Source organism: Hemiscyllium ocellatum, chromosome 11 (assembly GCF_020745735.1).
Source record: "Hemiscyllium ocellatum isolate sHemOce1 chromosome 11, sHemOce1.pat.X.cur, whole genome shotgun sequence".
NCBI lineage: Eukaryota > Metazoa > Chordata > Chondrichthyes > Orectolobiformes > Hemiscylliidae > Hemiscyllium > Hemiscyllium ocellatum.
Genome location: NC_083411.1, coordinates 62,553,268 through 62,689,316, shown reverse-complemented (window position 1 = coordinate 62,689,316; position 136,049 = coordinate 62,553,268). Strand labels below are relative to the sequence as shown.

The 136,049-nt window shown below is 41.4% G+C and overlaps 1 pseudogene; it reads left to right on the top strand.

The window, feature by feature from the left end:
• The first annotated feature begins 35,594 nt into the window (after positions 1–35,594).
• On the top strand, positions 35,595–101,275 carry LOC132820034 (sodium- and chloride-dependent neutral and basic amino acid transporter B(0+)-like; annotated as a pseudogene).
• Positions 101,276–136,049: the final 34,774 nt, after the last annotated feature.

Here is a 136,049-nt window from a genome sequence, read left to right as displayed (position 1 = left end):
CCTGGTCTGTAATTGCCAGGGATTTCCCTATTCAATCTGCCATGTTTTATCGCCCACTCTTTTACTCTGCCTGTATCCCTCCAGTCTCTGTGTGTCATCCTCACCACTTGCCTTCCCATCTATTTTCATATCATCCACAAACTTGGCGATAGTCCATTCACTTTCCTCATCAAAGTCATTAATATATTGTAAATAATTGTGGCCCCAGCCCTACAGCACTACATTAGTTATAGGCCATCCTGAAAATGCCCCCATTATCGCAAATCTGTCTTCTATTAGTTAGTCATTCCTCTGCCTGTGCTATTATCCTTCCTCCAACACCACAGGTTCTTATTAACGAGCCAAGTGCATAGTATTGAATGTGTTTTCAAACTCCTCCTCCACAAATGGTGGGATTGTCCTGTGAGAAAGTGAGGACTGCAGATGTTGGAGATCAGAGCTGAAAAATGTGATGCTGGAAAAGCGCAGCAGGTTAGTCAGCATGAAAGGAGCAGGAAAATCGATGTTTCGGGCATAAGCCCTTCTTCAGGAATCAGATTCCTGAAGAAGGGCTTATGCCCGAAACGTCGATTCTCCTGCTCCTTGGATGCTGCCTGACCTGCTGCGCTTTTCCAGCAACACATTTTTCGGGAGTGTCCAGTGAGGGATTTTGTGTGTCTGAATGAGATAATCTTTCATTCTTCTAAACTCTAGATCCTAAAACTACTTCTCTGTTTTAGGAGCAACCGTTTAACACAGCTAGCATTTGCCAAGATTTCCGCAAATCTGCCTCAACTTGAAAATAAACAGCATTTTTCCCCAAACCCAGAAGACTTCAGAATCTTCGATCTGAGAGACCAATGTACGGCTCTGTTTATTTTGTTCCCTTGTAATTATTTGAACACTCAGGATTATCCAGTAAACATAGTTCAGTTTTAGAATCTCAATTAATATTAAAACACTGTATCGTGAATTTGTATTTGCAGGCTGGCTTGGTATAGTTAGAATGCTTTTGCTGGGAACAGTTGAGTGAATTATTGATACGATCCATCAGTCTTTGGAATATATAACATTGAAACATGGCATCACACCAGCACTAAAATTAATATACCACATTATTTATTTGTTCTAAGCAAAACATCTTGTTGGTTTAATATCAGCATCATGTTCATAACAAAAATAGTAACAATGTGAAACAGTTGACTTCAACTCTTGATCAAACATTGGAGATACCTTGCCCTTTCAGACCTGAAGAGGACTGGGCGCTTCCAGGCCTGCCTTAAGGCCTGTGATGTCTGGTTGGAACATACATTGAGGGATTATCTGATCAGTGGCCATTACCTGCAGGGTGCTTGAGAAGTGCCCTACTTCAACATTACATTTACATGGCCAATAAATTTACAAGGTTGCTGATCATGCCCATTTTGCAGTATATGAAAACATAGGAATCTCAACATGTGTACTAACTTCTGAAGGTAGATCTTTGGTATATAGGAGTAGAGAACCCCTGGCTGATTTCCCAACTAGAACTCTAGCTAAGGAGATTAATTTGACTGTTCCATTTCAAGTGTAAATTTGAGCATAAGATGGAGCCCATTAAGACATGCCATGAATTTTTTCATGCAGTTGCAGATTCAAATATAGCAAACGCACCCACATTCTGTTTGAATAAGATGTAGAAAGAGAAAAACATAAAGGACATCAAACTTCAGTAATCATTCTCTTATTTAAAAGTAGGACTTATTCTGTAACAACTTTAACTCTCCCTCCCACTCCACCGAGGACATGCAGGTCCTTGGACTCCTCCACCGGCAGAACACAACAACACGACGGCTGGAGGAGGAGCGCCTCATCTTCCGCCTGGGAACCCTCCAACCACAAGGTATGAATTCAGATTTCTCCAGTTTCCTCATTTCCCCTCCCCCCACCTTGTCTCAGTCGGTTCCCTCAACTCAGCACCGCCCTCCTAACCTGCAATCCTCTTCCTGACCTCTCCGCCCCCACCCCACTCCGGCCTATCACCCTCACCTTGACCTCCTTCCACCTATCCCACCTCCATCGCCCCTCCCCCTGGTCCCTCCTCCCTACCCTTTATCTTAACCTGCTTGGCTCTCTCTCTCTCTTATTCCTGATGAAGGGCTCATGCTCGAAACGTCGAATTCTCTGTTCCTGAGATGCTGCCTGGCCTGCTGTGCTTTGACCAGCAACACATTTGCAGCTGTGATCTCCAGCATCTGCAGACCTCACTTTTTACTCGAAGATTTTAACCTACTGCGAATCCTCTTACAAGAATATTTTTAAAAGCCCTGTATATTGCACTAAATACTCAGATGCATTGAGCACATAGTATCTATGTGTAATAAACAGTACCCTTATGGAAAATATTTTCTCTTTTTCTAACTCAGTCAAGCAGTTTTACACCGTACAAGTTCATTGGATGAGACTGGGGAGATAGTCTGGCATTTAGCCCTCTGTCTGCTTCTAGCCTGGCTGATGGTTGGGACAGCATTTTTGAAAGGAATCAAATCTTCAGGAAAGGTAAATGACTGGTGATGAAGACAGTTACAACTACTGACAAAATACAGATTCCCTGTAAGAATAAAACTAGAATTTATTGACTGTTGTGAAGTGCGTAGTTTATATCCTTGGTGATGTTGACAGTTCCTGTAAGGTATGGAGAACAGAAAATGAACTAGTGTGCAGTAATCCTTTGTAGCTTCCACAGAGCATGGTTACCCTTTGAGGGGATACAGCCTTGAAGAGGAGCAGATATGCTGCTCATGCTGCTCAATCACCTGCCAAGTGTTCAGCCACAAACTGCGAGGGTCCTGCTCTGAACAACACAACAATCAGAGAAATGACGAGGCTGAAATAAGTGTGAAAAAAAAGTGTGAAGAACAGTCACAAATTGTAATATCCACAACTGAAATTGAACATAACTAATTTCTAGCCCCAGCAATGCCCCCAAATTCCTGAATGTGTCCCTCATTCTAAGGGTTTCAGTCACTGACACAGGGACTCTGGGGGAAATTCCAATTGCTGCGGAAGGCTGGGCAGGACTGGGGGAAGGGACTGAGCAGATTAGGGTCAGGGTTTTATTTACCATTTGTCTGGACTATTAGAATAGTAAAGAATCATGAAATATGAAGTGTTGAATATATTCGTGAAGTTCTCATCAATTCTCCTGAATACATCTGTCATTTCCCTGAATGTGATTAATTATAAAACTATAAATAATATTGTAGAATTTAAACTTATTTCCAACATGTAGCTCAGTGTTAAATATCCCCATCATGTAGCCAACTGTCTTCTGATTCACTCTTTGTTTATATTCCTATCAGTTTACAATCAGCTGGATCCAATAAAGTAAATGTTGTACCACTAATACAGGAAAATCTTCCAATTTATTCTCCATTCTCAGGTTGTTTATTTCACTGCAATTATCCCGTATGTGGTTCTGACGATACTCCTGATCCGAGGGGTTACCCTGGAGGGAGCCTCGAAAGGAATTGAATTCTACATCGGAAGCCAGTCAGACTTCTCCAAACTGGCTGATGCTCAGGTAAGCTCAACAACAGAATCAATTGAATTTCAAAAATCACTTTTTAAAATTTAACTGTTCCTTCTTTTATTTTGTCTGATTGAGGTATTAAAATTTAGAATTGAAATGTACCTTTCAGTCTTTTGTTTGTATTTGGAAAGATCATTTTGCACATGTTGCGAAAAGCAAGCTGAGACTTTGTGATGAATTCTAATGAGTTAGTTTATTGTTGTAATCATCTTGGTATGAGCAGGAGGGAATCAATGCTAAGGGCTAGGATGATGAGATTAGATACAACTGGATGAGATCGGCAGTGGGATGCAAAGGATTGTTTATTCTCAGTGCCTCTTTCTTTCTGAAATCATGGATTGATTCAGTAATCAGATTTTCAGTTACAATCACTTATGAGACTATGTCATCAATATTTGTTCAATATACATTGGTGGGATATGGGCATTGCTGGCTGGCCAGCATTCACTGCCCATCTCTACTTGCCCTTGAGAACGGCAAAGCTGTGGTAGTCCATTTGACATCTCCTGACCTGTTTAATGTCAATGATATTTGGAGTTTATCGAGACGTGGGAGATGGCATTGTCACAATATCATCTGTACCTGAGATGTGACTACAGAGAGAAAGCAACTGAGCATCTGCTTAACCAAGTAAATTGTTTGATTGCAAAATTAACAGCACATGAACTGTGATAGTGAAGGAAATGTAACTCTCAATGAGTGAACTTAGAGTAGTTCAGAAATAAAATGCAGAATTTTATGCCCTTCCAAATGACAATTTGGGAGCAATGGGACATGAAATTGTGTGGGAAAGCATTAGTTTGTAGCTTCTTGTCACTCATCTATCATGGTGGCAGAAGATTCATGGATGGATTTTGATGCTCTGCCATTAATTATGGTGTTTAAGTGGCCAATGAATGGCCATTGAAACATCTCCTCCCTGGTTCTGCACCTACTTGTGGAGACCAGGGGACAATCATGAGGAAAAGTGAAATCAAAATCCTGTGAATTCCTATCGGGCATCCAAGAAGGGGGAATTCATCTAAAGGCATCAACACTTTTTTGAAGGACACTACTTCATGTAGATGGGAGGACTAGGGGGAGCTGCTGAGAGCTAAGATCCTGCCTTTCAGTTGATCTTCTCCCCCTTCCCCCCAAACCCTTCTTCCACATCAACAATAATAATGTGACTCTACACATGTAATAGGTAATTTCACACTGAGCCAAGTTTGTAAATGTCAGGAGATACCATTTTTGTAACAGCAGAGTGGTGCATATTAGAGATATTTCTCTGAACCTCTGAGTGCAGTCAGAAATTGCTGTGGAATTTACACATAAATAACAAGGAGCATCTGGAGCCTCACCATTTAAGTATAAGATGGTTTGTTACAAATGTGCACTCAGTTTGACATTCATACCTATTTTAAATCTAATTTAAATCATTTTTGTGATCCAAATTAACCCCAAAAGGCCGGGACCTCCGAAACTACAGCACAATCGGCCGTGAATCAGGTCCGGATTCTCGAACAGCGAGTCTGGACCTTAGAGAATCACATTGACGACCTCGAGAATTGAGGCTGTCAAAAAAATATTCATTTGCTGGGCCTTCCCGAACGGGAAGAGGAAGGCCAGCTTACAGTGTTCCTTGAACAGTGGCTTCCACAGCTTTTAAATCTGGAGGCTGGATCAGGCCAGGTAAGGGTGGAATGGGACTACTGGGTTGCAATACGCGGATCCGGCTCAAACCAGCGTCCTCGCCCGGTCCTGTTCCGGCTGCAGAGTTATAAGGAGAGGCAGATACTTTTAGAATCCTCCAGAAATCTTGGAAAAGATCTCCAAGCCATAATCTATAAAGGATCCAAGATCATGTTATTCCAGGACTTTTCCCCAGCTCTGGTCTGAAAGATGAAGGCGTTTGACGAGGCGAAGAAGTGTTTAAGGGACTTAAGTATTCAGTACTCCTTGCGCTACCCAGCGACGCTACGCTTTAACCATGAATGGTCCATGTATAACTTCGGATCGCTGGAAAAGACCAAGGAATTTTGGGACTCTCTTAGATAAATTGTAAGACACAATTGATGTTGGTTTGCTTTCCCCCCACTCCGGTTTACATCCCACCCTCACTTTTTTTTAATATATTAATCATTTTTTTACCTTACTGTTTAATATTATCTTAGGGGGTGGGGAGAGGGATTTATTTATTTGTTCTCTACTGAACGATTTTCTCCACCTCCTTGTTTTTTTTAAATTTTATATATATAAATAATATATATATAGGCTGGGGGGTCTAGTTAATGTTGTTGGAGGGAGGTGGTTACCTTATACTATTTTACCTCTGTTTCTAGGAACGGGGTTGTTTTCCCTTGTTATTTTGTATTATTATATTTAATTATTACTTGTTGAGGTTGTAATTTCATAGTTATATATGTTTATACATGGTATTAACATTACCAAATATATCCAGGTGTTGGTGTGGGTGGGGTGGGTGGGTCCGTAGGGTGCTCACTGTTAATTCTAGTTCTGTAGTATATTTGAATTTTCTTCATCCTATTGAGGGGCGCCTGGGTCAAGGGTGGGGCACTGGTTTTGAGGGGATACAATAGACTTTTGGAAAGGAAGTGATACCCCCGGGAACAAGAGGAAAAATCTCCATTTAAATACGTTTTATATTTTTTTTATTTCGAAATAGTTTTTTTATTTTACTGTTGTGAGTGTATTAGAGAGCCTTTATTTTTGTGAATTTTATATGCTCTATGCTCGGGATGTTCTGGATAGGGTTTCCCCTCCCGAGGGGTCTCGGATTTGCCTGGACGATTATGGTTGATCAGTCGGTTAAGTGGTGCACCTGGAATGTCAAGGGGAGTAATTCACCAGTCAAAAGGAAGAAAATATTATCAAACCTCAAGAAAGAAAGGGTTGATATAGCTCTCCTACAGGAGACACACTTATTGGATAAAGAACACTTGAAATTACGACAGGGTGGATTTGATCAGGCCTTTTTTCCTTCTTTTAGCTCAAAACGCAGGGGAGTTGTTATTCTTATTCGAAAGAATTTCCCTTTCAAAATCCTAAATCAGATAAAAGACGAATCTGGAAGATATATTCTGATTAAAGCCCTTATAAATGGAGAGGAATATGGGATTTTAAATTTGTATTGCCCCTGGCACTTCCTTTTAAATTTATAATGGAAGCCTTCTCAAAGTTGATGGCTCTTGGTGCCCGTCATCCAATTATAGCGGGAGACTTTAATTGTATTATGGATCTGGAAATAGATGGGATTCCTAAGAGTACTGCAGGAGTATCTCCCAGATCTAGACAATTGGTGGATTTGAACAAAAAGTTAGGACTAGTAAATATATGGAGATGCCTTCATCCACAGGGCAGAGATTTTTCTTTTTACTCCAATCCACACAAATGCCATACCAGAATTGATCTGTTTTTTGCCCCTCAATTTTTTAAAATTCCATATCATCCTGTAAAATAGGCAGTATTACAATTTCTGATCACGCTGCTGTATATATGGAAATCAAGGCGAGGAACAATGAGACATCACCCTGGCATTGGCGTATGGACCCCTTCCTGATGAAAGACAGTAAATTTGTAAAGTACATCTCTCAAGAAATTAAAACTTGTTTAGAAATTAATTTAGGTACGGCTAGCAACCAATCAATGATGTGGGAGACCATCAAAGCTTATGCATGAGGTTTGATCATCTCATACTCAGCGATCCAGAAAAAATTAAAGGGAGAACAACAGCGTCTGCTCGAAGCTCGCTTAAAAGCGACTGAAACAGCATACGCTGACAGACCTTCTATTATCAAATTGCAAAGGATTACAGCCCTTAGGACAGCTCAAAACACCACCCTTACCCAAACGGCTAAGAGGGAAATATTATTTGCAAAACAAAGGTCATATGAATTTGGTAAATACTTAGCATTTCTTGCAAGGAAAAAGAAGGCCCCTCAAATATCACGTCTATCAAGGAAAGAACTGGTATTTTTACTCATGATTGTAAAAGGATTAACGCAATCTTAAGAAAATTTTATTCTGATTTATATAAATCGCAGGATTGTGAAGACAGGACTTGGAGGATGCAATCATTTTTTAAAAACTTGACCTTTCTGGACCTAACTCAGGAACAGATATCGGTCTTGAATGTTCCCCTAACAATCCAAGAAATACTTGACACAATCAGGCAACTTCAGAGCGGTAAGGCACCTGGCCCAGATGGCTTTCAAGCTGAATTCTATAAAGAATTTACAGGAATATTGGCTGGTCTACTTATGGACATGTATAACTACTCATACAGTCAGGGCTGTCTCCCACCTTCACTGAAAGAGGCAAATATCTCTCTTATCCTTAAAAAAGGAAAGGACCCAGAAGATTGTGCGTCATACAGATCAATATCCTTTGTAAATGTAGATTTTAAAATCCTCTCTAAAACGTTAGCATTGAGGCTAGAAAGGGTATTGCCACATATCATAAAGGAGGATCAGACAGGGTTCATTAAGGGCCGTAGATCATCCAATAATGTTAGAAGGGTTTTGGATGTGATTCAAGCCTGCCATCAGGGAAAGATACCAGGAATAGTAGTCTCATTAGATGCGGAAAAGGCATTCGACAGGGTTGAATGGTCATATTTGTTTTACACATTGGAAAGCTTTGGCGTTGGAAAGGTGTTTACCAAATGGGTCTCAACACTGTATAGTGATCCCAAAGCAGTTGTGATTACCAATGGATTAGGCTCGGATAACTTCAGTATGGATAGGGGCTGCCGTCAGGGATGTTCTTTCTCGCCATTGCCATTTACGCTAGTAATTGAGCCACTAGCAGAAACTACACAGGCTGACCCTAATATAAGGACCCCAAGGATTGGTACAGGTAAACATAAAATTACCCTTTATGCAGATGATGTTCTTCTATTCCTCAGTAATCCTTTGATGTCCGTGCCTCGCTTAATCCAAGTTATTAATACATTTAGTGTATTTTCAGGCTATAAAATTAATTTCTCAAAATCGGAGGCTCTGCCAATGGGTGGCCTTGCTAGTATATCCCACTTATTGGATGGATCCCACTTTCCCTTTCGGTGGTCCCTGGAGGTTTTTTTATAATTAGGCATTTTTATTCCCCCAGCATTTGGTCAGTTATACAAGGCTAACTTTGTGCATTTACTGGAAAGGGTAAGGCAGGACCTCCAGCGATGGAGACCTTCCAATTTCCTGGCTAGGTAGAATAGCACTAATTAAAATGAATGTCCTGCCCCGTCTCCTATACCCTATGAGAATGCTTCTGGTGACGCTGCTGAGGCTGGCACTACGTAAATTATATGGTTGGTTGGTTTTCTTTATTTGGAATCATAGACAGCCCCTCATTAAGCTGAAGAAGCTACAGCTTCCACAGGCAAGGGGAGGATTGGATTTCCTAGATTTTAGGAAATATCAGTTAAGTTCCCTATTAAGTTACATAGCTGATTGGGTCTTGTCTGGCCCACAATCAATCTGGCTGGACATTGAGGCTTCTCAAGTAAAATGCCCACTTATTAACCTTTTATTTTCAGACAAGAGGAAAATCATTACGGATCACTGTAAAAACCCTATAATACTGAACACAATTAAAGCTTGGAATATAATGTGGCAAAATGAGGGCAACTCACATAAAACATCCCCCTATGCTCCGATAGTGGGAGCATGGGGATTTCAATTGGGGTTTACAGATGCCACTTTCAAACTCTGGAGATCCAGGAGTATCTGTTGTTTAGGGGGTCTACTTAAAGAAGGGATCCTGATGTCTTTTGAACAGCTGCATCAGAAATTCGGATTACCTAATGGAAACCTCTTTCAATACTTCCAAATTCGAGATTACATACAGAAGAAGACTACGTTATTAGATAGTCTTTATAAATCAGATAGAGAATGTAGAATGCTATGGCCAATGGGGGTATCTTCCATCAGTACTATTTATCATTTACTACATGGTGAAGTATCGGGAGATATAGACAATCTGCTTAAAATATAGGATCAGGATTTGGGACTAGAAATATCTATAGAAACGTGGAATGACATTTGGGAAAATTCCAGAAGAATCACCATCTGCAACAGAACTCAGGCCATTCAGCTGAAGATACTTCATAGGGCCCATATAGCACCGGATCGATTGGCAAAATTTAAGGCAGGAACTTCTCCGATGTGTCTCAAATGTAAAATACAGGTGGGCACTTTTGTACATTGCCTATGGACCTGTCATAAGATGCGTAGATATTGGACTAAAGTAGCAACTGCTCTGACAGAAATCTTAGGAACGGAAATTAGAGTGGACCCTGTATCTCTCCTTTTGGGCTTTTCGATCTTACCCTCCCTGGATATGCACGGGAAGAGATTATTTTCTATTCTCTCTTTCTACGCAAGGAAAAATATTTTGGTAAACTGGGTGGCTGAGGGCCCCCCTGGACTTTCAATTTGGCACAGATTAGTTATGGAATGTATTCCCCTTGATTTCCTTACAAATATGGTGCACCAAAAGACCAAATTATTCCATAAAATATGGCAGCCCTTCTTGAATTATATAAATACATATATTTCAGCCGTCCTAACAAGGGCTTTTATGTAATTGAAATGGCGAACCTGGCTGGTCCGTGGCCCCTTGGGAGAGGAATCCCGCACGAATACGGGTTTTGTTACATATGATGTTAATACATTCCCAGTATGTATCTCAGTACCCAATTTCTGTGTTATCCGTTGGGTTTTTGTTTCTCTTATTTGAATAATGTAAGAGACTTAACTCTGCACTCTGGTTAGTTGTAGGTTAGATTAGTAGTTAGTTGAGTTTTTTTTGTTGGTTTTTTTTGTTAAATTTTGGTTATTATTTATTTAAGATTTAATTGTATATCAATGTTTATGCTTGGGTTTTTTTATTTTGTAAACTTGTAAAAATGTTAAATTTTCAATAAAAATACCTATAAAAAAACAAGTTTCTTTAAAATTATTGATTCCCATTGAAAGTAGGCATTATTCAACAAATGTATAGAACTGATTTAACATAGTTTGAGATATGAAATTACTGGCCTTCGACATATCCAGTTCACAATTAAGATGTCACAATCTCACCATTCTGAATTACTGATCTCATGCCCATACATTCATCCTTATATTCAGGGTGTGCCACATGGTAGGTTCCAGAAGTAATTGGAATGTCTCAGCTGAGACGTTTTGAATTTGCCTCAACATCAGTGACTATACGGAATTAAATGTAGCAGTGTGTTGATTGTACGCAGGACTAATATTATCATTTGTTTTGTATCCATTGTTCAGGGTTTGGTTTGGCCTTTATTGCCTACCCAGAGGCCCTTGCACAGTTGCCATGGGCAACTTTATGGTCCATTTTATTTTTCTTCATGCTGCTCACTTTGGGACTTGACACACTGTTTGCAAGTTTTGGTAAGAATGACATCTTTTAAGTTCAACAATAATGTTACTTAATTTAACCAATCTCTTTCTACTTTTATAAAAGGAACTTATCTAAGCTATTATGTTTGGAACTACTGCTGATGATTGTAATGCATGAGAAAACAATATTACTCTATAGTCAAATTCTCCACAATGTCTGAATGAAACCTCAGCTTGGTTGAATGAAGTGTGTTCCAAGTTGTAGGAAAGAAATATTCAGGTCATTGTTACCTAACATCTGGAAGATTTACAGTGGAATTCATGTTTTTTAAAAATCTGCATTCATGTTCAGTCGCTGTTCACAATTTTGTTTTCCTTCATTCATTCATGGGATGAGATCATTGCTGGCTAGGCAGCATTTATTGCCCATCTCTAATTGCCCAGATGGCAGTTAAGAGTCAACCACATTGCAACGGGTCTGGAGCCACATCTAGGCCAGACCAAGTAAGGATGGCAGCTTCCTTCTCTAAAAGACATTAGGAAATCAGGTCAGCTTTTCCAACAATCAATTCATGGTCATCATTAGATTCTTAATTCCACCAACTGCTGTGGTAGGATTTGAGCCTGGGTCCCTTGGATATAATCTCTGGATTAACAGTCCAACGGTAATACCATTAGGCCATTGCTTCCCCTTTCCTTGTTCTTTCTGTTGTATCATACAACTCATATTTCTGTTTCTGCTGCCAAGTTCTAGGTGTCTCAATATAATAACTATCATTTTTGATGTACATCTAGACCCTTTTCATCAGGAACAGGATTTGTTAAAATGTATTGAGCAGCAATTATGTTGTGATTCAGTTAACAGACTAATCTGGAGGCCTGGATAAATGACCTGGAGACATGAGATCAACTCTCACCTCTATGTCAAAAAAGAACTGCAGATGCTGGAAATCAGAAATTGCAGGAAGAACTCAGCAGGTTTGGCAGCATCTGTAGAGAGGAAGCAGAGTTAATGTTTTGAGTCCAGTGACCCTTCTTCAAAAAACAGCATTCTGAAGTAGGGTCACTGGATCTGAAATGTTAATTCTGCTTTCTCTCCACAGATGCTGCCAAACCTGCAGAGTGTTTCCAATAGTTTCTGGTTGTGTTTCACGTCAGTGTCTGAGGAATTTGAATTCAATCAAATAAACCTGGATGCAATAACATTGCTGTCAGTAATTTTGACTGTAGAGCTATCATTGTGTCAGAAAAACCCATCTGACACCTAATGCCTTTTATAGAAGGAGATTGTGTGTGAGAGACCTTCTTGAAAACCTCAGAACCATAATCATATGTTAGACCCTGGAATCCTTGATGTGCATTTTGCTTCAATGCTTTATGTTATTAAAGAATCCAACAGAATATTTATTGCAGCTCACTGTTATATGCAAACATTATATCCATGTACGCTTCTCGGTGAGTATGAAAGTACTCAATTACAACATGCAGCACAGTTTGTCAGTATGTCATGCTTGAACTGGCCCAAGTCAAGATAGTTTCTGAGACCTTTCTGCTCTTAAGTCACATAATTATGCAGGGTTTATATAATGTCTTACAGGTTATTATATTAGATAAGATTCCCTACTGTGTGGAAACAGACCCTTTGGCCCAACAGGTACACACCGACCCTCCGAAGAGTAACCCACCCAGACCCATTCTCTTACGTTTACTCCTGACTAATGCACCTAATACTACAGGCATTTTAGCATGGCCAACTCACCTAATTTGCACATCCTTGGATTGTGGGAGGAAACCAAGCATCCGGAGGAAACCCATGCAGACATCACAACCCACACTCATTCCACACAGACAGGCACCCAAGGCTGGAATTGAACCTGGGTCCCTGGCACTGTGAGGCAGCAATGCTAACCACTGAGCAACCTTGCTGCCCCACAGTGACGTGGTAACATATTAATTGTGAGGCATGAAACAACAAGCCTCTCTGAAATAAAGTGGCAAGCCACTCAGTTGTGGCTCATTGCTCCGATAGGAAAAATAAACCAGATGAACTGCCTGGCATCAGAAACAGCAAAGGTACAATCTTCCCAATCAGTGTTGCAAACTCTTCTGCAATACAATCTGAGAGAGTTCTCCCACACATTGTTGAACCAAATGTCTAATATTGTCGTTCCCACTGAATCACAGCCTATAGCCCACATCTCAGAATCTTCTATCACCCACCCTGAGATGGTGAGTTACTTTCAGGAGACATTAGCAAGCCTCCATTTTCCAAACATTGCTCTTATACAATTCTGCCCATAGACAGAGAAATCTCTCCCCATTGGCTCCTTCAGTTCTCTTGGCTGCCATTTCTCTGGTGGTGGATTTATCTAAGACTTGGTATAAATCATTAATTAATCACTGATAACTCTTGTTTTCAATAGAAACAGTAATAACAAGCCTGCTGGACCAGTTTCCTGAGTTCCTTAGGCCAAAGCATCTTTATCTGACAGCTGGTCTTTGTTTGTTATTTTATTTCCTTGGCCTTCTGTTTGTAACACAGGTAAGTTGTAGCTTAGTCATTTGCTATGTTTCCACATGAGCAATCAACCCTCTCTAGACAAGGATACTCAGTAAAATGAGACACTGTTTCATAAATCACAAAGAATGAAGTTCAGTCTAAATAAGCTCCCAGCATTTAGAACCCCACTGCTGGTTTGGTTTTGGACCAGGGGTGGTGATAAAAATGGATAATTGGCAGTCCAGAATAAGAAGAATTAACTGGAGGAGAGCTGACTTCAATGGGCAAAGAATGGAGCTGAGCCAGAGAGACAGGAACAAAATTATGGTGGGAAAAACAGTCACTGAACAAAGGGCTATGTTTAAAATAGACATGATTCAGGTACAATCAAGGTATGTTCCCTCAAAAAGCAAAAGGAGAACAAACAAATCCAGAGCTCTGAGGATGAACAAAGGAGATAGAATACAAAATGAAGAAGAAAAAGTGAGGTTATGATGAGTGTCAAGACAAAAACTTCAAGCAGAACACTAAGGTTCAAAGGGGAAATGAAAAGCATATTGGAGAAGTGAAGGGGGTTTAATAAGAAGATTAAGGTCAGAGGTAAAGCCACCATGGGCCTACTGGGCCACAGAGAGGCGACGAGTGGTGGTTTAATGTGAGAATCACCACACCTCAGGGAAGGGGAGAGGTTGATACTTCGTGGTATCTTCAGCTGGTGCAGGAATTGAAACGCACCTCTGACATCTCTCAGCATTTCAAGACAGCTGTCCAGCCAACTGTACTAACTGATGAGAAAGCACTGTCGGCCAAACATATCAAGGAATTCCAAAGTCTTCTATAGGCACATTAATAGCAAAATGAGGAGTTGAGTCAATTAGGGTAAAAAAGGTGGTTTACACAGTGAATCATAGAATCCTATAGTACAGAAGAGGACCTTTGGCCCTCAAGTCTGTACAACCAAAATTATATTAATTCTACATTAATCTCACTTTCCAGCACTTGGCCCACAAGTTGAAATATAGGACATATGGAGACAAGAGACATGACTAAGGCGTTAACTGAATACCTTGCATCTGTCTTTACCAAGGAGATGGAAGCGACACCAGTTACAGTAATGGAGGAGGAAGGTCTATCACAATAAAGATCAATATTCACCAGGAAGAAGTTTTGAGTAGGCAATCAATACTTAAATTGACAAGGTCCAGAAGCAGGTGTCATGCATCCAAGAACATTTAGGGAAGCAAGTGTAGAAATTAAAGCACCACTGACCATAATTTTCCAGCCTTCCCTAAACTCAGGGGAGGTGCTGACTGGTTAGACAATTGCAGACGTTTCGCCTTTATTTGTAAAAAAAACCTGTGAAGGTAAGCCCAGCAATGACAGACAATTCAGTTTAACTTCAGTGGTGGATAAAAATCTGGAAACAAATATTAATGACAGAATCAGTTGAGGCATAGATAAATATGTGGGTTAATTAGGAACAGTCAGCGTGGATTTCTAAAAGGCAAATCATGGCTGACAATTCTTGAAGAGGTAATAGAAAGGATCGATGAGGGTAATGTCATTGATGTGGTGTACATGAACTTTCAAAACTCACTTTAAGCAATGTTACACAGCAGACTTATGAAGAAAGTTATAGCTCATGGTATAAAGGAGATAATAGCAGTCTGGATACAAAATTGGCTGGGTGAAAGAAAATAGAGAATAGTGATCACCAAATATTTTTTGGGTTGTAGGAAGGCTTGTAATGGAGTTCTCCAGAGATCGGGATTGGAACAAAAACAGAAATTGCTGGTGAAACCCAGAAAGTCTGGCAGCATCTGTAGGGAGAAAGCAGAGTTAATGTTTCAAGTCCAGGGTCTCATCATCGAGAAATGGTAACTCCACTTTCTCACCAGAGAAGTACCGTAGCTGCTAGGTTTCACCAGCAATTTCTGTTTGTGTTTTTGATCAGATGTCCAACATCCATAGTTCCTTGTTTTACATCAGTCGTGGGAGCCCTGCTTTTCCTGCATTATTTGCAGGGTATAGACCTTGTCTTGTAAGGGACAGTTTCAAAGTTTGGAGATGACATGAACCTTGGAAGGATTGTAAACTCTAAGCAAGAGAGTTGAAAAGTCCACAAGTTCACAGATATGTTGGTGGAGTGAGCAGGTAGCTTCCAGGTAAAGCTCAATGCAAGAAGTTTGAGACGATCCATTTTGGGGAGAGAAAACATTTGTAATGTCAGGGGTGCAGTACTTAAGAAGTGCAGGAGGGGTCTGGGCAGCTTTTCACAGATCATTGAAGATAGTAGGACATGTAGAGAGAGCATATGGTATCCTGGGCTTTAATAATAGAGTTATTAGGGTATAATAGCAAGAAGGTTATGTTGAACTTGTATAAGAAATTTGTTAATCCTCACCAGGTGTGCTGAGCACTGTTGTGAATGCTACAATATTGGAAGGATGTGAACACTTTGGAAGAATGCAGAAGAGATCGACAAAAATGATTCCAAAATGAGAAACTTAATGTATGAGAATACATTGGACAGATTGGGTCATTCTCCTTAGAGAGGAGAGGAGGGGTCAAGAGAAGATGTGACAGACATTGCCAAACTCATATGAGGTCTGAATAGAGTAGATAGGGAGAAACTGTTCCCCTTTGTGAAAGGATCGAGAATGAGATGGCTCAGATTTAAAGTGATTTGCAAATGTAATGAAGAAGATCTTTTTCACGTTCAGGTCTGGAGTGCACTGCTTTGAAATGTGATGGTGAGTCAATTGAGGTATTGGTGATTATTTGATTGGAAAAAGGGTGTGAGGAATGGGTGTGTGGCAGGAGTCATAATGCTTGCTGGGAAGCAGTGTGGACATAATGGGCTGAATGGCCACCTTCTGTACTGTAACAATCTATGATTCTGTGACTCTTTCTCTTGTTTGTTTGTGGAATGTGAGTATTGCTGGCTAAGAAGACAGTCAACAGGATGTGATTTATCCATTCCCTGCAGCCTTACAGTGCAGTGGGCAGGATAAATTTCCTAATAATGGGGCTCATGCCAATCACCAGCAGGAAGAGGTGCCATCCTTAGCAAGAGTATCCGATTGACCAGCCATTCCACCAGTGTCAGCAGTGCCACAAGCTCAGTGGTGGGCACTGCTGGTACTGCAGGCAAGGCCCCATGTGGGACCAAGGAATCTATAAATCCTGGATATTGGGTCGAGGAAGGTTTGGAAGTCTTTGGTTGGGATGGATTTTGCAGAGCAGTTGAGCATGATGCTGTGTGTAATTGGAGTGCCCCCAAGTTGCCCCCTGAAAACAACACCCTCCCTTCTTTCCTTCCCACCATTTTATGCATGTCTTTATAAACAAAATGTGGATTCCCACCGACTTGCTTTGCAAAATCCATTTCCAACTCTCCACCCTCAGTACCCTTGTCCCTTGATGAAGATTTCCAATTCCTTCCTGAAGGATCATCGTTGAGCTGAAATGTTAATCTTATTCATCTCCCTGTTGAATATGTCTGCCCTGTTGAATAATTCTAGAATTTCCTGATTTCCATCTCAACCTTCCAGCACCTGAAATTCTTTGCTTTGTAAATCAACTTTCTTTTCTGCCTGGTGCCTGCTTTAGCTTGGTTGTGGGGAATGCAGTTTTGGAAAGTGCTCTTGCAGGACACTTGCCGAAGTGGTGAATGTTGAAGGTGTTCCTTGGTGAGTCAGTTAAACAGGCTGCGTTCTCTTGGATTGTGTCATGCTTTCTGTGTTTCACCAAGTTCATAAGCCTCATCAATTGGATCACAAAACTGTAGAATAGATATCAGAAGGAATGGTCATCAAACTTTACAGCACTGTGGTCAGACCTTACCTTAACTACTGCGTCCAGTTCTTCCCAACAAGACAGACAGACACATGGATACTGGAGACTGTAATGCTAGGAGCCACAAGACTGACCCCTAGAATTGGGGTTTTGAGTTATGAGGAAAGATTCAAGAAATTGTACTTTTCAGGCTGCAGACCAGTTCATTTTGAGAGGTGATCTTATGCGGTTATAGAATGTGATTTTACTCAGAATATTAAATTTATGAGATTGGACAGCTTGGTTTAAAATGAGGAAAAGCAATTTGAGAATTTATGTCTGGAATTCTGCAACACATGAAGAATGATTGACACACAGCACTAATTTCTGCATTGAGCAGTGGAGGCTAAAATCTAGAAATCATTGATGAAGCAATCAGATGTTGCAATGTCAGGGTGTTCACCAATTATTCACGTCTGTATGAAGATGGAGTGATGACCTTCCTCATCCAGGATAAAGCTGTGGTCTCTATATTTATTGCTGCCTTTAATTCCCACGATCGCAGTAATAAAAAGAAAATATTTTGACTAATGTTGCAGATTTAATTTAATAAAGACGATTGCAATTTGAGCAGAGGGAAAGTTGATGAGGAATATGTGTCATCTGAGAATGTAGTAGAGGTCATGGGAAGGGGAGATATCTAGAGGACTTTTGTGAACATTTCATAAATATCATTAGTACAATGTTCCCAGGAAGTTAAAACAGTGAATAAAATATTGAAAGGCATGGAAAGATCATAATATATAAATCCAGAGAGGTGTTGCACCTGACCGAGATCACATCTGGACAGAATCATAGACTCTCTGCCGTGTGGAAATACCATTTAGCCCATCAAGTCTGCATTGATCCTCTGAAGAGCTGCGCACCCAGAACCATCCTCTACCCTACAACCCTGCGTTCCCCATGGTTAATCCGCCTAGCCTTTGCATCCCTGGACACTATGAACAATTTAGCATGGCCAATCCACCTAATCCACATATCTTTGGACTGTGGAAGGAAACCAGAGCACCTGGAATAAACCCACACAGACATGAGGAGAACTTATAAACTCCACACAGTCACCCAAGGGTGGAATCAGACTTGCATTCCTGGCATTGTGAGGCAGCACTGCTAACCACTGAGCCACCGTGCTGCTACATGCAAAATTGATTGTTTATTTCAAAAAAGAAAAATGGAACACAACTAATTCCAGCCCTTCAAGGAATGAGAATAAATCGAGCAAACAGGGTATTTTGCGGTTGAGAAAAGATAAATTCTTAAATCCTTTTAATGTCTATTTTAAAGATTTGAATGTTATGTTTTTTTCCATTTAATGCTTTCTAATTTTCCATTTCATTTTAGGCTGGGATTTATTGGTTACATTTAATGGATTATTTCTGTACTGGATGGATTCTCATTGTAGTTGCTCTGTTGGAACTCATTGGTCTCAGCTGGATCTATGGTGGGTATGACTGGAAAAAAAAATAATTCCAATTGAAATGTATTTATGAGAATACTTTCACCTCTTCAGAGAACACTACAAAGTCTACACTGGATATTGTGCAGACAACTATAGGGTTTGAACAGTTAGTGAGGATTTAGACTTGAGTCAAATGAATAATGACAGAGGCAAAAGTTTAGGATTATAAAATTCATGAACTAATTTTATTGAACTGTGTTTCAAAATCACAAGGCTATGATACAGATATAACAGGTGAACAACATCATGCATGTCGCACAGTGAAAAGCAAAATTTAGAAACTAATTGACTTGCTATTCAATCATGCCCTCACTTGATAACTACCCCACAGCAACTGAATCCTTCCAATCCAATTAACCTGTGGCATACTTGCCTTCATTGGAAGTGGCATTGATTGTAAGGGTAGGCAAATTATGCTGCAGCTTTATGGAACTTTAGTTAGGTCGCACTTGGTGTATTACATACAGTTCTGGTCACCACAGTAGCAGATGGATGTGGATGCTTAGGAGACGTTTACCAGGATGTTGCAGGGTATGGGGATTTTAGCTGTGAAGAACATTTAGACAGACTGGGTTTGTTTTCATTGGAATATGAAAGGTTGAGGGGTGACTTGATAGAAGTTTAGAAGATTGTGATGGCATGGATTGAGTGGAAGGTAAGAGGTTTTTTTTCCCAGGGTGGAGCGATCTATTACTAGGGGACACACTTTCAAGGTGTGGGGGGATGTTTCGAAGTGATCTACAAGGCATGTTTTTCACACAAAGGGTGGTGAGTGCCTGGAACACGCCTTCTAGAGGAGATGGTGGAAGTAGACACAATAGCAGCATTCAAGAAGCACCTGGACAAATACATGAATAGGAAGGGAATAGAGGGATACAGATCCTGTTCGTGAGGACAGTTTTATTATGGAAGAGCAAAATGTGTAAGCGCAGGCTTAGAGGGCCGATAGGCCTATTTATATACAGTTGTGTTCTTTGTCCATTCTGACTGTTTCAAAACCCCGAAATATTCCCTTCTACCTTCATAACAGAAGCATCACATGGGTAGATTCTTAACATTGTTTCAAAACTTCTCACTTCCCTGACCACAATGATGATCCTACAGAATCAGGAGATTCCCTTAATGAGATTGTTCCTGTGAGTGCCTTGATCATCATAGAGATTAGGAACATTAATATGCTTCCTGATCCTTTATCTTGGGACACAGGAATAAGAGTAGGCCATTCAGTCCATCAAACCTGTTCCCCTATTTAATGCCATCCTGGTCAGTCAACACTCCAATGTCTTTTATCTGTGCTATCCATATCCATTCATTCCATTGGACAAGTTTCTTGATCATTTTCTTGCCCTTATGATGCCCTAAGAATACAGCCAAGGGAATACTATTTACTGATTACCTGTGTACAGGAATTAACATTAGCCATTGTTTCCACTCCCTTAACCATTGTTCACACAAAGATCAGGCTCATCAATTCTAAAGTGATGAATGCAATTTCTTAGCCGACATTTTACATTTCCAGATTTTGGGAGACCAGGCATTGGCTGGAAGCTGTACACCAGGATCAGGCAGACGTCCCAACACACTGGCTATATGGGAATTGCCTGGGAATGTATGATACTCATGGAAATACCCAGTGTCAAAAATCCTCTGAATAAGTTCCAACTCTGAGTTAGAGACAGAGACTTCAGAAAGTTCTGACTGACTTATAATTATCCAGGAAATGTTAGAAGGATTAAAATCTGCTCTCATTATAAAAATGACTCCCTCAATCATTCACGTTGACCTGACAATGAATAACATTAACAGTCTCCCACCAAGTCATTCACCTGTGACATCACTTCCCATGGGCATGTGACCACCCACCACTCTCTATTCCAGACAACACACACCTCTCATCTCCACTATCAAACACTCCCAACTCCATACCTGACCAGATCCAAATCTTCCACAACCCTGCTCCACAACCAACATGACTTCACCACATCATCAATCCCCACTCATTGGCACCTTTGGCCTCAACCTGCCACCTCACTTCATCTCCCATTCACCTTGAACACTTGTCTTCTCGAAACAGTGTGAGAGTTCCTTCAAGACCGTTAAACCTTGGAGTACAGATAATCGATTTGGTTAATCTGTTCATCCAATTTGAAATCTTCAGCAATCCTTTCTCTGTTTAACCTGTTCATCAATGCCACCTGTACAAGATGAACTTCAACAGAAAACAAGCTGCCCTGAAGACAGGACAGCGCGAGTGATGGTGTCTCTCTGCTTCCTTGCTATTCACAGGGATAAACAGATTCATCAAGGACATTGAGATGATGATTGGGAAAAGGAATTGGCTTTTCTGGCTCTGGTGGAGAGCTTGTTGGATTCTGATCTCTCCGTGCATTTTCACCGTAAGGAGATGTTACATCTTTGAGTGATTTAAGCTGAATGTAAAAATGTACAGTAAGTCCCTTTCATCATGTTACTGATTTTACTTTCTGTGTTTATTTCATTCAGGCAATCTTAGTCTGGTCCTTAACACCATTTACCCTTCCAACATATGGACCAATTGAATACTCTGTCTGGTCAATAGCGCTGGGCTGGTGTATGATCATCTTCTGTATTATGTGGGTACCCATAATAGCCGTGGTGAGAGTTGTCCAAGCTGAGGGCCCCACCTTGTGGCAGATGAGGAAATGTTTGAAAGATCAGGAAACAGTTTCTGTGACAGCCTCTCAGACTCCTACTTTACAGCAACTTTTAGTAATACAGTGCCTCTACTGCTATATTATATCCCACTGCACTCCCAAGAAGTGTCATAAAGTAAAATCTTACACCAAACCTCACGACAAATTACACAGTAGAAGAACAGAAGCTTGGCTGAACCAGTCGGTGTGAAGATATGTTGAGAAGGAGAAAAGAGAAATAGAGAAGTGGAGATATATGGAGCATTTCCAAAGTTTAGAGCTTTGACTGCTAGAGACAGACTTAGAGGCATGTAGATATCTCAAAACTTGTTGGATTTGAGGTGATTACAGAGGGAAAGTCCTGGGTATTCATGGAAAAGTGGGTCAGGTCTATGCCGAGTCCAAACCAATCCAGAGTCATTTAAAGATGGCAATGGGTTCTGATTCCAGTCGTCAGCCCCCTTCCAGGCGTGGCCAGTTATTGCTGGTCTAGTGTAAGTGCACAGTTAACAATTCCTCACCACTACATTCCCAAGCTGACAGGTTCCAAGAAGCAAGAATCTTCAAGCAACCCTCAACTTTTAATGAAGATGGGGCAGCTTCACCATGGCCCTGGTTCACAGCCTCTCAAAGGTTTAGACATTAATCTGGATTTGAGAATTTTTGTGAAAGGTGAGAACAAAACCTCTTATCTATGTCTATTCTGTGTGTCCATGCCCACTGAATGTTAACCCATGCTCGTTCACCCAGTTGGTATTCAAAACAAGATTTGTGAATGGGTATTTGCTTTAGTCAGCAGCTGCATAGTTGCCTCTGTGTTTCTAAAGGTCATTGATTATATGGTTTAGTCAGTAAGTTTGGTTGTCTATTTCAGAACAGTCTTTTGGGGCTTCTCTTTAACTCACAGTAGCCTTGTTGGAAATGTATTACCATAATGTCATCAATGCACAGTGTGTCTCGAGGATGTGTGATCAGGGTTTTGTTAAAAAAAACACTGACTAATTAGTGTCGTGTTCTCAATAAAATGATAATCTTTTAGATGTAGTAGCTACTTCATAAAATTAGAATAAATTGATTACTTGGTAATCAATTATAAATTGATTACCAAGTACCAAATAAATTGATCATCTGTAGACTCAGCCTCATGCGGTATAGGTGGGCTGTTTGAGGCTGTGTGCACTCCTTCTGATGCTTTAATTTCATTTCAGCACATTCTGCATTGATTGTCTTGATCTGTTTAGTGTCCTCTCAGATAAGGCTTCACCATTTTGGATGTTCACAAACTAGATACTCCTATGAGACAACAGAGGTCTTTTATCTCCTCAGGGAATGCTTTGAGGACATGCTTCAGTGTTTCTGCTGTCCTCGTGGGAGTCTCCTGCAGTGACTGAGACTGAGTAGAACAGTTATGGGGAAGTTTGGTATCAGGCATGTGAAAGCTATGGCCTACTCAGTGCAACTGATATGAAGTAATTCTTGGCAGGTTTGCTTTGGCAAAGGCACTGCTGTTGGACCTTTCTTGACATTGCATGTGGAGGAATTTGCAACATTACCGCTGCCAGTACTTTTGAGCTGGTTTCTGCCAGTTTTCCAACTCTCTAAAGCATATAGGAGCACAGAGTTGCTACTATCCAGCAGGACCTCAGGTTGCTAGTGTTTTAGATTAATTAACATTTGATTTTTTGTGTCATGAAACTTCAATCATGCTCCTGCTTCAGCCCTTGGGTGCTAATTAATACCCAAGGATTCCAACCATTATATATTGTGGACAGGAGTTCCAACTCCCACCCACAGTCTGCAATGGCTGGGTTTCCTTCTATTAACCACAGGATGTGTTAAGAATTTCACTGGGGATCCTGCTCCACATGGATTTTTATCACTAGCACTGACTGAAAACATTGTCTGATCATGTGTGATGCTGATGGTAGTGTCCCTTCTGGCACAGTTCAGTCGTGACTTGTTGATTGGTCCCATCTCTCCTCAAGGACACATGTTTAAATCCTTCAATCTCATCTGATCAATCCAGAAACTGGGGAAGTCCTTTCTTTGCTGTTAGTGAATACTTGCTTCACTGTTGGCAAACCACCAAAAACTATTAACAATGTTTCACGGTGATAAAACCAGTTAACTCAATGCCCTCAGTTGGTTAAGTTTTTGGAAAATTAGTGAAGGTTGTCAAGAAGGTACAGGGCTCGACCCGACCCCACTCTCTAGACAAGCCAGAGGCAAGTTAGGACATGGCAAAGATCAGAGCAACTCACCCTCTGACCAGACAAAGAGAGAGACAGAGGGAATCAACCCATGAAGAGAGAGGAAAATGCGGGAAAAGAATTAGATGAACCAGTGAAAGTTATGAGTATCCGGTAGGTATTTAAGTTTCTCAAAGAATTGGGTAGTTAGAAATAAAGTTGTTAAAACTTAGAATTGTAAAATTTAGTTCTTAATCTGTGTTGTCCTCAAATAAAGTTGTGACAGTTATATTGACTGCTGGCTTGTGCTGTGTCATCTTTTCCCTGTTTCAAGAAGAGTTATCTGGGTAAACTCATTTCACGTGTACTGGTTGACTGAGTCTGCAGGATCCTAGACACCGTGAATCAGACAACATTCACCATATTGGAGCTTGTTGTTCTCAAATTGACTGCTACACTTCCTCACATTACAACATTTAATACATTTCAAAGTAACCGTATTCACATTAATACATTTGACAAGTTTCGGGTTGAACCTCTGACTCAAGAAGAAAATTAAATGAAATTACTTGTTTAAACTGTTACTAAGCATGAGTTATTCACCAAACACCAACTTCTAACATGGGCACAGCTTTTCACACTCCAACAGCTCCGAGGCTGGCAAACTGGCCAAAGGAACATTCCAGTAAAAACAATGGTGTCCCAACAAGAGCCAGCATGAGTGTGCAGGGAATAAGGAATGCACCTGGAAAATATAGGAAGGGATTTTAATGGAAGATCCAATCATCTGTTCAAGCTGAATCTCCTCCTTTCCACTAGGTAGGTTCCATTGAAATTATGCCTCATTGAAAGTCTGACCTGGGTTCAGATTTCGTGTGTGGACCAAGATCTAAGATTGTCACTATATATCTCAGGACTTCACTGGCTCAGCTTCCAATACATCAGTCTGGAAAATCTCACATTTGGCATTGGAGTGGATTGTCACAGAAAATCTTGGCCCTATTTTAGAGAAATACCTGTTGTACTTCAGTCCTGAGGGAAGGTAAATAAATAAAGTAATTAGTGAGGAGATATTGGTAAGCGAGTTGGTAAGGGACTAGGGCGTTAGTTAGATGAGGAAGTTGTGATGCAACTGAGTAGTGAGCGGGTGGTTCTCAGCAGACTAAGGGGGTAACACAGCAGGTTGTTGGTTGAGGGGAATGTGACAGATGGGAAAGGGGTTTAGTGAGTCAGTGGATTGTGGGCATAGGTATTAGATGTTCACAGATAGAGAATGGGTCAGCTATCCAGTGAGCACAGATCAATTGTTGTATGTTATTGACTAACCAGGGACTGGCAGCTCATGGTTATGCCAAATATCCATTGATGTATCTGCCAGTCTATCAATCCATTGATCCATGTGTCCTTTCATCTCTATCATTCCATCCCTCCCGATACAGCAATTCAAGGTGCCCATTCCCAATTCATTACCTATGATTGCTGTCTGATTTTGGGGTACAAATGTATGTTAATATACAGGAGATGATGAGTCTTTGATGCAGTGGCTAAAGTTAGAGTTAATTACAAAAATATTCTCATGTTTTCTTTCTCCTGGAATTAGAATATTTTTGCTTCCTTACAAAATTGTGTTACAACACTTTTATGCATTCGTTCTTCATATGAACATCATTTTTCATGACATCCTGATCTCAAGGCCTCATGCTGTTAGAACACAGCCTTCATTGACCTAGGGTTCTGGGGGTTTGAAGAGCACTTGAAATAAGCAAGTTATAATGTAACTCTGAGTTCCAGAGGCTGACTGAGAAGACCAGTAACTGAGGATTTCAGATACGGTGCTGTAAATATACCTGACGTAGATATTGCAAGCATTTCAAACAATAACACATTAAAGGATATTCAAAATTCATAGATTAACAGTTCTACACAACTGCCAGGGCTCAGATGTTTCATTTTGAAAGCCATCTATTAGATGAATCTTGTTGTTTCCCCTGATTCGAACCCAAACTCCAAAACACTATACAGCTAAAAACCCACGGGATTGAATTCATGGAGATATTAGCATTTCTTTGGGGATGTACCCAGACCTTTAGTGATAGTCGCATGACTCTCTGTCATGGGTGTGTGATGTGCAGTGGGATAAACCAGAGTGACCCTTAGTGAATGATAGGGTTAGTCCTGTTACGTTCGGTGGGCGGCACGGTGGCAGGTGGGTGGCACGGTGGCACAGTGGTTAGCACTGCTGCCTCACAGCGCCAGAGACCCGGGTTCAATTCCCACCTCAAGCGACTGACTGTGTGGAGTTTGCACATTCTCCCCGTGTCTGAATGGGTTTCCTCCAGGTGCTCCGGTTTCCTCCCACAGTCTAAAGATGTGCGGGTCAGGTGAATTGGCCATGCTAAATTGCCCGTAGTGTTAGGTAAGGGGTAAATGTAGGGGTATGGGTGGGTTGCGCTTTGGCGGGTCGGTGTGGACTTGTTGGGCTGAAGGGCCTGTTTCCATACTGTAAGTAATCTAATCTAATCATAACCAAATTCTGAATGAATTGAAACATTTCCCTTTTCTTGTTGACTTGAATGTTCTTTCTAAAGAAATGAAATAATTCACTAAATTTTACTTTTCTCCAGATGCATTTAGGATCCATTACAGTTCCTCCTCCGTTTCTGTAAACCAGGTATGGGAATCTCCAGACATTGCTCAGACCCACAGCGTAACCAATCACTAAGAGCAGGCAATCAGTCTCTGAGGACCAGTTGCCTCACTCCACATTCTCATCACCTTCAGCCACACTTTCATCAGTAATAATCTGAGGGAAAGAAAGGAAATGGTCAGTTCAGAAATGAACATTTCACAGGCTAAAACTCATGATAAAAGTGCAATTCTCTATAAGAATATTCGATAACTGAGCAGAAATAGGCCATTCAACCCATCAGCTCTGCTCTGCCATTCCATCATGGCTGTTATGTTTCTCAATCCTATTCTTCTACTTTCACCTGGTAACCGATGATCCCTTTACTAATCAAGAACCCTATCTTTCCCCGACTGTACACTGGTGTTTTCTGCTTAGCAGCAGTTTGATGGAAACACACTCAGACTCTGAAGAGAGACTTTGCAGTTCACAACAATGAAAATCTCAAAACTCATAGTTATCTCTCAGGGTTTTACGTGGCTTGAATGTCAAGTTTTGAGAAAATACTCACCCTGTCCTTTGGAGGATGTGTTTGGTGGTCATTCTGTTGGATCCTAAATATAATCTATTGACTTTGTTTCATTTTTGGAGAAGGAAGAATGATTCTTCCACTTGCTCAGGTATTGGATGGAAGCCTCAAGGAGGGCACCTTTGTCTGAAGCTCCCTAATGTTTGTTACTGGAATTAAGGCTGATGCAGCTTCTCCATTGATGGTGACTCTTCCACAATCAGAAGCCAGTCCCTTAGACTGTCTGAAAGGGGTGTGGCTCGAAAGCTCTCAGCTAGTTCTTGATGAAGATCCCCGAATATTTCTCCTGTTTATTGGTCAATTTCCATATTAAACATTTCTAATGCAGCATATCTTTCAGAACACTCCAGGTCAAGTGCGGCTATTTTGCATGGACAGGTTTGAGTGCTGCAATCGTTCTGAAGGGAACGGGACAAAATGAACTTACTCCAAGTGGGAGCTCAGGCAAAGCAGAAAGCTGTTTGAACTTACTTGTTTAAAAATGGGACAGTCCATGCCAATACCAGAAAACTAAAGATGCTAATGTTCATTTCACATGTAACATGTATTTGCAATATTTGGATGTGCCCAGTGACATTGAGAGAGAGAGAGTGGGACTGATGTAGTGATATTGTCACTGGATTAGTAATCCAGAACATTAGGTTAACCATGTGGGTCAAGAGTCTAAATCTAAGCAGGGCATTTGGAAACATTTAAATTCAATAAAATGAGAAATTAAAAAGCTGGTCTAATAGTGAACATGTAACCACTGGTGATTGTCATTAAAATGAATTTGGTTTACTAATGTCCTTCACGAAAGGACATAATTGATTCTTACCTATTTTGAGAGCAAACAAAACATCCGACATCAACCTAAGCACCAGACAGGACAAACACAGCCTTGCCGACACTGTGATGTCCTCCTTATTTACATCTGGGGACTTGTTGCTTAATCGGAATAGCCTCTCCTACCTCTGCATCATGCACCATTAGGCTAATACTTCCCAGGTTATTTCCTCATATCTCCCCATGTGATAGTAATGCTCTTTCAGATAATTTCAATTTTTCTCAGGAAGATAACCCAATCATTTATCCCAATTTTTGACAACTTCCTCATTGTCCCATTTAATTTGAGGAATGTCCAATTCAGAAGCCTCTGAACTTGGCTCTTCCTTCTGTGCTGTAATCATTAACACCTTCTCTTGCTTTCCTTCCCTGTCAAAATATCTTTTGAGTATCCCACAAGACACACTCTGTGAGATTTCTTCCTGTCTGGGGTCCATATCAAGTAGTTTACCTCACTCAATGTCCTTTCGATTTTATAAGATCCACTAAATCCGGCTTTTAAAGGTTCACCTATTACTGGAAGTACCACAATACCTTATCCCTGATAGCAAAATAGCGATATTTTGATTTCTTATTCCACTTGCTGAGTCATTGTGAGCTGTGGTACTTTTAAATGCTGTCGAGTCAACTCCCTAGCTCAATTTAATCATTCTCTAAAATTTGACACATAGTCCAAATGGGTGGTCTCTGAATTCTGACATATTAATTTCTCCTTAATCAATTTTAGTGGTCCTCTCACTTAATGTCCAAAAACTAATTCAAATAGACTGAATTAGATGGATTCATTTGGTATATCTCTGATCATAAAAAGAACAACCAAATTCCCTTATTCCAATCATCTGGATAATCCTGACTATAAGCCCTCAACATGGTCTTGAGTGTTCAATGCCATCTTTCTAACGCTTCCTGCGATTCTGGATGGTACGCAGTAGATTTGAATTGTTATATGTCTAAGCTGTCCATAACTTCCTTAAATAGTTTGGATGTGAAGTTTGACCCTTGATTTGACTGTATCTTTGTTGGTAGTCTGTATCGAGTGAAAACTTTGAGTAATTCCTCTACAATCCTTTTAGCTGTGATATTGTGTAACGGAACAGCCTCTTGAAATCTTGTCGATGTATATATTATTGTTAACAAATACTGATTCCCACTTTTTGTTTGTGGTAGGGGACCTACGCAATCAATTAAGACTCTGGTAAAAAGTTCCTCAAAATCTGGAATAGGTATTAAAGTTACAGGTTTTATTACCATCGGTGGTTTTCCAATCACTTGACATGCATGACACAGCTGGCAAAATTCAACTACATTCTTGTGCAATCCAGTAAAAATGTCTTTGTATTTTAGCTTGTGTTTTCCTCACTTCTAAATGGCTTCCAAGTGGTGATTCACGTGCCACCTGAAACATTTCCTTTCTACACCCCACTGGCAATACAATTTGATGAATCTCTGCCCGTTTCTCATCTGCTTGAATATGTGATGGTCTCTATTTCCTAATTAAGACATCATTTTTCAGGTAATAGCACACAGGGATAAATTCAGACTCCTTCTCTGTATATGCCTTTTGATACAATTGCTTTAAGTTTTCATCTTTCTGCTGAAACTCAATGAGTTTTACACAGGTAAAGATATTTGCATGATTATTTATTTATTCCTGTTTTATCTTAACTAACTGATTGAATACAGTCTCTGCTAATGCCACTTCAGATTCCATATCTGTACCCTTTAATCTCTCCTCCTTCAACTGGTGAATCTGTTACCTCATTACTACACAAACAGGGAAGATTCCCAAGTAAGACTCTTTCATGCTTTAGTTGCTTGAGTATCCACAGGTCTTTCAACTACAGTAGGCAGCACACCTACCAGTGAATCAGCTGTATCATTCACAAGGACAAATTGTTTTCCTGGAACCGAGACTTTGTCCAGTACTCCTATACACATTCTCCACTCTTTTCTAGTCACTCTAGCATCATTTTGCATAATTGAGCACTTTTGTCTCACCATGCACCCTTGTTACCAGTAACTTTTCTGGCAATAGTCCTTCAGGAGTATATTCCTCCACATCCTTCAGCATCACAGACTGAGAGAATCCTGTGTCCCTTAATATTATAACCTCTTTACTTGCTACTCTAACATGAATAAACTTTACCTTTTCAGGTATATTTTTAAAGCAGATCTGGCATTTCTTCCTTAACCAACCTCTGATCAGCTTGTGCACTCTGATGCGGCTTTCTAGCTCCCACTGTTACCACTCCAACAACACTTCCAGGGTTATCCTGCTTTCCCACGCCTGGCTTTCCTGTGCTTTTCCTAGCCCACCAACACTGTGATTTCATGTGATCTACTTTATTGCAATAAAAACACTGGAGCTTTTACCTTCTTCATCCCCTTCTGGGGTTTCCTTTTTACGCTGTGATAAGGTCTCCTTATGATATTCACTGAGATCTATCTTACCCTTTCCACAGGAGGATTTCTCTTTTCCCCAGCTTCTATCCCTCATGGATTGAAATTGATGCAGGAAGTCAGACCATGATTTATGGACCAACTCATAATCATCTGCCACTTCAATTGCTAAGCTTGCCATTTTTAACTCTCTGCTCTGCCAAATGAATTTGCACTATGTCAGGCAGTGAATTTTTAAACTCCTCCAACATAATTGTCTCTCTAAGGGTATTGTAAGTTTGTTCTATTTTTAAAGCTCTTATCCACCTACCAAAGTTACTTTGTTTAATTCTTTCAAACTCAATATAAGTTTGACCATGGTTCCTCCTTAGATTCTTTAAACGTCTATAAGCTTTCTGGTACCAATTCATATGCACTTAAGATTGATTCTTTTCCCTACTCATACTCCCCAGATACCTGCTCTGATAGCGATGTGAATTCCTCACTAGCTCAACCCACAAGTTTGGTTTGGATCAACAAAACCCACACACTGACTGGGCATTGCATTTGTTTAGATTCTTTTTCAAATGAAATGACAAGGGCCTCCACATTCTTCTCATTAAATTTAGGCCTTTTTTGAACATACTTAAACAGTTTCTCACTAGGCTTCTGACTGCCAGGGGCTTGCTCATCCTCACTCTCTTCCTCACTAAACCTACCTTCAGCCTGCATCTCCATCCTTTTGTGCTGACTTCCCTTTTTAAGTGTCAATTTCTAAAGTTCAATCTCTTGCTTTGTCTTTCTTTTCTGCTAGAGTTCTTCATTATCTTTCTTTCTCTGTGGCTAAAGCCCTTAATGTGTTTGCTTTTTCTCTCTTTTCTGATTTTAATTGTAATTCAAACTGTTTCATTTCTGCTGCCCTTTCCTTATCTCTCCCCTCTAACTCAAGCTGCTTCATTTACAATCGAATTCTTACCATCTCTACAGATCCTGATAGTGTTTCCAGCAAATTTGAATACTGAGCTACTGCTGAATTCATCTCATCTTTCCTCACATTAGGAGGTAAATTCAACCCTAGCTTGTCTATTAATTCCTGCAGTTTGGTCTTATCTGCCTTTTGCAAAACCCCCGAGGTCACTTCTTCCACCTCCAGGAACTCCTTGGTGATTGAAAGAGCCATTGCCATCTGAACACGGTTTAAACCAACCAAATCAACACCTGAAATAAAAGACACTAGCAACTACCACTCGCTGTTTAAACCCCGCAAAAAGCCCCCAGTCTGTCATGGACTAGGTCTGACTGTAACTTTGCTATTTGTTTAATGAGGTGTACAGTGGATATTCCTGGAGTACATCAGCTTGGTCGACTGCCAGGTTTTAAACAAACAAAACTTATTTGGAAAATTATAAATTGAACTACAAAGAACAGAAAACAGAATACCCGATAACTTATCCTATCCAAACCCTACCTAATGATGCTGTTCTGAAAATTCTTGCAACAATCCCAGTACACAGATCCCTAAGCACAAACAGCAAACAATGGCACAGGCAGCATACAGTTCAAAATCAGAAGGGCAGAAGGACAGAGAGAAGGCTTCCAGTTTCCCCCATGACTCTACTCCCTCCCGTACTGAACTGAAGAGCTAGAGAGCTGGCCATGTCCCCTTGACAAGACCAAGTTTTCAAAAGGTCTTTCAAGCTTTTGATCTGAAGCAGTATTTGTTTGGGGAAACAACAAGGCCCCAGTGAACCATTCAAAGTTCAGGCACGATGGAGCCTGGCCAATTATCCCCTTTCTAAAAAAAAACTCAAGGGCAAACTAACTTGTACCAGACCATTACTGTGACAATTGTTGGGGGCTTATAATCCAATCCAATCAAAGTGATCACCCCTTTCTTATTTTTAGTTCATCCATATAGCTAGACAATCACCCAGGAATATTCTGTCTAAGTACAAGTTGAATTCCCTAATCAAAAACATCATTCCCTCACCTCTCTTGTGCACCTTTTTATCCTTCCGATAGCTTCAACATGCCAAGCATTAAGCTGTCACTTATCATCCTCCCTCAGCCAAATTTCTGCAAAGGGTATGATATCCCAGTCCCATGTTCCTATCCATACCCTACGTACATCTGCCTTACCTGTCAGTCCTCTTGCGTTGAAATAAATGTGTTTAATTCATTGTTTTTCCTCATAGCCCACCATGCTCTTGCCTGCCTTGTTTATTGAACTTTCTCCCTTTATCTTCTGTATCAGTTCTCAACCTTTTCTCTTTTCTCATTGTTGCTCCCATCCCTGACCCCCATCACGGTTTAAGAAAATGCAGTCAGAGAGGAGAAGGGTATTATTAAGCAGGAGAGGGGTCAGAAGGGATTTACCAGGATGTGGCCAGGTATGGAAGGTTTGAGTTATAAAGAAAGACTGAAACGTTTTTTCACTGGAGCGTAGGAGGTTGAGAGGTGACCTGATAGAGGTTTATAAAATAATGAGAGGTATAGATAGAGTTGATGTTAGTTGTCTTTTCCCTTAGATGGGGAATTTCAAGACTAGGGGGACATTTTTAAGGAGAAAGGGAGGACTGCAGATGCTGGAGATCAGAGCTGAAAATGTGTTGCTGGAAAAGCGCAGCAGGTCAGGCAGCATTCAAGGAGCAGGAGAGTCGATGTTTCGGGCAATTTTTAAGGTGAGCAGTGAGAAGAGAGAGATTTGAACAAGGCATGAGGCAATTTTTTTACACCAAGAGTAGTTTGTGTGTGGACTTCCTGAGAAATGATGGATGTGGGTACAATTACAGCATTTAAAAGATATTTTGATGGATACGTGAATAGGAAAGGTTTGGAGGGATATGAGCCAAGACCAGGCAGGTGAGACTAACTTAGTTTGGGATTATGTTCAGCATGGACAGGTTAAACCAAAATGTTTCCATGCTGTATGAATCTATGACTCTGACCAATCAGAAAGAGGCTGGCAAGAAGTCAGGAAAGCTCCAGAGTGCATTGCGATCCGGAACAGATTAGTGTTGGATCACCACATTTATTTCTGGAGAAGGTGGGACGCACACAAGTGTTCTGGTTTTCTGAAGGTATTGCTGAATGTGATGGTGGGATTTAAAACTAATTTTTGCAGGGGTCTGGGATACTAAATGGAGGTTCAGTAAAGGTTGATGTACTGAAAAGTATTGAAGAACCCACCATTGCAATGCAGAAATTCATGAAAATATATTCAAGTTAGTGCAGAATGGAGTGTGGCAAAGATGGATGGTATTTTTTAATGCAAGGAGTCTTGTGAGTAAGGCAGAGGAGTTGTGCGTGTTTATTAATGTATGAGGATCTAATATCATTGCTATCACAGAGATGGTTGTGGTTGAGGAAAGAACATGATTGTCAGCACAATATTCTGGGTTATAGAATCTTCAGGTGAGATAGGGGAGATGGGTGAGGGTGTAAAAGAGCTGGTGTCACCACATTGATCAGGGAGTCAGTTACTCCAGTAAGCAGGATTAATATCTTAATAACAAACACAAACAATGCTGCAGAACACAGAAGGTCTGGCAGAATCAATAGAGAGATAAACAGAGTTAATTAGTTGAGTCCAGTACAAGGCTTCTTCAGAGTTGAAAGTTGTAGGAAAATGGGCCTTTATACTTTTGTCAGAGACAGAGGAGGGTGTAGGGGCCAGAGGACCAGTGCAAAAGACAGGGAGCAGCAGCAGCAAGAGAGAACAGCTCCTTCGGGTGATTGATGGCGGTTGCAGCTGCCATGGTGATCGGTCTTCCTGTGTTTTTTTTGTTTCTGCACGGGAGTCGGTTGGGGCAGGGCCCCATGCAGTCCCAGATCCTTGGCTGGCTCTGGCTCTAGCACTGAGGTCACAGATGAGGCCTGAGCCAGGATCCCGATGACTGGTGGCAGCTTCGCAGGGAGAGCAGTAGGTAGGAGATCAGGCCCATGGCTCCAGCTCAGACATAGAGGCTTGTGGGAGACGTGGCAATGGCAGGGGTGGGTCCATAATTAAGAACTCAGAGCCCAATGACAAGACCCTGGAGCCCATTACAAAGACCCTGGCTGATGTTAAGCAGTGAATGGAGGAGGAGCGGAGGGTATCAAGAAGAAGAGGGAAAGATGAACTCAAAAGCAGTAAATTTTGCATTAAACTCAGTCTTTCAAGATGACGCTGAATGTGGTGACACATTGCATTTTGCACAAGAGAATACACTTTTTGTTGTATTTTTATATGCAATCATCACTCTTCCAAACCCACTGGTGTTTGTGATTCAGCCAAAAGATCATGCACCTAGCAAAGCTTCTAATGATCCAGCCAGATGGCTAAGCTGATCAGTAAATAACATTTGAAAGCAATGGAAGTTTTTCAGTAATTAGCTCTGGATCTCACACTGAGAGAGCCCTATCTAATCATACAATTCAGAATATTGCTTTACCCTATCAATAACCTACTCCAATACAGATGAAGACTTTTGAATATTAATGTGCTGCACTTACAATTGGTGACTTGCTGATAGTCAGAGGCAACAGTGTAGGAACCATACTATTTAATAGTTACTTAACTTTTCCAACTATAGAACTATTACACCTCACTTTAGTAAGCATAGTTATAATTTAGGCGATAACATTTCATGATGGAATGCTAAGAAAGCAATACAGATTTACTTCTCTCTTATAATCTTCTAACTTTAAACATTTGGTTAGAGGTGAGACTGCCAGATCAATGGACAAGCAATCATGTTTTTCGCAAATCCATGTACATTTCATCTTATATAGGGATTACAAAACTGCAGCCACACATTCAAAACTAATTAAAATTTCATTACGTAAAATGAACTCGGATAGCAGGGGATGACAATTATATTTCTAATATGGGAGAAGACCGTTCATTTTTAGAAGAAATCTTAGATAGCTTTTCTTTGGCTAAAGTTCAACTTGGTTTGGATTCACTTGGAAGCTATTCCTTTTAAAACCAGCGCTTTGCCCAAACCCTGAGAACAGGGAATGAATGCCCTTTGATCGTAACTGTTCTGAAAACAAATCATTTAACTCAATAGAAATGTTTAGTGTGGAAATTGAATGATTAGCTAAGTAGAGTTACACCTGTTATGAAACACAGTAAGAGGCTGACTTCTGACTCAACAAGAATAATCCATTCATGAGAAGTTGAAGGACTTTTGGCCAAAAGGAGTGTCCTCATTTTACTTCCAATTCTTGTGCAAGTGGAAGAATAGTTCATTGATGTCTGAAAATGGACCGAAGGCATTTATTTTGGTTCTTACTGAATGACAATCGGCCAAACCCTTCACAGGATACGGTGAGTATTTCAACAAAACAAAACAGTAAAAATCCATGTAAGACAATTTGAGATACTGTTGATTTGTAGATTTTGGTCATTGTGAATTGTAGACTCTCTGTGGACATCTGGCTGTTTCTAACCTGACAGACATTGCTGCTAAATAGAGAACTGCACCATTTTCTGATAGTTGTGGGAGTGGTGACTATACATTTCACTTGAGATCTAGTCTGAGAAAGATTAATGTCTGAGCTTGCCATTTCAATTCTTTCTCCCAGGATACCGCCAATGAACATGGTGCTGTGGGTGATGAGAATGTGGAACAGGGTAACTGGTCTTCGAAGACTGATTACCTGCTCTCAATGATTGGTAATGCAGTGGGTTTTGGGAATGTTTGGAGATTTCCTTACCTGGCTTACAAAAATGGAGGAGGTATGGTAGAGAAATTAAAAATATCGGAGAGTAAGAAAGGCAGAACTAAATGGATCGATTTGTTGACTTATCCTGAAAATTGTAGTTCAGTAAATAACAAATGTTTATTGCACTAAAAATGATATAGTAAATAATGTAGAGTTAAACAATTTCCATGTGAACTGGTAAATTCAATCCCACAGCTAACAAGTTTGACTACTATTTTCTTATGAAGAGAGAGATATGTCAAGGTAATAGTTTAAAATTAGCAATGTGATGCATCAAATATATGCTATTTATAAACCAAAGTAAATGGTTCATTTATTAATTTGCAATGTATTTTCAATTGATATTGTTTAGAATGCATGAGCCATCCACCTCAGATATATTTACTGCACAATGTGTGAAATCCTCAGAATAGCAGGCTCCTCAGTCAGGCCCTGCGTTCAGGTTTGTACATTATCATCAAAACTGCTCAAATCAGGGCTCTTCACAACCCACAACATTGGATTGATGGAAACCAAGCGCAAATGTATAAGAAATGTCACAACATGACTGTGTAAAGTGACCTGAAAAGATATCTGATCGTGTTAGAGAGTGAAATTCACAAAACGGGAATTTGGACATTCGTAGAGATTTCAGAGTAAATTTTAATCCACCCCACACAGTGTAAGCATGGAATTTCACTTGAAAATTGAAATTCTTTCCGCTATTTTCCAGGTGCATTCCTTATTCCCTATTCTGTCATGCTGGCCCTTGTTGGGATACCATTGTTTTTCTTGGAGTGTTCCTTTGGTCAAGTTTGCCACCCTTGTGCCTGTTGCAGTGTGGAAGGCTGTGCCTATGTTACAAGGTGAATGTTTATTTTATCGATACAGTCGCAGCAAATTCGGAAAAGTAATAGTGTTGATTTAATAAATAATAATAAACCTCCCTTATCTGACAAAGGTTAAAGCCAACCTTGTGAAGTAATGTTGCACTCTGATCTGCCATACACGTTATTAGATGTGGTACATGCTGTCTATTGGTTTTTGGCTCATAGTTTGTCAGGTTTTTTTTATAAAAATGATGAATTGAAACCCAGGATTCGGGACCTAACACAGCAGAGTGACATCACTGGTAAGGCATAAGTTCATTGGTTGATAATAGCTACTAACATGACTGTTATTGGCTACCTTCAGGTTGAAGGTAAATAAGGGAAATATTTAAGGTTACAAATTAAAAGATCAGTTGGAATTTTTTGAAAAAAACCAAATTAAGAACTTTTTAAATAAAATCGAGATGTAGGGCTAGACAATATCTTGTAACTGCATGAAATTGGAGTTGATGGACCCTACTGAGGAGCTGAAAATGTGTTGCTGGAAAAGCGCAGCAAGTCAGGCTGCATCCAAGGAGCAGGAGAATCGAGGTTTCGGGCATGAGCCCTTCTTCAGGAATGAGAAGAGTGTGCCAAGCAGGCTAAGATAAAAGGTAGGGAGGAGGGACTTGGGGGAGGGGTGTTGGAAGTGTGATAGATGGAAGGAGGTTAAGGTGAGGGTGATAGGTTGGAGTGGGGTTTGTGGCGGAGATGTCAGGAAGAAGATTGCAGGTTAGGAAGGTGGTGCTGAGTTCGAGGGTTGGGACTGAGACAAGGTGGGGGAGGGGAAATGAGGAAACTGGAGAAATCTGAGTTCATCCCTTATGGTTGGAGGGTCCCTAGGCAGAAGATGAGGCACTCTTCCTCCAGCCATCGTGTTGCTATGGTCTGGTGATGGAGGAGTCCAAGGACCTGCATGTCCTTGGCGGAGTGGGAGGGGGAGTTGAAGTGTTGAGCCACGGGATGGTTGGATTGGTTGGTCCGGGTGTCCCAGAGGTGTTCTCTGAAATGTTCCGCAAGTAGGCAGCCTGTCTCCCCAATATAGAGGAGGCCACATCAGGTGCAGCGGATGCAGCAAATGATGTGTGTGGAGGTGCAGGTGAATTTGTGGCAGATATGGAAGGATCCCTTGGGGCCTTCAAGGGAAGTAAGGTGGGAGGTGTAGGTGCAAGTTTTGCATTTCTTGCAGTTGCAGGGGAAAGTACTGGGAGTGGAGGTTGGGTTGGTGGGGGGTGTGGACCTGACAAGGGAGTCGCGGAGGGAGTGGTCTTTTCGGAACGCTGATAGTGGAGGGGAGGGAAATATATCCCTGGTGGTGGGGTCCGTTTGGAGGTGGCGGAAATGATGACGGATGATATGAGGTTCAATGTGACCACATCTGTGACAAGTGTTGGTTTCTCTTGTGTATGACCTGTTCTTCTTTGTGTGTGGCTGCATCAAGTTGTGTGTAGCTCCTCAGTACACAAACACTAAATCTGACTATGTACTGAGGTTCTACTTGTCCCTGGTGTTGTGAAGGATGGGACTGGTCTTGTTGCTGCAGACTGCTCCAAGGAATTTGACTGTTCCATATCACTTTTCCTTTGTGAAGAATTTCAAAACACTTTTCATCACAGGTCTATTAGGAAGAGATCAGTATGTAGCATCCTCAAGACATGTTGGAAAAGGACAGGTTAGTCAGCAGACTGTCAAAGTCATTTCGCAGAATGCCTCATCGCCAGAATTTTCCAACAAGCACCATGACATCACTTGGCTCATGGTGAGAAGGGCAGTACCTGTGAGATTCTTCACGTACGCCTGGATTGTCTGCGCCACTGCATGTTGCCTACAAATCGGTTTAAGGAGGGGGAGTTTGTGACTGTCTCACATCTCCTGCTGGAATATGCCTTTGCAAAGAGAGACTGGAGAGAGATGCCACAATTGTGTCACTCGCCCATCTCCACTGACTTGCAGCTGTCTGCACTGGACCCACTGTTATAGGAGTCACCATTCTTCAGGTGCCATCTCATCACTGCTGGGCCCATCTCAATGCTGCCTCCAATACTGGGTAGACTATTGGGCCCCACAACCAAGAGTTCCCACTCCGGGCCTCCCGTGATTCCAGCCACGAGTCTCCTGCTCCGCTGATGCCTTGGTGACACCAGGTGTCCCCGCTCTGGGCCTACTGCGAGCCGGAGTGCCTCATTCCTCTGACAGGCCAGTCTGCTGGTGTGCCAAGATTCCTACTCCAGCCACCGTCCTCCAATATGCCAGCACTGGCACCTTAAAGAGTCCATCACCTCCGTCTCCGATTGCTGGAGGAGCAGGGGAATGTCCTTGCTACCATCACTGCCACCTCCAATTACCGGAAGGCTGTCACCACTCCGTGTAAAGCCTGCTCTTGTTGCCTCTGACCAACCCACCAAAGAAACGAGAAATGAAAAGAAAAAAAATCAAGAGAGAGCAGAAATTAAAAGATTTTTAAAACGTAGACGGAAGTGGATGAGCTCTAGATAAGAGTCTGCATGCAGCCCTGCTACACTGTCGCCATCTTGGAAAATTGAGGGTTTGCAGAGCAAAAATGACGCTGATGAGAGTTATGTCCAGGCCTCCCAGCAGCAGTCAGGATATGGGTCAGAAAATAAATCAGGAGGTAGAAAAGGCATGTAAAAAATGATGCACAATTGCAGTAATCATGGGAGTCTTCAATATACAACTGGATGAGGAAAATCAGGTTGGTAGGGGATCCAATAAAAAAGGGATTTGCAGAATGTCTACGAGGTGTTCGAGCAACTTGTGATAGAGCCCTCCAGGGGACAGGCAATTCTGGATTTGGTGCTGTGTAATGAGGTAAACTTGATTAAGGAGCTTAAGGTGAATGATCCATCGGGGGCAGTGGCCATAATATGATAAAATTCACCCTTCAGTTTGAAATGGAAGAGCAGGAATCTGGTGTAAGATCTTTACAATTGAGTCAATGCAACCAGAAAGCCATGAGGGAGGGGCTGACCTGAGTTGATTGGAAGGGGACCATAACAGGGAGGACGGTAGAGCAGCAATAGCAGGAGTTTCTGGAGGTAGTTTGAGGGGCAAAACAGAAATTCATCCCAAGGAAGAAGAAACATAGTAAAGGGAGGATGAGGCAACCACGGCAGGCAAGGGAAGTCAGGAATAGCATCAAATCAAAAGGAAAAGCATCCAATGTGGTGAAAATTAGTGGGAAGTCTGGAAATTTGGAGGCAGTTAAAAACTAGCAGAGGATACTTACAAAAGCAATAAGGGGGAAGAAGATGAAATCTGACGATAAGCAGATTGTAATATAAAAGAAGATTGCAAGAGTTGCTTTAGATGCATAAAAGGTCAGAAAGAGGTGAGAGTGGACATTGGACCATTAGAAAATGAGGCTGGGGAAGTAGTAATGGGGAACAAAGAAATGGTGAAGAAAGTGAATAGGGACTTTGCATCAGTCTTCACTGGTGGAAGGCAGCATTAGTGTGCCAGGATGTCAAGAGTCAGGAGGCAGAGGTGAGTGTAGGGGCCATTCCTGTGGGGAAGGTGCTGGGGAAGCTGCAAGGTCTGTAGGTGAGTAATTCAGCTGGGTCAGATGGACTACACCCCAGAATCCTGAAGGTGATAGCTGAGGAGATTGTACAGGCATTGTTGGTGAACATTCAGGAATCACTGGAGTCAAGGAAGTTGCCAGACAACTGGAAAATGGTTAATGTAACATCCCTGTTTGGGAAGGTATGGAGGCAGAAGGGAGGAAACTATAAGCCGGTTAGTCTGACCTTGATCATTTATAAGATTTTACAGTCCATTATTAAGGATGAGATTGTGGAGGGTTTGGAAGTGCATGGTAAAGTAGGGCTGAGTTAGCACAGCTTCATCGAGGGTAGGTCATGTCTGACAAGTTTGTTAGAATTCTTTAAGGTGGTAATGAGCAGGTTAGACGAAGGAGAACCAATGGATGTGATCTATTTGAATTTCCAGAAGGCCAAAAATCAGGAGCCATGTGTGAAGCTGCTAAATGGGATAAGAGCCGGTGGTGTTAGGGGCAAGGTCCTGACATGGTTAGATTAGTGTGGAAATAGGCCCTTTGGCCCAACAAGTCTACACTGACTCTCCAAACAGTAACCCATCCAGACATGGATAGAGGATTGGCTGACAGGCAGAGAGCAGAGATTAGGGATAAATCCACCAGTTCCACAAGGACTGTTGGGACCACAACATTATACATTAACAATCTGGACAAAGGGACTGGGGGCATCGTTGCTACATTTGCAGTTGTCGCAAAGATTGGTAGAGGGACAGGAAGGGCTGAGGAAGTGGGAAGGATGCAGAAGTACTTACAGTAGTGAGGAGAGTGGGCAAAGAAATGGCAGATGGAATACAGGATGGGAAATTGTGAGAGTTATGCAATTTGGTCAGAAGAATAGAAACAAAGACTATTTTCAAATTGGGGAAAGGCTTTGGAAAACCGAAACATAAAGGGTAGGAGTTTAGGATTCCCTTAAAGTTAACATGCAGGTTCAGTTGGCAGGTAGGAAGGCAAATACAGCGTTAACATTCATTTCAAGAGGGTTAGGATATAAGAGCAGAGATGTGCTACTGAGGTTCTATAAGGCTCTGGTCAGACGACATTTGAAATATATGAAAAAGTTTGGACCCCATGTCTCAGAGAGGATGTTCTGGCCTTGGAGGGGTCCAGAGGAGGTTTACAAGAATGATCCCAGGGATGAAGGGATTGTCAAATGAGGAACAGTTAAGGACTCAAAGGAGCCGAGGAGGATTTACAGAATAATGACATTTACAGAATAATGAAATTTACAGAATAATGAATGGTCTGAATAGAGTAAACCTGGAGAAGATGTTTCCACTCGTAGGAGAGACTGGGACATGAGGGAACAACCTCAAGCTGATGGGACAACTCATCAGAACTGAGATAAAGAGGAATGTCCACAGCCAGAGGGTGGTGACTCTGTGGAACTCATTGATGCAGCAGGTTGTGAAGGCCAAGTCATTGAGTATACTCAAGACAGAGATAGATAGGTTCTTGGTGGTAAGGGGTTCAAGAGTTATGGGGAGAACTCAAGAGAATGAGGTTCAAAAATATATCGGCCATGACTGAATGGCAGAGCAGACTCAGTGGGATGAATGGCCTAATTCTGCTCCTATATCTTATGACCTTATGGTCTAAGACTGGGCATGTGTGATTATCACCACTCACAATGATAATGGTGTCCTAAAGAATTAGTGAGAGGGCATATAAAGGTGAAGACAAGGAGCATCATTCTTGTAATCTAGACAAAGAACTATAACATAATTAACATTTCCTGTTTAATACAAAGAGCCTTTGAAATCTTTACTGTTGGACACTGAATGTTGAAGCAGCCAACGTAATCGATTAAACAAAACCGATATTTCCCCAAAGGTGTGGTCAGCCAGAGCAGTCTCCCTGTTCTGTCCTGTGCTCACTGAAAGAAAATCCAATTTGGTTGACTGACCAGCCAAATGCATGTCAAATACATTATTTTAAATCAATAATTCACAAACCAGACTCCCCTGTTCTTTCTTCTGTTTTCAGGTGTGGGGATTGCTATGATGCTTCTGATTACAATGTCCAACATTTCGTACAACTGCATCGTTGGCTACAGTCTATACTACCTGTTTGCTTCCTTCCAATCACCCCTACCATGGGCAGACTGCTTCAGTTGATGGGGAGCAGATGAAATATGCAGCAGGACCCCCAAAGGTACAGTGTTAGCTTCTACTGGGGAAAGTGTACACACTGACTGTTCATTGTTCATTCTGTCAGTCTGAGTGAGGGAGAGAGATGAACAATAGTTTCAGTGACCATCCTCATTGTGGCCATACAGCAGAAAGACTCGGATAGAAAGCAGCAGCAGGAATCATGGCACTGAGTCACTGGAATAGCAGGACAGTCAGTCAGAAATAAATAGTGAAACATCAGAATTTAACAGTCTTTCACATGTCTCACGTTTACTTTCACCTTGTCAATAAGTCTATGTTGTGTTCTTTCTGACTGCGTTCATTGTTTGTATCTCTCTCCATCCCTGTATTGTGTCTCACACTGACTCCCTTCTCTGTCTATTACTATGTTTTTTGCAGCTATCATTTTCTTAACTTATTCTCTTTCTCTGAGTTTTTCCAAATATCGATCATCTCACATATATTTCTTACACAGTCTGACTCTAAGACACACAGAGTTTTTGTTGCAATTATTTAAATGTCTCATCTCTTTAATTTCATCTCATCTTCCACAATAACACTATTTAACTCAGGATGTCTCATGTCACTATCAAAGGTTCATGTTGTGTGAATTGACAAGACTTAATGTGAAATCTTGATGTGAGTCAAGTTGAAATTTCTGAAACAGAGGACAAAATACTTCAGCTTTGAAAGAAAATCTACTTTTAAATAAACTGTGTGTTCCCCTGACCATACTGTACAGACTGGGGCTGTGGGTGATCCTGGACATCAACTACAGTCTGCACAATATGGTGATAAATCACCCACAGTCCCAGTCTGTACAATACAGATAGGGGTCACCCACAGTCCCAGTCTGTACAATACTGTCAGGGATCATCCACAATGCCAGTCTGTACAATACAGTCAGAGATCACCCACAGACCCAGTCTGTACAATACAGTCAGGGATCACCCACAGTCCCAGTCTGTACAATACAGCCAGGGATCACCCACAGTCCTAGTCTGTACAATACAGCCAGGGATCACCCACAGTCCAAGTCTGTACAATACAGTCAGGGATACACCTACAGTCCCAGTCTATACAATACAGTCAGGGATCATCCACAGTCCCAGTCTGTACAATACAGTCAGGGATCACCCACAGTCCCAGTCTGTACAATACTGTCAGGGATCATCCACAATGCCAGTCTGTGCAATACAGTCAGGGATCACCCACAGTCCAAGTCTGTACAATACAGTCAGGGATACACCTACAGTCCCAGCCTGTATAATGCAGTCAGGGATCATCCACAGTCCCAGTCTGTACAATACTGTCAGGGATACACCTACAGTCCCAGCTTGTACAATACAGTCAGAGATCATCCACAATCCCAGTCTGTACAATACAGTCAGGGATACACCCACAGTCCTAGTCTGTACAATACGGTCAGGGATCACCTACAGTCCCAGTCTGTACAATACAGTCAGGGATCACCCACAGTCCTAGTCTGTACAATACAGTCAGGGATCACCCACAGTCCCAGCCTGTATAATACAGTCAGGGATCACCCACAGTCCCAGCCTGTATAATACAGTCAGGGATACACCCACAGTCGCAGCCTGTACAATACAGTCAGGGATCACCCACAGTCCCAGTCTGTACAATGTACTCAGGGATCACCCATAGTCCCAGTCTGTACAATACGGTCAAGAATCACCCACAGTCCCAGTCTGTACAATACAGTCAGGGATCACCCACAGTCCTAGTCTGTACAATACAGTCAGGGATCACCCACAGTCCCAGAGTGTACAATACAGTCAGGGATACACCCACAGTCCCAGTCTGTACAATACAGTCAGGGATACACCCACAGTCCCAGTCTGTACAATACTGTCAGGGATCACCAACAGTCCCAGAGTGTACAATGCAGTCAGGGATCATCCACAGTCCTGTATTTTTGCATTGAAGAGCTTCATATCTTTATTCCAAAAAAAAACTCTCGAAATTTTAGGATATTTCCATTATCCAATATTCCAGAAGAATAGAACTGTTTTTCTCTGCCTCAGACGAAGTGATGGAAGCTGGTACAATTAAAACATTTAAAAGTTAGCTGGATGTGTATATGAATGTGAAGGGTTGAGATGAATACGGGCCAAATTTTGGCAAATTGGACTAGATTAATTTCGGATATGTTTTTTAGCATGGACAAGTTGGACTGAAAGGTCTGTTCCTGTGCTGTACATCTCTCTGACTTGATGACTCTTGATGTTATTTGTCCCATTTAGTATTTCAAAATCCGTGACAAAGTCATCTTTTTAGTTTTTAATTTATAAAGAATAGAATCATTGTCTGTCTAATACCATACAGTTAGGGACATCTATCAACACCCAGAAGACATGGATTTTCCATTATACACCCACAGAATTCAGTGATGGAAGTCCTTATCTCCATAGGCTAGGACTCATTCAAGTAGCGATCGATTTCTACATCTTCTACTTCAGAATTTGGAATGTTACATCTTGCCAAAAATAATTCAGATATGAAGAAGTTATTTTTGAGCTAAAATTACAATGTAATTTTTGAAAACAGTTGTTTCATCTTATCCTTGAGATTTATGTTATTTGAAATTTCATTTTTACATTGCTAGTTTCGGAAAGTGAATTGATAAGAGTACATTCAACAATGTGGTTCATCTGGGCTCAGAGTAATTATGGATGTCCGTAAGATCATAAGACCATAAGATATAGGAGCAGAATTAAGCCAATTGTCCCATCAGGTATGCTCCACTATTCAATCATCACTGATCTGTTTCTCAAACTCATTCTTCTGCCTTCTCCCTGTAATGCTTGATCACCTTACCAATTAAGAACTATTTTATCTCTGCCTTAAATTCACCCAATGACTTGGCCTCCACAGCCCTCTGTAGCAATGAGTTCCATAGATTCATCACTCTCTGGCTGAAGAAATTTCTCCTCACCTCAGTTCAAAAGGGTTATCCCTCCACTCTGAGACTGTGCCCTAGGATCCTGGCCTCTCCTATACATGGAAACAACTTCTCCACATCTACTCTATCCAGGCCTGTCAGTATTCTTAAAATTTCACTGAGATACACCCTCAAGGAAAGACACAGAGTCCTCAACTGCTCATCATGTGATAAGCCCTTCATCCCCAGGATCATTCTTGTCAACCTCCTCTGAATCTCTTCCAATGCCAGCACATCCTTCCTTAGATTCAGGGCACAAAACTGCTCACAATATTCCAAATGAGGCCTGACCAAAGCTTTACACAGACTCTACAGTACATCCCTGTTCTTGAGTTCTAGCTCTCTTGAAGTGAGAAAATTCTCCTATCATCCTCAAGTTACCCTCAACACTGGACTGTTTAGCAAACTCCATTGGTATCCTGCACCATGGCATCTTACCCACTTGGCACCCTACACCTCCTCAGCTGGTACCTTATCCACCTGGCAACCTGTCACCCTGCTCCTATCCACATGGAATTTTACATAGCCCTCGATTTGCATATCTGCACCCTACCTACATGCACCCTATTTAGCTGGCACCCTTTTCCTATCAGTTGAGCAACTTCCCTTCCCTGCACCCTAACACACATTTATGTTATGAACTTCCTGTTTGACAGCAGCTGTTAGGAACATTAAAATGTGAGAAGACAGCAGTTGTGAAAAGGGGTTTTGCTTTCCCCTGGCAGGCTCTGTGCTGTGAAAGCACTGTCAGATTGAAAATGTGGCTCCCCATTTCTGAGAGAGCCCTGAGTTGAATCTACCGCTCAGAACTGTGGAGCTCCATTCATTCATTTTGTAAAACAAGGAGTGTTGTAGCAAGGTATGTGAGACTCTCCTTCCCTGGATAATCCAGCCCATTATAATCCTTAAAGTCTTCTCCAATAACTACTAGTGAATACTTTTGAAGTAACTTTTTATATACAGGACCATTTTAATTTGGTTTTCTAATTACTTTTATGCAGACTTTTATCCAACAAGAGATTAAGCAGATTGAGCACCAGAGCAGGACTGTGCTGAGAGTGAGTGCACGGACTGTACCTCTGTGTTCTGATCTATGCATAACCTTACTCATGTAATCAAAAGGATTAACTAATTCAGTCAGAGTGAAACAGTGACCCTGGTTATATTGAAATGGAATGCAAAATTGATGTATAATACTGAAACATATTTTCCAGAGACTCTCTGCAATCTCACTCTGACTGATGGATATTTTGAAATCGTTAATATAACACAGCTGCAGGAAAACAATGGATCTTGTCCAAATGGATCAGAAATCTCCAATCCTCACCAGGGCCTGAGTGAGCAATACTGGGAGTAAGTACCTTGCTGCAGATAGCTGCACCAATAACCTACACAGCTGGGCCAGTAACTCCTCTTGGGTTGGTTAGTTTGTTTATATGTGTTTAATGAGAGAGAAGCTGTTTCATTTTGATTGAGGTATTATTTACATTGCACACTTGTTACAAAATGGCATCATGGGAAGGAAACTTTTACTATTTAATATTCCTCTGGTTTCTAAGCATTGTAACTTTGACAATATTTATGAAGCAAAACACTTTTCTTTGTTTTCTTGCTCTTCAAGGATAATATTCATGACCAGAATTCTTAAACATGAAATGGTTGGAATCATGTGTGACTGATGTTCATTTCTCTGCTTTTAATTGTAATAAGTTATTATTTTAACACACAGTCCTGGGACTGGATTTAGATTAACTGTCTGGAGGTAGATACCATGTGTAGGAAGATGAAGGAGCTGAAATCATTGGAAGACATAGTGACTAAACCAGATAGGTTTCACAGTGCATTGTGAAGCAGTCAGTGAAACATTGTCAGAAACTCTTTCATATCAAATCAGCTCTGCAGGGAATCTCATCAACTTGTTTGAACAAAGCTTTACATTGAAAAATATCAATACACACGAGGAAAAAAATGTCATACAGAATATCAAACTTCACATTTATTTCTGAGTGCAAGAATCAAAGCTTCTATAAATCAAAAATTAATTTAGATATTACACAACTCTGTTTGTTAAATACATTGATGCACTATGTCTAAAGACATCTGTGTGTAATGAAGAGTGTCCTAACTTACTATATGTTTTTGTTCTTATTTTCTGTAGTAAAGCAGTTTTACGCCGTTCCAGTTCAATGGATGAGACTGGGGAGGTAATCTGGTATTTAGCCCTCTGTCTGCTTCTTGCCTGGCTAATAGTTGGGGCAGCATTATCAAAGGGAATCAAATCTTCAGGAAAGGTAAATGATTGGTGATAAATAGAGTTAAAACTCGTGACAAAGTAACAGTAAAGCGAGAAACGATAAATAATTTGTGAAGTGTCTGGTTTATCTCCCAGGTGATGTTAACAGTGTCTCTATGGGAAATGGGAGATTCATAATTCATCAACACTTCAGGCCTGAGGGAGATCTGAAGAAAGTTCTCCTGAGGGAAAGAACAGCAACTTCCCCAAACCCCTGCAATGTGTCCCTCATTCTAAGGGTTCACTCACTGACACTGGAATTCTGGGTGAATTTCCAATTGTTGTGGAAGGCTGAGGAAGGATCGGGGGTTGGGGGGGAGTGGGGGAGGGGGGTGTGGTGGCGGTGATGGGGAAGGATCGGGGGTTGGGGGGGATTGGGGGGGTGGGGGTGGGGAGTGGTGGCGGTGATGGGGAAGGATTGAACACGATAGGATCAGGATTTTATTTGAGTGAAATGAGATTTGTCTGGACATGAGGATGGGACTGAGACCTGAGGAACAATCATTAGATAAAAACAATAAAATGCTGGTAATGCTCAACAGCTTGTGAAGCACCTGTCAAGACAAACTGAATCATCCGCCGTCATTTCTGCCACCTCCAAACGGACCCCACCACCAGGGATATATTTCCCTCCCCTCCCCTATCAGCGTTCCGCAAAGACCACTCCCTTTGTGACTCCCTCGTCAAGTCCACACCCCCCACCAACCCAACCTCCATTCCCGGCACCTTCCCCTGCAACCGCAGGAAATGCAAAACTTGCGCCCACACCTCCTCCCTTACTTCTCTCCAAGGCCCCAAGGGATCCTTCCATATCCGCCACAAATTCACCTGCACCTCCACACACATCATCTATTGCATCCATTGCACCCGATGTGGCCTCCTCTATATTGGGGAGATGGGCCGCCTACTTGCGGAACATTTCAGAGAACACCTCTGGGACGCCCGGACCAACCAACCCAACCACCCCATGGCTCAACATTTTAACTCTCCCTCCCACTCCACCGAGGACATGCAGGTCCTTGGACTTCTCCATCGCCAGAACATAACAGCACGACGGTTGGAGGAAGAGCGCCTCATCTTCCGCCTGGGAACCCTCCAACCACAAGGGATGAGCTCAGCTTTCTCCAGTTTCCTCATTTCCCCTCCCCCCACCTTGTCTCAGTCGATTCCCTCGAACTCAGCACTGCCCTCCTAAGCTGCAATCTTCTTCCTGACCTCTCCGCCCCCACCCCACTCCGGCCTATCACCTTCACCTTGACCTCCTTCCACCTATCACATCTCCATCGCCCCTCCCCCAAGTCCCTCCTCCCTTCCTTTTATCTTAGCCTGCCTGGCACACTCTCCTCATTCCTGATGAAGGGCTCTGGCCCGAAACGTCGAATTTCCTGTTCCTTGGATGCTGCCTGACCTGCTGTGCTTTAACCAGCAACACATTTTCACCTAAGAATTACCTTTAACTGATCCTTTTCATTGTGTAATTTCTGTTATTATGTCTGAAGACCTGTGTCCCCTTAAGAAGGGTTCGAGATCGGTCAAAGGAATCGACAAATGCGGTCTATTCAAAAAACAAGGGTCATTAGTTGATTCAGTTAAGGTACCTTGATGCAATTCTATCCAGCAACACAGAGATTGAAGCTTCTGTGTTCTGGGGAAAAGCTGCGCAATTACATTTGAAAGTTACATATTATTTACATGTTTTTAAAGAAATAGTACAGTCTTAATTACAAGAAAGACCAATCACATATGATTTACAGTGAATTAATCTAATGATATTTTCTGGGAAAGGCTTCTTAACTACAAAAAAAAGTCCAATCAATTGTAATATGGTGATACGATTGAAGACAGGCTAATCCAATGGTATTTCCTTTAAGAAGGATATCTAATTTATGTAAATTGTCATGCCATGCATTAGTTCAACGTTTGTTCAAATGGTCAATTAATGTATCAGTGTTTATCTTATGAAAACTCTATTGTCCTCATCTTTCAACTTGTCACGGGATCCATTACTTCTTCATGAAAAGACTCGATTCCTCTGTGAAATTTTACCTGATTATATTATATTGTATAAGATTAAGCTTAACAACAATGATGCTATTAACTCGTTAAGTGTCATGGGATCCGTCTACTTCTTCATGAAAAGACTCGATTCTTCTGTGGAATTTTACCTGATTATATTATATTGTAGCAACAATGATGCTATTAACTCTTTATTGTATTTTAGCCTAGCAACAATTAAGTATAACTATGACTACGTGGCAGCTGCTCTTTACCAGCTACTTATCAGCTACTTATTGTTTTCTCAGCTAATTAAGTGTTTAACGCGACCTTTAAACAATGCTGACCGAGGCACAGTTTGAGATTCCAGTTCCTTAAACAAATGATGTAATTGCTTAACTTAGACTGTAAAGGATAAAAAGCAGAGCTAAAACTGACAGAACTCACTCTTGTCTTGAAACACAGACAATGAGTCACCCAACCATCTCGGCTTAACTGCAGATCCTCTGAACCACCAGGCTTGCAGAAAAGACACATTTGTGCAAAATACAGACCGATCGGATGAAACATACGGACGGCTAAGAGCTTGCTGAAATACGCCTGCCTAAAAGATTCTCGGTTGAGGCACTGCATTCTAGCCTGAAGAAGATACAATCTGAACCAACTAGCTGAAACACGCTAGTCTAAGAAGATCCCATTTGGGACACTCAGGTATTAAGCTCTGCTTTTATCCTAGGTATCTTTTAAGAACATTCAAAAAGGCTGTAATGATTGTGATTAACTGAAAACATCTGATTGTGAGTATTCAACTTATTATAGTGATAAATTTCTATTATATTTTACACCACACACTTCGTATTCGCCGAACCTTTATTTGATAAGATATGTTTACCTTTGTGTTGGTATGTTAAATCTAGAACTTAGCTGAGAAGGCATTAGGATTGACTTAAAGTGAATCCCTCTCACTCCTAGGTGAAAGGATAAACTGAAGGGACCTAGAGACCTGCGATAAACCCAGCCGAGTTTGTAGCTATCAGGACCATACAGTCAATAGGGACCACTGGTAAACTTGACAGGTAACGGCCTCAGGTATATGCCCGAGGTACTGTAGTTTAATCCGGTAGTAACCCATACCTATTGAGGATATCCACCTGAATAACATAACAATTGGCGCCCAACGTGGGGCTCGAGAGATTGCACTATCTTGAACCTCACGGCGTAAATATTATCTTTGTCACCAAATAAACTCCTTCTGTAGGGATATAGCGAATAGTACAAAAAATAAAAGCCCCTCAAAAAGAAAAAGAAAATGGCCAATATACCTGCCTATTATTTTAGAAATGATTGGGCAGAAATAGTCGCAGCAGGAAACGACAATATAGTCTCCCCACCTAACCTAAGAGGTCAGGAGGTAAGACTGAGGGCAGATGAGTCAGTCCTAGAAGGACTAAACAGACTCAATGGAGAACCTATAGCAGCAAGACTCCGATACAGGTTCAGAATAGAATATGTAGATGGAACTCACCATCACTATGATGGATTTATACCAGCAGATGGAACTGGAAACCCCCGAGAACCAGCCCACCAGCATACCGCTGGCGTTCTACCAGCTCAACATACGGTAACAGTAATTGGAAGAGAAACAGACCTAAGGGGAAGAGAAGTACCGCTAGTACCAGGCATGTCAGAACATGCCTGGGCAGAAGATATAGCTCAGCAAATTATAGTGGCAGCAGACAGAGTGCTCCAAATACCCCAACTAAATAGAGTAGCAGCACAAGTCCTAGTGGCGCAACATGCTGTAGAAAAAGCCCAATGGCTAATCAATAATCCCAGGCCCGGACAAGCCAGACAAGCACCACAACCGGTAGCAGCCCGCCGTGTGAACGGTGATCCCTCACTGAAGAATTTTAAAATCTGCTTCCTAGACTTTCCCTCAGATGACAGAGCAGCAATAAAATATATAATTCAACATTTCGAAAAACTAAAAGCCTTCTTGGAAGGACTAACCCCCCAAGAAAATTCAGATTTATTTAAAGCCCTGGATTGTCCTGCTTTAGATCAGGAACCGCACACCACCATAAATCTAATTACCATACTCCATGAAGCCCACAACCGGGTATATGGAACCCAAAGAGCAGAAGCAGCCAACAAGATATTCAAAACACTCCTGGAATCAGGGAGAACAATGCTCCAGGTAGCACAATCCGCTGAAGATCTAGAAATAAACTATGTCCAAGTCAGGTCGCAATTATTCAGACAATTCCAGAACGAAGGCCATGCAAACAGGCTCAGGGAAGCCACAAACAGAGCACTAGGACAGGGACAAAACCCATGGCAAGTATTCAGACAAGAATTAATCAACTTAGGAGAAGTCCTCAATCTATCCCTAGATAGAATAGGAAAACAAAATCCCCACGGACCTCAATCAGAAGCCAAGGAAAGGAAATCAGAAAAACCTAAATCAGAAACCCAGAGATCCAAGGCGCAAGGACGCCAACAAAACCAAAGAAAACCATGGACATACCGACCCCAATATGAACCATTGGTTCAGGTAGTGGAAAAAGTCCAACCCAGAAACCAGGGACCTCCCCGACAGCAGCTACCTCCTAGACCAATTCCAGGAGTAAGCCCAAACTATTTAGGGAGAAACCCCATTCCGAATTATCAATACCCAAGAGCTAGAGGGGGATACCAACCTCCACTACAGCCAGCCCAGCAACCACAACAACCTAGGGAATATAGGCCACCCCAACAAAATTTTAGACCTAGGCCTCCAAATGGACAAGTTCAACAAGAACGATACAACCTGAGACCCAGAAACTGTCAGGGACAAGCAATAACCTCTGGATCAGCCAGAGTGCAAGCACAAGGGGACGAAAGGAATACAGAAGGGCAAAGAATCCACCAGACAGGGATGGTGAGAAAACCCAGACAGACAGCAGCAGAACCATGCTACCCTCAAGAACAAGGGAAAATAGAGGGGTATAAACCCCACAGACAGCAATGGCTCACAATAATGCTAGACACAGGGGCAGAAATGTCATTAATGGACAAAAGTTTGGCAGAAAAACTAAACATACCAAAAGTAGGAACAGAACCTTATCAGGGCATAGGAGCACCTGTAAAATGGGCAGATGTAGGAAAAATCAAATTAATCCTAAAAAATGGAAAACAAATAGAGACTAAAGCTCTAATTATAGAAGGTCTAAAAGACCAGGGAGAACCAGTAATATTAGGATGGGAAGACATTAAAGGACACAAACTACTAGAACAAACAGAAGACAAAAGAACAGAAGACTTAAAAGAAATTTTAGATAAAGAAAGCAACCCCAAAATCAGAGCAAAAATAAAACACCTAGTGCAAACTCACTGGGAAATCTGGCAAAAGGACTCATACCATTGCGGTAATCTAAACATTGATCCCACTCCCACAGGAATGGGACACTTCAAAATCAAAAAGAAGTATGGCATCAACAAACCGGAGATAGCTAGGGAAATCCAAAAAGTCATAGAAAGACTTGAGGAACAGGGAGTCCTAATAGAAAAAGGATCCCCATACAATACACCCATAATTGGAATACCAAAGCCTGATAAGCCAGGAAAGTACAGACTTGTCTGTGACTACCGAGACTTGAATTCAGGATCAGTGCCCTTCTCGTCATACTTTAAAGGAGCTCAGACTACACTGAATACTTTAAGAAGGGAGAAATATAAGACTACCCTAGACTTATCAAATGGATTTTGGAGTCATCCAATCCCAAAAGAAGAGTGGCCATATACAGCCATAACAGACACCCTAGGGAGACTATTAGTTTGGACCAGACTCCCTCAGGGATACCTAAACAGCCCAGTAATATTTTCTGCAGAAGTCAGAAAAACAGTACAAAACTTAGCTCCGCCAGGACAAATAGAATGCTATGTAGATGATATTTATATCACTCATGGTGACCTAGAAGAACATTTTGCCTGCCTACATAGAATTATGGAAAACCTGTACCATAAGGGATATATAATTGGACTAGCAAAATCCCAGATCGCCAGAGAAAAGGTAAAATACTTAGGAGTGGAACCAACCAATGAAGGGAAAGGACTAACTGAAGAATACAGTGAAAAAATAGCTGATATTCAACCTCCTACCAAAATTAAAGAATTACAAGCAATATTAGGCCTATGTAACTATGCCAGAGACTTTGTCCCAGGATATGCAGAAATATCTAAACCCCTGTACAAAAAACTAACCGAGAAAGTATTCTCATGGACTGAAGAAGATCAAAATAACCTAAATGAACTAATCAACCAATTAAATAAAGCAGAAAACATGGGAAAGCATGAACCAGGGAAAGACATTACACTAGAAGTAATTATAGGGCAAGAAAGTGCCACCGTAAGAGTAACCAGTCAAGGACAGAACAAACCCTTCCAATATATCTCTTTAAACTTTACAGAAACAGAGAGGAAATACCCAAAAATAGAAAAAACATGGGTAGCCATAACTAGAGCAGTGGAACCCATCAGAAAAATCCAAGGGGAAGGAAAGATAATTATCCTCACGGAATTGGCAGAATTACAATCCAAACAACAAAAAATAGAAAGGAGCCAAAGGGTCCACTCGGCCAGGTATGAAAAATGGGATATCCTACTAGCTGACCCCACTATAGAAATACAGCCCCTTACAGGAAAAACAGATACTTGGTGGACACCGAAATATAAACTAGCTGCTACTGAAGAAAAAACTGAATTCAATCCAGATATGTACATCTATACAGATGGTAGTGCCCAAAGAGGCCTGGATAAACAAGGTAAAGAAGAAAAATTAACAGGAATAGGAATAGTAATCGGTACAAAACTAAACAATGAGTTCCAAGAAGAAAAGGTCTTAGAAATAAAAGGACCACTGGGAGGTTCAGCCCAGAAAACAGAAGTAAAGGCGTTAGAATTAGCCTTAAAAGAAGCAAGCCAATTTCCTGCAGAACTCCAAATTCTCGTTTGTACAGATAGCTTTTATGCCAGTAGAGGCTATAACGAGGAACTAGATAAATGGAGTGAAAAAGGATTCCATGATTGTAGGAATCACCCCATACAATATAGACAAATATGGGAAGAAATAGCTAGATTAAAAGAAAACCTCCCAAATGTAAAAGTAATACATGTCAGAGGACACCAGAAAGAAGGTGAACACAAAAAAGGAAATGATCTAGCTGACCGAGCAGCCAAAGCCGCAAGTTTGGGAAAAGAATATAAAATAAGAGTAATAACTAGGCAAATGAAAAAAGAGAATCAGGACAAAGAATTGGAAGACTTACTTCAGGGCAAGGAAGTAAAAGGATACCCTAAAAATCAGGACTACTGGGAAGAATCTGATGGGGTAGTCAAAACCAAATTTAAAGATCAAACCACAGAACAGGCTAAGATAATACCCCCTAGGAAAGGGAGAAGAGAACTTATCAAGACGGCCCACGAAGGCTTAGGGGCCGTGCATCCAGGAATAAAAACCACTCAGTCACACCTAAAGCAGAAATACTGGTGGCCTGGGATGAATGCAGAAGTTAAAAGATATTGTAATGAATGCAAAACTTGCCTAAAATATAATATCAAGGGAGGAACTAAAAAAGAACCGAAAATTATTCGGTCACAAAATATGAAGCCCGGGGATAAATGGATAATGGATTTTATCGGCCCATTGCCGACCTCTCACGGGAAAAAGCCATTTAAAAGACCGAATAAATATTGCCTAGTATGTATTGATGAATGTACCGGATTCACCACCCTGATCCCAACAAAGAGTTGTAGGACACAAGATGTTATAGAAGCTAGTGAGTTGATTCTGGTCGCTAATGGGCCTCCCAGAGTAATTCATACAGACCAAGGACCTGGCTTTAAAAACCAGGACTTTAACATGTGGTGTACCGCTCATGGGATACAGCTTGAGTTTAGCACACCTTACCATCCTGAATCGGCAGGAAAGGTAGAACGGAGAAACCAAGATGTCAAACTAGCCTTGGCAAAATTATTGTGCACTCGCGGTGGTAGTTGGAGTCAATGGTTGAAGGAGGTGCAGCTGGCCATCAATAACACACCCATAGATCTCTTAGGAGCAGAGAACCATATAACTCGGCACTATTTGAGATATGGAGTACAAATGAATACAGAAAATAAGCCTGAAATAGAAACCCAAACTAAACTTAAAAAAGAATGGATAGATCTCCTAAAAACTAAAAAAGAAGAATTAAGACAACAAAGGGAACAGAAAATTCAAGAAGACAGAAAATTTTGGCAACCTAAAGTAGGAGATTGGGTACAAGAGAAAAAACAAAATAAATCAGGAAGAGCCTTTAAAGCCCGCTATCATTTGCCTCAACAGATAATCCAAGTAGGAAATAGGACAGTGACAGTTGGGAAGGAAGGTAAGGAAAGGACTTTATCTGTAGATAATATAAGACCAGTTAACAAAGACTAAGAACATGGCAGATTGGATGGCTGTATATTTAGGAGAAGAAGAGAAACACAGGGAACAAATGGAGGGATTTTTAACTTCCAAGAGAGATGTAAACAGCAGAAATGAAAAAAATTGGAAACCAATATTTAAAGGAAACAAAAAACAAAAAGAGAACAATATGGAGTTAGGACAATTAGGGAAAGGCAAAAGGATACCAAAAGTAAAAAAAAAAACCCTCCTAAACTTAAAAAAAAACCAAGAAAGAAGAGACTAAGACGATTAAACAAAAGAAACTCACGGCAGAACGCTGCTCTAAGTGTAATATAGTTCAACACACCCTACTATTTATAGTATTAGCCTTTCTAACTATAGGATGGATACTTCAGGCAGTAATAAAGCGCAGCCTGGAATGTAACACAGGTAATAACCCCGACAGCAACAGTAACTCGACAAATTCAGCAGGAATGCCTTTAATAATAGGAGGATTAACCCTATCTAACATGGCCCTAGTAATGTTAGGACTAATTATGATAAATGTTGCGCAAGCTCAAAAATATGAAAATTGGACAGATCCAAGACCCTCAGCAGAAATGATAGGAGAAGAAATTATAGGACACACATACACCTTAGACATAATAGTCTTAAAACAGGAGCTTGGGAATGAAAACCAAGAACAAGATCAAAGAATAGATAATCTTATACAAAATTGGATAGACAAATTACTATCTTATAGTATACAAAATGTTACAAAAAATGAAGAAACCTCAGAGAGAGATAGATGGCTCTACTGTTTATACAAAACGTATAACCGTTCAGACTATCAGAGTCCAGGATCGAAAAACCACTATAACTGCTCCTATCCAAATATTGGCAACCCCCTAACTAATATGAACACTCACCAACTGATAATACTATATGCAAACTCTACTTGGCACTACCAAGAAGGAGGTGACCAAGGACAAAGATGAAATGCCACAGGTGACACAGATCAGGTTTACCTCACCCTACTAGGACAAGATGATACGCAAGTTCAAGGATTAGGAACTTATTACCAGAAGAAAATGTTTAAAGAAAACGAAACACTGATAATATGCGATCCTACCATCTTTAACCAATCCAAGTCCAGAGAAGAAATAGGAGAATTACTAAAGAAACTAGTAAACTTTACGAAGTTATTCAGACAAGATATAGATGTCTGTAACCACTTTGCCTTAGGGTATGAAGCAGAATTATCCTTACCTAAAGAGACCCAATGGAAAGAATGGGAAGATGTAAACCACAAGAGACAAACAAATGAATCCTGTTACTATTATTATAAAAATAACACCCATATAATTGGATGCACCGATAAAGCCACACAATGTTATAGTCCATCAGGATACAATACCGCTCTCCTCCAAAACCGCCCAAATGATAATAGAGCAAAAAGAAATGAAACCCATGGACCATGGTCCTACAAAATTCCCAACTCAGGAAAAGTAGTATATATAGAACATGGTAGATTTAAATGTGGATACACTTATGAAGTTTCTTAGGATAATTACTATGAAAATAATACCAAAAAGTATAACACTGAGGCAGAAAACCCAGATGGAAATCAAACATCTAAATGGAAATCAGTATATCAAGACTGGGAAAAATTAAAATACTTCCTAAAAGACCCACAAAGACAGGGAACTGAAATAAAAGTAGAAAATACAACTCTGTACTGCTACCATTGGGGCAGGATGTACTGCTACAAAACAAAGCAGAATGCCACCTTTTGGGAACAATCTTCTCCTGATAGATGGCTGGTGATAACCACAAATCAAAAAAGCAATAACAGCAACGATAATGATAATAATAATAATAATAATAGACAACAACAGGCAGAAGCATATATTAAGGATTTATTCAAAAATCAGAAAATACAATGGGAAAACTCAACAAACCTAATAATAGAGGTGATAACAATCAAAAAAGACCAAGCCTGGCAAATTGCCTTTAATGACCTTAGAAATCAATTAAATGTAATAACTAGACGATGGTTGCATAACACCGTAAGAACAGAAAACAGGACAACAGCTGATTTAACCTCAAGGGTATACAGATCCCACGTGGAAAACAAAGATCAACAACTAAAGATCTCACTAGTAGAGATCAAATCCATTCTCACAAACGAAAATTACGAAACTAAAATAAAACAACCAATTTGGCAAAGCCTAAAAAATGGGTGGCTGAAAAAGGAAAAATGTATTCAAATTAACAATCAGCCTCAACTGATCGAATTCTCTAATTTAATCCTATTAAAACCCTGTGATAATAACACGGTTCAATATGTTAAAAAAGATTGCCAGATAGAGTACTTCCCATCTGGAAATACCTGGCTAACAAACCAGTCAGGAAAATTTAATGTTACGACAGACATGTCGGATGTAATGGCAAAATTGTGAGACAAAACAGAGAAACTTATAAGAACCCGGCAGAAAAAATTAATCTAAAAATAGAAAAACCCAAACCTGACCTAGAACATTTAGAAAGAATGCTAACCATCTATTCAGAAAAACAATGGATGGAGATAACCTTCTCGGGCCCAACGGATGATGAGAAGCTAAAGACCCTCCAGAACCTAATATCAAAAGAAAGGAAGGCTGACCAAAACACTCTACAGGAAGAGATAAAAATATGGGTAGAAGAATCAAGAAAAAATTGGTATGATAACTTGCATATTAATGCAGGGACTATGTCAGTATTACAAACTACTGCAAACATTTGGGTGCAAATCCATGATTGGATTTATTGGATTCTATCATGGCTTGGCCTAGAACAATATACACCGCTCTTAGTGGGACTTATCCTATCTGGGTGTTTGTGGTCGTAATTTGGCCATTTCTCAAGCCATTAATCAAGGGATTGATTCCAGAACGAAAATAAACCACATTCTGCTTCCTCGACCGGCAAGCATGGATGAAACCACAACCAAATACCAAGAAGTCCTAGACTTCCTGGGAAACCAAAACCAAGACTTACTTGGAACTCTGAACTATTGTGAAGAAACGGGAATTCCTCGAACCAATGTGGTATTTTCTCCCACATGAAAGAACAATTTAGCCCTGTAGTCATGCCCGTAAGTCTATGGGACGCCTACTGCCACCACCTACCCATTATAGGAGGAAACATTCTGATAGGACTCCAGCTCCTTTGGGGCTTGGTAGAATATAAATGGGTCCATTTGACCCTAGGTATAGGACTAATTCTCACAATTATGATTGGCTTTGAATTTAAACGAAGAAAATTTGGAATTACTAAGGGAGAATGGGGATCGTTTTTAACACTGATCTCCTCAACCACAATCATATCTTTTAATTACGAACCAGAATGGGCCATTTATTGTGCTACCATTCACTTGATTCTAAAAGCATTAATTGTCTGTCATTCGGTCTTAACACAGACCTCGAACCAGGATAAACCTTCGTTTGTCCAAACCAAACCTTTGAAACACAGAAGCGACCCGTCTCTGGGTGACGCTAAACCAGAAAAACAAAATAAGTCCAAGCAGCTACCACCTTGGAAGAAACCAAAACCACAGAAAACCTGCGTACCAAAATGGAACCAAAAACTTACATTACTGGAACTCAACAAACCCTCTACATCTATGCGAAAAAAAAACAACCTCAATATTCCTTTATCAATATCCAAAAATTAAAGAATGGGTAACTAGAAAGAAGGAAACCAACACCACACGGAATACAGATGGTGGACTGAGCCAAGAACAGTTCTAAAAGAACACAACATTGGACAATGTTTAAATTGTAATGGACGTAAAAAGGCACAGAGACTAATATGCACATTTTGCTCAATGCTATTCGAAGAATTGAATATGAACATATTACTTTCTGTATGCAAACCAACGAAGATGTTGCCAGACCCAGATTTGATCAAAGGGGAACGCATTCGACAAACACCCCTTTCAAAAGAATATATGGTACAGTATGACCGTAGAAGAGGCCATAACCTGGCTGAACACTTAATGATACTCTCCATAGGAAAATATACCTTTGTGGACTGTCTGAACTATGTTGCAAAACTACAAAAGCGGAATGAAGAAAACCTAACTGACCTAAACATGCTCCGATCCAACATAAAACAAGACGAGTTTAATTACGTAACCAGAGAAGCCAACAGACCGTTACCTCATCCACAAATCGATATGATAACCGAATGGTCAAAATGGACATGGTCACCTAAAGCCATAGAAACGGTGGTAACTTATACATCACCAACCCATGATTAGAAATGGACGGAAAGAGAATATAAGAACCCACCTGGATACAATGACTGCCTCCTGAGGGAACTCCGGAGACAACACAAAATATCCCCGTACATGGCATGCGAAAGAGACCGCAAACAGGACCTCAAAGACTACCATGGGTACGAAATGAGGATTCTGAATGAAAGACCAAAACGGATGGTCCAACAAACTTCATGGTACAGTTGGAAACACGATGGCTGTCAAGGCCCAGAACCAAAACCAACATGGAAACCAGAGGTCCGGCTCTTTGACCACCAACATGATTGGAAACGAAATCCACTGATGAAATTCGTCGGAACCCCAACAACTGAATCTGATCATGAAACCCGCCATGGGAAGTCTGACTCAGAATGATTTCGCATAATTAAATGAAATGCATGCGTTGATTTAATGTTGCCTTTTCCGCTTTACTCACAATAGCTCTCATAATAAGAGCGTCAACTGCAACAAACTACACCGCTGATGAATAAAGTGAAGATAATAATAATGGAGCGCAGAAAAACGAAAAATTCCTGATACATGCTGCTATTGGTACAACAATCATTGTAGAACTCTGTTCAGCTATCATTTGAACTTTTTAAAGACACATGGGGAAATCTCGCTTTTCAAGAGGGGGATGTCACGGGATCCATTACTTCTTCATGAAAAGACTCGATTCCTCTGTGGAATTTTACCTGATTATATTATATTGTATAAGATTAAGCTTAACAACAATGATGCTATTAACTCGTTAAGTGTCATGGGATCCGTCTACTTCTTCATGAAAAGACTCGATTCTTCTGTGGAATTTTACCTGATTATATTATATTGTAGCAACAATGATGCTATTAACTCTTTATTGTATTTTAGCCTAGCAACAATTAAGTATAACTATGACTACGTGGCAGCTGCTCTTTACCAGCTACTTATCAGCTACTTATTGTTTTCTCAGCTAATTAAGTGTTTAACGCGACCTTTAAACAATGCTGACCGAGGCACAGTTTGAGATTCCAGTTCTTTAAACAAATGATGTAATTGCTTAACTTAGACTGTAAAGGATAAAAAGCAGAGCTAAAACTGACAGAACTCACTCTTGTCTTGAAACACAGACAATGAGTCACCCAACCATCTCGGCTTAACTGCAGATCCTCTGAACCACCAGGCTTGCAGAAAAGACACATTTGTGCAAAACACAGACCGATCGGATGAAACATACGGACGGCTAAGAGCTTGCTGAAATACGCCTGCCTAAAAGATTCTCGGTTGAGGCACTGCATTCTAGCCTGAAGAAGATACAATCTGAACCAACTAGCTGAAACACGCTAGTCTAAGAAGATCCCATTTGGGACACTCAGGTATTAAGCTCTGCTTTTATCCTAGGTATCTTTTAAGAACATTCAAAAAGGCTGTAACGATTGTGATTAACTGAAAACATCTGATTGTGAGTATTCAACTTATTATAGTGATAAATTTCTATTATATTTTACACCACACACTTCGTATTCGCCGAACCTTTATTTGATAAGATATGTTTACCTTTGTGTTGGTATGTTAAGTCTAGAACTTAGCTGAGAAGGCATTAGGATTGACTTAAAGTGAATCCCTCTCACTCCTAGGTGAAAGGATAAACTGAAGGGACCTAGAGACCTGCGATAAACCCAGCCGAGTTTGTAGCTATCAGGACCATACAGTCAATAGGGACCACTGGTAAACTTGACAGGTAACGGCCTCAGGTATATGCCCGAGGTACTGTAGTTTAATCCGGTAGTAACCCATACCTATTGAGGATATCCACCTGAATAACATAACAAACTGCAAGTTAATTCTGCAAATCAGCAGTACGTTCAGCGGTATGATTCACAGGCCATTTTATAGTATTCTTTTAAATTGAGAAACCATTTTGTTGTAATAAAAATCTTCATATTTTGTTGCCTAAATTCAAATTTTAGATCCTCATGTCTATAGGTTTAGCAGTGTTTAAATAAGCACATTATAACAAGGTATCACAAAACAAAGTCTCAACATGCAAACCCTGTGAACTAGATGAAAATGCAATCCTTGCGTACATCCTCCATGTTACTATTCCTCTTCAGTTTGTCATCTGTTCCCTTCGATGCATTGATGAGAATCCATTTAATTTGCCATTTGGTTGGATAATATTGTCTTTATTCCAAGGTGAATGATGTATAAAAGTAGGCAAAACTTGATACAAAGGTACAGCAGCTACTGTTTTGGTCTCCTTAGTTAGGGGGTATATTTGTATTGGAGAAAGTTCAGGGAACATCTTTGTATTAATTCTTTTGAAAATATAAGTTTGAGCCTGTACTCACAGGAATTTAGGAGACCGAGAAATGATCTTCAAAGATTTCGAATGGTCTTAGAAAGCTTGACCTTCTCAGAGAATCTCGAACAGGGAGCACAGTTACAAAATAAGGTTCTCCAAATGAGGTAGAGATGAAGTGGAATTTTTAATCTTTCAAATACTCTTCCTCTGAAAGCAGTAGAGGTCAGTTCATTGAATATATTCAAGGCAGAGTTTGACAAATTGTTGATGTACAAGAGAGTCGAAGGTTCTGGAGAGGGCAAGTGTCAGGGTGATCAGGCAGAATCTTATTGCATGGTGGGGCCACATGGCCTTGTACTGCTTCAAGGTTTTATTTTCTTCTGCTGTACCAGTAATACAGGAAAATCTAACAAGGTGCTCTCCATGCTCAGGTGGTTTATTTCACTGCGACATTCCCTTACGTGGTCCTGACCATACTCCTGATCCGAGGGGTTACCCTGGAGGGAGCTTCTAAAGGAATTGAATTCTACATCGGAAGCCAGTCAGACTTCTCCAGAGTGGCTGATGCTGAGGTAAATACAGCAATATGAATGATTGAGTGTCATTAGTATTTTTAGTTGAATCGATTCGTGCCTCAGCACATTTACTTTGTTAGCTTGTCATCAATGATTTAAACTGAAAATGTGTTGCTGGGAAAGCGCAGCAGGTCAGGCAGCATCCAAGGAGCAGGAGAATTGACGTTCCTGAAGAAGGGCTCATGCCCGAATCGTCGATTCTCCTGCTCGTTGGATGCTGCCTGACCTGCTGCACTTTTCCAGCAACACATTTTCAGCTCTGATCTGCAGCATCTGCAGTCCTCACTTTCATCATTGATTTAAAATCAATGTATTGCTTTTGAGTCTTAATTCAATTCTTGGAAATTTTTAACAAAGTTTGTGATGAATTTGAAGAGTCAGTTTAAGGTCTATATTATTCCTGATGAAGGGCTTATGCTCGAAATGTCGAATTCTCTATTCCTGAGATGCTGCCTGGCCTGCTGTGCTTTGACCAGCAACACATTTGCAGCTGTGATCTCCAGCATCTGCAGACCTCATTTTTTACTTAAGGTCTATATCATCCTGCCATTAACAGGAAAGAAGGTCAGGGCATCAGCTATGATGGACGAGAGGATCGAAATTGATGAGGAATTATGATAGGGATTGGGATGCAATAGAATTCTTCCTTCATGCCTCCTCCTTTCTGAAATCTTGGAAATGATTCAGGAGTTTCAGGTGAAATACCTCATTGACCTACAAAGCAAATACTGACCCACATTTTGCTGTATCAGGGCAATAGAAAGAGCCACTCTTGATGAGCCTTGTCCTTATCCATTCTATGTCAATGATATTTGGTGCTGCAAGTATCTGGAAGTGGGAGATGGAAATGAAAGAACATTGTCTATATCTGAAATCTACATTGGAGTGAACATTGGAAAGCAACTGATTATATCTTGAACCAGTCAGATTATCGTACTTGGAATATAACAATGCATGTACTGAGACAGAAAAGGAAGTGTAAGTTTGAGTGGGTGACTTCCAAGCTGTGATTCCATTCTTCCAGTAGGTAGTTTAAGTGCCAGAAATTGTGACTGGCAGTAAGTAAATGCTTGGCATGTCATTAAAAGGCTATTCCAATGTCATGTTTCTTGAAACAAATCTCCGAGGTGATTCAGTCAACAGCATAAGGACAGAAACATTATGGAGCCCAGTGAATGCAAATAGGCAGACTAGGCAATGCCACATTTGTGAAGCTGACAGTGTCCTCATGCATACTGGATAATGATGGCTGGAATTTTGTATTCAGTCCAAAGATACAGCAGTCTTTGTGAATAGACAATGGTGAACACTTTTTATTGCTTAATTTTTCTGACAGGAATTGGATTTTGATTTCCATTTAAATCATTTAACCATTGTTTACATAATCCTAGAAATTACAGTGTAATTTTACTGGTTCCTGTTGATATTAAGCTACTGTGATATTATTACAATATGAAAGTGATCATTATTTATGGTAAAAGGTGTTCTTTGTTGTTACTTTCACGAAAAGAATGGAATTAACTATGGTCAGTACAATACTGCAAGTGAGTCAGTCACTGAAAACCATGGCTGGTGAAAGAGTATACAGTCACGTCCTTGATAGTGCAATAGTCACGTTCCGTGTGACCCTGCGCTATGCAAGAATCACGCAATACAAGGAGCACTTACAGTGTTGCCGATGTAATCATGTTCTAGCCAACATACTTTTTGAATTTTTACACTTTAGAAAAGTGTCCCCAATCGTCAATCACGATACAGGTAATTTGTGTTAATGAAACGTGCATTATACCAGAAAGACCTGTGTCAGATAACCCAGAGGAAATTTAACTGTAAATAATCGACAGTAGTGATGACTGTTCTGTTTAAGAAGAGTTACTGTTGACCAGAGGGAGCTACTTTGCTCAGTTCACCATGGATTAACCACACGGGTTCTCATTATCTTCACAATTAATGTTGTTAATCTGTTGTACATGTTTGTGTTTCATTTCCCTCCAGACATCTATTCTATTTTGTATTTACCAGGTCTGGAAAGATGCTGCGACTCAAATTTTCTTTTCTATCTCAGTGGGTTGGGGCACTTTAGTAGCATTGTCGTCTTACAACAAGTTCCACAATAACTGCTACGGAGATACCATCATTGTCTGTGTTGTTAATTGTGCTACGAGTGTGTTTGCTGGATTTGTCATCTTCTTCATCCTGGGACACATGGCTCAAATAGAAGATAAGCCGGTTTCAGAGGTTGCCCAGTCAGGTAAATTAGAGCTGTTAAAATTGTCAAGGGTCAGACAGCTTTAATGTTCTCTCTGAAGTGATTCAACCCAACATTCCAGTGATTCCAGTGTCCAGACACAATAATCAATCCTCAGATCCAAACTGATAGCCAGGCTCTGAAGACACATTGCCATGATGTTTGGTTTATACTGGACAGGGATTGGAGCTGAATAATGCAATGGTATGCCCGGGGTTGAACCATAGCTCTTAAAAGTGAGCTTTTGAAATAATCACAGAATAGTAAATTTCAAAAGCACTCGGTTAACATTATAATCCGCTGTAAGATTTGCTATTTACCTTGGAATTACATTTCATATGAGCCACATTTTAATATTTAAGAAGTAAATTTTGAATGAATTCCATAATATTGTGCTTTTAGGTGAATCAGAGACAGTTTTTATTTATTGACGATTAGTTACTGATCATATTATGTGCTCAAATATTCAATTTGACAGTAGTACATTTTAAAAAATGTTTAATATAAAGAGCAAGAGACATGGAAATGTTCTGTGCTAAGCCACTTGTATCGGTTGATGATGCTGTGATAAGTAATTAATGACCAGGTAAAGTTCCAATAAAACACAGTTCACACATTCTGATTACTCCAGTAGTCTGAGCACTGAGTGGTTTGACAGCCTAAATGGAGGCAGGAACATAGGAACAGGGGTAGGCCATTCAGTCTGAGTCGTTTGCCTCACTACTCCATGTAATAATGAAGGATCAAACATTTCAATGTTTTTTACTCATTCCATTCCCTGACCTTGTACACCACTGAGAATCAGAAATATATCAATCTCAACCTTAAATCTACTCAAATCTTGACCTCCACAGCCCTCTGTGCTGGACAATTCCAATGTTTCACAACACTCTGAATAAACTAATTTCTTGTCAGCTTGGCCCTCAGTGGCATCTCCCTTAGTTTTAAATTATGGCTGCTGGTTTTAGATTCTGCAGACAGAGGAAATATCTTACCTGCAGCTACTCTGTTGTTCTCTTTAACTACGTTGTAAGTTTCAATGCAATTGCCTCTCACTCTACTAAACTCTAGAGAGTAAGGCCCAGTTTTCCCAATCTTTCTTCATCGGACAGTTCTACCATTCCAGGAGCAAGTCTGCTGAACGTTTGTTGCACTCCCTCTATGCAATGACATTTTTCCTGAGAAAAAATGACCAAACTGTGCACAGTTTCCAGGTGTGGCCTAACCAAGCTGCTATACAGCTGAAACAAGACTTCACTATCCCTGTACTCAAATCCTCTTGCAATAAAGGATGACATTCCATGAGGCTTCCTAATAGCTTGCTGCACACACATGTTAACCCTCAGTGACTTAGCACCAAGGAGACTGAGGTCTCTTTGTACAACTACACTTTACAATCCCCAACCATTTAAGAAACACTCTAAATTATCCGTTCAATTATTTCTCCCCATTCCCTACTCTCCAACATTATTCCCTGTTTTAAAATGCCAGTTTCACCAATATATTAGAGAAATTCTTTTTTTGCTTAGATTGCAAATGTCACTCTGAACTCAGTGTTCACTGCTTCTAAATATTATAATTTCTGAATTGAAAGCGATTAGTATTACAAATATATAATAACTAATGTTTTTTATTGTAAATACATATCCGCACAACTTTGGTGACATGAATAGTTTTGCAAATGTTGGCTAATATTGGCAACTGTAATAAATTAAATGAAATGAATGTCAACAACAAGTTAATAGCAACGTTCATTATGTCATTTCAATTCTATTCACTGTTCAGGTTTCGGTTTGGTCTTCATTGCCTACCCAGAGGCCCTTGCACAGTTACCGTGGGCACCATTATGGTCTGTTTCATTTTTCTTCATGCTGCTCACTCTGGGAGTTAACACACAGTTTGCAGGTTTAGGTAAAAATGGCATTGCATCACTTAAAAAAATCATTTCTTTTGAAGAAATTATGACAGTGTTGGGCAAAAAAGTGCTGTTGGTGATGTTAGTGGACAAACGCATAACATTTCTTTGTAGCAATTGTTCCCTTATTGTCTGAAAGAAGAATGCAGCTATTTGTCTTAAATGATTAGCACCTGCATCAAAATAAAAATTGGGGAAAAGTTGCATCGGCATCCAAATGATTTCACAATACAATTTGCACTAACAGCGATGGTGAGGGAAGGCATCATAGAAGATCAAAATGTGAGTTGGAGGAAATGAGAGAGATGAGGGTCAGTGTTATTAGTAAGTAAGAACGGAGAGTGTATGAGCAAATATTAAAAGAGAAAGACAAACCAGTAGAACTTATTAGCGAAAGCATGCAGCATTCAGAGTTAAGTTGATGAGCTGACAACACAAATAGAGACCAGTCACACCACCTGGTGAAGATTATTGAAATGTGGTTGCAGGAAGATCAGTACTGGGAGTGAAATGTCCTAGGGTAATGAGTATTCCAAAGGGATAGGCAAGTAGGAATAGGAGGTGGAGCTATTTTATTGGTTAAGGGAGATATCAAGGTGCATTAAGAAATGATATTGGCACTACGAATCAAGATGTTGAATCAATCTGAGTGGAAATAAAAGGCAAGGGAAGAAACCCCTTGGTAGGAATAATTTACAGACTCTCAAACAGTACTTCCAAAGTAGGGCTGAGTATAAATGAGGCAGTAATGAGGGCTTATGAGCCAGCCACAACAGAAATTATGGGTGATTTGTACATAGATATTGATTGGATTCATCAACTTGGCAAGGGTAGTATTGAAGGAAGATTCATAGAGTGTCTGAGGGATTCTTTCTTATGGCAATGTGTCATGGAATCAACTGGCTGCTTCACATTTGGTATTGTGTAATGAGGAAGGATTGGTAAATGATCATGTAGTTAAGGATCATCTTGGAAGGCGTGATCACAACCTTCTATAGTTTCAAATTCAGATGGCAAGAGTGAAGACAGAGTCGTATACAGGAGTTTTAATGTTGGCCAAAAGTCATTATACAGGCCTGAGAAAGCAGTTGGCTCTGGGGGACTGAGGAAAAATATTAAAGGAGCAAGTCATTTGAAAAATGGTGGCAAATGCTCAATGAGTTACTAAATATCTGTCAATTAAAGTATATTCCTGAGAGGAAAAGGAATTATAGAAAGGTAAAAGATAATCCATGGCTTACCAAGGAGGTCGAGGATAACATAAAGACAAAAACTAGGGCATATCATACTGCAAATGTTAGAGACACTCTGGAGAATCAGGAGATCAATAAAAGGAACCTAGCAAAAACCATAAGCTCTGACACCAAAAGCTTCTATAAGTATATAAAAAGGAAGAGAGTAGTGAAAGTAAATGGTGGCCCTTTAGAGGATGGAAATGGTGAGGTAATTATGGGAAACTCAGAAATGGCAGAGGCACTAAACCAGTATTTTGTGTCTTTTTGCAGTGGAAGATTATAATTTCTTCCCAAAATCTGCAGTTACTATAGAGGAACTCGGTGAAATTACTAGGGAAAAGGTATTAAGTAAACTGATGGGATTAAAGGCAGATTAGTCCTCAGGACCTGATGGCCTGCACCCTAAGGCAGCAGAGATAGTGGATATATTAGTTACTACATTCCAAAATTTCCTAGATTCTGGAAAGGTGCCAGTGATTTGGAAACACTTTAATGTGAAGCCTGTATTTGAAAAAAGAAATAGGCAAAACGTGGAAAATTGTAGATCAATTAGTTTGACCTCGGTCATGAGGAAGTTGCTGGAGTCAATAATAAGGGAGAGAACTGACCACTTGGAACAACAAAGCTCAATTCCCCAGTGGCAGCATGGTTTCATACAGGACAAGTTGAACTTGACAAAATTGTTGGAATTTTTGAGGATGTAGCTATCAAGTTGGATAATGGGGACACAGTGGATGTGTTATATCTAGACCTCTAGAAGACATTGATAAGGTGCTGCATTAAGACTGATACAAAAGGTTCGACTGGAGGGTGTTTGGGGTAGAGTATTGGTTCGGATAGAGGATTGGTTGACTGACAGAAAACAGAGGGGCGGGATAAATAGGTCCTTCTGGTGAACTGTAACTATTGGGGTAGCACAGGGTTCAATCCTCTGACATCAACTGTTGACAATCTATATCAATGAGCTGCCAGGAGGGACAGAATGTAACAAAACAAAATTCACAGCTAGAGAATGAACTAGAATCTGGCAGATGGAATTTAACGTGGATAGGTACAAGGTTACATATTTTGGCAAGAATAATGAAAGAGCAAATTATTAATTAAATCAGAAGCAGATTCAAAGTGCCTCAGTGTAGAGGGATCTGGGTGTCCATGTGTATGAATCACAGAAAGTGGGTATGTAGGGGCTGCATATAATAAGAAAGGCAAGTGGAATCTTGGCATTTATTGCAAAAGAACTGGTTTATAAAAGTAATGTTGTCACAATTGTATGAGATGATGTTGAGACCATACTTGGAGTATTGTATCCAGTTCTGGTTTCTTTACTTGAGGAAGAATGTGGTGGCATTAAAAGCAGTTCCGAGGAGGTTCTCCAGGTTGATTCAAGGGATGAAAGGGCTGTCATATGAGGAACAATTGAATACGTTGGACTTGTACTCGCTGGAGATCAGAAGAATGAGGGATGATCTGATTGACACACTTAAAGTGCTCAAGGGGATTGATAAGGTAGATGTGGAACAGATATTCCTCCATGTCGGACAGTCTTGAACAAGAGGTCATAGATATAGCCTGAGAGGAAGTAGGTTCAAAACTGGGGTGAGGAGAAACTATTTCTCTGACAGGGTTGTGAATCTGTGGATCTCACTGCCCCAGAGTGCAGAAGAGGCAGAATCAATCAACAAATTCAAGAAAGAAATAGATATGTTTTGATGAAAAATGGGACAAAGGGCTGTGGGAAACAGGCAGGAATTGCGACCACAATAAGAACAGCCATGAATGTGACAAATGGTAGAGTGGGTTTGAAGGGCTGAATTGTCCACTCGCTCCTAATTTCTATGTTCCTCTGCCCGATAGCTATTGTGGTGATTTTCAATCTCAGATGTTAATGTTCTATATCTTTTCTTTGCTCTCATGCCTAGAATTTATCTTTTCGTTGAGACAGATCTTGCTGTTCAAGAGATGGGGATTTTTATTTACCTGCCTTACAGGGAGCAGGATGGTCAGCAAACTTATTCACTCATGTTGAAACTCACTCATGTTGAAACTCACTCATGTTGAAACACCCTACGTGATATTTGAGGATAACGATGATGCAGTTTTCCTCTGCATCAGAGCAACAGGAAAAATACAACTGGGGGAAAAATACATATCTCAGAGCCAGAAAATGGATGCAGAAACCTTTTACTCCAGGGCTTTGGTGTGTCCAGTGGTGTTTTGTCCTGTCATTGTGCAAGTTATTAATTATTGTCTTCATTTGACATTTTCTTCCATTAGAAACATTATGACAGCCCTGCAAGACCAGTTCCCTACATTGGTCCAATCAAAGCGCCTTCTTCTGACAGCTGGTGTTTGTTCGTTATTTTATCTGCTTGGCCTTCTATGTGTGACACAGGTAGGTTGTATTTCAGTGATATCAGCTGTTTTCACATGTACTCAGTAACTGTAAAAGGTGATCAAATTCACAGGATGAAAAAATAAAGAAGGCATTAGTGTTCTGGTCCTTTCTTTTTGCAGTTGTTTAATGTTGTGCAGTGATCATGTCATATTGATATCTTGCTGTGATTCTGAGTTTATTCTCAGATAATCCACTCTTACAATAGGACTGGGAAACAGGAGCACGGTTCAGTTTATTATGTCATAAAATTGCTCAGCAGACACATTCGTTATCGCGGTTAGTTGTTACAGGGAAGCATAGCTGCTCTCCCTTCGCAATATGTACTGCACACTGAACAAGTCTATAGCTGTCAGTGACATGTATTATATCAAGGTTATATGCTCATCAGCATGTTCTTCTTAAAATGATATTACTATATTCCTATAACATACATGAATGAAAATAAATATGTCTCAGACTGGTTGTGAGAACTATCACTCCAAAAATAGGTCACTGTGCTTAGGAGTTTAAGAATTGAACTGTTTAAGACTTTAAATGGTTGTATAATGAATCAATAATTTAATAATCCTTCCAGATCTCATGATCTTCTTTCTGTCCTGTGATCTAGATTTATCAACTGACTGTTCTTGGCTCACTGATATTTTGGTGACTTTCCTTTTGTTAAAGAGGAGATTATTTTCATGGTTGCGTTCAACATTTTCATTCCCTGAGTTTACCTCTGGTGGTGTTCTGTGCACAGTCAGAATGCTCAATGTTAGAATGTTGTTACAATTCCCCAAATTATTTTCTATTCCTCTTTCTCATTGTTCCATTAGATATTGTGACTCCTTGGGTTTAAGGCTCACTGCACTTTCTGAGTACTTCTGTGGGTGACCATGTTCCCTGGATGGGATGTATGATTCAAACCTTTTACCACTCTCACAAACTAGATAATTCCACACCCAGATGTCAAATGAGTGCTGTTTTTATTCTGCCTGAATGTTCAAGATGTTTATCCCATATTTACAGGAAATTGGACTGTTCATGATTTGGCAAATGTGTCCTGACTTGCTTTTTAATGTGATTGTTGCTGGTAACAGAAAGCCCACACCTAGATGTATTGTTATGAAGTGTGACATGGCAATATGGAGATGGTGTCCAGTTGCTCATTTCATGACGGATGGCTGAATAATATGAACCATTTCATTCAGCAAAAATATTGGGTCTGGGATAATGTGGTGAGGCTGTCACACGATTTAGACCCCATGTAGTACACATCCAAGGTATCCTAGGTCCATAAAATATTTATCAGTGCAGTATGATCCAATTTCAGATATTTTCTCCAGGTACACAATGCACTTTATACTTATGGTGATTACCATGGGTGTAGTTGAGTAATCCTTCCAATGTCTGGTGGTTGGAAAATTGGAATATTACTCAGTGACTTGGTGAAAATTGTCACCGTGGATGGTAAGTAAATCTGTTACAAGCTTCAACCAAAGATATATTGGAATCTTGTGAGGGTAGAGAAATTTTTTTTCTGTTGATGTGGTGGCTGACTTTGACATGCCTGATACACCCTCACAGTCTTCTCGATTTTTCTGTTGTGAACTGAGCAATACACAGTGAGCTGTACAGTGGCCTTTTTCACCCTATGCCCATATGCCCCTGGTATAATGAGGCAATAGAGTTTACTAAAGAGCTTCAGCTACAAGCATCTGTTTATGTTTGAAAAGCATGCCTCTTGAGGGTCCCTGGCTCATCCTTGTCTGGCTAAATCCCTCGGAGCACATCTGGCACGTTTTGTATCCCATCAGGCCAGACTTTGATAATAACTTTCCAAAATGCCCTCAGTTGTGAATCATTCATTGTCTTTTTTCTTACTGTTGACCAATATTCATCTGGATTGATATTGATGATGTTTTCTTATGTAATTTTTTTGTAAGTGCAGCCAAACAGCAATTGTCTAATTTGGCGTTGGTACATCTCTCATTGTGTCTGAAGTAGCCCAGATTGTAACAAATATCAAGTTATATCCCTGAACTTTTATGAGACATTGTTGTAGTCTTGACGGTGCACTTTTCAGTGGTTTATGTCAAATCATTTTCAATGTTTTGTTCCTACAATGAATCATTTATTTAACTGGTACATATGGAAATTTGTGATAATGCATACCAGAAGAAATGTTTTCTGTCCTATGTTCAAACAGTTAGATTGTTATTATGATAGAATATTGGATCCAAAAGCAATGAATTTACCATTATGTATGCCCCAACACTGTTTTGACAAGGTCGGGCCCAGTGGGAGGGATGACATGGATGAAGGTGCTCAGGCCCGAAAAATATTGAACTTGATATCGAGTCCTGACAACTGCAGGGACCCCAAATGGAAATGGGATGCTGACCAGAGTTTCCAGATGACCTTGGGCTCCTTTCATCGCAGCTAACCCATTTTCACTCACTAATGGTCTCCATAAGCTACTTTTCTTTCGCCCAGGCTCAACAGTATCCATTCCTTTGTCTGCCCAACAAGTGTTCTCTCTTTGTGTGGGTTCCATCTCCACCTGTTGTTCACTCCGTTCTCCCAATCCCTGTCTTCAGTGTATCTCCCATCTTTTCCTAGCAACAATGAGTTTTGAAGAAGGATCACTGGTCCTGAAATGTTGACTCTGCTTTCTCTCCACAGAAGCTGTCTGACCTGCTGAGTTTCTCTGGCAAATTTTGTTCTTGTTTCAGATTTCCAGCATCCACATTCCTTTGCTTTTAGAATTCCGCAGGTGGCAGAACAGCCTGATCCCTATGCCCTTAACTTCCAGATACATGTACCTGTGAATGCTCCTGCATGGCTGTATGTGGAATACTCTCTGCTTCCCACCAGCTCCACCACCATTGTCACTGTTGGTGCACCCAAGTGCTTCTCTCTGAGACAAATTATGTTTGAGACACAGAATTGTTCATTCACTTTTAATCTGTAGCAAAAGCTTCCCTTCATTGCCAAGCCTTCAAATGAGGCCTTGTGCAATCATATTCTTCAATTTCTGTTTCTGTTGGGTATAATTGTGTTGTGCAGGAAGAGATCTTGAACCCTTCCCATTATAGTGCACATTCTCTGCTAGCCCTCTGTATGAGCCAGTTAAGAGAAAGATGCGGCCGTTAATGTTTCCTTTGATTTGTTCACACTCTACCCTCCCCCTCTACATTATATACCCTCCCCACCTCTCCTAGCCTTCTCCCTTTTCACCGAAGTTCCTTCTGTTTCTCTTCAGTCTCCTCCTGTGATGATCAGCTCCTCCACTATCCCCTATGATATTCCTGCTTATCCACCACCACCACACTGTTTCCTTTTGGCTCAGTTGGCTGGATGGTTGGTTTTAAAGAGAGTGATGCTGGAAAAGCACAGCCGGTCAGGCAGCATCTGAGGAGCAGGAGAGTTGATGTTTTGACCATAAGCTCTTTAACAGGGAGATGATTCCAGCACCACACGTTTTTCCTCTGATTTCCAGTATCTGTAGTCCTCACTTTCTCCTGGATGGCTGATTTACAATGCGGGGCAAGGGGGTGGGGGGGGGGATGCCGGGGGAGAGGGGCACCAACAACACAGGTTCAACTTCTGCATTGACTAAGGTTACCAACAAACAATAAAAATGTAAATTATGAAGATTGAGAATCCAACCATCAATAAATCGTTTTGGAGGTTTGACAACTCATTCTGACCTGGTGATTGTATACCGATTTGAAGGGAAGTGTGTTATTTTCAGTTGCTCTTGACTTGTAACTCAGTTGCCTTGATGTTAGATGCTGCAACTCAGCATCATGTCATGATCATCGGCATCAGAATTTTCTCCCTCACTGTCTGCAAACATGCTTAGCTTAGCCTAGGCTTAGGGGAGACAATGGCCTACTGGTATTATCGGTAGACTGTTAATCCAGAGATCCAGGGAATGTTTTGGGAATCCAGGTTTGAACCCTGCCACGGCAGATGGTATAATTTGAATTCTATAGACTCTGGAATTAAGAGTCTAATGAATTCAAATGAATCCATTGTTGATTGTTAGAAACACCCCTTTGGTTCACTAATGTCCTTTACAGAAGGAAACTTCAATTATTACTTGGTCGGGCCGACATGAGAAAGTGAGGACTTCAGATGCTGGAGATTAGAATCAAAAAGTGTGGCGCTGGAAAAGCACGGCTGGTCAGACAGCATCTGAGGAGCAGTAGAGTCGATGTTTTGAGCTTAAGCCCTTAATCAGAAATGAAGAGCTGTAGTGGTTCTGTTCGCCGAGCTGGAAGTTTTTGTTGCAAACGTTTCGTCCCCTGGCTAGGAGACATCATCAGTGCTCTGGAGCCTCCCGCAAAGCGCTTCTTTGATGTTTCTTCCGGCATTTATAGTGGTCTGTCCTTGCCGCTTCCGGGTGTCAGTTTCAGCTTTCCGCTGTAGTGATTGGTATATTGGGTCCAGGTCGATGTGTCTGTTGATGGAGTTTGTGGATGAAACCATGCCTCTAGGAATTCCCTGGCTGTTCTCTGTCTGGCTTGCCCTATGATAGTAGTGTTTTCCCAGTCGAATTCATGTTGCTTGTTGTCTGAGTGTGTGGCTACTAGGGATAGCTGGTCGTATCGTTTCGTGGCTAGTTGGTGTTCATGTATGCGGATTGTTAGCTGTCTTCCTGTTTGTCCTATATAGTGTTTTGTGCAGTCCTTGCATGGTATTTTATAAACTACATTAGTTTTGCTCATGTTGGATATTGGCTCCTATGTTCTAGTAAGTTGTCTGAGCGTGGCTGTTGGTTTGTGTGCCGTTATGAGTCCCAGGGGTCGCAGTAGTCTGGTTGTCAGTTCTGAAACGCTCCTGATGTATGGTAGTGTGGCTAGTCCTTTTGGTTGTGGCATGTCCTCGTTCCGTGGTCTATCTCTTAGGCATCTGTTGATAAAGTTGCGCGGGTATCCGTTTTTGGCGAATACCTTGTATAGGTGTTCCTCTTCCTCTTTTCGCAGTTCTGGTGTACTGCAGTGTGTTGTAGCTCTTTTGAATAGTGTCCTGATGCAGCTTCGTTTGTGTGTGTTGGGGTGGTTACTTTCATAGTTTAGGACTTAGTCTGTGTGTGTTGTTTTCCTGTGTACCCTTGTGGTGAATTCTCCGTTCGGTGTTCTCTGTACTATCACGTCTAGGAATGGGAGTTGGCTATCCTTTTCTACTTCTCTCGTGAATCGGATGCCTGTGAGTGTGGCGTTGATGATCCGGTGTGTTTTTCTATTTCCGTGTTTTTGATGATTACGAAAGTGTCATCGACGTATCTGACCCAGAGTTTGGGTTGAATTTGTGGGAGGGCTGTTTGTTCTAACCTTTGCATAACTGCCTCTACTATGAGTCCTGAGATTGGTGATCCCATGGGTGTTCCGTTGATTTGATGGGTCAGATATGTCGATGACACGTTTGGAATCATCAAAAACACGGAAATAGAAAAAACACACCGATCATCAACGCCACACTCACAGGCATCCGATTCACGAGAGAAGAAGAAAAGGATAGCCAACTCCCATTCCTAGACATGTTAGTAGAGAGAACACTGAACGGAGAATTCACCACAAGGGTACACAGGAAAACAACACACAGAGACCAAGTACGACACTATGAAAGTAACCACCCCAACACACACAAACGAAGCTGCATCAGGACACTATTCAAAAGAGCCACAACAGACTGCAGTACACCAGAACTGCGAAAAGAGGAAGAGGAACACTATACAAGGTATTCGCCAAAAACGGATACCCGTGCAACTTTATCAACAGATGCCTAAGAGATAGACCACGGAACGAGGACATGCCATGACCAAAAGTACTAGCCACACTACCATACATCAGGAGCGTTTCAGAACTGACAACCAGACTACTGCGACCCTTAGGACTCATAACGGCACACAAACCAACAGCCACGCTCAGACAACAACTTACTAGAACAAAGGAGCCAATACCCAATATGAGCAAAACTAATGTAGTTTATAAAATACCATGCAAGGACTGCACAAAACACTATATAGGACAAACAGGAAGACAGCTAACAATCCGCATACATGAACACCAACTAGCCACGAAACGATACGACCAGCTATCCCGAGTAGCCACACACTCAGACAACAAGCAACATGAATTCGACTGGGAAAACACTACTATCATAGGGCAAGCCAGACAGAGAACAGCCAGGGAATTCCTAGAGGCATGGCATTCATCCACAAACTCCACCAACAGACACATCGACCTGGACCCAATATACCAATCACTACAGCGGAAAGCTGAAACTGACACCCGGAAGCGGCAAGGACAGGCCACTATAAATGCCGGAAGAAACATCAAAGAAACGCTTCACGGGAGGCTCCAGAGCACTGATGATGTCTCCTAGCCAGGGGACAAAACGTTTGCAACAAAAACTTCCAGCTCGGCGAACAGAACCACTACAACAAGCACCCGAGCTACAAATCTTCGCACAAACTTTGAAGAAATGAAGAGCTTGTGCTCAAAATGTTAACTCTCTCTTTTCGCAGCAGAGAGCGGCGGGAGCTGGGCGGAAGTTCAGGCAGAGAGCAAAGTCGGTCGGGAAGGTAAGTGATTTGCTATTAGAGTGGGTGTGTTAAGAACCTAAATTAAGAGTCCACAGGCTTGCTACAAAACAAGGGTCTAAGGAAGTTTTTAATCGAAGAGTGAGGCTTCAGCTCAGGAGTCTTTGAAAAGGAGGTTGAGTGAAGTGATTACGCCACAGTTGAAGAGGGTGAAGACATGACTGCCCAGCTGGTTCAGTGCGCTATGTGCTTGATGTGGGAGGTCAACGACTCTGGTGTGTCTGACTCGTACATGTGCGGAAAGTGTGTGCACATTCAGCTATTGGCCGAGCATATTGCAGCGCTGATGAAAGAACTCGAGGACCTTAGGCTCATCCGAGGGAATGAGATCTTTCTGGACAAGACCTTCAGCGAGGTTATTACACCAATCATGCCAGAAGAGAGCAGACGATGAGGAAGGCAGAGAGGAGACAGGTGCAAGAGACCCCGGGAGAAGTACCTGTCAGGAACAGGTTGAAGCTGTTGGAAACAGTGGAGACTGATGACACTGCCAGTCCGCGAGGCAGCCAGGTCTGTCAATCAAAAGTTGGCGCAGAGGCAGAGCGGAAGAGTCGGACATCGCATAGAGCCGTGGTAATAGGGGACTCCATCATGAGAGGAACTGACCGGGGTTTTTGTGGCAGCAGACGGGATTTAAAGATGGTGTGTTGTCTTCCTGGTGCCAGGGTGAAAGACATCGCGGACAGAGTGCAGGAAATCCTCAAGGACGAGGGTGAAGAGCCAGAGGTGGTGGTACATGTTGGCACAAATGATGTCGGGAAGAAGAGGAGGCACATACTACAGCGGGACTTTGGAGAACGAGGAAGAAGGCTGAAAAGCAGGACGTCCAAGGTGGTTATCTCTGATTTGCTTCCAGTTCCTCGGGCTGGTGAGGCCAGAAACAGGGAGATAATGGACTTGAATGTGTGGCTGGGGAACTGGTGCAGGAAGCAAGGATTTAAGTTCTTGAATCACTGGGGTACATTTTGTGGCAAACATAGATTCTACAAGAGAGACAGTTTGCACCTTAACAGGTTAGGGATCAGCATTCTGGCAGGCAGTTTTCTACTGCAACACCGCTACATTTAAACTAAGTAGCGGGGGGGAGGGGACAAACTGGATGTACAAAAAGGAAGTTGAAGGAAAAGGTAGAACAAGAGAAGTCAAGAAAGACAACTGTATCAATGAGGCAGAAAATTCAAAAAGGGATCATGCTGGAAGGTTGAGTGGAATAGGGGTTGATAGGAAGGGTGAGAGCAGTAACAAATTAAAAATGCTGTATATGAACGCACGAAGCATTTGAAATAAGATGGATGAGCTTGAGGCTCTTTTGGAAATTGGCAGATACGATATTGTGGGGATAACTGAGACGTGGCTTCAAGTGGACAGGGCCTGGGAAATGAATATTCAAGGCTACACGTGCTATCGTAAGGACAGACTGACGGGCAGAGGGGGTGGAGTGGCCTTGTTGGAAAGGGACGATATTCAGTCCCTTGCGCGGGGGGACCTAGAGTCAGGGAATGTAGAGTCAGTGTGGATAGAGCTGCGAAATACTAAGGGTAAAACGACCCTCTTGGGAGTCATCTACAGGCCCCCAAACAGTAGTCTGGATGTCGGATGTAAGTTGAATCAGGAGCTGAAATTGACCTGTGGTAAAGATGTTACTACAGTTGTTATGGGGAATGTTAACATACAGGTAGACTGGGAGAATCAGGATGGTATTGGACCTCAAGAAAGAGACTTTATGGAGTGCATCAGAGATGGATTCTTAGAGCAACTGGTGCTGGAGCCGACCAGGGAGAAGGCAATTCTGGATCTAGTATTGTGTAATTAACCAGAATTGGTCAGAGACCTCGAAGTGAAGGAGCCATTGGGAAGTAGTGACCATAATACATTAAGTTTCAATCTGCAGTTTGAGAGGGAGAGGGTACAGTCGGAAGTGAAAGTACTTCTGTTGAATAAAGGGAACTATGGAGCTATGAGGGAGGAGCTGGCCAAAGTTCAATGGTGCAATACCTTAGCAGGGATGACTGTGGTGGAACAATGGCAGATATTTCTGTGTATAATGCAGAAGTTTGCAGGATCAATTCATTCTTAAAAGGAAGAAAGATCCCAGGAGGAGGCATGGGTGGCCGTGGCTGACGAGGGAAGTTAAGAAACATATAAAGTTAAAAGAGAAAAAGTATAACATAGCAAAGATAAGTGGGAAAACAGAGGACTGGGAAGCTTTTAAAGAACAACAGAGGATTACTAAGAAGGAAATACGCAGAGGAAAAATGAGATACGAAGATAAACTGGCCAATAATATAAAGGAGGATAGTAAAAGCTTTTTCAAGTATATGCAAGGCAAAAAAATGGTTAGGACTAAAATTGGGCTCTTGAAGACAGAAACAGGGGAATATATTACAGGGAACAAAGAAATGGCAGAAGAATTAAATGGGTACTTCCGATCTGTATTCACTGGGGAAGACACAAGACTGGGGAAGACCCTGAGGTAGCAGTGACCAAAGGACCTGAACTTAAGGGAATCTGTATTTGCCAGGATTTGGTGTTGGAGAGACTGTTAGATCTGAAGGTTAATAAGTCCCCGGGGCCTGATGGTCTACATCCCAGGGTACTGAAGGAGGTGGCTCGGGAAATCGTGGATGCGTTGGTGATTATTTTCCAGAGTTCGATAGATTCGGGATCGGTACCTGAGGATTGGAGACTGGCTAATGTTATACCACTTTTTAAGAAAGGTGGGAGAGAGAAAGCAGGAAATTATAGACCAGTTAGTCTGACCTCAGTGGTGGGAAAGATGCTGGAGTCTATTATAAAGGATGAGATTATGGCACATTTGGATAGTAGTAACAGGATAGGACAGAGTCAGCACGGATTTATGAAGGGGAAATTGTGCTTGACTAATCTTCTGGAGTTTTTTGAGGATGTAACTCTGAAGATGGATAAGGGAGATCCAGTAGATGTAATGTACCTGGACTTTCAGAAAGTTTTTGATAAAGTTCCACATAGGAGGTTAGTGAGTAAACTTAGGGCGCATGGTATTGGGGGCAAAGTACTAGATTGGATTGAAAATTGGTTGGATGATAGGAAACAAAGGGTAGTGATAAACGGCTCCATTTCGGAATGGCAGGCAGTGACCAGTGGGGTACCGCAATGATCCGTGTTGGACCGCAGCTTTTTACAATATATGTTAATGATATAGAAGATGGTATCAGCGATAGCATTAGCAAATTTGCTGATGATACAAAGCTGGGTGGCAGGGTGAAATGTGATGAGGATGTTAGGAGATTACAGGGTGACCTGGACAAGTTAGGTGAGTGGGCAGATGCATGGCAGATGCAGTTTAATGTGGATAAATGTATGGTTATCCACTTTGGTGGCAAGAACAGGAAGGCAGATTACTACCTCAATGGAATTAATTTAGGTAAAGGGGAAATACAGAGAGATCTGGGTGTTCTTGTACACCAGTCAATGAAGGCAAGCATGCAGGTACAGTAAGTAGTGAAGAAAGCTAATGGCATGCTGGCCTTCACAACAAGAGGGTTGAGTACAGAAGCAAATAGGTGCTCCTGCAGCTGTACAGGGTCCTGGTGAGACCACACCTGGAGTACTGTGTGCAGTTCTGGTCACCAAATTTGAGGAAAGACATTCTGGCTATTGAGGGAGTGCAGCATAGGTTCACAAGGTCAATTCCTGGAATGGAGGGATTACCTTACACTGAAAGACTGAAGTGACTGGGCTTGTATACCCTTGAGTTTACAAGACTGAGAGGGGATATGATTGAGACGTATAAGATTATGAAAGGATTGGACACTCTGGCAGCAGGAAACATGTTTCCGCTGATGGGTGAGTGCCGAACCAGAGGACACAGCTTAAAAATACGGGGTAGACCATTTAGGACAGAGATGAGGAGAAACTTCTTCACCCAGAGAGTGGAATGCTCTACCCAAGAGGGCAGTGGAGGCCCAGTCTCTGGATTCATTTAAGAAAGAGTTGGATAGAGCTCTCAAAGATAGTGGAATCAAGGGTTATGGAGATAAGGCAGGAAGCGGATACTGATTAGGAATGATCATATTGAATGGTGGTGCAGGCTCGAAGGGCTGAATGGCCTACTCCTGCACCTATTGTCTATTGTCTATTGTCTCCTGCTCCTTGGATGCTGCCTGACCAGCTGTGCTTTTCCAGCACCACAACTTCTGACTCTACGACTGGGTTAGTAAATATAAATCTTTTATTCAAAAAGAAAGAAATACAGAGCAGTTAACTTACTATCTATCATAAGTAAAATGTTAACAATTATTATTAAGGAATTTGTGGCATGAAAATGTAGGTTTTGAAGTAGTCAAATAGAGCCAGTACGGTCTTGTGAAGGGAGAGAACATATTTCACCAATTTGTTAGAATTATTTCAGAAATAATATGAGTGTTTGGATAATGGGGAAATGGTGGATGTACTTTTTCTTATATTTCCAGAGGCATTTGATAAAGTGTCACATTAATATTTATTGTAGAACATAGGAGCTCATGGTACAGGGGTTAGCATATTGACATGGACAGAAAATTAGCTGGCTAATAGTAAACAGAGAGTCAGCACAAATGTGGTTTTTTTTCAGGTTCTCATGATGTAACAAGTGGCGTGCCTCAGGGTCAATTCTGGCATTTGAATGATTTACAATTTACATCAATGACGTAGATGAAGCAGTAGAAGACACAGTTACCAAAGTTGCTGATGACATAAAATTGGAAAGTAATTTTCAAGGAAGACATAAGGGGGCTATAAAAAGAGAAAGATGGTTTAAGTCGGTGGGCAAAGATGTTGCAAATGGAGTATAATGTAGGAAAACATGAAGTGTTTCCCTTTTAGCAGGAAGAATAAAAAATAAAACATCATATCAAAATGATTAGAGATGTGTGACAATCAAAAGTTACTGTGCAGATGCAGCATATAGAGTCATAGAGATGTATAGCATGGAAACAGACCCTTTAGTCCAATCTGTCCATGCTGACCAGATATCCCAAACCAATCTAGTCCAACCTGCCAGCACCCAGCCCATATCCCTCCAAACCCTTCCTTTCATATACCCATCCAATTGCCTTCTGAATGTTGCAATTGTACCAGCCTCCACCACTTCCTCTGGTAGCTCACTCCATACACGTACTACCCTCTGTGTGGAAAAAAGTTGCCCCTTAGGTCTCTATTATATCTTTCCCCTCTCACTCTAAACCTAGGCCCTCCACTTCTGGACTCCCTGACCCCAGGGAACTTTGTCTATTTATCCTATCTATGCCCCTCATAATTTTGTACACCTCTATAAGATCACCCCTCAGCCTCCGACGTGCAAAGGAAAACAGCCCCAGCCTGTTCAACCTCTCCCTATAGCTCAAATCCTCCAACCCTGGCAACATCCTTGTAAATCTTTTCTGAACCCTTTCATATTTCACAACGATGGCACAGTGGTTAGCACTGCTGCCTCACAGCGCCAGAGACCCGGGTTCAATTCCCACCTCAGGTGACTCTCTGTGTGGAGTTTGCACATTCTCCCCGTGTCTGTGTGGGTTTCCTCCGGGTGCGCCGGTTTCCTCCCACAATCCAAAAATGTGCAAGTTAGGTGAATTGGCCAAGTTAAATTGCCCATAGTGTTAGATGAAGGGGTAAATGTAGGGGAATGGGTCTGAGTGGGTTGCGCTTCGGCGGATCGGTGTGGACTTGTTGGGCCGAAGGGCTTGTTTCCACACTGTAAATAATCTAATCTAATCTTTCCAATAGGAAGGAGACTAGAATTGCACACAATATTTCAACAGTGGTATAACCAATGTCCTGTACAGCTGCATCATGACCTTCTAACTCCTGTACTCAATACTCTAACCAATAAAGGAAAGCATACCAAATGCCTTCTTCACGATCCTATCTACCAGCGATTCCACTCCAAGGTCTCTTTGTTCAGTAACACTCCCTCTGCCCCTACCATTAAGCATATAAGTCCTAAGATTTGCTTTCCCAAAATGCAGCACCTCGCATTTATCTGAATTAAACTCCATCTGTCACTTCTCAGCCCATTGGCCCATCTGATCAAGATCCTGTTGTAATCTGAGGTAACCTTCTTCGCTGTCCACTACACCTCCAATTTTGGTGTCATCTGCAAATTTACTAACTGTACCTCTTACGCTCACATCCAAATCATTTATATAAATGACAAAAAGTAGAGGACCCAGCAGCAATCCTTGTGGCACTCCACTGGTCACAGGCCTCCAGTCTGAAAAACAACCCTCCAATATATTTAGGAAAAACGAAGAGTGTGCTGCTGGAAAAGCACAGCAGATCAGGCAGAATCCAACGAGCAGGAAAATCAATGTTTTGGGTATGAGACCTTCATCAGGAGTGAGGCTGGTGGCCCAAGAGGGCTGACAGATAAATGAGAGAAAGAGTGGGCTGGGGGTAAGGTAGCTGAGAATGCGATAGGTAGATGAAGTTGGGGGTGAAGGCGATAGGTCAGAGCGGAGGATGGAGTAGATAGGTGGGAAGGAAGATGGACAGGTAGGACAGGTCAAGAGGGTGGTGTCCAGTTGGAAAGTTGCATCTGGGATAAGGTGGGGGGAGGGAAAATGAGGAAACTGGTGAAATCCACATTGATCCTATGTGGTTGGAGGGTCCCAATGTGGAAGATGAGGCATTCTTCCTCCAGGCATCGGGTGGTTAGGGTTTGGCGGTGGAGGAGGCCCAGGCCTTGCATGTCCTTAGTGAATGGGGAGTTAAAGTGTTCGGCAATGGGGCAATGGGATTGTTTGAGCGTGTGTCCTGGAGATGCCCTCTGAAACGTTCTGCAAACTGGAGTTCTGTCTCCCCGATGTAGAGGAGACCACATTGGGAGCAACAGACATAGTAGATGATGTGTGTGGAAGTGCAGATAAATCTCTGACAGATGTGGAAGGCTCCTTTGGGGCCTTGGACGGAGGTAAGTGGGGAGGCGTGGGTGGAGTTTTGCAATTCTTTTGGTGGCAGGGGAAGGTGCCAGGATAGGAGGGTGGGTTGGTGGGGGCATGGACTGATCAAGGGAGTTGCAGAAGGAATGGTCTTTATGGACCATGGATAGGGGTGGGGAGGGAGATATATTACCTAGTGCATTCTCAGCTATCCTCCCCCCAGCCTCATCCCTCTCCCATTTATCTCTCAGCCCCCTTGGCCCACAAGCCTCATTCCTGATGAAGGGCTTATGCCCAAAACATCAACTCTCCTGCTCCTCAGATGCTGCCTGACTGGCTGTTTTTCCAGCACCGCACTCTTCAACTTTGATCTCCAGCATTTGCAGTCCTCACCTATATATTTGGGAAAGCTAATATAACTTTATCATTTGCTGCAAGGCTGAGTGGATACAAAAGTAGAGATGTTAAGCTTCAGTTATACAGTGCACTGATGGTTCCATAATGTGAGAGTCTGTATACAGTATTGCTTGTATTATGGAAAGAAGGACGCAAATATATTCAAAGCAATTCATAACAGCGGTAACCTTATTAAATTATGTGGAGGTGCCAGTGTTGGACTAGGATGTACAAAGTTGAAAATCACATATCACCAGGTTATAGTCCAACAGGTTCTTTTGGAAGCACTAGCTTTCAAAAGTTTGCTTTGAATTCTATGTCATACGATCTTATACTCCATAACCACCTGATGAAGGAGCGGCGGTCAGAAAGCTAGTGCTTCCAAATAAACCTGTTGATTCATAACCTGGTGTGTGATTTTAACCTTATTAAATGGTGGAGTAAGCCCCAGGGACAGGATGGCCTACTCCTGAGCCATGTTCCCTTATTCAGATATTTGTGTTGAATGGGAATGTAGTTCAGATACTGAGTGGGGAGAGTTGGTCATTTCACAAATCCCATTAATGCAATGTTCCCAGGCAGTTAAAACTGGAGGCAAAGAGTTAAGATGTACATGAGGGGTCATGATGTCTAAATCTAGGATGTATTTAGATTAGATTAGATTACTTACAATGTGGAAACAGGCCCTTCGGCCCAACAAGTCCACACCAACCCTCCAAAGAGCAACCCACCCAGACCCATTCCCCTACACCTAACACTACAGACAATTTAGCATGGCCAACTCACCTAACCTGCACATTTTTGGAGTGTGGGAGGAAACCAGAACACCCGGAGAGTGCTCACGCAGACACAGGGAGAATGTACAAACTCCACACTGACAGTTGCCTGAGGCGGGAATTGAACCTGGGTCTCTGGCGCTGTGAGGCAGTAGTGCTAACTACTGGGCCACCATGCCGCCCATAGGGTCATAAAGTCAGAGATGTACAGCACAGAAACAGATCCTTCATCCATGGTATCAGATCTCCTAAATTAATGTAGTCTTATTTGCCAGCACTGGGCCCATATCACTCTAGACTATTCCTATTTATATATCCATCCAAAAGCCTTTTAAATGTTGTAATTATACCAGCCTCCAAAACTTCCATACACACACCACCTTCTGCATGAAACTGCGCCCCAAGGTCTTTTTGTTCAAAAACGCTCCCCGGGACCTTAACATTAAGTGTATAAATTCTGCCCTAACTTATTTTTCGAAAATGCAGCACCTCACATTTATCCAAATTAAAACCCCATCTGTCACTCCTCAGCCCATTGGCCCAGCTGATCAAGGTCCAATTGGACTCTGAGGTAACCTCTTCACTTATTTTATCACGTGAGATCACATTTGGAACACTGCAGGTAAATTCTGATCTCCCCATTTCAAAAATGACTTTCAGGTGAGAATGGAGAAGAGGGAACAGCAACATAATTGAATCCCACACACAAATGAATGAGGGAATATTGAGCATCGAGTTAGAATTGTGTTGGAACAGTTCTGAAGATGAGTTGTACCAGACTGGAATCAATATGTTAGTTTCTTTCTCCACAGATACTGCCAGACCTGCTGATTTTTTTCCAGGAATTTCTGTATTTGTTTCAGATTTCCAGCATCTGTAGTATTTTGCTTTAGTGATGATGTGGAAGTGACAATGTTGGACTGGAGTGGACAATTTCAGAAGTCATACGATGTCAGGCTATAATCCAACAAGTTTATTTGAAATCAGAAGCTTTCAGAGCACTGCTCCTTCATCATCTGATGAAGAAGCTTGTGATTTCAAATTAATCTGTTGGAATATAACCTGACATTGTGACTTCTGAATTTGCTTTAGTTAGAATTGTGCTTTTATTATAAGCACTTACATGTATACATTTTTCAAATCTCATCAAAGTCTGAATTTGAAAGTAAGAGTACGATCATTTTCCTGTGTAACATTTTTGAGTTTTCCATTTAATTTTAGGCTGGGATTTACTGGATAAATTTAATGGATCATTACGTTACGGACTGGATTCTCGTTATAACAGCTCTCCTGCAACTCATCGGTCTCAGTTGGATCTATGGTCAGTCAATCATAAAAGAGACCGAAACAAATAAACATATTAAATTTAAAGTACTTTGTGAAAATTAAGGTTTCTTTAATAAAATCAGACCAAATGAATCAGATGCTGGCAGACGTGTATCAGAATTCACTTGCTCTTCCTGACAATGAAACCTAATTGGTTCCAGAAACCAGCATGAAACACACAGCATCACTTTTTGCATCCTTCACTCAGGATCCACTTGTTTTTGCTGGATTTCAGCCAATTTTACTACAGTCATTGTCTTGTTAATTGCTGATACTTGTATTATTGCACAAATCCAAGATCACATAGGGAGTTTATCTTTCTGCTGTTAGATTGCTTCACAAGTATGTGATGTGCAAAGATTCCTGACTGACCTTCAGTAGCAGTGATAATATTAGCAGCCAGCTTGCAGTTACTGTGTGTTTGTTGTATGTAGTGAGGCAGCACAGAGCCCAGACTGTGTAAGTATGAGTTTTATAGCAATATAAGTACTTAAGACAATGAGACCATAAGACAGAGGAGTTGAAGTAGGCCATTCACCCCACTGATTTTGCGCCACCATTCAATGAGGTCATGGCTGATTTGACTATCCTTCACTCCACTTTCCTACCATTTCCCCACAATGTTTGATTCCTTTACTGATTTACAATCTATCTTACATGAATAGACTTATATACCTAGCCTCAACAGCACTCTGTGGTAAAAAGAATACCACTGCACTCTAAGAGCAAAAAGTCTTCCTCATCTCTGTCTTAAATATGTAACCTCTTGGTTCTCAGGAGATGCCTTCTGGTCCCAGACTCTAGCATAAGTGAAAACAGCCTCTATTCCTATATCTGATCAAGCACAATCGTTAACAATCATTTACTTTTCAAAATAGATCGCCTCTTATTCCACAAAATTCAAAAGAGCTCAAGCCCAAACTACTCGAACACTCCTGAAAAGAAAATCTCCCCATATCCGAAATTAATCTCATGAATCTTCTTTGGACTGCCTCCAAAGCCAATATTTTTTTTGAGGGGGAGATGATGACCTGATGATATAATCGCTGGATTGTTAACCCAGGTACTGCCTTAGGGATCCAGGCTCGAATCCCATCATGGCAAATGGTGCAATTTGAATCATAAAATCTCTGCAATGTGGAAGCGGGCCATTTGGCCCAACGAGTGCACACCAACTCTTTGATGAGCATCCTACCCTATCCCCGTAATCATGCATTTCCCATGCCTAACCAGCCTAGCCTGCACATCCGTGGACATTATAGAGGAAATTAGCACGGCCAGTCCAACCAAGCTGCATAACTTTGGACTGTGGGAGGAAACTGGAGCACCTGGAGGAAACCCATACAGACATGGGGAGAATGTGCAAAATCCACACAGACAGCCACCTGAGGCTGGATTTGAACCCAGGTCCGTGGTGCTGTGAGGCAACATTGCTCACCACTGAATCACTGTGCTGCCCCATTTTATTGAATTCAATAAAAATCTAGAATTAAGAGTCCAATTATGACCTTGAATCAATGTCAATGATTGAAAAAAACCCTCTGGTTTGCTAATGTCCTTCAGGGAAAGAAACTGCTATCCTTACCTGGTCTGGACAACATGTGACTCTGGACACATAGCAGTATGGTTGACTCTTAACTGCTCTCTGGTATGGACGATAAATTCTACTGAGCCAGTGGCATCCTCATCCCATGGAGGAATAGAAACTGTTCCGAATATTCCAGCCATGGTCTCACTAGTGCCTTGAACATTTATAACAAAGCTTACCTATTTTTGTATTCTGTTTGCTTTGAAATAAAGGCCAACTATCCATTTTCCTTCCCTCATACTCATAAAATTTAAAGGCCAGGCTTTTCAGATTTATGCACAAGGAAACCCAAATCCTTCTGTGCTGCAGCTTTCTGCAGTCTTTTCACTAAAATAATATTCAACTCCTCTATTCCTCCCGCCAAAGTGTATTACTCACATTTTTCCACTTTATATTCTACCTGGCTAGTTTTTGTTCTTTCACATAACCTGTTGTATCTCTCAATAGAATCTTTGTGTCATCCTCACCAAATGCCCTCCCACCTATTTTTGTGATCTGGAAACTTGGTGATTGTATATTTACTTTCTTCATTCCAGTCATAATCGAGGCCCTAGCTCTAATCTCTGTGATACAGTTACAGGTTGCCATCCTGAAAATATCCCTACTTTGGGTGGCACAGTGGCCCAGTGGTTAGCACTGCTACCTCACAATAATTCTGTGTTGTTTTGTATCTTGAGGACCACAATAGCACAGAATTACTGAGCTGAAACCAATAGCTGAGTTCTGTAGCCATGAAGATGGCCTCAACCACGATCTTGGTTACAAGTCGTACTACATGTGACCCCATTACACTGTTCTGTACCTGTAAGATCTTCCTTACTGTCCAGTTTTGACACCATCACCTTGATAACTTATTATGATCTCTCTACCTTATTTAATGTGTACAGTTTTGGATTAGTACTTGTTACTTTGGTTAGACCCTTGGCGTGTGACTCTTATACCTGCCATGTTATTCCAGTCATTTGGTTTGTCTCCAGAACTACCTTATTTTTAATATTTTGTAATTATCTCTCTTCCTTAATGAATCAGATTATAGATCATCCCTTCACCTGCTATTCAGCTGTTGACACTTTATTCACACCATCTGACACTCTTGATCACCTGCAGAGACCTATTATTCAGTCTGTCAACACTCCACTCACACCACTTGTATGATATTTTGATCTCTCTGATTATAAACTCTGTGTCTGTGTGCATCTCTTTACTTCACCTGACGAAGGGGCAGTGCTCCGAAAGCATTTGATTTCAAATAAACCTTTTGGACTATAATGTGGTGCCATGTGACTTCTGACCTTGTCCACCCAGGCCAACACTGGCAGCTCCATATGTTGTGGTTACAAATTCACTAAAAGCCCGTTAAGTATCCATACAAACACTGTCAGTCTAGAACAACCCTACAGTGTTACTTATATTGATCCCAGACATAGCAGGCAGGCAGGGGGAAGGAGTGTCCTGCCTGATGGGTAGGGCTCTAAAGGTTCTACTGCATAATGTGGTGTTGAGGTGGGATTTCTTCTTACCCCTGGATTGGTAAGATCAGGGCATGACATGACAACCTGGTCTGAGGTTGCCACCTGGATCAGTGCAATCTCAGCCATCTGGAGGAATACCCAGCAGTGAAAGAAGGAAGTCAATGATCTTCTCCACTTTGCTAGTAAGTGCTACCATGTTTGTTATCTCACCCTCACCGTAACTCTCTTGCTATACCCACCTTCCACTGAGTCTCATGCCCTACCAATCTCACTACAGCTTGCAATCTGTCCCCCTCCGCTCACTCACACCTACCCCAATCCCAGACACCATTAATCCTGCAGTCCCTCTGCACTGCTTGTTCACTCAGGATACCTCCCAGCTGCACCTACAGTAACAATTGGGACACGTCCTTTCATCTCCATTAATACCTGCCTCTGTCTCATTTCAGGAAGTAAGCAGCCCACAGTAGAGCAGAAAGACTCAAGCCAGGTGGTGGGCTGACCTTCATTCAGTTCCTAACCCCTTACGTGGAGTAAACACTAATGTTGACCACCCTGAGCAGCTGGTTGCCCATGTCTAAGCACATGGAATTGATATCAGAGACTGCCCATGACTTACTGTGCCAGCACCCCATTACACCCTCCTTGATTTGACAGAGTCCTGTTGACAACCACAACAAGATTCCTTCCTTTGTGTCTGCACTAAATGGCAAGGAGCGACTGGAATAATATCCCTGGCTGAGGTAGCAAACACACAAAGGCAAAAGGCAAGGCAAGGAAGAGGTGTTGTGAGCATCCAGGCCAGCTCAGAATGAGTGAGAATTGGGACAGCAAGTGACCAGCCTGGAGATGCAGCCTGGGTTCATGCTCTTGGGTGTGCTGGCCGAGGCATTACAATGATAGTCACTGGGGCAGACTGTGGTGCAGTACTGAAGTGTAGAAATTTTCTGAGATGGCCCAGCAAGAAATTAGAGACTGGCACATATCAGATCCAATACCATGAATGTAAAGTGTATGTGGCTGGCATCCTTGGAGTATTCTCTGAGACCTCAGTGCCTAATATTTAGGTCATTTGGAGCAGGTAACAAGCTGAATTCACGAGATCCCCACTCTAATCTCCAGGTCAAGTTTTCTCAATGTTGAGCTTGTTAGGTGAGTTTAAGATAGGAAGCTGAATATTAGTTAGGCGTGTTATACCATTAGCTTGCTGCTTAATAGGGAATAATCCCATTAATTAGGAACTCATCACTGCTGAGTGACAGATTCAGCTCATTGCTTACTGAAAGAATCAAAAAAAATGGTCTTCCCGACATCAGAATTGCTACAGTTCTCATCCAATTCTCGAATAAACCTTGCCAAGCTCACATCATCCAGATCCTGACAAGATACTGCTGTCGATCTTCTATCAGCTCACCAATCCACTATCCATGGTCATACTGTACACCCAGCACAATGGGCTCTCAGGTTATTAAGGAGCCTCATGTGTGGTACTATATCAAATGTTTGAGCTGATCCAATATAACTGGATTTCTTTAGGAATCCAGCAGTACCCACATGCTACAGTTGCAACATATCACCTAAGTGGTCATCTCTATTGCATTTAACTCAATGGTGTATTTTATAAGTTTTAATTAATTACACTTATACCCCTGTTCTTTATATTGGAAACACCCCACTCTTTACCCTTCATTGGTTTCTATCAGTATTAATCGTATCCCTAACAAGTGATTTGTAATAAGATTAGAGAAAATTAGCCTATTTTTGCTGTTGTTCACATGTTTCTATATTTAGGGTTTGATATGAACTCTTCACTTTCATATTTTACAAGTCCTTAGCAGAAATAGACCCATTCAGCCCCTCAAGCCTGCTCCACCATCAATATGGTCATGATTGATCTGTTTGTGTTTCAAATTCCAAGTAACCTTCATCGCCCAAGAAGAACTCATTCCAGGAAAAGCTTATGTTTCCAATTTGTGCTGGGATGGACAGACCTTTGTTCCTAAAATGAGAGAGAAAGATCAATCAGTTGGTGACAAGAATCAATTTCCTTATCCTGTTTGAAATCTGGAGCAATCCCTTCTCTGGGTTAACCTGTTCATCAGTGCCACCCTGTACAAGATGAACTTCAACAGTAAACAAGCTGCCCTAAAGACAGGACAGAGTGAGTGATGGTGTCTCTCTTCTTCCTTGTTGTTCACAGGGACAAACAGATTCATCAAGGACATTGAGATGATGATTGGGGAAAGGACTTGGCTCTTCTGGCTGTGGTGGAGAATGTGTTGGATTCTGATCTCTCCGTGTTTGCTGGTGGTAAGAAGCTGTTACACATTATTTTGATTTAAACTGAAAATACCCAATCTCTCATTCTGTTTCTGATTTAGTTTTGTATCTTATCCACATTCAGGCAGTCTTAATCTGGTCCTTGACAACATTTGCCCCACTAAGATATGGATCTGTTGAATACCCTGTCTGGTCAGGAGCACTGGGCTGGTGTATGACCATCTTCTGTATTATGTGGATCCCCATCATGGCTGTGGTGAGAGTTGTCCAAGCTGAGGGCCCCACCTTGTGGCAGGTGAGGGACCCTTTGAAATCTTTTAAAGATTAAGGAACAGAGAACATAAAATTAGGTTTTGGATCATGATAGATGCAATGCAAAGCATATTGTTTCAAAGTCAAAATGTCTTTTTGTTGTCCTTTCATTTATGCTCAGTTCAGTCCACCGTGATACCATCTTGGTTCAGGCACTAAAGCTGGAGTGGACTGGAAGTAGTATCTATGAATGTTTGAATATACAACTAAAAGAAAGTGGATCGGTTAGCTCAGTTGGTTGGATGGGTGAGTTGGTGATGCTGAGTGATGCCAATCCCTGTACCAGCTGAGGTTACTGTGATGAACTCTCCTTCTGGAACTCTCCCCTTGATCCTCAGGTTAAACCACCATCAATCACCTCGCTCTCTGTTGAGAGAGCAGCCCTGTGATCTGATAGGACTATGGTTATTTCAATGTTACAAAAAAACATAATTCATCACATTTATGCAATTAAATCAAAGATAGGTTTTAAAATAATAAAAGAATTGCACTATTGGAACACATCACAAATATGAACGTATCAGTGTGTTGCAATACCTTGGAAAATGCAGGTCACCTTAATTTAACAAATATAAACAAAAGGTCCACTAAACTCTATATTTTGTATTTCAGTCATGGATCACAGATTGTTAGGTTGATTTCATTAAATTCTCAATCAATTCATACACTATTTATGCACCTTACAAAGTTGGAGTTTGGAATGTTTCAAAACTATCTCTCAGTTTCAGAATGGTGTCTTCTGCATTGCAGATCTTTACGTTTGTCTGGTTGTAATAACAAGTAGAGGCATTAGGTGGTGGGATTCAGTAGTTTTCGAATAAAGTCCACATGGAACATTTCCTGGTTTCAGTACAGGTTTGTCAAGATCAATCTCACATTTTGTTTCTTCATGCTTTCAATGAGAGAAAAGGCAGGGAGACAGTGAGTTTTGAGGAAGGAATTCCAAAGTCCCGTAATTCAGCAACTGAGGGGCCATCTACTAATGGTCAAACTATTTAAACAGCAAGGGTTCAAAATGCTTGATTTAGACAACCACACATGTCACAGAGATTTCCAGGAAAGGGTGAGCCAAGACCATGGAAAGATTTGGAAACAAGCAGGAGAATGTTAAACTTGAGTACTTACTTAAGCAGGAGCCAATATGAATTAGTGAGAAAGGAATGATCGATGATCAGGACTTGATGTAATTAAGAGCACAGATTTGAATTATTAAGTTCACAGAGGGTCGGATTTGGGAGGTCAGCTGAGTTGTTACTTGAATAGGAGAAAGTGAGGACTGCAGATGCTGGAGGTCAGAGTCAAGAGTGTGGTGCTGGAAAAGCACAGCTGGTCAGGCAGCATCCAAGGAGCAGAGAATTAATGTTTCGGGCTAAAGCCGTGATGAAGGGCTTTAGCCAAAAATGTTGATTCTCCTGCTCCTTGGATGCTGCCTGACCTGCTGTGCTTTTCCAACATCAAACTCTCGATTTGCTATTTGAATAGCCAAGTGCGAATGGCATGACTGCGTGGGTATGGATTTTTGCAACAGAGGATTTCTGTAACTACAGAGGAATCGAATCAGATTATGCAGGCAAAAATATATGGTTTTAGTGGTGTTATGAAAATGTTGTCAGAAGCTCATTTCAGCATCAAATACAGATCGAAACAAATCGTCACAAGTAGGGTGATAAAGAAAGTTTATGGCGTACTTGCCGTTATTGCTCAGGGAACTGAGTACAAGAATCAGGAGGTCATGTTACAGTTTTATAAGACTTTGCTTAGGCTGCATGACGACTATTGCGTTTAATTCTAGTCGCCACATTACAAGAAGGATGTGGAGGCTTTGGAGAGGGTGTAGAAGAGGTTTACCAGGATGAGGCTTGGATTAGAGGGTATGAGCTCTAAGGAGAGGCTAGAAAAACTCAGGTTGTTTTCTCTGGAGCGGCTGATAGAAGCCTACAAAATTATGAGATGGATAGATAGGGTTGACAGTCAGAATCTTTTCCCCCCCACAACAGTTCAAAAATACTAAGAGAAGCATTTAAGGTGAGAGGGCCAAAGTTCAAAGGAGATGTGAGGGGCAAGTTTTTTTACACAAAGAGTGGCAGGAGTCTGGAACAGGCTGCCGGGGTGGGGGTGGAGGCAGATATGATAAAGGCATTTAGGAACTTTTAATGAAAGACATGAATATGCAAGGAATGAAGGGATGTGAACCAATGGCAGGCAGAAGAAAATAGTTTAATTTTGCATCATGTTCGGTACAATATTGTGGACTGAAGGATTAGTGTCTGTACCGTACTGTTCTATATAAGACCAAGGTTATGATTTGTCTGTCTCAACTACACAAAGTTCACAGAATCTGAGTTGTTATGGTGCAGAAAGAGGCCATTCAGCCCATCATGCCTGTACCAGCCCTCTGAATGCGCAGAAGGCCTGAGTATTATTCCCCCGGCTTTTTCCCATAACCCTGGACATTATTCCCATTTCAGTGATTATCCAGCGCTGTCTCTAGTACACCGAATGATTCTGCAATAAAAGATCAAAACAATGGCACTTTTAAAAGGAGGATGACAGACAAAGGCAGTGACCACAGGGTCAGAGAAAGACTGACCCTGCTGTCTGACACAGCAGTGAATCTGCACTATCACTGCTTTTGCTGTTTGAGTTCATGTGTCTCTGGACATTAGAGTGCATTTAGGAAAATTTAACAAACAGTGAAATTCACAGCTGACCTTAGAGGAACCTGTGTGGGTGAGCTCACAGCACAGGAACAGACATGTGCATAGTTTGTACTTGTAATTTTGCTGTAAATCTACAGTAGTGAATAGAGTGGATTCTTTCTTAATTATATCTTTTATTGAGATCGGTCTGTTGATTAAATTTTAAAAATATAAACCATAGGTACTAAGTTAGCATGGAGCAGTGTTTTTTTTAAGAGCAAAAAGATGGTGCTATTTTCTGGGTCTGTAGATTGTGAAGGAGCAACGATGACCATTGGTTGAGTGAGGTGCTCTTCCTATCAGATGTGGGAGTTTAGGGAGCATTTCCATGTTACTGATGGTTACTTCTGCAGGAAGTGTCTTTGATTGTGAATCCTATCAGATCGCATGGTTCGGTTGGACCAGCAGTTAGTGGCAATAAGGAATTTACAAGAGCTAGGGAATATGACGGGTGGCAGTTATAGGAAGCGAGAAAAGCCACAGAAACATTCAGGTAGATGGGTTAACTCCAGGAAAATTAGGATGGGTAGGCAGGTAGTACAGAAGTCTTCTGTGGCTGTCCCCATCTCACACAAGTATGCTGTTTTGGAAAATGTAGGGGGTGATGGACTTTCCGGGGAATGTAGCACGAACAGCCAAATTTCTGGTCCGGAGACTGGTTCTCAATGTAATGAGGGGTACGTCAGGTTCCAAGAGATCAATTGTGAGAGGGGACTTTCTAGTCAGAGGCATAGACAGACATTTCTGGGGCCAACAGTGAAAAATCAGAATGGTGTGTTGCCAGGATCAAGGATATGTTGGAGAGAGTGCCGAATGTTCTCAAGGGGGAGAGGGACCAGCAGGAGGTCATTGTACACTTTGGAACTAATGATATAGGAAGGGAAAAGGATGAGATTCTAAAGGGACAATATAGAAGCTTAGGCAGGAATTCAAGAGGAGGTTCTCTAGGGTAGCAATATGTGGAATAACCCTGGTACTACAAGCTAATGAGGGTATGAATAGAAGGAAAGAGCAGATGAATGTGTGGCTGAGGAGATAGTGCAGGGGAAAAGGGTTTACATTAATGGATCAATGAAATCTCTTCTGGGGTAGAAGTGACTTCCACAAGAAGGATGGATTGCACCTGAATTGGAAGGGGATGAATATACTGGCAGGGAAAATTGCTCGAGCTGCTCAGGAGGATTTAAACTAGTAAGGTGGGGGGTGGGGTGGGGGGTGCGGAATAGTGGGACCCAGGGAAATAGTGAAGAAAAAGATCAATTTGAGATTGGTTGGGAAAGTTAACTAGTTAAAGCAGGCAAGAACAAAGCAAAAAACAACTACAGGTTGAACTGATAAATTAAACGAATTATTTCAATTCAAGAGAGCTAACGGGGAAGGCATGGTTAGGAATATCGGACTGGGATGTCATTGCAATTACAGAGATGTGGCTCAGAGATGGACAGGATTGGCAGCTTAATGTTCCAGGATACAAATCCTATAGGAAGGATAGAAAGGGGGGCAAGAGAGGAGGGGGAGTGGCATTTTTGATAAAGGATAGCATAACTGCTCTACTGAGGCAGGATATTCCTGGGAGTACATCCAGGGACGTTATTTGGGAGGAATTGAGAAATAAGAAACGAATGATCACCTTATTTGGATTGTATTATAAATCCCACCAATAGTCAGTGGGAAATTAAGAAACAAACTTGTAAGGAGATCTCAGCTATCTGTAAGAATAATAGAGTTGGTATGGTAGGGGATTTTAACTTAGACTGGGACTGCCATCGTATCAAGGGTTTTGATGGAGAGGAATTTGTTAAGTGTGCTGAAAAAAAATCTTCTGATTCAGTATGTGGATGTACTGACTAGAGAGGTGCAAAACTTGACTTACTCTTGGGAAATAAGGCAGGGCAGGTGACTGAGGTGTCAGTGGGGGAGCACTTTGGGGCCAGCGACCATAATTCTATTCGTTTTAAAATAGTGATAGAAAAGAATAGACTGAATCTAAAAGTTGAAGTTCAAAATGGGAGAAAGGCCAATTTTGATGGTATTAGGCAAGAACTTTCAAAAGCTGATCGCGGGCAGATGTTTGCAGGTAAAGGTACAGCTGGAAAATGGGAAGTCTTCAGAAATGAGATAATGAGAATCCAGAAATAATATATTCCCGTTAGGGTGAAAAGAAAGGTTGGTAGGTATAGGGAATGTTGATGACTAAAGATGTTAAGGTTTTGGTTATGAAGAAGAAGAAAGCATATGTCAGGTATTGACAGCAGAGTTCAAAGGAATCCTTAGAGTATAGAGGCAGTAGGAGTATACTTAAGAGGGAAATCAGAAGGGCAAAAAGGGACATGAGATAGCAATGGTAAATAGGTTTAAGAAAAATCCAAAGGGATTTTATAAATACATTGAGGACAAAAGTGTAACTAGGGAGAGAATAGAGCCCCTCAATGATCAGCAAGGAGGCCTGTGTGTGCAGCTGCAGGAGATGGGGAAGATACTAAACAAATATTTTACATCAGTGTTTACTGTGAAGAAGGACATGGAAGCTATAGAATGTAGGGAAATAGATGGTGACATCTTGAAAAATGTCCATATTGAAGAAGAGGTGGTACTGGATGTCTTGAAATGCATAAAAGTGGATAAATTCCCAGGATCTAATCAAGTCTACCTAAGAACTCTGTGGGAAGCTAGAGAAATGATTGCTGAGATATTTGTATCATCGATAGTCACAGGTGAGGTGCTGGAAGACTGGAGGTTGGCTAACGTGGTGCCACTATTTAAGAAAGGTGGTAAGGACAAGCCACGGAACTATATTTCAGAGAGCCTGACATCGGTGGTGGGCAAGTTGTTGGAGGGAATCCTGAGGGACAGGATTTATATGTATTTGGAAAGGCAAGTACTGATTAGGGATAATTATAATGGCTTTGTGCGTGGGAAATCATGTCTCACAAACTTGATTGAGTTTTTTTGAAGAAGTAACAAAGCAGATTGATGAGGGCAGAGCGGTGGACATGATCTATATGGACTTCAATAATGTGTTCAACAAGGTTCCTCATGGAATACTGATTAGCAAGGTTAGATCTCGTGGAATACAGGGAGAACTAGCTATTTGGATGCGGAACTGGCTCAAAGGTAGAAGACAGAGGGTGGTGATGGAGAGTTGCTTTTCAGACTGGAGGCCTGTGACCAATGGTGTGCCACAAGGATCGGTGCATTTTGTCATTTATGTTTTGGTAAGGCAAATCAGAGCAGGACTTGTACAATTGTTGGGAAGGTCGTGGGGAGAGTGGGGGTGGGGGGGGGTGTGGTTTGCTGAACAAAGAGACCTTGAGGTACAGGTTCATAGTTCCTTGGACGTGGAGTCACAATTAGATAGGATAGTGAAGAAGGTGTCTTGAATGCTTTCCTTTATTGGTCACAGCATTGAAATAGGAGTTGGGAGGCCATGTTGTGGCTGCCCAGGACATTAGTTAGGCCACTTTTGGAATATCATTTGCAATTCTGGTTTCCCTCCTATTGGAAGGATGTTGTGAAACTTGAAAGGGTTCAGAAAAAAATTACTATGTTGTTGCCAGGGTTGGAGGATTGAGTTTCAGGGAGAGGCTGAATAGGCTGGGGCTGTTTTCCCTGGAGCATTGGAGGCTGAAGGGTGACCTTCTCGAGATTTATAAAATCATGAGGGGCTTGGATAGGGTAAATAGACAAGGTCTTTTCCCTGTAGTGGGAGAGTCCAGAACTAGACAGCACAGGTTTAGGGTGAGAGGGGAAAAATTTAAAAGGGATGTAAGGGGTAACTTTTTCATGCAGAGGGTAATCCGTATTTTGAATGAGCTGCCAGAGGAAGTGGCAGAGGCTGGTACAATTGCAACCTTTAAAAGGCATCTGGATGTGTCTATGATTAGGAAGGGTTTTGAGGGAAATGGGCCAAATGCCGGCAAATGGGACTAGATTAGGTTGGGATATCTGACCAGCATGGACGATTGGACTGAAGGGTCTGTTTCTGTGCTGTACGTCTCTATGACTCTATTTGTTACTTTTGCAAATCAATCAAAACATCAAGGTCTAAACAGCACAGATGTAATGAGATTGAGCTAATTGTTCCTGTTTGCTCTGCCCAGACCTCTCATTATTTTGTGAACTTTAGTGAAATTCCCCTCAGCCTCTTCCTCTCCATGGCGTGAAATTCCACATTCTCTAATCAAAACCTGGCAGTTAATTGTCAATCAGCATTAGTGGGTGCATTCTCCACGGCAACATCTCTGCCAATCAGAATTCATTTAGCAACCAATCAATGGTCTCCTTTCAGATGACAGAATTTACTTTTCACCTTGAATTGGTTGGGATTCTTGCAAAATGTCCCAATAAATGCAGGACAAAAGGATTTGACAAAATGTGTCTTTTCTCAACAATACATCTGAAGGATTATTTGATAAACTATTCTGTAACCCTGATCATTAATGCTAGTCAGTCTACATCATTTGCTTCTCTGCAAGTATTTCTAATGTAAACAGCGTTCGGTTTTCGGGTTTTGCCCAATTCACCAAGAATTTCTGTTTTTCGTTTCTTAATTCAGCTTACACTGTGGTATCTCTTCCCAATGAAAAGCTGCTCTGTGACATCATTACAGGATACTAAACCCGTAATGCAATGGTTAGGAGGTTGGTCTTTGAGGTTGTTGTAAACAGCAAGTTCTGACAGTCCTGCACTAGTAGGCAGGGGGGCCATACAGTCTCCTCGTTTGCCATCCCATGCTTGTGTCCGGCCTACAACATTATAAGGTGTACGCAAAGCCTAGAGCATCAGTTAATATTCCCCTGCAATTGTGGGTTTGCGTGGTAAGGGGAGAACAGGAAGGCTCAGAAAAGGAGATGGCTGACTCTATCAATGAGACCAGCTCAAAGTCCCAGCCTATCCAGATATTCATTGCATTCCTGACCTTGCTGTTGAGTCTCCCTACTCTCCCTGGACCTTCGCTCCCATTTCCTGTCATGTGACCTCACTACTGGCTCCCCCTGTGGAACTCCAGCACTTTGATTCTGGAGGTTGCTTCTGGTGCCAGCAGTGACCATTACTCGCTGTGGCACTGCTGGTCAGTCAGATTGGCAGGCAGTTTTGTTCAAGGAAAATGCACAAAATGGAGGATAAAAATCCCATATCCAACCATTTGATGCTCTGAGCAGCTTGAAGTGACTCTGGCACAGCCATAACCTGTACGGATATATTCCCCACCATGTCTTCGGGTTGTCGGACAGGAAACCTTGCTATCCGAAAAATCCTGGTCATTGTCTTTATAATTTGTAGGTTAATTGACTGGCTACTGGTGCTCAGGTTTCCCGTCTTCCACCTTAAGCGAATCCATGCTTCTCCATAGCACTGTGGCTTAAACCACACCAGGCCTTGTTCATCTGCCAGCCCTGTCCTTGTTGATCACTATGAGACGCTAATCCAACATCACACTTTTAAAATTTTCACACCTGTATCATTGAGCAAATCCTCTATCTCGTACCCTCCTCCAACTGTGTGAACCATCAAAATACCTGCACTCCTACAATTCTGACATTTGTTGCAACGCTCACCATTTCACTCACTCTCCCATTGGTAACTGTGCATTCAGCAGGGTTAACCTTAAACATCGGAATTGCCTCCCTAAACCTCTTCATCTCACCATGTCTTTGACCTTTAACATTTAATGAATTGCACTAAGGTCATTGCATCAAACTGATTGTCTGTGAAAAGTCCATTTCTTTCAGTGTGTCTCACTGCCAGTGCACAACAGGATCAATTGAAGTGTCTGGATGAAAGTATAATCTTTGTCATGAAATATTGTTTGCTATAGTGTGAATTATCAGGTGTCGGAATAATCTGATTGGGAACCAGATTTCTTTTCCACTTAACAGTGGGTGAAAATCCAACAGAAATGATCAAACATTTTACATTTCCATTCACAGAAAATATCTGCTGCTTGCACATCAGCTCCTGATTGGGGTCCCTACTTGGAACAACACAGAGGGGAAAGATACAGGAAGAAGCCTGACTCTACAGAAGACCCAGACTGTGTGCACCTTCTGGTCATTCCTGAGAAGTAACAACGCAAAGGAAAATTCCTGTTCAATTGGTAAACATTGGTCCTGAAATTCCACAGCCATTCTGGAGTACAATCAGTGTCACTTCATTGAGTGCTCCCTTGATCAGTCAGCACCTCAGCCAAGACTCAGGGATAAGATTTGCTGAAGTTTCCTGTGCCCACTGTAAACATGGGCATCAATTTGGGGCAGGATGGGGCTGCTGAGAATTACTGAGCATTCAAGTTCCTGCATCATGAGTATTCAGTCATGTTCCTCCCTGCGTCCTGGTGATAATACACAGGATTCCAGTCTCTGTACATTGTGGACATTAGCTCCTGCTCTCACAGCCCCCACTTACAGTCTGCACTGCCTGGGGGTTCCCAACAATTAACGACAGGATGAGGGAAGATTTGATGCAGCGGAATCTGATTCAAAATGATATTAGTCATAGAAGGTGCAGAAAGGGTTAATGCTGAGGATTGCATTAAGAATGGCCATATCAATATCATCATTCTGATTTGGGTGGAAGAATAGTAGCTTGATTAATAAAACCTACCACTGAAATCCTCTTTACAGTCTCTGTGACAATGTCTACCATATCAGTGGAATATGTACCTATTGCTAACATGTAATAAATGACACATTGGTTAAGACAAAGGCCTGTGCTTGTTGGAGGACCAAGTGTTTTTCCTCGGCCACACTTGATAAAATGAGCCCTGCAAATCCCTGCCAGGAAGGATATGTTGGCAGTGAACCTGCCTTGATGGTTTGATAGTATGAGCAATCTCTAACATGATGAGCAGTGGTGCAGGTTCCGGTGAGCTTTAAAGGTATCTTCAGATATAACTTTAAGATGATAAACGCATCGCAATTTTTGACAAGACAAAATCAACAGAGTGAGATTCATCTGGTAGAACACATTAAAGTGATTGGGATTGTCTTTAACCCCACATGCAGCTCTGAACAGAATGGGAAATGTCTACTGGGCAGCACGGTGGTTCAGTGGCTAGCATTGCTGCCTCACGGCACCAGGGACCCGGGTTCAATTCCTGCCTTGGGCTACTGTCTGTGTGGAGTTTGCACATTTTCCCTGTGTCTGCATGGGTTTCCTCCAGGTGCTCCGGTTTCCTCTCACAGTCCAAAGATGTGCAGGTTAGGAGAATTGACCTTGCTAAATTGCCAGTAGTGTGAGGTGCATTAGTCAGGGGTGAATGTAGGGGAATGGGTCTGGGTGGGTTTCTCTTTGGAGGGTCAGTGTGGATTTGTTGGGCCGAAGGGCCTGTTTCCACACCGTAGTGAATTTAATCCAATCTAAAAGAAGGGGGACCCATTCATTACACTTGCAAACAAGGTGTGAATCATCTGTTTTGACAACATAAACATGAGAAAATCCTCCTGCACAGCTATACACAGTAGCAGCTTTGTTATACAGCAACATACAAGGTGGCATGGTGGCACAATGGTTAGCACTGCTGCCTCACAGTGCCAGAAACCCGGGTTCAATTCCCACCTCAGGTGACTGACTGTGAGGAGTTTGCACATTCTCCCCGTGTCTGCGTGGGTTTGCTCCGGGTGCTCCGGTTTCCTCCCACAATCCAAAGATATGCAGGTCAGGTGAATTGGCCATGCTAAATTGCCCATAGTGTTAGGTAAGGGCCAAATGTAGGGGTATGGGTGGGTTTCGCTTCGGCGGGTCGGTGTGGACTTGTTGGCCCAAAGGGCCTGTTTCCACACTGTAAGTAATCTAATCTAAAAAAAATTTGAGATTTTGTATCATTAAATGAAAAGGAAGCTAAATAATCATATGAGGAAGACAAGGCAGCAGTAATAGTACTGTCAGCAAGATGTCATTTCAGAAATGGGCCAAATAGTACATAAAATTGGCACCTTGCCAATAACTGTTCTTAAGATATTGATTTTGCCTCCAAACTAGATACTTAATCAGAAACCGAACAAATACACTTTTATATTCAATGATCTAATGTACCAAGTTGCTCATAAAAGTTGCATCAGATACACTTGATGAAATTCTGCAAGGTTTTAAAAATCACTGTCCAACAAATTAAATTCTTGAAAACACAATATTTATCAGGTGTTCAGCTTCCAGAGAAATCTATGAGTAACTTATTTAGTGATCTCTACATAGTAGTGGAAAAATATGACTATGAAGCCTTGAAATCACCCTTCATTGGAGATAGAATTATTGATGGATTACTGGTAAGTCTTTTTCAGTTTTGTTGTGGTCCAAAGAAAATTTTCAAGAAAGCCATTTAGATGGTGAGAGAAGCAAAAATCTGGAAGCAAAACAGATCAACATAAGACAGGAGGATCAACCTTACCACAAGATGTCAGCAGATTCTCTTCAGCTCCTGGGGTTCAAAAATCCTAAAGACAGTAGAATAACCAGTAGAGATTTGGCCAGACAGCAGATACTAGGAGTGAATGTCAATGCATTAGAGAAAGTAAACTTCACAGGCACAGACAGTATCCTCTTCCTACTTTTCCCTTTGAGCATTTTAGTCCTAAGAACTATATCTGACTTCTTCTTGAATACACTGAATGGTTTGATTTCAATCACTGTCAGTGGCAAAGAATTCCACAGGCTCACCACTCTCTGAGTGAAAAAGTTTCTCTTCATCTAATTCCTAAATGACCTCGTCTGTATTCTCAGATTGTGAGCCCTGGTTCTGGATTTCTTGGTCATTGGGAACATCCTTCCTGAATTTACCCTGTCTAATCCTGTTAGCATTTTGTAGGTTTCTATCAGATATCCACTCAGCCTTCTAAACGATGGTGAATATAGTCCTAATCAATCCACTTTCTCTTCATATATCAGTCCTGTCATCCCAGGAATAGTCTAGTTGCAGTCTTTGTTGCAGTCCCTCCATAATTATTCCAGCAATCCATGAATCAGTCTATGAACCCATCCGTCTATGAATATACCTATGAATTCACCTGTCATTGAATCTGACCATCCAATCATGAATCCAACCAACTGTCTACCAAGTCCATCTGCCTGGAAATTTGGCCCACTTTCTGAGAATCAATCAGTACATTATTTCATGCACCTACCTGCGAATCCATCCTTAAATCTGTGTTTCCCTCCATGAATCTAGCTGGCGATCCATCCACACCTTTGTGAATCTTTCCATCTGTATATCTGCCCATAAGTTCATCACATCATTGTTCTGTCTGTATGTGAATTCATCCATTGATCTGTTCATCTGTGACACTATCCATCCATGAATCTACCCATGAATCCATCCCTCATCCCATACAGTTTTGATGTGGACGGTCCAACTACCAGTTTATCTGACTGGCTTAGCAGAAACCACCCTATCACACAACTGAAACCGGGCTGTTTGAGCCCTTTTTACATGTGCAGTTTTGACTTCTGATATCAATTGCTGTTTTACAAGAACTGTAATTCCAAACTTTAGCAGTGAAAAAGCCTTCTCTCCATCTCTATCTCTCCCAAAAGTCTCTTATTCAGAAAAACAAATTGCAGACTTAGTCAGCCATGGTGGACTAATTCTCTGAGCATGCCAAATACCACTGCACTCTTAATTGCCATCCACCTGTATCCCAACTCAGAAAAAGAATTGCAGTAAGATTAACCAAATGAAGATTCCCAATTTGGTTCTTGACCAATTGGACTCTAAGTCATGTGAACTAATACCAGTGTAATAACTTTTCATGAAATTCAATTTGCAACTATTTTTCTTTCTCTATCCTTCTTCACTGTATTTGTGTGTGTGAATGAAGTAGCAGAGTTTGTTCCTCCATGTTTTGCATGTTTATTAATAAACCCCATCTTAAAGATTTTGCTTTGGGTTTATTTCCAAGATTGAAACTCAAAAAATATAGATACAGTTTGGACAGCGTGTTGTGGCTTACTTCAAAACTGGACAAAAAGGGAAATCATTACCTCAAACGATACCTGTCTCCAAATCAAGAGGGGAAAAGCAACCATAATTTTAATTCACCCCCATTCCTCCATAACATTTTGATCTTCAAGTTTTCCATTTATTTAGTGTACACTCACATGCACACAGCATACTTCTCTCGACTGCCTCTTCTGACAGCTCACTCACCCCATTCTCACAAGCTTGGATCCTGCTCTCCTTAGATCATTGGACTGGATCACACCCTCTGACCATCTCCCCATTCAGGGTCCTCCTTGCCAATTTATTCCCAAAGAGTTAATCACTCTGGCAAATCCCTGCTGGGTCACTTAGCACAAAACTGGCCATTCACAAGCAGCTGTGTTGCTTCTTCTGTTCTATATCAGTACCCCTTACATTACTGCCCATTTACTCTATGACCTCCTCAAAACTTTCTACAAGTTTGGTCAAACAAACTTTTCCCTTTGACATTCAAGCCAACTATTCATAGCTACTCTATATGTCCTGCTCTTCTTTCTCTACTGAGGATTCCATTATTTATTCTTGCACTGATGCAAATGGATTGATTTATTATTGCTTGAAAGGGGTCAGGAAAGATTTACAAGAATGTTGCCAGGGTTGGAGGGTTTGAACTATAGGGAAAGGCTGAATAGGCTGGGGCTGCTTTTCCTGGAGTGTCAAAGGCGGAGGGGTGACCTTCTAGAGATTTATAAAATTACGAGGGGCATGGATAGGATAAATAGGCAAAGTCTTTTCTCTGTGTTGAGGGAGTTCACGACTAGAGGGCATAGGTTTAGGGTGAGAGGGAAAAGATATAAAAGGGACCTAAGGGACAACTTTTCACACGGAGGATGGTGTGGGTATGGAATGAGCTGCCAGAGGTAGTGGTGGAGGTGGATACAGTTATAGCATTTAAAAGGCATCTGGATGGGTATCTGAATAGGAAGGGTTTAGAGGGATACAGGCCAAGTGATGGTAAATGGGATAGATGAGGTTAGGATATCTGGGCATGGACGAGTTGGACTGAAGGGTCTGTTTCCTTGCTGTATATCTCTATGATTCTATGACATGCTATGTTTTAAATATAGGCATTATTTTAGCTTTCTAAAACTGGATCTCTGCCACAACTCCATTTCTGAATGAATTAATAAAAATGAGTAATTCCTTATCCCAAGATTATTTCAAAATATATGGATGCAATTGATCTAGACTGGAATTGGAAGGGGACCTATATCCTGATGGGGACATTTGCTAGTGCTACTCAGGAGGTGTAAGACCCATAAAGGATTTGTTTGGGTGGATAGATGGGTTGGGGGTGATGGGAGGTTTTGAGCATGCAAAGAGGCACTGAGAAAAAAGATAAGGTGAAGGCTGGTACAGTTGAGAGGAGGAGCAACTCAAATAGTCAAGGCAGGCATGAGCAAGGCAGAGAACAAGGTTAGTCTGATGAATGAGACTACATTTATTTCAAAGCAAGAGGCCTGACAGGTAAAGCTGATGACCTTGGGCATGGTTGGGAACATGGGAATAGGATATCATAGCTATTACAGAGACACAGCTCCGTGAAGGGCAGGACTGGCAGCTTAATGTTCCAGGGTAAAAATGCTGTAGGAAGGATAGAAAGGAGGACAAGAAAGTAAGGGAAGTGGTGTTGTAGTTCAGGCTAAAATTACAGGTGTACCTAGGGAGAGTATTCCTGGGAGTAATGAGGTCAAAGCCAAGTGGTCCTGATGGAACTCAAACTTTCAGTGACTAGATTATTGCTAAGCAAGAGAACTGCTTGATAGCATTGTTGATGATACCTTCCGGCACTTTATTGATAATTGAGAAAAGACTGATAAGGTTTTAATTGGCCATTTTCAATTTGTTCTGCTATTTGTGTGGGACATATCTGGGCACTTTTCCACGTTGGCAGACACATGCTAGTGTTGCATTTGTACTGGAACAGCATGGCCGGGCTATTGCAAATTCTTGACTATGTCTTCAGTAATATTACTAAATTCTTTTCAAAACCCATAGCCTTTGCCCTATCCAATGCCTTAATGCATTTCTTGATATATTATGTGGAGTGAACTGAATTGGCTGAAGTACAGCATCTGTGAGATCTGCGGAGGAGGCCAAGATAGATCATCCACTCGATATATCAGGCTGATGGTTTGGCAAATGCCTCAATCTTGTCTTCTGCATTGATGTGTTGGGCTCCACCCATTATTAAGGATGGGGCTATTTGTGAAATCTCTTCCTCCAGTGAATTGTTTACTTGGCCATCACCATTCAGGATTGTTTTGGTAGGCTGGCAGCGCTTAGATCAGAGCCTTTTTATCACATAGTCTGTTATTATACATAACGTGTTGTTAGCCACTAACAGTCTCCATTACCAGCTATTCATCCTCCTAGCCTGACTGTTATACACTCCCTCACCTGTCCAACTATCCTTTTCTGTCTTTGGCCTCTATGCGCACCTATTGTTTACTCCTTACTGCCTCGTCCAACATTTTCCTAGTTGTCATCAGTTCTGAGGAAGACTCACTGGACCCAAAACATTAACTTTGATTTCTCTCAATAGGTGCTGCAAGATCTGCTGAGCTTTTGCAGCAATTTATGTTTTTGTATCGATCTGATTCATTGGTTATGGAATTCCTTAACTCTGTCTATCAATTGCTGCTGATGCTGTTTAGCAAACAAGTAGTCTTCTTTTGTAGCTTCACCAGGTTGATGACTTGGATTTGGCTCCTGTCATGTCCAACCGCACTCTTCATTGAACTAGGATTAATTGATGGAATTGGCTGAGGCAGGGTAATGTTGGACCATGAGTTTGCAGGTTGTGTTGAAATACAACTCTGCAAATATAGCTCACAACACCTCATAGATGGCCAGTCTTGTGTTGCTAGATCCATTCAAAGTATATCCAATTAACATGATTGTAATGGCACACAACATGATGGAACGTATCCTCAATGTGAAGATGGGACTTTGTCTCCTCATGGACTGTGGGATGGTCACTCTTAATGATACTGTCGTGGTCAAGGATACCTGTAGCAGGCAGTTTGGTGTGGATGGATTGAGTATGTTTTTCACTCTTATTGACTTCATTGGAACATTTGCAGACCCTATCTAGCAGCTATATATTTTAGCTCTTGGCCACCCTTAGTGCTTACTCAAGGTAATGTTCAATGTGTATAAGTATTGATTCATCAGCTGGGGGGCAGTGAGTCAAGGGAGGGTGTGGTATGTGATAATCAGCTGGAGTTGTCCATGCCCATGTCTAAAGTGATTTCGTTTTATTCCATTGCATTCGGCATCAATGTTGATATCTCCCAAGGCAACTGCCTTCTAACTGTATGTCCCTGCTTTCATGACAGTTGGTTGGTCCAGCTGCTGGAACAGGTCATACCAGAGATGGTGATGACATTGTTTGGGATATTTTGTGCAATGCATGATGCCATGAGTATGACTATCAGTTTGACCAGTCTCTGAGACAGCTCTCCCAATTTTAACACTGGCCTCAGAAGTAAATAAGGAAGACTTCATAGAATTGACAAGGCTGAGACTGCCATTGTCATTTCTGGTGCCTTAGCCCATCTAGCTTCACTTCTTATTTGAGACTTTCTACCAATTGATACGAGTGAGTGATTTGCTAAACTATTTTGAGGGCAGTTACGAGTCAAGTATATTGTTGCATTTACACATTGGCCAGACCAGATAAGGGTGATATTTTTCTATCCTTAAAGGGCATTAGTAATGGTTTCATGTCATCATTAGTGACTTTCAATTTTATATTTAAATGAAAACTCAGATTTCAGCATCTGTCAAGAAGGAATTTGAACCCAAGCCCCCAGAATATTACCTGGCCCCTGGTTCCACGACCTCAGTAACAATGTCACAAGTCCATTTCTTTCTCCAAGTTGTTGTTGCAATCTTGGGACAGTAGGAAGATGATCTATCTAAGGGCAATTGTATCTGCAAAAGCAAATTACAAGAGTCCATGAGGAAAATTAATGAATAAACATCTACCTGGATGCTTCAAGGAATGAACAAGAATACAAATCAGATCAGATTTGGTCCAAGGTGTTACTTACATTGATCTACTTCTGCTATTAGATAGATCCCAGGACTTCAATGCATGTTCACAATGGAATAGTAGCAACCAGTCTCTGATAGTGGCAATAGACATAAGAGATACTAAAGGTAAGGACAGAGGGTGAGAACAGGAACTGGATTTTCAGGTTGAGCAGATAGGGACTGAGATTGAAAGCATGAATAAGATTAGGAGTAAAGGTGGGAGACAAGCCTGGCAGCCAGGCAGAAGCCAGGCTGGGAGCAAGACTGAGGCAAGACAGGAGGCAGATCGAGTGTGAGAAGAAGCTAAAGTCCCCACTATTGGCAATAGACATGAGGGATTTTAACAATAAGTACAGAGACTGGGAATAGAGTTGGGACTGAAGAGGATCTTGATGGATAAGTCAAGAGCTGGAGTGTTGGCAGAAAGGTTGTGGGAAGAGGGAAGCCACCAAATGGGAATGAAGTTAGAGTAAAATGTGCAATGTTGAAGGGAAATATTGGCATAATTTTATTAACACAACATGAGAAATATGTAAAGGAGTAGACCTTATAGGCCATTGAGCCTATTTTGTTATTTAATACAACCAATACTTTCTATCTATCACCATAGAAGAAATTAAAAATATCCCAGAAAAAGTTAAGAATCTATGGACTAATACAAATTAGAAACTCTGTTTCAAAAATGTCAATACTGGCAAACATGTCAATACTGGTCCACAGTTAATGCTTTTATTTGAATCTAAGTGTGAGTTAAGAGGAAAGTGCAAAGATGCTTTTTGGTTTTGGAGAGGCTTTTTGAGTGGGCAAAGAATTGTCAGATAGAATAAGGTGTGGAGAAGTGTGATGTTATGTACTTTCATTGGAAAAATAGAAATGGAGTATTCCTTTAATGGTAAAAAATTGGGAAGTGTTGAACTTCAAAGAATTGGTTTCCTTTGTTCATCAGACACTGAAATGTAACATGTAGAGACTGCAAGCAATTAAGAGACTTTTATTACAAGAGGATTTTAGTAAAGGAGGAAAGGGGTCTTACTGTAATGGTATAGAATCTTGGTGAAACTATACCTTGAGGATTGCGCATAGTTTTCACCTCCTTACCTACCTAAAGATATACTTGCTGTAAAGGGAGTGCAAAACAGGTTCACCAAACTAATTTCCATGAGTGTCCTACAATCAAAGATTAAAGGGTCTTTATTCTCTGGAATTCCTCTCTGTTTTTCTTCTTTGAGGAGAATGAGTAGTGACCTCAATCAAACACAGACCTTTTAAGAATCCGATTCATTAAATGTAGGAAGGATGTTTCCCATGTGGATAGAGGAGTCTCAAACCAAGGGATACAGTTTCAGAAAAATTGGCAAACCAGTTATGTCAAAATGAGAAAGAATCTTCCAGGCCCAAACATACCTTCCAGGTAAAACAGCACTTGCACATCTCACAATCTAGGCTATTGCATTCGCTGCTCACAAAACTGTTCCCTCAATATGGAGGAGACCAAAGTGTAGACTGGGCGAAAGCTTTGCAGAACATCTACATTCTCCCTGCAAAAGTGACCTTGAGCTTCCAGTTTAACCCACCACCTTATTCCCTGGCCAACTCCGATTTCTCTTCAGAGACCCACTGAGCTTTTCCAGCAATTTCTGTATTGGTACCCTCAGTTATCTATTGTCTAAGATGTTCCATGCAGATTAACTCTCCACCCATCAGTAAAGCCTGAGACATCATGTCAATTATTTCAAGGATGAACTTTTTCACTCTCTCTCTCTGGTGCTGTACAGTGCAGCCAGAAAAGTTGTCAGAACTTGAAATGAGTCTCTGCATCTACACTGACTGAGCAGAGCCTGGAAAGGCCTGGACCCTCTCATGGGGCCCTTTCACTACTGTCCCTCTGACCAATAATCCCCTTGATCATTTGTGATGTGTGATTCATTAGGCCATAAGCTAACACCTTCCCTTATTGGTCTCACTGAGCTGTGTGTATCTGAGGTGGTGGATGGTGTGTATGAGCCCTGTGCTGGTTGATGGAGCCCAGTGTTCGCCAGCTCTGGTTATTGGAGAGGACAAGAATCAATTCTCTCATAACTCACATGTCACTTTATTAATGTTGTTCGTCAATAGCTAAAACATTAGCTAAAACATTTGTTGGCACAGAACATACTTGTACACTCACTAGAGTCTTCTGACACTCTCTGAGTAGTCAGAAAATATAAAAGCTAATACCCAAGCAGTATATCTCCTGATGACGACAAGGTCTGACGCCTCACACTCTCAATGTTGGCACCGGTGGTCTTGACGTAGGGTTTACTTCTGTGATGGTCAGTCTCTGGAGTTTTGACTGGCTCCATATCCAACAGTCATCTTCTTATTCCTTTCCTTCCTAAATGTCTGTCTGTGCACCATTGGCTCAGGCTCATTTGCTTATCATATGCCTTTACCTTATTGGCTCTGACCCACCGACTTGGGCAGCTTGTCCAAATAAGGGTTTTGCATTACTTCATCTTCCTTTGGCATTACTTCATCTTTCCAGAGAACTTAGCATAAACCAGTTTCAACTTCACACCAGTACCTGGACTCAGGCCATTTTAGTTCACAAGCCGCTTCTTCCTGCATGCCAATAATTTTGCATTCAGTATTTTTCTGCAATGTGTCGGCAGCTTGTATCCCTCTCTCTCTTTTCCTGCAGCCACTGGCTAACATCTCTCCCCTTTTTATCCAAAGATACTTATTTTAGGATCATTGTCTGTCTCTTTCTGCGAACCTCTCCTGGGATGGTCAGTATCCTCCCATTGAATAAGTTGCATGTTATATCGTTATAGTAAAATAGAGAAAAGAACATGTAAAGAACACTAAACAAAAGTATAATAATATAAAGCAAACATGCAATAACGAATATGAAGAAATAATGCATATATGACTTAACTCAGTGTTTTCATAATATTCCTTCTGTTTCATGACAGGCTCACCCTCAAATCTCTGCACAATTTCATTTGTCTACCTTCTAAGCTGACATACATTGGGTATGATAATTAGTAATGCACATAGAATCACAACTACAGCAACATGTGACAGAATTCTGATCCACAGATGTATTTGAACATGAGATCTCCTGTTCCAGGACCGGTCTTGTAATCTGGGTTCCCGCAACAACTCCTTTGCTGTATCAGGAAGAGTTCTAATTATTTTAGTGTGTGGGGTCCAGTGATGGATTATCTCTTATGCATGTCTGCTTTCAGGCCCCGTCTTACCCCCTCCAATTGTTTTGATACAAATGGGCCCTTGGGATCGTTTACTGCTGTCAATTGACACTTGTGTTTTCCTCCCTGGTATATGAAGTTGTCTCCTAACATGGTGATAGTTTTTACCCCTTTCACAGGCAATATTTCTTCCCTGTAGCAAAAGTGTCCATCTGGCGATTCAGTTTCAGCTAACCGAACCATCTTTAATCCTTCTGTCTAATAGTAGCTGTACCGAGGTATGCTCCATCAATAATTGTAAGTGGGTTCAGCTGTGCTATGCAGGTAAAATGTTGCACTGCCCAGAAACAGCTAATACGTTTTTTTTACATGCTGTGTACCCTGCTCTACTGGTGACACCATGTGTGATGTGTATGCTACTGATCTTAATTTCCTGTGCGTCTTCTGTAAAAGAACTGTCGCGAAGGTGGTGGCTGTGGTGGCTACTTTGGTTAAGACTCACAACACCAGGTTATAGTCCAATAGGTTTAATTGGAAGCGCTAGCTTTCGGAGCACTGCTCCTTCGGCAGCTGGTTATGGAGTATAGGATCGTAAGACACAGAATTTATAGCAAACGTTTACAGTGTGATGTAATTGAAGTTATATATTAAAAAAGACCTGGATGGTATATTAAGTCTCTTATCTGTGAGAATGACCACATTGGTTTCAGTTCTTTGATACATAAATTGCAAAACATTTTTAAAAAATTTACATTCTCAAGTGAACTTTAACAATTGGTGCCTGTCAGCCCAGATAATATATTGAAGGTGCGTGTTCCCCTGTGTGATACTGTCAGTGCCACAATGTTTAGACTGATACTAATCTAAAAAAATGAATTTATGGAATCAAGTAGTTTTTAAGTGAAGGAAAATGTATATCTGCAAGCACAAATTCACCCCACAAACTTATAGGTGTGTGTGTAGTGCAATGGGGTTACCTGCAGTGTGCCATGAACCCAAGGTCCCAGTTATGGCCATCCCATTGGGTACTGAACTTGAATATCAGCCTCATTGCACTTTCCACACACACACGCACACACACACGCACACACACCCCCTTTCACAGTTACACCCATGTATACACTCTCACACAGACACTCACAACCACAACCACCATCACCATCACCATCACTACCCCCCGCCCCCAACCCCACCCTCCCTCCACACATATAAAAGTTTGTGGGGTGAATTTGTACCTGCAGACATACATTTTCCTTCACTCAAAAACTGCATGAATCCATATTAGATCCGATAAATTCATTTGTTTAGATTAAAATCAGTCTAAACATTGTGGCACAGATAGTATCACACAGGGGAACTCACACCTTCGATATATTATCTTGGCTGACAGGCACCAATTGTTAAAGTTCACTTGAGAATGTAGATTTTTTAAAAATGTTTTGCGATTTACATATGAAAGAACTGAAACCAAAGGGGTCACTCTAACAGATGAGAGACTTAACCAACAATCCAGGTCTTTTTCGATATATAATTTCAGTTACATAACATTGTCAACTTTTTGCCATAAATTCTGTATCATACAATCTTATACACCATGACCACCTGATGAAGGAGCAGTGCTCCTAAAGTTAGTGCTACCAATTAAACCTGTTGAACTATAACCTGGCATTGTGTGATTTTTAACAGTTGGATTTGGGGTTTTCATATCGGGTGCGGCAGCTAGTGCTTGCTTTAGAGCTGCAATGTCTTGTTCCATTTGCACACCACATTCTTTTTTAATAACTCCATCAGTGGGGCTACCTTATTGGTCAATGTGGTCCCTTTAATGCCCCGCTAAGCTTGGGAAGGATCTCAACCTTTGACATCCCACAGAACAGGGAATCTGCCAATTGCCTCTACCTTTCATTTGTCCATTTCTTGTTTTCTCAGTGACAGAATCATTCCCAGATAAGTAATGTCCTGCTTCATATCTGCACTCTCTTAGGGTTCACTTTCAGACCCAACTCATGCCACAATTGCAGTAATTCACTTAACAGCTGATAACGTTCCTTTTTAGTTTCAGTTTGAAAAAGCAAGTCGTCTACATACTGCACCAGACATTAAGGTTTCGAGAATTCTTTTAACTCTTCACTTAGACATTATGGACGGGGAGTTAGGAAATCACTGAAGCAGGGCAGTCCAAGTATATTGCTGGCCTTGGAAAGTAAATGTGGGTTTATATCGGCATTCATTCTCCAGTGAGTTGACCAAAACACATTACTTATGTCCAAAACTGTGACCCATTGCGCATCCTCACTTTGCTTGACTACGATCTCTGGGTTAGTTGCTATGGTGGGGGCTGTAGACAGGGTGGCCTTGTTCAATGTCCAGTTATCTACCGCTATTTGCCAGCTACTGTCTGGTTTCGTAACTGGTCGAATAGGTGAGTTGATAGTGGAAGCTACTGATCTCCGTATCCCTTGTTGCAGAAAACTATTACCTTCCTGACCTCTTCTTCTGCCTGTTTTGGAAAACCATACTGCTTCGGTGATTGTTGTCTGGATCCTGCATAAACACACTCTTGGCCAGTCATGTTTATGTTGTGGTTCTATTTGCCGAGCTGGGAATTTGTGTTGCAGACGTTTCGTTCCCTGTCTAGCTGACATCCTCAGTGCTTAGGAGCCTCCTGTGAAGTGCTTCTGTGAGCTTTCCTCCAGCATTTGTAGTGGTTTCAATCTGCCGTTTCCGGTTATCAGTTCCAGCTGCAGTGGTCGGTATATTGGGTCCAGGTTGATGTGCTTGTTGATTGAATCTGTGGATGAGTGCCATGCCTTTGGGAATTCCCTGGCTGTTCTTTGTTTGGCTTGAACTATAATAGCAGTGTTGTCCCAGTCAAATTCATGTTGCTTGTCATCTGCGCGCGTGGCTACTAAGAATAGCTGGTCATGTTGTTTCGTGGCTAGTTGGTGTTCATGGATGCGGATCGTTAGCTGTCTTCCTGTTTGTCCTATGTAGTGTTTTGTGCAGTCCTTGCATAGGAGTTTGTACACTATCGTAGAGTGGCTGTTGGTTTGTGTGCTGTTATGAGTCTTAGTGGTCGCAGTAGTCTGGCTGTCAGTTCGGAAATGTTTTGAGGGTAGTGTGGCTAGTCCTTTAGGTTGCTGCATGTCCTCATTCTGTTGTCTTTCCCTCAGGCATCTGTTGATGAAGTTGCGCGGGTATCTGTTTTTGCCGAATACATTGTATAGGTGTTCTTCTTCCTCTTTTTGCAGTTCTGGTGTACTGCAGTGTGTTGTGGCCCTTTTGAATAGTGTCTTGATGCAACATCTTTGTGTGTGTTGGGGTGGTTGCTTTCGTAGTTCAGGACTTGGTCAGTGTGTGTGGCTTTCCTGTATACTTTGTGGTGAATTCTCCGTTTGGTGTTCTCTGTACCATCACATCTAGGAATGGGAGTTAGTTGTCCTTTCTTCCTCTCTCGTGAATCAGATTCCTGTGAGTGTGGCGTTGATGATCCGGTGTGTGTTCTCTATTTCTGTGTTTTTAATGATTACAAAGGTGTCATCCACATATCTGACCCAGAGTTTGGGTTAATTTGCGGTTTGTTCTAATCTTTGCATTACAGCTTCTGCTATGAGTCTAGAGATGGGTGAGCCCATGGGTGTGCCATTGATTTGTTCATATATTTGGTTGTTGAATGTAAAGTGTGTTGTGAGGCACAGGTCCAGTAGTTTGAGTATGCCATCTTTGTCGATAGGTTCAATGTCCTGTTGTCTGTTCTGTATATTCAGCAGGTTGGCTATTGTTTCTCTGGCTAGGGTTTTGTCGATAGAGGTGAACAGTGCCGTTACATCGGATGAGACCATGGTTTCTTCCTTGTCTATTATAGGACAAGCGAAACAGAGAACAGCCAGGGAATTCCTACAGGCTTGGCACTCATCCACAGATTCAATCAATAAGCACATCGACCTGGACCCAATATACCAACCACTGCAATGGACAGCTGGAACTAACAACCGGAAGCGCCAGACTCAAACCACTACAAATGCCGGAGGAAAGAAGCACTTTACAGGAGGCTCCCAAGCACGGAGGATGTCACCCAGACAGGGGACAAAATGTCTGCAACAAAGAACGGTAGGTCAGGCAGCATCCAAGGAGCAGGAGAATCGACGTTTCGGGCATGAGCCATTCCTGAAGAAGGGCTCATGCCCGAAACATCGATTCTCCTGCTCCTTGGCTGCTGCGCTTTTCCAGCGACACATTGTCAGCTCTGATCTACAGTCCTCACTTTCTCCCTCAGGGGAAGAACAGCCACATAAAAGTGATTATATAGGCCAGAATTGATTAACAATTAGCAAACTGTTAATTGCAGGATAATTAGCAAGCTGGGCACCTTGCTTCAGTCACGTAATGTCTGGACAGTGTCAGTTAGTAAATGATAACCAGGCGTTAGTAGACAAATAGGTCATTGCAAAGAGAAGAATAGCTCCATCCAAAGAGAAGAATTTATCAGGTATCAGTACAGTTGCAAGGCCAACTGCCTTAGCCGGGCATGAGAAAACACAGACTTTGAGCAAGCAAGCACTAAGATGAAATTTAAAATGGTTTCCAGGCTTTTAATATGTGACAAAATAGCTGCAATGAATCTAACAATTCTCCCACATTCAGACAGTGCACAAATTGAATTCATGCTGTGGCCATCTATTTGCATTGCAAACCATCCAGCCAGCCAGCTGAGCTAACAAGATCCTTCAGTGTGGGGCTGGAACAGCACAGCAGCTTGGGCAGCATCAGAGGAGCTGGAGAATCGACGTTTTGGGCAAAAGCCCTTCATCAGGAATCTGCCCAAAGCTTCAATTCAGGTTTGGGCTTTTGTCCAAAATGTTGATTCTCCTGGTCCTCAGATGCTCCCTGACTTGCTGTGCTTTCCCAGCACCACACTCTTGACTCCAATCTCCAGCATCTGCACTCCTCACTTTCTACTAACAACGTCCTTTACCTACTGTAGGTCCGATTATCACCTCGCTGCTTCAATCAAATTTCATTTACTCATTGTCCCTATCAGTTTTTCCCCCTTTCCTGCCATACTATCAACCAGTCCTTTGTCTAACTTTCTTTCTCTCCCTTTGGGCTTGGTGAGCTCATTTCCGTCATCAGCTTTCGTACAGTTTCTTCCTAGGTACTATCAGTTCTGAAGAGAGGTCACTGGACTCAATACATTAACTCTGCTTTCTCTCCATGTATGCTGCCAAGACCTGCTGAGTTTCTCCAACAATTTCTGTTTTTAAATCAGCCATTTCCTCTCTTTTCCCCAAGGCTGCCACCAGTGAACATGTGCGTGAAGGTGACGAGAATGTGGAGCGAGGTAACTGGTCCTCGAAGATTGACTACTTGCTCTCAGTGATCGTTTCTGCTGTGGGTTTGGGCAATGTATGGAGATTCCCGTACCTGGCCTACAGAATAGGAGGAGGTATTGTCATGAAATCCAAAATACAGGGGAGAAAAAAGCACAAAGACAACAAGTAAATGATGTAAAAAAAAATCACATTCAAAGAACCAGAGAGCATTTTTAACCTGCAGTCACCAACGGTTATGCCATCCGCCCTTACTCCACACTAGCACTGTGATCAAGTTTCAAATATAAAAACAGTATGTGTGCAATTTAACAAAAACATACAATCACAAACAGGCACTACAAAAATAACTGACCTTTTTGACAAGATGGAAGTTGCTGCTGACTTCAAGACATGCAAATAGTGACTGGTAGATTACTTTACTGTCTCAGGTGGTGTCACTTGTGATTTCCTTTGGAGAGCACACAGGAGAACTGAGGACAGCATCTCAGAAAGGGCTTCAATTTCAAACATTTTTGCTCCACTGAACCTTTTGTAGTAACTCTAACTTATTTGTGCTCAACAGCATTTCAGTAAATTTGAAAGGGTAGCTGAGATCCTGCATTGAAAGTATTGTTGCCAATCGAAATGATTAGATTAGATTCACTACAGTGTGGAAACAGACCTGCTAAAGAGCAACTCACCCAGACCCATTTCCCTACGTTCACCCCTGACTAATGCACCTAACATTATGGGCAATTTAGCAAGGCCAAGTCACCTAACCTGCACGTCTTTAGACTATGGGAGGCAACCGGAGCGTGCGGAGGGCACCCATGCAGACACTGGGAGAATGTGGAAACTCCACACAGACAGTTGCCCGAAGTGGGAATTGAAACCAGGTCCCTGGCGCAGTGCTAACCACTGTGCCACTGTGCAGCCCATATAGTGTATGCACTTAACATCGCTATTCAACTAATGATCGTCCATACTACTACCGCTCATGTCAAATTATGCATCTCACAAAGAATCAGAGAATCCCCCCAATGCAAATAGAGGTCATTCGGCCCATCATCTCTGCATTGTTTATCCCTGTATCCCTGCGTTTCCCGTGGCCTATCCACTTGGTCTGGACATCCCTGAAGACTAGGGACAATTCAGCATGGCCAGTCGACCTAAACTGCAGACCTGGAGAAAGTGAGGACTGCAGATGCTGGAGACCAGAGCTGAAAATGTGTTGCTGGAAAAGCGCAGCAGATCAGACAGCATCGAAACTGCAGACCTTCAGACTGTGGGAGGAAACCAGAGCACCCAGCGGGAACTCCTGCAGACGTGGGGAGAAGCTGTAACCTCCCCACAGTGTGAACAGCCCGGATGTTGCCGCTCTCTAAACTGGGAATCCCGGTGTGAATAGTTGATAGGCAGAAGGATTCCAGCCGCTATCTCTGTAACTTTCCAATGGGGGTAGGGCAGTAAAGGCCAGATTTAACTGTGGGAGAGCCGTCACTGGAAGTAATTGATGGACAGGATCGGGGTAGTTTATATAATGAGGAGGATGTTGATTGAGGGAGTGTATTCCCACCGGTATTTACAGACTCACTCCAACAACACAAGCCGCACCACGTGACCGTCGTTCGTTGGGTCTCGCGCGCTCCAATTCGAACTCCTGGCCGTTGGCCACCAGCTGCTGCGGAGCGCGAACGCACGTCAGAACTACAACTCCCATGAGGCATCGCGAGCAGTCCATCTAATACCAAACGTTGGACTGCACTGCGCAAGTGCAGGGATGGCTAACGGCACCGTGGGTAATGTAGTCCAAACAGGATGTGTTGGCGGAAGTCTTGCGAGGAGAGTCAAAAAGCTAACTGCAGCACTGAAAGGTGCAGGAAAATGGTGTTTTTGATGTTATGAACAAAAGGGAATAAGAATGAAGGGAAAGATAGTGAAAGTGCCTAGAGGCGGAGGTTGCTAACCGTTGTGAAGTAGCGATTGTACACATTGCTCAGAGCAAAGTCAAGATACAGGCTTGTGGGCAAATGGAAGGAAACTGGAGAGGGCAAACAGGGCAGCGCTTATATAGTTAATGGTAGGGCCCTGCAGAGTGCTGCTGAGCAGAGACCGAGGGATGCAGCTTCACAGTTCCTTCAGAGTCGCAGGTAGACAGGATTGTGAAGGAGGCGTTTGGTACACTTACCCTCATTGGTCAGTACATTGAGTATAGGAGTTAGGATGTACTTTGTGACTCTCCAAAACATTGGCCAGGCCACTTAGGGTCGTCTAGTTATCATTGTTGATCGTCAGGATAAACTCGTCTGGACAGTGGTGAGACCACTTATGTAATACTGTACTGGAACCAATTCTGGTCACTCTTCTATAGAAAAGGCATTGTTAAACTTGAGAGGACACAGAAATGTTGCTGGGATTGGAGGGCTTGATCCATTGGGAGAAGCTGAATAGACTGGACAAAGTTAAAAATCACAAAACTAGGTTATAGTCCAACAGGTTTATTTGGAAGTACTAGCTTTCAAAGCGCTGCTTCTTCATCAGGTGAGTGTGAAGGAGGACAATTTTTAAAAACATTCTTCTTTGGAAATAGAACCAGTTTTACTCAAGATTGGGATACAGACAGACTCAAACCCTCACACCTATAAGGTGGTAAAAACAATGACTGCAGATATTGGAAACTAGATTTTGGATCAGTGGTGCTGGAAGAGCACAGCAGTTCAGGCAGCATCCAAAGTGCAGCGAAATCAAGGCATTCTCTGAGCTGAGATGTCACCTGTTGTGATAAAACCTTAAGTTATCTGGAGAATGTGACTGAAAAGAAGTTCTGGGATTTACATATTAAAGAACCGAAACCAGCAAACCCATTCAAAAAGATGAAAAACTTAACAATCTAGGTGTGTTCAACATATCATTGTGTCACTATAATTTTTTGCTATACATTCTGTGTCATAGGTCCTGATTCATAACCACCTGATGAAGAAGCAGCGCTTTGAAAGCTAGTGCTTCCAAATACCTGTTGGACTATAACCTGGTGTTGTATGACTTTTAACTTTGTCTGCCCCAGTCCAATTCTGGCTCCTCCAAATCATGAATAGGCTGGGCATTTTTCCCTAGATTATTGGAGTTGCGGGGTGACCTTAGGGTGGTTTATAAAATCATGAGGGGCATGGATAGGGTGAATAGCCAAGGTGCAGATGTCCAAAACTAGAGGGCAAAGGTTTAAAGGGAGTGGGGAAAGAATTAACAGGGAATCCAGGGGCAATGTTTTCATGCAGAGGAAGGTGCTTTTATGGAACAAGCTGCCAGAGGAAGTTGTGAAGGCTGATACAATTACAAAACTGGAAAGGCAACTTTTATATCAGATACATGAGGAGGAAGGTTTGGAGGGATATGGGCCAGACGTTAATGGGACTAGGTCAGATTGGGATGTCTGGTTGGCATAGACGAGTTGGACTGCAGTGTCTATATCTGTGCTGTATGACTCAATGATTCTATTCTAACCACCAGGTCGTTGTACCGCTCCAGTCTGAAATCAGGTCCTCAAATCATGTAGGCGTTTGAAGATACCATGCATGGCCATCTGTAGTTTCCTGCTGTGAGAGTCAGCACATTGCACCAGTCAAGCTTCAGTCATGAGGGCAGGAATGTAACATTGGGCTGGGTGGCAATATCTGAAAGACAGTAAAGGCTTGCACACAAGGGTGAAGAGTTCAGTGGTGTAAAGCTGGCTTGTGAAGATTTTTGGTGGTTTTTATTTATTGATTAATTTTGGTGCAGGGATTTCCTGGTGGAAGAGTTTGAAATGAGTGTGATGCTGGTGAATGATTGGTGTGTGTTAGGGTGGGGAAGTCTGTGTTCATTGAAGGATAGCCTCACAATCTCATCGTACCCATGTCGATGGGGTCAATGTCACCTTGTCCCTATCTCCTCTTTCCAGTTTCTGACCCTTCCTCTTTCCAAGACAGGAAATGGTGCACAGAGGTAACTTTGCAGCTCTCCAATGGCCAGGACGAAATGGAGAATGTGGTGCATCACCCTAAACTTGGAGAATCTCTCTGACACTCCTGGAAAGATTGCCCTCCTTACAGGAAGCCTTATGGTGTCACACTGTTTTGCTACATTCATGATTCTTTTCCCTGGTCCACAAGCATGACAGAAACAGCTCTCCTGAGGAAAATGGAATCAATGTCAGTAGCATCATTCGACTGCACTGATTGTATTTTCATTTCAAGCTTCAATCCTATAAAGAGGCCCTTTCCAACCTCCTGGCCATTGGAATCATGCATTTTCCTCCTGACAGTCATCCTGAGGCTGCCAAGTACAATTATCAAAGCTAAATAAAAGCAAAATAACGCGCATGCTCGGTGCGTAAAACAAATAGAGAATGCTGGAGAAATCAGCAGGTGTGGCTGACCTAAGGTTTTAGGAGCAACACTGTTGTATAGGTCCCTGAATGTTGATTGTACACAGGATCTAAATACAAAAAAGACGCAATCTACAATCTGCAGCCACACTCCTCTGTCAACAACATTTCATTCCAGTATTAATACGAAATGAACTATTAGTTATGAAACCTGGTGACATTAATATTCAAGCAATTTATTTGACTTTCCCTTTTCTATATTTTGCAGGTGCTTTCCTTATTCCCTACATTCTGATGCTGGCAGTCACTGGGATGCCAATGTTTTTCCTGGAAACTTCCTTTGGGCAGTTTGCCAGCCTTGGACCGGATGCAGTGTGGAAAGCTGTGCCCATGTTACAGATTAGTGTTCTGAGCAGTCTTGATTTGGCAACAGTTTAAATGAGCAATTGTGTTTTATACCCATGAATATAGTCACTATATTTACTTCACCAGATGTTGGTGTTAGATCGCCTTGCAGAGATGTTGTTCACAATTACAACAGTGGAATATCCCCTTTCACTGTTTCAAATTCACTTTCTGAAACGGTGGTAGAGGCAGGAACCACTACAGCATTTAAAAACAGTCTAGATGATCACTTGAAACACCAAAGGATACAAGGCTAAGTGCTGGGAAATGGGATTAGAGTAGATCAGTTCTTGATAACTGGTACAGAAACAATAGGTTGAAGAGCATCTTCCTATGCTGTAACACTGTATGACTTGATGTCATTAATTGAGGTAGACAGAGTGGAGATGCTGGAGAGATCCGTTTGTTGACTTCTGAATTTGACAGAACCTATTTGTGAAAATGATGTTGTAGGTGATTCTGCTGGGATCTGCAAGAACCTCTGAAACTTGAGTGAGTGAATTAGTGAAGACCTTTTCCAGTATAATTATCTTAAGGAGATGTTAATGGAACAGGGGAGTCTCCTTGTTATCCAAACTGGTGAAAGACCTTTGTTACTCCACGTTCATAATGTAAGCATGTTTGTGTACTATTTTCAAACAGATAGCTTTGCAATGAGATTTAAGTAAAACAACAGTTTCCTGTAATAATCTCGTGTCCCTTGATTTATAGGCATAAATCAGTTTCAGCCTTGGGCAAGCTCAACTATTGAGTTTTCATTGTCGTTTGGGGCAAAGATTTCTGAATATTCACTGCCCCTATTTTTGATTGATTGATGAAATTCCAAAAAATTACAGTCCAAAATGACTCACCCTTTATTGTAATATAGGAAACCTTCCTCCTGCGTTGACCATGTCAATCCCTGCAAGACTTTTGTATGATGGCATTAGATCACCTATCATTCTTCTAAACTCCATCTGCAAATTTGGAAATATGATGTTGAACCCTGACTGAAGAGTCATAATGAACTCAAAATGTTAACTCTTTCTTTCTGCACGGATGCTACCAGGCCTGCTGAGTTTCTCGAGTGTTCTGTTTGTTTCTTTAAGATTCCCAGCCTCTGCAGTATTTTGTTTTTCTTCAAATCATTCCTACAGATTATAAATAGCTGGAGCCTAAACACTGACCCCTTTGGAACCACACTAATTGAAGCTTACTAAACTAAAATTGAATCAGTTGTTCTTATACTCTTTCATGTCCATTAATCAGTTCTCAATCCATGCTAATATATTCCTCCCCCAACTCCCATGTGCTCTAATTTTTTTCACTCCAGTGTGGAACCTTTTTGAAAACATTCTGAAAATCTAAACCGACAACATCTATCGGTTCTTATTTAATATATTATTTAGATCCTTAAACTCTCCCAGGTTTGTCAAAGATGATTTTCCTTTCCTAAATCCATGTAGACTCTTCCAAATCCAATCATATTTTCTAAGTGGGCTGGAATTGTGTCTGCTTCTAATGGATTTACGTTTGCTTTTGCTGTTCTATTCCTTTTTACATGTATATAAAAACATTTACACTCTGCTTTTGTTTCTCACTCGTTTAGTTTCATAGTCCATTTTATCAATGTTTTCCTTGGTTCTCCTTTACTAAAATGCTCTGAATCTTTTATTTACTTTCTTTTTGACACTTTACAGGTGTCTTCCTTTGATCCATTATGATCTTAGATTTGTTTTGTTACCCGCAGTTGGAACACTATACTTGGGAGGTTTCTGTGCTTTAAAAGAATGTATTTTCATTGCTTATTACAGAGAGTGAAATTAGCTGGTATGCCTCCCACCTCATCCAGGCAGAATCAGCAGTGAGCTCAGAATCCAAAGCGAGCCTTAAAGCACTACAGGTGGGCACTTATGAAACACCATGAAGAACATCCCACCCAGTGATGATACCAGACAACTTGATTGTTATAAGAAAGGAATCACACTCCTGCCTACACCAACTGTTTGATGGTGTGCGCAGTGTAATACTGTGGTCAACTGAGTCTTTAACAAATCATTTGACCATTAATTATTTGTGTATGATGAGAGAGTTACTGACTTTAACACCCACCAATGCTCCATGCTTTGGGAATGAGGTCAGGGAGTGTACAGGAATGTTGTGGATTAGCCTACAGTTCCATATAATATCTATCCCCACCAAAAACATATGCTGTTGTGACCTGTGGTATTCCATCATCTTTGTTTGTCTTTCAGTGTTAACCATTAAATGTCTACTGTCGTACCTTTCATTTTGGGTCGTAATCCACCCATAGCTAATCTTTATCTTCACCGTTTATTAAATCCCTTTGTTTATATTTAATATAATCATTTTTGATTGAACTACATCACTTTCAAACTCAATGTAAGATGCTATCATTTACTCTATCTTATAAATAAGCCAGTTTATTGCACACAAAAAAGGACAAGAAACAGCAATTATAGTCCGTTATGCAAGAACTAATTGAAATGGTCTTTTCCAACTGTAAAAAATAAAGAGTCAACCTTTTTATGAGTTATCATTAAATTCTTCATTCCAGATTTGTATTGAATTCAAATTTTGCCATCTGTTATGACAGGAATCGAACCCTGGTTCCCAGAACATTATCTTGGTCTCTGGATTAACAGTTCAGCAATAATACCACCAGGCCGTTTCCTCCCCTTATAAATTATCTGTAAGGTGCTTAGAGATGTCTTACGTTTATGCAAAAGACTATAAGTGGATACCTTTCTTATTTTCATTCACAGTGAAAGGTAATGTCCTCGATGTTCTCGCCTTGCTGTTAAGACATGCTGCCTCATTGAGTAGTTTGCTGTTTACATAGGATTCGGAGCAGCTCCTTTGCCTTTGGTATGATACTGGGACAGGCCAGTAAAATCTCAGACTATTGGCTTTATTAGTAAATTATTTCTTAGATCAACATCCATTTCAATCCCTTCTAAAATACATAACTGATGACAGCATATCTGGAATCCTGAAAATCTCAGCCTTATTGTTCAGAATTTTTGTTGCAAATGCAATGAAAATGCGACATTTGAAGTTGAATGACTCAAGAATTTTACATTTCAATAATTTAGAAACATATCTATCCAAATTAAGGTTCTTGGAATTAAAGTACAGCTTATACTCATCCATCACGTGCGCACATAATCCTCTGGAAATACAAACAACAACAGAAATTGCAATGCCAACTGGCAACTAGATAAGATTGATTTTGTCTACCAGCTAATTCTGTGAGGAGGAATGGTGTGCCCTTATTCAAGAAGGGCTGTAAAGAAAAGCTTGGGTACGATAGATCAGTAAGCCTAACATGTATGGTAGGTAAGTTGCTTGAGAAGATTCTACGGGGTAAGGTGTACATGCGTTTGGAAAAACGGTTTGTTCAGGAGTAGTCAGCATGGTTTTGTGAATGAGAGACTATGCCTCACAAATTTGTTAGCAACCTTTGGTGAAGTGACCAGGAAGGTGGTTGAGGGTGGGGCGGTAGACATAGTCAAAATGGATTTCAGTATGGCCTTTGATAAGATTCCACATGGTAGGCTGCTCTGAAAGGCTAGATCGCATGTAATCCAGTTGGAGCTGGCACATTGGATCCACAATTGGCTTGATGGTAGAAAGCAGTGGGTAATAACGGAAAGCTGTTTGTTGGACTGCAACAAGTGGAATGCTTCAGAGGTTGGTGCTTGGCCCATTACTGTTTGTTATCTATATGAATGATTTGGATGAGAATGTTCAAAGCGTGATTAGTAACTTTGCTGACGACGCTAAAATAGGTGGTATAATGGAGAGTGAGGAAGGTTATCATAAATTGCAACAGGACCTTGATCAGCTGGGAGTGGTCCGAGAAATGGCAAGTGGAACTTAATATAGATAAGCGTGAGGTCTTGCATTTTGGAAAATCAAATCAAGGTAGGAGTTTCATGGTGAATGGTAAGGCTGTAAGGAGTGAGTGGAACAGAAGGATCTTAGAGTTCAGGGATTCCCAGTTTACTGAAAGTGGAGTCACAGGTAGATAGGGCAGTGAAGAAGGCTTTTGGCACACTGGCCTTCATCAGTCTGGCCAATGAGTATAGAAATTGGGGAGTTATGTTGCAGTTAAACAGGACATTCGTGATGCTGCGCTTGAAGTATTGTGTTCAGTTTTGGTCACTTTGTTATTGGAAATATGTTATTAAACTGGAAAGTGCAGTAGAAATTTACAAGGATGTTGCTTGGACTCAATGGTCTGAGTTATAGGGAGAGCTTGGACAAGCTAGGACCTTTTTTTTTAGAGTGTAGGAGACTGAGGGAGGATCTCATAGAGGTGTATAAGATGATAAGAGGCATAGGTAGGGTGAATGCTCTGTCTTTTCACAGAATTGGGGAATTGAGGACCAAAGGGCATCAGTTTAAGGTTAGAGGAAAAGAATAAAAGGGAATAAAACTGAAGGGCAACCTTTTTCATAAGGAGAGTGGTATGCATATGGAATGAGCTGCCAGTGGAAGTGGGTATATTAACAACATTTAAAAGCCATTTGGACAAATAGATGGATAGGAAAGAATTAGAAGGATATGGGCCAAGTGCAGGGAAATGGGATTAGGACAGATGGACATTTGCAATTTTTGAGAAGGTTAGTAGCTCAGGTTGTGGTTCAGGTTGTAAGTTTGCTCGCTGCATTGGTACATTTGTTCTCAGACATTTTGCTAGGTAACATAATCAGTGAGCCTCTGTTGAAGCGCTGGTGTTCTGTCCTACTTTCTCTTTACGAGTCTCAGTCTGTCATGATGGGTGATATCTTCTGGTTCTTTTTCTAAGTCCAAATGGGGTCCAGATCGATGTATTTGCTGATGGAGTTTCGGTTTGAATGCCAGGCTTCTAGGAATTCCCATGGGTGTCTTTGTTTAGCCTGTCCCAGGATGGATGTATTGTCCCAGTCGAACTAGTGTCCCATTTCATCTGTGTGTAAGGATACCAGTGATAGTTGGTTATGTCTTTTGGTGGCTACTTGGTGCTCGTGTATCCTGTTGGCAATTTTCCTGTCCATCTATCCAATGTAATGTTTGTTGCAGTTCTTCCAGGGTATTTTGTAGAGTGACGTTTTGGTCAGCATGGGGCAGTTTGGGCCAAAGGGCCTGCTGCCGTGCTGTAGGACTCTATGGTTCAATGTCTCTTAATTTATTTCAAAACAGTTTCAAAACTAATCTCATGCTTCTTATTTAATTTTAAGGTTTGGGCATAAATACCATTGTATTTACAGCATTTGACAACATTTCATATACCTGTGTCCTCGCCTACAGTCTGTACTACCTGTTTGCATCCTTCCAATCACCATTGCCGTGAGTAGAGTGCTTCAGTTGGTGGGGAGTGGATGAAACATGCAGCAGCACTCCCAAAGGGACAGTGCTCAATTCTGTTGGGACTGATTGCTCATTCTGTCAATCTGAATGAGTGAGAGAAATGGACAATCGTTTTGCATAGAACATCTTGCACAGATGTCAGTAGCAAGAAGATTATTGAGTCATTGGATTTCCAAGGATAATCAACGATACCTTTTTTTTTGAATATAGGGTAAGCATTCATGAAAATAATAATTTCTATTGCCGGGAATTTAGTACACTTTGGGCCATAAATATACATTATATCAGAACAGACAATTGTAAATTGTCTGAATTCTGACTTAAATTTCAACTTTTTCATTAACTTCAGTGTGTTAAAATTGCTGACTAATAATGTTCTGACAGCAGGGAATTGTACTGCACAATTTGTCTGTGCCCAGTTAAGGTGAGATGCAAACATCTTGCTGCCTGCTCATCAATATGGTTGCCAGGATCACATCGGGTTTATGACGCAGGAACAGACCATGTGCCAATTGAAACTCTGCAATTCAGCAGGGGAGAGTGAGAGTTGCAGAAGCAATGTGTAAATGTCAGGTGGTCTCATATTTGTTCCCCTCATATAAAGCTGGTATTTTTTGCTCTTGAATACAAGGCATTCTGCTGGTCTTCTGACAGACACTGCTCTGTGATGGCACTGTACAACTATGATGGTCATGGGCAATACATGATTGGCTGGCCACACCCAGTTGAAATCAAAAAGTATGGGGTTGGAAAAGCACAGCGGGTCAGGCAGCATCAGTGGGACAGGAGAGCCAATGTTTTGGGCAGAAGTCCTTCTTTCAGAATGGGGTTTATGCCCGAAATGTCAACTCTCGTATTCATCAGATGCTGCCTGACCTGTTGTACTTTTCCAGCAGTATGGTTTTGGTCTCTGACTCTCTGGCATCTGCATTCCTCACTTTCTTCTACGTCTTGTTGGGCTAGTTGAAGAAGGGTCAGTGGAAGAACAAAGGTTCTGCATACACCATTTAACAATTAATTCCTAAAACGTTTTCTAATCTAGGCAGCAAAACCCCAAGATACCAGCAGAGTCAACTCTTACCAGAATTGGCTGCTAACACAAAAAGTTATTTCTTGCCTTCAGAGCAGCTGCATTCTATCCCTCTCTATCCCTCTCTATCCCTCTCTGTCTCTCACTCTCATTCTTGCTCTCTCGCTCTCTCACTTTCTCTCCATAGTCATAGAGACGTACAGCAAAGAAACAGGCCCTTCGGTCCAACTTGTCCATGCCGACCAGATATCCCAACCCAATCTACTCCCACCTGCCAACACCCAGCCAATATCTCTCCAAACCCTTCCTAATCATATGCCCATCCAGATGCCTTTTAAATATTGCAATTCTACTAGCTTCCACCACTTCCTCTGGCAGCTCATTCCATACATTTACCATCATCGGCATAGAAAAGTTGCCCCTTAAGTCTCTTTTATATTTTTCCCCTCTCACCCTAAACCTGTGCCCTCTAGTTCTGGACTCTCCAACCCCAGGAAAAAGACTTTGTCTGTTTATCCTACCCCTCAGCCTCTGACGCTCCTGGGAAAACAGCCCCAGCCTATTCAACCTCTCCCTATTGCTCAAATCTCCAACCTTGGCATCATCCTTGTAAATCTTTTGTGCACATTTTCAAGTTTCACAACATCCTTCCAATAGGATGGAGACCAGAATTGCACGCAATATTCTAAAATTTGCCTAAAAATGTCCTGTAAGCTGCAACGTGACTTCTCAACTCCTGTACTCAATAGTCTGACCAATTTGATTTTCAGTCAGTTTTGGGTTTGGTTTGTTGTTCATGATGTCCTAATTTCTGAGCAGAGCCATAGTCTTCCCAGCATTCTCCTCTCAGGAACATTTTAGTTTCATTTTAAATGAGGGAAGGTTTGTAAAACATAACTATGACTCCTGTAAATTGGATCTACTCCATCATCTGTAAGTGTGTTACTGTTATGATAGAATCCAGCATTTTGCCCACTAGGCTAACCGGTCTATGCTTCCTTCTTTTTTTCTGAAATGGCGGGACTATGTTCATTAATTTCAAAATCTTTGTCAAATCCCAATTTCACCTCTCTCTGCATCAAATGGGCATATTTTTCTTTCGTCTAATTGTTTCAGATTCATATACCCACAGAAACATTTAAAATCTGCTTTCATGTCTCTCTTGTTAGCCAATTCTGATTTTCATTTTTCTTTTCTTGTCCTTTACTGAAGTCTTCAATACCCCAAACCTCAGCTCACTACCGTTTAGGGCGATATTCTTAGATTTTAACTTGCATTGAATGTTGTCTTTACGTCTCTTTGTCACCACAGTTGGACTACATTTTCTGTGCAGTGTTTTTGCCTTAAAGGAATGTACATAAAGTGTGGATTTTACATTAAATTATATTTATCGTAGATTGTCTTCAAATTCTACTTCTGCTTCTATGAGTTTTCCAGTCTATCATGTCTTTCCCAGTTGACCTGTCTGCTATTTAGATATAAGGCCCGAGATTTGACTGATTGTGAAAGCATTTCAATGTTAAACTATTTCATATTACTGTCAGTCAGTCTTCCCTAGAGACTCCTTCTCTACAGGGGTGTTAATTAGTCCTTTCTCATACAGAATGCTTGATCCAAAATTGCCTCCTCGTTGATTTGTGAACACACTGATCTAGGAGATCAATTGCGAACTTTCTCTGTACTTGTCCTGCAAGCTGTCACTGCTATTAATGTTTGCCCAGTCTATATGAAGAGTAAATTTGTCAATGATCAATGATTACCCAAATTACATGGAGCACAAGTCTCCTGACATTCACTCTGCCCTACTCTGCAGCTACTGTTGGGGGCTGTGTAATAACGTACGCAAGTGCTTTCTCCCCTTGATTTTACTGAGATCCACCCAAACTGATTGTAATTCTTGATTTCCTGAGGTTAGGTTCTTTCACTCTACTGTCATTATCCCAAAGTTTTGTTGTTCCTTTGGTATTGATACCATTTCAAGTTAGAGTTGCAAAGTCATAACAGTTTGGAAATGGACCCTTTGGTCCAACTAGTCCATGCCGACCATATTCCCTAACTAAACTAGTCCCACTTGCCTGTGTCTGGCCCACATCCCTCCAATTCTTTCCTATTCAAGTATTTATCCAAATGTCTTGCAAATGTTGTAACTGTATCTGCATCCATCCTTCCTCTGGCAGTTCATTCCACATACGAACCACTCTCTGTATGAAAAAGTTGCCCCTCATGTCATTTTTGAATCTTTCTCCTCTCATCTTTTAAAAATATACCCTTAAATTTTGAACACGCCCACACTAGGGAAGAGACTATTGCTATTCACCTTATCCATGTCCCTCATGACTTTATAAACCTCAATAAGGTAATCTCTCATCCTCCTACTTTGCACAAAAAAGTCCCAGTCCACCCAATGTTTCTTTATAACTGAATCCCTCCATTCCTGGCAACATCCTGTTCTATCTTTTCTGAACTAATGATATCAGCAATACTATTTATTGTTAGATCATATATAATTTTAATTGGAACTCATAAATCATCTAGTTTGTCTCAAGTGCATTTGAATTGGTGCTTTTATCAAACACTTCTTCCTACTTCTTTCTGACACCACTTTCATCACTAATGCCCTTTCTTTTCCAATCTTTTCCAAATGCAAACATTTCAGTTTCATCCAAAACACTGCTGCATCTCATTGTCTTGGCATTTCCTTTCTTGCCTTTGTATGTTCTGAAACTCCTAATCTGTCCTGCTGCTGCCACCGTCCAACACAATTTGTGTTTGGTTCATGTTCTATCCCACAAATTAGAACGTATAAAAGAAAAGAAGTTTACCAAATAGGGAGAATAAACAGATGAAAATTGGGAAAACTGTAGTTGCAGTTTATGGGATCATGTGATACTGATGAGGTTTATGCACACATTGTGTGTGCTCAGAGGACTGATTATTTTTCTCTAGTATCATTATCCCAGAGTTTTGTTCTTACTATGGTATTGATGCAATTATGAGTAATAGAGTCATACAGCATGAAAGCAGATCCTTTGGTCCAACAGTCCATGCCAACTGTGTTCCCAAACTAACATGCTTCTGCTTGCCTACTTTTGGTCTAAATTCCTCCAAACCTTTCCTATTCATGTACTTATCCAAATGTCTTTTAAATGTTGTAAATGTACCTGCATCCACCACTTCCTGTGGCATTTCATTCCACATCTCTGTGGTTGTCCCTTATTTCATTTTTAAATCTTACTCCTCACATTCAAACGATGCCCCCTAGTTTTGAACTCACCCACCCTAGGAAAAAGACCCATCCTGATAAATGATATTGGTAACAATATTTGTTATTAGGTCATATATAAATTTGATTTATACTCATTGATCTAATTTATGCTAAGCACTTTTTGCAATTGAATTTGTGCTTCTAGCAAGCACCTCTTCCTTGCGCCACATTATTCACTAATGCCCTTTCATTTCCTGTTTTTCCTAAATGCACACATTTCATTTTCATCCAAAACACTGCTCTCTGTCAATGCCGTGCATTTCTGTTGCTGCTTTTGATTTTTCTGAAAACTTCTACTTTCAAGTCTGTCTGTCCGCTCTCATTGCCCAATCATTGTGTGTCTGTTTGAAATTCTGTCTCCAAACCAGAAAGTAGTAGAAACAAGGTTTACTAAATAGGAGGAAGAAACAGAAGGAAATTGGCAAAACTGCAGTTGCTATTTATGGGATGATATGATGCCGAGAGGTTTGTGCACCCTGATCGTGTGCACTCAGAGGTTCATTCAATAATCACCCTTTCTGTTTAAGTTCTTCACTGAGCCTTCATTGGAAATATGTTGAAGTCCTGTAGTATACTCTTGTCCATGTTCTTGCCAGTTCTGAAATCTTGTGTGATAAATCAACAGTTATTGAAGTCACGCTTAATAATTGAATGCAATATTATCAGTGACAAGCAGTTCAAAATCCGTGAAATTGACCATTGCAAACAGAGTGATTTGCCCGAGCTGGGCTCTGTGTGAGTGCAGCGTACAGACTATAACTCTGTGTTCTGATCCATCTGTAATGTTGCCATGCAAAGGGATTAAACTGATTCAGACAGAGTGGAACAATGACCTTAATTATATCACTAGAATTTGAAATATAAGAATTTGAGCAAAAAACTGGAAATAAAATGTTGACTTCATTGAACGTGACCAGGAGGCTCTTGAATTGTTGACTGTACCTCATTGGCAGACTGGTCTATAATAAACTGTTTTATCTTAGCAAATGCGGTTGTCCGTTAACTGCCATCTAAAGAGGCCTAATGACCTGCACAACTAAGATTAGCAGTTAATGCCTGCCCTCCTAATAATCTGTACGTCCTAAATAAGTAAATTATCCTTTAAAAACTTGTTCCATAATTTCCAGATCCAATCTGCAATTTCTCTCTGGACAATGGATATTTTGAAATTGTTAATATAACATGGCTGCAGACAAACAATGAAACTTGTCGAAATGGATCAGAAATCTCCATTCCTCACCATGGTCCGAGTGAGCAATACTAGGAGTAAGTACGTTTCAGAGAGCTACACCTCTAATCTGCATAGCTGGGCCAACAACTCCTCCTGGGATAGTTCGTTGGTAAATGAGAGAGAAGCTGTTTGATTGCAGTCAAGATTTACATTATTCTCCTCTTGTATACTAACAGGGGCTCCTGCTTTAGTTTGTATTTCCCTGGTTTGTAACACCGCAGCTTTCCTTTTAACAGGAATTTAAGCAGTGTAGATTTTATCAAACAAATATTTATTTTCTTATATATTTGGGTTTGAAGACTGATCTCCCTTTCTTTGAATTATCAATTGAATATAGTATTGTGTTTAACCCATAATCCAGGGAAATTTATTAGGGAAATTGGGAGTGAACAGATGTTTAATGATATGAAGGAGCTGAATTCACTGGGAGAGACTAACCCAGGTAGTTTTAACAGAGCAATGTCAGGCTGTCAATGAAGCACCGTCAGGAACTCCTTCAAACCAAATCAGCCCACAAGGGAATCACATCAGCATTGACTATTTAACAAAGCTTTATTCCTATAAAAAATGAGTAGAATGAGAGACAATATTGAAAACAATACCAAATTTAGTCTCCCTTAATACCATTCGCACCCTGGAATATAGTTTTAAAAGGATGTTAACAACAACTACTTAGATTTATATAGAGTTTTGCCCTTAACATCAGTGACAAAACTGAAATATGTTACAAGGGCAGAAAGAATACGTAGAGGCTCCTCCAGCCTGGCGTTCAACACAATCTGATGAATTTCTGCTTAGCCTAGTGCTCAGAAAGTGACCTTTTATCCTGAGGCTAGACTTCCATGTTCTAGATTCTCCAGTCAAACAAAATAAAGGGTGGGATATTCTGTTCTCAGAGCTGGTGAAAAGATTGGTAGATGGGTGAACTTGATCGGGTGTGGTGAGAGGCAAAAAAGTCACATTCTCACTGTTTAATTAACCTTCAACAAATAATTTCTCCACTTTCAGGTGCTGGGTTAGTTATCTCACCAGCAAGTTATGAGTACGATGGATCATGAGTAAGTCTCAGCACTTGCCTTAGATTACACAGTGTATTTTATTACATGACAGTAACTACGTACAGGTTACACTAATCCTTAATGCATTTTGATTTATTATCAGCCATATGCAGCAAAGACATGTGTATCTCCATCAGGAGACCAGTTCAGACTCCAATTGATTCCTAACCCAGAATTGTGGGACATCAGCAGATTGGGTGGAGATCAATGTAGCTCAAACATTAACTCTTTCAGAGTGTTAGTTTATACAGTAGACACCCATGAGGATCCACAGACTGATGTGGGGTTGTTGTACTGCACTGTGCGTGATTCCACAGGGGTCATTCTAAAGCAGACCACAGTATTATGGACGAGACCAGACCCTTCTCAGATATAGTAAAGAGATAGCCTCGACCCTACCTTTAATATTTATTTCCAGGCTAGTGTAAGGTGCTGTCTTCCAGATTTGATTTGATTAGTCGACTACTCGGCTTTAATCAAAACAAACATTATCCTTATGATGCAATTAAAATACAAAAATAAATGGCATAACTTTAACTGTTTTGAAATACTTAACAGGATGATTCGTACTTAAGTAAAACATTATCAACTGTTCCAATATAAGGAGCATCCCATAAACACACACTTGACAAGGCAATTTAGTAAAACAGTTAAAGTTGTCATATGCTGCCTCTCTCCTGTCCAACAGAACAAAATACTGAAAGAAATAGTCTACCTCATATTATTTCAAAGAGGAAGCCTTTCACCTAAGACTCTAACAGCAGAGAAGTCAAGCTGTTAGCTCAGCAGCAGAAGAAACCATCTCATGAACTAAAAGAAAAGCTAAACCTTTCCTGGGTCTGTATGAACCCTTCACCCATTTATGCCTCTTTTGTCTCATGAAAAAAAACACTGAGGGATATTGCCAAACTATTTACCAACTGTCTGCCTGCAGCAGACAGTCTGGTCTCTGTGGCAACACCTCTCTGCAAGAGAAACAGCAGATAATACATCTCTCTTAAAGGCACAAAACCATCACAATAGGGCTACTGAGGAAGATACTTCGACCGATGAAGTACCGTGCTGTAGACTATAAACAATGTGTCCGGCATCATAGTTGTTTGCATGTCTTCCACAACCTGACTTTACCAAAGGGTAATGTCTCAGAGGTGAAGAGATGAAAGAATGAGTTATTATTTGAGGAGGTAGCTGGAATTGAGGATGCTGTGATGGCCCAGGATGGCTCAGGTGGATATAAGGAATACATGGCTATGGTCTGATGAACTAGGGAGTGGCATGAATACCTCAATGCTGCACACCCCTCAGGGAATTGAACTACACTGACACATTTCTTTGACTGTTCTGTTTTTTATTGGCCAGCCTGCCAATTTAAAAACATTGCTGTCTGCTTCCTGTCTGTATTAATCAATTCTTCACATTTACATTCCAATATCTTGCTGCCTTCAATGATCAATGCGAAACAACTGCCAACAACTTTTAATCACGTAAGCTCTTTCGAACAATGCCATTAAATCTGTATTACCTCTACTCATCACTTCTGCCAAAAAAGCATCACTTCATGTGTCTTTGGATGAAATCCCATTTGCCATCTACCTGTCCATTTGGCCTGAATAAACAT